This window comes from Malaclemys terrapin, chromosome 3, assembly GCF_027887155.1.
Source record: "Malaclemys terrapin pileata isolate rMalTer1 chromosome 3, rMalTer1.hap1, whole genome shotgun sequence".
Lineage (NCBI taxonomy): Eukaryota > Metazoa > Chordata > Testudines > Emydidae > Malaclemys > Malaclemys terrapin.
Genome location: NC_071507.1, coordinates 105,748,004 through 105,871,053, shown reverse-complemented (window position 1 = coordinate 105,871,053; position 123,050 = coordinate 105,748,004). Strand labels below are relative to the sequence as shown.

Below are 123,050 nucleotides of genomic sequence, written 5' to 3'. Positions count from 1 at the left end.
CATCATCCATGACTTCTAGGAATAACATGATGCAATTCATATTATGTATGACGCAATACCAGCTTCAGATTGCATCATTCATTGTTTTGCCTAAAAAGCAAGTACTGTCCAAACCCAGTCATAGATTTATTCCTAGATCCAGTCAAAGATGTATTTTAGTCATTTCTGGTTTAAATTGAGATCCCTTCCCTTTATAACTCACTTATCCTCCGCCATTCCCAAGTCAAGGGTCGTATATACTGACCCAATAGCATATCTTGAAAACTAGAGCCAATCAACAATTTTAAGCATCATTTTCGTTCTCAGTGACCCAGAATTAATAAAGTTTGACTACATTTATTTCAGAAGCATTTTGGCTGTAGAGCAGTGTAATGATACTTTTTACTTATGGCAGTTTTTCATTGTTCATACAAAACAAGTGTATACAAGTAAAAATAAATTTCCTGTTAGATACTCTTGGGTTATTGGCCAAACATGCAAAAGCCTTACACTCCATTTGATGGCATTTCTCTGTGTGTAATGCAATAATTTCCAAACACTGCATCCGATCAATTCCAAATTCCAGGGAACATTCTCAGCATTAATGGGATGAACCCTGTTGATTCTGGAGAAGCCCTTGCCAGCTGTTAAGCACAGCCATACAGCCAGGGCCGGTGCAACCACTAGACAAACTAGGCGGCTGCCTAGGGCGCCAAGTGGTTAGGGGTAGACAAAAGTGCGGTCCGGGGTGGCGGTGGAGGTGAGCTAGGGCACGGGGGTGCGGGGAGGGCCGCCTGCAGCAAGTAAGGAGGAGGCGGCACACAGGGGACCCGCTCCGCACCCCAGCTCACCTCTGCTTTGCCTCCTCCCCTGAGCATGCCACCCCACTCTGCTTCTCTCCCTCCCAGGCTTGCAGCGCCAAACAGCTGATTGGCGCCGCAAGCCTGGGAGGCAGGAGAAGTGGAGCAGCGACGGCGTGCTCAGGGAGGGGGCGGAGCAGAGGTGAGCTGGGGTGGGGAGCTGCCGCACAGCTCCCCGGGCCGGGATGGGGAGCTGCCGTGGGGGGGGGTGCCTCAGGGCAGAGGGGGGGTGGGGAGCTGCTGCAAGGGGGGCGCCTCAGGACGGGGGGGTGGGGAGCTGCCGCAGGGCTCGGTGAGGGGGCGGAGCAGAGGTGAGCTGGGGTGGGGAGCTGCCGCACGGCTCCCTGGGCCAGGGGGGTGGGGAGCTGCCATGGGCATGGCACCTCAGGGCGGAGGGGGGTGTGGAGCTGCTGCAGGGCTCGGGAAGGGCACAAGGTGGAAGTTTTGCCTAGGGCGTGAAACATCCTTGCACCAGCCCTGCATACAGCCTCCAGCACCACCTCTGAAATTGTCTATAGATCAAAGCAGAGCTAGACAAAGAAATACCATAGAGTTGAGAGTAAGGCCTTCACAAACTAAGCCAATTATAGCCCCGGTCCTGCAAATACTTAAGCATGAGCTTACCTGTACCCATTTGGGGCCTAATCCTGTACACTGAAGTCAATAGGTGCCTTGCTATTGACAGGATCAGGCTGCTGACTACTCGTGTGAGTAAAGTTAAACATTTGCAGCATGGGATCTATCTATGTTAGTTGTGCACATAATGACTAGATAATTTATACTGGTTTATAGTGGGTTTAAAAATAATGATATTTATTAGAAACCTCTTTTTACAGCCTGCAGGGCTGTAAAACATAACACAGACATAGAAACAGCCCAGAATGTTGAGATACTTTGGTAACCCTGTTTGCTCTTTGCGGGTCAACCCCTTTTTGACAAAGATTTGCATGGCAGATACTTTGATCAATAGCACAAGGGTAAAAGAAATGGGAAGAAAACAAAGTGGAGAGCAAATAAAGGAAAAAAGTTAATATCAGTTAATCTACAGTCTAAAAAATTTTAATGACTTGGGTGATAGTCAAAAATAAGTTATTTGTAAAAAGAACAAAGCAATGTTTCTACAAAATGCTGAGCTTTCATGCTCATGAGTGTTTCATCACAAGTGAAAACACGTTTGTCAAATATAAAGGGAAATCATTTACTAAAAGGAGGAAAATACATGTTTATTTCATTGGTCTATTTTATAGATCTGTGCCCACTATTTTAGTATTAATACCAAAATCCCAATCCAAATCCCACTGAATCAATGGGAACATGTCTATTGAATTTGGTTAGAGTGGGATCAGACCCTAAATTGATTGAAACAGTAATTAAAACACAGATTAATATCATGCAATAGGGACAAATCAGCTATATTTTCATGCCTTTCAATCTGTTAGAATTTCTTGAGGTGACTTCACTGATACTAATCATGTGTTTAAAGTTAATCATATGTTTAGGTGCTTTTCTGATCAGGGCCTAGATTAGGGAATGGTATTTGTCAGAATTATTCTTCTTTACTTTATTAAAAAAAAAAGGTACTCTATTTACTTTTTTCTAGTCTTTCAGCTGTTTGATTTTTCAAAAATAATTGTCAGTAGGACAATAAGCTTGCTAGTTAGCTCCCTAAATACCTTAACAATAATATAATCTGGACCAGGCAATTTGCATATGTTCACACTGGCCAAGTATGGGAATCCTCTGGCTGATTGAAGTCAATAGCAAAACTCTTATTGACTCTAATGGGATCAGGACTGAGTGGTTAGATGTAAGATGTTCAGGGCAGGGACTCTATCTCTTTGTTCTGTTGTTTGTACAATGCCTGGCACAATGGGGCCCTGAATCTTGATTGTGGCCCTTGGGAGCTACTGTAATGCAAATAAATAACATTTCCAAATTATTCTCTGTATTCCTCTTGCGAATGACAGATTTTAAAAATAAGCATGGTATCTCGGCCAGCCCTTTAAGAGCCCACATTAATGTAATTTTCTTTACTTATAAAACCCAATACTACAATATAAAATAGCAAGTTTAAAAAAAAATCATCCTGAAAGGACTAGAATCTAAAATATTGGCATAACAGGCAGAATTGTTAAAAAAAATTTCAGCAAAAATTCTATAATGGAGTCCTAAACTTCCTGCATTTCCACTGAAAATTGATCCAACGAAGAATGATTCATATGTCTAAACCTCTATAACGTTAAAATCCAAAAAGTCATATGTCAGGGCAGATTTTATCAGTTCAGTAAAGAAGTGTAACTTGATGTATAACAAACAAAGTTTATGACAGAAACCACAGAGATGACTTATCCGTCAAAGCCAGTGGTAATCAGCTAGGAGTCAAATAAACAGTATTTCACACCCCTAACCAACATAGCTATGCCAGTAAAAGCACTAGTATAGATACATTTATATCAGCAAAAAAGTCATTTTGCCAGTCAGCATAGTTTATTTTGTTGAGGGAACTGCTATAAGACATACCAGCAAAAACACTCTGGCCAGTACGAACTGCATCTCCACTAGAAGGGTTTGTTGGTATAGCTATACTAGCAAAACCTTTCTAGTGTAAATAAGGTCTTAGAACATGAGATGCCATAAGATTTTGTATAAATTTGGGATTAGAGTTTTTATTACAAAGTCTTCTCTCATAAAGCAGCAAAAAGGAGCATGCAAAAGTGGAGTCCAACGAAACAAAAATCAGGAATTTACAGATATGGAATTCAGGAAGACTGGGTGGTTTTGAAAGATGTACCCAAGGGACTTATCCAGTCTTACCTCAAGGAATTTTGGATCATGTCTCAAACAAGCAAAGGCAATTAATTAAACAAGAATAGTCAATTAGGTCATAAAAATGAAATATATTCATATTGTTCTAGACTAAAATCTACAATCAGTAGGTCCCAATGGAAAACTTGGAGTACCCTTTATTATTGGGATGGCAGAATTTGATTGTTATTGATTTATAATAATAAATAATTTGATTGTTATTGACAGGTATAATCAGATCAATATTTTTAACTTTTTTATTTTTATCAATTTAAATATTCAGTTTCAGGAAAGTATCAGGGATCAGACAACAATAATTGTTTAATGATAATAGATATTGAGATTCAAAGAGATAAAGCTTTATAACTGAAAAAAACGAACAAGTTGTCAACATCACATGTCAAAATATACAAAGTAAGTATCTTTACATCAAATAAATTCTCAAGCAGCATTTTTCTTACTTTGCCTATCTGTAAATTTCTATTATTATTGATGGCAATATATTTTTCATGGGTTTATGTGAATATGGTGAAATTCATGTTTACCATCATTCATTGATAATCTAATCATAGAATCATAGAATATCATCTAGTCCAACCCCCTACTCAAAGCAGGACCAATCCCCAACTAAATCATCCCAGCCAGGGCTTTGTCAAGCCTGACCTTAAAAACCTCTAAGGAAGGAGATTCCACCACCTCCCTAGGTAACTCATTCCAGTGCTTCACCACCCTCCTAGTGAAAACGTTTTTCCTAATATCCAACCTAGACCTCCCCCACTGCAACTTGAGACCATTATTCCTTGTTCTGTCATCCGCTACCACTGAGAACAGTCTAAATCCATCCTCTTTGGATCCCCCTTTTAGGTAATTGAAAGCAGCTATCAAATCCCCCCTCATTCTTTGCTTCTGCAGACTGAACAATCCCAGTTCCCTCAGCCTCTCCTCATAAGTCATGTGCTGCAGTCCCCTAATCATTTTTGTTGCCCTCCACTGGACTCTTTCCAATTTTTCCACATCCTTCTTGTAATGTGGGGCCCAAAACTGGACACAGCACTCCAGATGAGGCCTCACTAATTCCGAATAGAGCTGAATAATCATGTCCCTCGATCTGCTGGCAATGCCCCTACTTATACAGCCCAAAATGCCATTAGCCTTCTTGACAACAAGGGCACACTGTTGACTCATATCCAGCTTCTCATCCACTGTAACCCTTAGGTCCTTTTCTGCAGAACTGCTGCTTAGCCATTCGGTCCCTAGTCTGTAGCAGTGCATGGGATGCTTCCGTCCTAAGTGCAGGATTCTGCACTTGTCCTTGTTGAACCTCATCAGATTTCTTTTGGCCCAATCCTCTAATTTGTCTAGGTCCCGCTGCATCCTATCCCTACCCTACAGCGTATCTACCACTCCTCCCAGTTTAGTGTCATCTGCAAACTTGCTGAGGGTGCAGTCCACGCCATCCTCCAGATCATTAATGAAAATATTGAACAAAATCAACCTCAGGACCGATCCTTGGGGCACTCTGCTTGATACCGGCTGCCAACTAGTCATGAAGCCATTGATCACTACCCATTGAGCCCGACGATCTAGCCAGCTTTCTATCCACCTTATAGTCCATTCATCCAGCCCATACTTCTTTAACTTGCCGGCAAGAATACTGTGGGAAACCGCATCAAAAGCTTTGCTAAAGTCAAGGAATAACACATCGACTGCTTTCCCCTCATCCACAGACCCAGTTATCCCCTCATAGGAGGCAATTAGGTTAGTCAGGCATGTCTTGCCCTTGGTGAATCGATGCTGACTGTTCCTGATCACTTTCCTCTCCTTTAAGTGCATCAGAATTGATTCCTTGAGGACCTGCTCCATGATTTTTCCAGGGACTGAGGTGAGGCTGACTGGCCTGTAGTTCCCCAGATCCTCCTTCTTCCCTTTTTTAAAGATGGGCACTACATTAGCCTTTTTCCAGACCTCCCCCGATCGCCATGAGTTTTCAAAGATAATGGCCAATGGCTCTGCAATCACATCCGCTAACTCCTTTAGCAACCTCGGATGCAGCGCATCCGGCCCCATGGACTTGTGCTCGTCCAGCTTTTCTAAAGAGTCCTGAACCACTTGTTTCTCCACAGAGGGCTGATCGCCTCCTCCCTATGCTATGCTGCCCAGTGCAGTAGTCTTCCAACCCTACTTATAATCAATAAAGGAGAAGGAGTTATTTATGAGAATGTGCCAACAGTCATAGGGGATCCTGCATGTCAAGTGGGACTACCCCCACTGGCCCAATGCAGGGTTGATACACCCCGCCACACAATCATCAGGACTCCCTGCTGCATCAGGCAATTTCAATGAGGGGGACTCAGGACCCCTGTCAGGGCCCAGCAAATACTCAGTTTATGCCTCCCAAGCCTCTTGGCTGGGGCAAACAATAGCAGCTGGGGGCTCTAACCCTCTGGGCAGGGCAAAGCAAACAACCTATCTGTGGCTGTAGCCCCCAGTAGCCACACAGAGGTGGGGGCAGGGAGAAATAGGGCAACCCAGGCCCACTCTTATCCACTGGGTTCCAACCCACAGCCCTGTGAAGCCAGGAAATTCCCGGTTAAAGGTTCAGGCATTGGCTTCCAATACATTCCCTGGGTCACTTCCTAGCACAAGGCTCATCTCAGGCATCTCCCCAGCTAGCAGCAGCCAGTCAGTCTCCGCAGTTGGCTAGTGCTCTGCAGCATAGTCCAGGTCCACAGCTCAGAAATTCACAAGCACCTCTGCAAGAGCCTGCAGCACACATCCTTCCTCCTCCTCAACCAGCCCAGACTGAACTGGGCTTGGGCTGCTTCTTTTTTATCTGTCCCTCCACCTGCAGCATGCACAGCAGGGATGAGGGGGCATGGTTTCCAGGACCCACAGTGATTTGTCATGCCCTGTTGGCCCAGGGCGGGGTTGGTACACCCCATCACATCGACTCCCAAGCCTTGACACCAAAGGATTAGATCAAATACTCAAAACAGTGTTTAAGTATAGAACAAAGGTCAAAGAAAGACTGCCAATCATTTTAAGCTCTATAGGGATGCAGCTAAACCATTTAAGATTATGTAGACAATCAGCAACATGACAACTATGGGTACTGTGATATTATGGTATTTGGAAAACTAGCTCCTCAGACCTCAGTAGGGAGTTTAAATCTCTTCAGAGGAATACAAGATCACTTTTCTACCCAAATAACTCTTATAAACATATGATGGAGCCTTTGAAATCTTTAAATAATAAGATCTATATGAAAACATCAGCAATTCGTGCAACAGATGAGGAAATAATACCATTTTAGTTAAATATACATGACCAAATAAATAAAGTGATCTAAAATTCGTTGTAATTTATCAATAACTGGCCTGGCATCAATGGCTCTACTGTTAATGTTGTATTAATCATTAACCAGCACACTACATTAGACTGAGGAAATTGAATTAAAGAGTATGCACTAAATTGTATATACTTGCCCTCTGCTATTCATCTGTTTCTCTTTATACAGTAAGTCTCACACCCCTTCCCAGATTCCTCCCTCTTTTTTTCTACTCACAAGGAACCGTACCATCTTCTCACATCTTTATGCACCTTTAATCCCCCCAGAAAAGTCTCTATCCTAATCCCTCACACTTTCCATTTGGTAGTTATCTTGCTTTCCCCCAGGACTTTTTGCTGCTGCCTACCTAGTTCCAGCTAGCTGCTATCCACTCCCACCCTCTACTGGTTGCTTCCAGACCCAGTGTTGCGAATTCTTGTGATTTTATCATAAGCTGTAAGATATGTGGTGTTTTGTTTAGAGTCTTATGCTTACATGAGAACCTCAGCTTTAATTACAAAAAGGAAGTTTCTAAGTTTCTGCTAGTAAAGGAAACAGAGAAAAGATGGACAATGTGAATCCTAAAGGTTTAAAAACTAGAAGGCAAATAAAAGATCATCATAGTAGCTGAGTGCCTCACAATCTTTAACATACTTAGCCTCACAATGTGCCTGTGAGGTAGGGAAGTACTATTATCCCCATTTAACAGATGGAGACCCTAAGCCCAGAGAGATTAAGTGTCTTGTCCAGGCTCAGAAAGGAAGTCTGTGGTGGAGCAGGGAACTGAACCCAGCAGCTAACCCCACCTTCCTTTCTGATCCCACTTGACATATTCCGCCAGCCAACCCATATCAGTTCTGAGCCAACTGTTGGGTCAAAAAACACTAGCAGGTCACACTGGGGGCTCTAGTTCAAAGAAGAGGAATCCAAAGTGTCCCCACTTTGGGGATTGGTCCTGCTTTGAGTACGGGGTTGGACTAGATGACCTCCTGAAGACCCTTTCAATCCTGATATTCTATGATTCACTTCCCCTGCTGGTGGAAGTTCTCTCCTTGGCCTAGAGATCTCTACTTGCCATTCTTGCAATCAACCAGGCAGCTAGCCGGTTTTCTAAGGATTAAATGCTACAGAGTTGGGCAATAAACCTATAGAAGTGGGGTTGTGTTAAGTAGCATGGGGCATCATCAAGCTATTTACACATTTTAGTTTGTGAGCATGACGAAATCTTTCAATGTTGCTTAGGAGTTTTTCCTGGAAAAGTGGAATCTTAATTTTTAGATAGAACTTGTCTGCCACCTACTGATTATTTCTGAGAACATTTTTTTTTTGGTTGGCTGTTTTTACTGTTGAAACACTGTTGAATCTGTTTTAGATATTCCTACATAAAATGCAGTTGTCAATGGTTATGCTTCATGTTGAAAATGATCAATTAAGCGAACGTTTTTGTTGACTTTTAGATAGCTAAAGAACCAGTTCTTGATTTACATATCTTTTCAGAGATTGGGGAGGTAAAAGCAGTAGTGTTTCTTTACTAGTTTTGTTTGTATCTCCTCTTTCTGTTTAAAAGTACCTTTTGCTTTAGTTGTTGATGTTGAGTAATATGTGTCTCTGCAAAACTTTCTGCATCAGCTGCTTTGGCTTGCCAAATTATTTTGCTTGTTGCTGTACTAGAGCCGGATCATGCTGCCTAGGTCTGCACACAGATCTTTTCAATTTCACAGGAAAATGGGGCTCAGGTACTCCTGTGACACCAAGTAGATTTTATGGAAACCATTTTGCATGATCTGGGTCTTAGACTGTGGTCAGGATGGAGACAGGGAGAGACATGGGCAGGCTAGGGGAGTCTGAACAGTGGCCTGATCCAAAACGTATTGAAGTCAATGAGTCTTTCCATAGACTCCAATTAGCTTTAAGTCAAGCCTATTGTTTTCCCTCCAGACCCAGAAAAATTAAGAACAAATGATAATATAGTCCCAGACTTCGTTATCTTTTCCACAGAGCCTTTTTCCTCTGTATTCAGTGGTTACTGTGACCAAAGGAACACCCTGCTAGCCATACTGCCAGGGAACCAGGGTCACTGAGAGTCAGATCCAATATGAAGGCATAGGGGTTTTACACAAGATGGCTTTGGCCTCCTACATGATCCTGGGATCTGTCAGGTTTGGAGGCAGGTCTCCTAACCTTTTGTGTATGCATGGGAGGAACCCATGGGATGATGTGTGTGATCTCAGCAAGGACCTTCAGAACCTCCTCTCACAGGTTTTTCTATGGGAGAAAAACATTTGAGCCTATGTTACAATGAGTGAAGTTCTTTTTCAGGATTCTCTTGTACCCCTCTAACTACCTCTTGATCTCGTGCCTATTAAATGTTCTCTTTGCAAGATTTTCCTGGAAATTTTGACCATTCTCTAGGTGTGATGTTTTCAGGATCACTCAGACTCATAAACAGTTCTGTCACTGCCTGCCCGTAACCTGGGGTGCCTTAATGCTGAGCTGCTATGGCTCGGAGCCCTGACACCAATAGCCTGTCCACAAGCACAAGGTCTCATCCAGGCTTCCATCAGTTACACTTTGTAGGGTGACACCAACAGCTCTTCTGGTCTCAGTCTCCCCAAATCCATCCACCCCAAGTTCTTAACTACTAGATACTTGGATTTCCCCCCTCTGGTTTGTCACCCTCAAAGGCATGAAACTAGTCCCGCAAACATCAACCTGCTTTGCCACACATGCTCCACACAGTGTGCACTCCAGAGACCTACTTGGGGTAAAAATAAACTGAAATTTTATTTAATAGAAAAAACACAGATTCAAAGATGAAATAGTAAGGGAACGCGAACACATACAAGTTACACAGAAAATAAGTATAAAGACACAATCTCAAGACTTAAACTTTCAAATTAGATAAAAATCTCTTTTCTAATACAAGTTACCTATCGCTTTTGAACAGTTTCCCAGAGTACCCCCTAACTGTAGCGGGGAATCCAGCATTTCATAGAGAGCTTCCTGCCTAGATATTGTCCTTCAGTTTCTGAATAGATTTCACTTCAAACCTCATCTCTTTTAAAAGGATTTGTCATTTTTTTCCCCTTTCTCTCAGGCTATGATGTTTCATGGTTATTCAGAGCAGGGGCAATTCCCTCTCGACTTCATAGCCAGTATATCTCAATGTCTTGTCTTCTCATTCTGTAATGGTCCATCATTTGTCTTTTCCTGGGTTGTACAATGCTAGGTTCCTGGAGCTAATCTTGTCTCGTTGAGGAAGCAGCCCCTCCCTGCCTGACTGTCCACCACCCAGTTCAGAGATGGAGCTAAATCACTGATCTCAAAGTTTTGTACTGGTGACCCTTTTCACATAGCAAGCCTCTGAGTGCGTCCCTCCTTATAAATTAAAAACACTTATTTATATATTTAACACCATTATAAATGCTGGAGGCAAAGCGGGGTTTGGGGTGAAGATTGATAGCTTTCAGAGTAACAGCCGTGTTAGTCTGTATCCGCAAAAAGAAGAACAGGAGTACTTGTGGCACCTCAGAGACTAACAAATTTATTAGAGCATAAGCTTTTGTGGGCTACAGCCCACTTCTTCGGATGCATACTTCGGAAGAAGTGGGCTGTAGTCCACGAAAGCTTATGCTCTAATAAATTTGTTAGTCTCTAAGGTGCCACAAGTACTCCTGTTCTTCTTTTTGATTGATAGCTTGCAACCCTCCATGCAATAAGCTCGTGACCCCTTGAGGGCAGACCCCTATTCTTAACTCTCACTATTTTAGCCTCAGATCCTACCCCATTTACACTGATGTTTGCTATGTTAGTCATGCAATGACTGCTAATCTTTTTGGTGAAAACTGAAACAAAAAAGGCTTTAACACTTTGGCCATTGCTGCGTTTTCTGTTATTGCTTTCCCTGGGGGCGGGGTTTAGCCCTGCCTGTTGCCTCTGACAACAGCCCCTCTTCGGCCCCTCCAAGAACTAGGCAGCGTCTTGCCCAAACCAAAGATGGCGGCGCCGCGCCCTCAGTCCCGCCCCTTTGCTGGGCCGGGCGCTTCCCGAGCGGCCCCACGTGTGCGCGCGGTGGGGCTAGAGCGAGGGGGACTCGCTTCTCCCAGCCGGGGCACCCGGCTCCGCGGCCATGAGCGGGGCCGACGGGGGCGCTCGGCGCTCCCAGGCCTTCCGGCTGCCGGGGCGACACGGCTACGCGGTGGAGTTCTCGCCCTACGTGCCCGGGCGCCTGGCCTGCGCCGCCGCGCAGTACTACGGCATCGCCGGTGAGGGAGGGGCCGCGTTTCCCCCCGTGTTACCCTTCCTGGGGGCTTGTCCTCAGCCCCACCACGGGCTCTCCGCCTCTCCCACCCCTCGCTTATAGCGGGGCGGGGCTGCAGCCCCGGCCCCCTCCCGCGCCTCCCCGCCCAGGAAGCTGCAACAGGAGCCCTTGTGCCCCCTCCCCCTGAGCCTGCCGTGACACCCGCTGTAGCCCCGCGGGGCCCTGGTGCCTGAGCTAGGTCGGGGGAAATGTCAGTCCCGACCGAGCTCTGTGGCATCAGAATGTCTCCTCCTCCTCCCCCCAGCCCCTTTCCGTCTGTAACGCTCCCTGCTCGGCCTCCCCTAAAGTTTGCGATCTGCTCCGCGTTACACCTTGAATGGGCTGGCGCTGATCTTTGCAAACAGACCTACATCTGGATAACTTCCATGCGCATAAGTGTGTTTGGGGCCTGTGTTACTGTGCAGTGGTGTTTATCTCCGCCCCTTGCTTTGAGACCTTTGGCAACTTTGACTCCCGAGGAATCTTAACAGTTTCTTCCCCATCCTCGGTGCTGCTTCCAGAGACAGCGTTGCTGCTGCTGCCTCTGGAGTGCAACTACTGATTAGACCAGTCAGTTCTTAGTGTGCTTTGTGTTTTTTTTTTCTCTCTTGCTCCAGTGGGGAGAGAGAGGGTGGAATATGTGCACTAGGATCTTTTGACCTGTAAGATGCTGAGCTGAAGAGTTATTACACATTCTCACTTCAGTTTTGCTATGTTTGGAGGAAGCAAAAGTCTATGGTTACATAGACTACAAATATTTTATAAATACATATCAAATGTATTAGAGCATAAGCTTTCGTGGACTACAGCCCACTTCTTCGGATGCATAAATTTGTTAGTCTCTAAGGTGCCACAAGTACTCCTGTTCTTCTTTTTGCGGATACAGACTAACACGGCTGCTACTCTGAAACCTATAAAATGTAGGCTGCTACTGATTTGGGGGTTTTCTAATTCTAGTTAAAGGGGTACTGTCATCTTTAAATTTGTGTATTGCAGACAAACACATTTATTCTGCTAATATGACGTTAGGTTATTGAAAGTCAATAACTTTGAAAGTCTGTCAGGGATGGTACTTGGTCCTGCTGTGAAGGCAGGGGACTGGACTTGATAACCTTTCAAGGCCTCTTCCAGCTCTATGAGAAAGGTATATCTCCATATAATAAAGTGAAGGGGTGTTTAAAAGCCAATTTATTACTTATGATTTTTGAAAGGATGTTAAGAAAAATTATAGTTTCACTTTAGTCCCAATCCTGCTAACTATATGAGTACACCTTTTAAAGTCAGTGGACTACTTTTGCATGTGAGTGACAGGACTTGTACGAGTATCTGCTGGCATTACCTTTTTCGACTTTTCAAACTTTGTTTATCAGTTAAATTACATTCAGAACTGTTCATCTACCGTAAGAATGTTATGGTGTTCACGGGCATTTGCTACCTACAAATGATAATTTGCAATGTCTAATAAAAATGGGTACTTTGTAAATAGCGTTTTAAAACAACATGTAGTGTTTTCCTGTACAGCAAATACAGTACAGAAAAATAAACATCACTGTTAAAATATAATAAAAATAAAATGCTGCTTGTTTTCATTAACCTAGCCCATAACGTCAATTAGATACAGAAGGAATGTGCTGTATCAACAGTAAGCCAGCCTAGAGTTCCCAATCCATAACGTCAATTAGATACAGAAGGAATGTGCTGTATCAACAGTAAGCCAGCCTAGAGGCCCCAATCCTGCAAATACTTAAGGATACACATACTTTTAGTCACATAATTGGGCCTACTTATGCATGGGTTAGTTATGCAGGTATTCCTTCGCAGGTATTCCTTCCTTGAGACTGATGGGCCCAGTCTTACTATCTTGAAGTCATTTGATGTTTTGCCATTTCACTTAAATTGAAGTAACATAACTGGGACTATTTTGTTTGCAGAAAAAAATAAGACTATTAGCTGAAGCCACTGAGATGTAACTACGGCATAGCAGTGAAGGGAAGACCATCTCTATAATAGTTTAGTCTCACATGGTCTGTAATGGTTTGGTCTAATTTCAGTTGCTGGGTGCTTGGTGGTCAGGAGGTCAGACTTGGTAATCTGGTCTAACTCTTTCATTCTAAACTTCCTTGCTGGAATTAAATTTCTCTTCTGGGAGAGAAATGGTCTGCTTAAGAGAAAAGCAAAGCAAATCTTTTCCATTTAACCAGGCATAACAACATGAACCACTGGAAAAAAGTATAAACCCTGCATTGATGGGTGGAGATAGATGGCCCATTGATACGTCCAATAACATGCACAGAACTCAGAAAAAAACCTATTTAAAATAAAGTATGTTGTGGCAACTAGTGTTTAGCAAACCAGAGGAACTGCTTTTGAATAGAAAATAACTTACTAAAGTAGTAAAGGGGAGGCATTTATGTCAGCCTTGTATAAGATTTTTGTTGTTGATTTGATGTCAAAAAAGGTGACAGAAGCCTTCTTGCACATTCATGTGTCTGCAGTTAACACATTTGTACATGCAAATTGGGCATTATGTTGCTAACTAGGCATTTTGATGTTTAAGTACCTATTTGTATGTACCTACTTTGAAAACTTGGCCTTATCTGGCTGATTGAAGAACAGTTCTTAGGCAATCATTTTGTGTGTATGGATCCATGATGGGCCTTAGACATTGTAACACTTAGCATTATGGCACCTAACTTTTAGGCACCTAGAAAATCATAGGAACAACACTGTGATCCGCAAAGCAGAGTTAGACACCTAGGCTTCCTATAGAATGAATGGGGAGAGAGAGACACTCCTAAGAATATGATCCACAAAACCAGCATGCTAGGCAGGGAAGTGCCTAAGATAGCTAATGGAAGATGCCAAGGAGAGGTGTGTGTGCTACGTCCCACTCCTCTTATGGTGATAGGTGCCTAAATCCAGTCTGAAGGGAGGTGCCTACTTTTGCTTGTGATCCATCAACAGGATCCTGCCACATGTAGTCAGACAGCTTAGGCACTCCTTGTAAAATGAGTTCGTTGTCTGCCTTGCTCCATTCAAAACAGTGCTTAGATCGCTGAGCTGTGGGCAATTCTGATGTGGGGCTCCCTCAATGTCTCTTGTTGAAACTGTTCCACTGTGGGTAGGGTGACGAGATGTCCCGATTTTATAGTGACAGTCCTGATATTTGAGGCTTTGTCTTTTATAGGCTCCTATAACCCCCTATCCGGTCCCAGTTTTTCACACTTGCTGTCTGGTCACCCTAACTGTAGGTAAATCATTAAATAGTCTTTGGGCTACAGGGGGAGAGAGTGTGAATGACTCCTTAGCCTGGTGATTAGGGCATCCATCTGGGATCTTAGACATCCAGGGTCCAGTCCCATTGCTTCCAATCATTCTTCCATTATTTATCCACAGTGGAACAGCTTCAACAGGAGATATTGAGGTTATGGGCCAGGTTAATGAAAAAACAAGCCACTTTTTATTTCTAATTATTTTAAGTTGCACTTGTTTTTCTGTCTTTGTTGCACAGAAAAACAACGTTGTATAGAAACACTATGTACAAAGTACCCATATTTGTATATATTAGACATTGCAAGTTATTATTTGTAGGACCTTCTACGTGTAAACAGTAACAATACAATTCTTAAGGCAGATGAACAGTTTGGAATGTAATTTAATCACTAACCAAAGTAAAGTTTGGAAAACCCAAAATGTAATGCTAGCAGATACTTTTGCATGTGAGTGACCTGACTCATACAAATAGCTGAACTGAGTTCAATAGGTGTACTTATGTACATAAAATTACTCATATGTCATATCAGAATATCCCATAGCTCAGTGGTTAAAACACCCTTCTGAGTGGTCGGAGACCACTATTCAAATCTTTAACTTGGGTGTCTCACAACCCAGGTGAAGGCTTAACCACTGAGTTAAAAGTTATAACTAGGGCCCTACCAAATTCACGGCCATTAAAAATGCATCATGGACTGAAATCTGGTCTTTTGTGTGCTTTTACCCTATACTATACAGATTTCATGGGGGAGACCAGTGTTTCTCAAATTGGGGGCCTGACCCAAAAGGGAATTGCAGGGGGGTCACTGTATAGCCATTCTTTCTTTTGCGTTGCCTTCAGAGCTGGGTGACTGGATAGCAGTGGCTGTTGGCCAGGCGCCCAGCTCTGAAGGCAGCGTCCTGCCAGCAGCAGTGCAGAAGTAAGGGTGGCAATACCATCCCGTCCCACCCTTACTTCTGCGCTGTTGCCTTCAGAGCTGGGTGGCTGGAGAGTGATGGCTGCTGACTGAGGGCCCAGCTCTGCAGGCAGCAGTGCAGAAGTAAATGTGCCCATACCATACCATACCATGCCATCCTTCTTCTGCGCTGTTTCTGGCAGTGGCTCTGCTTTCAGAGCTGGGCTCTCAGACAGCAGCCACCGCTCTCCAGCTGCCCAGCTCTGAAGGCAGCGCCGCCAACAGCAGCAGCACAGAAGTAAGGGTAGCAGTACCACAAACCCCCTACAATAACCTTATGACCCTCCCGCCCCCACAACTCCTTTTTGGGTCAGTACTCCTACAATTACAATGCCCTGAAATTTCAGATTTAAATGGCTGAAATCATGACATTTACGATTTTTTAAATCCTATGACTGAAATTGATAAAAATGGACCTTGAATTTGGTAGGGCCCTAGTTATAAGGTGAGCACCAGCAACATCACCACCTCCTTCCAGCCAGATTTTGAATGGGCTCCAATCTTGTAGGCGTGCTCAGAGGCCACCTGTCGGATCAGGCCCCATAGATGATACAGGCGGCCGAATGCGTGTTTTCCCTCAGTTTTTGGTTCACTGTGAAGCTTAGGCAGATAAGTGTCCAGATGCCTAGAGAGAGGCAGTAATGCATATGCTCAGAGGCAGAAACTTAGGCACATGGGAACTTTTTTACCTTGAAAACATAGGAGTCAAGTAGTTTAGGAGCATACAGGGCTCAGTGGGAGTTTTGTACACTGCAGTGGAACCAAAACTGGGACTTAGGCACCTTAACCTGAGGCCTGGTCTACACTGGGGGGGGGGGGGGGGGGAGAGAGAGAGAGGAGGGATTGATCTAAGTTACACAACTTCAGCTATGTGAATAACGTAGCTGAAGTCGACGTACTCAGATCGACTTACCGTGATGTCTTCACCGTGGTGAGTCGACCGCTGCCGCTCCCCCGTCAACTCTGCCTGCGCCTCTCACCGAGCTGGAGTACCAGAGTCGACAGGAGAGCGCTCGGGGGTCGATTTACCGTGTCTAGATTTGACGCAATAAATTGACCCCCGCCGATCCAGCGGGTAGTGAAGACATACCCTGAGACTTAAGTGTTTAAATACCTTTGTGAATCCCACCCATTATGTCTAATCTTCACAGTATGCAATGCATGGTATTCAAAATACTCTTTTGGCCTATAAGTGCAATACCTCCATTCTCCAGACTTTTTATTCATTTTTTTTTTCTTAATGTAAGCCTTCAATTTATGAATACAGCACAGTTGTATTAGAGTTTAGTTTATCTTTGTTTTATTGTTTATAACACATATAATAAAGGGAAAAATGATATGCAGAGTGAATGTTAGGTGGTCTCATTGTAAACCTTATTAAACCAAAATAGCTCATATATTTTTATATCTTCAAAGGCTGTCCTGTTAGGAAGTTTTTGTTCTATCCAAATATATTGTTGGATTCATAAGTTGCTTACATACCATCAACATATCCCAAAACATTTACTGATTTCCTCCATTTTTTGCTTCTGTTTCATACAAAGGCCATTTATATTGTTACTTTTTAATGAGATAGTGAGTTGCAGATTCTACATCTGCCCCAGACTCCCTGACAATTTTTCCGAGTCTCCTTCCCAACCAGATTGTCCTATATTTACAAAATATTTTCTCTCTCTTGGGAAAGACCCTCTCAAACAGAGGAAAACTGACTATACAGAGGCAAGAGTGAGTCTGACTAGAATTAAATAGCATAATATACAAAATAAACTGGATGAAAAAATTATAATACTCTTAGCAACTGCCTTCACAGGCACATCCTAGCACCCATGGGAAGCTTTGTTGAATCCCTGTGCTGCGCTTATTACAGGATTGTCGCCTTACATCTTTCTTGTAAGAACAGCATGTTTAATAATATTCAGATAGAAATGTGATACTTTTTTTTCCACTTTGATAGTATCCCTGTCATATAGGAGTGTTTTATCTGAATTCCATTTCCTTAGACTCAAATTCCCTACATTTCTTAGTTCACCCATAATAAGCTTAATTCTTATCACAGGTTTCTGTAGTATTATCCCTAGTATATTATAAAAGGATCTATATAATCCCATACTGATCTGTGTTTGCAACGTAAGGTTATTCAAAAGAAAATATAAAAATGTTTTATTTGCAGTGAGTTGTCCCTTTTTCCCATTTTACTGTTAGAAGTGTCGAAAACGGACACACAGGAAGTAGCAGAAGGGCATAAATAGAGCCAAAGAAGCTATTTATAAGCACAGCTAATTGCGCGGGTCCCTCTATCAGATTCAGGTGCCTTCCACATTTGCACTGTAGTATAAACCATCACAGTGCATCATAGTTTCCAGTGGATTTAAAAAATTGGCTCTGTTGCACTGTGCTGTTCTTATTTTTTCAGGTTGTGGAACTTTGGCAGTGCTGGAACAAAATGAAGCTGGGATTTGTCTTTTCAGGAGGTAACAACTTTATACGTTTTTAATGGGAAGTATTTGTTATAGAACCTTTAGTGGATATTTTGGTATTTCTGTTAGTAATAAATAATGGCTGTATGATATATTCAATATACACCTCCATTACTTAGGTACAAAGATCTGGTTATATTATCTTAAAATATTAAATGGTATTTAATGGAAAGTTGACACCATTCTTAAAGTAAGTCATTTAGGGGCAGCAGAGTGGTGCAAGTTAAAAGCAGTGTCTCTGGCCTACCTTATTGTTGCATGTTGAGTCTTGCTGCCCTTGCATTGCTGCTTGGACCCAAAACTTTTCACTGAATGGGTTTGAACGAAGCGGGAACCTGTGGAAACTAGACTTTGTAGGTATTTCCCTATTGATCTTTTCTGGGGAATGGTGATACCTCTGGTAGTTCTTTTTAGGCTATCTCCTCTCACAGCTCAGCAATGCCCCACCTAAAAACTTGTGGTGCTCTGACTGTAAGAGAATCGTTGACACGACTTGAAACATAAAGTTGACCATTTGGACTTATCTGAGATGAGAGTTTAAATAGAAATATAATAAATTACCTTACTCTTAGATACCAGCAGATATTTTTTCAATTGGTAATTAGATAGCAGGCTACTTATAGCAGTTAAATATTGTACTGCTACTGCTGGGTATAGTATTATAGTAATAAATGAATATTACTGGTTCAGTAATGAAAGTACTTTCTATCCCCTCATTGCTTGTAGTCGGAGGCCCTATGTTCCTTTGTTAAACCTTGGAGGACTGTTCCATGTTTACCACTCCCACCCTGGAGACTCTGAATTACAATCAGCATCCTTATGTATAAAAAGGACTGGATGGGACTCTTCTAATCACTTAACGATGTTTTGCTGTCAATCAGAGTGGTCACTGTAGATCAATGAGTGGCATGCCCTTCCTTCAGTGAAATAGAAGTAGAGATTGACTTGGATATTTTGTTATCTTTGTTAGTGATAAATAATAGCTCTATGATATATCCAAGTTGGCACTACCTCTGTAGCACTCCCATTTGCTCAGGAAGGTTAGGATGGAAATCAGACCTCAATCTCTACATGAAAGGTGATGGTCTCTGGCTCTCTTGTGCTGACCTGTTGTAACATAAATTTTTAAAAACTTTCAAGGTATCATCAGAATTTCTTCTAAAAAGATTCTTTAGAAAGTCAAACATACAAAAAATTAATATGTTCAGAATGTGGTAAATTAAAGAACATGTTGATTAATCTTTGAATATACCCAACCAGCTATACAGTCATTTCTCATAGATGAATATCTTGATTGCCTTGGTTTAGTTTTGACTGGAACGATGGCCTGTTTGATGTGACATGGAGTGAAAACAATGAACATGTGCTGGTGACTTCTAGTGGGGATGGATCTCTGCAGATCTGGGACACTGCTAACCCAACAGGTCCACTGCAAGTCTATAAAGAGCACACTCAGGAGGTAATAGAGGCAAACTTAAAAATGTTAATGACCTACTTTTTTTTACTGCTTGGATTATTAAAGGGCTCACTTGCAGAATCACTATTGGAAAGTGTTTTTTCTTTGCTTGGGGTTATAGCATGAATTTACAGCTTCAAGACTGTTGAACATGAGGTAAATTACATATTGTGTTTATAAGAGATGACATTTGGTCACATAAAATTAATATTTTTTAGAAATATTTAAAAGACTTTATTCTCGATTCCTCCAAGATTAGGTTGGGGAACTCATTCAGTAGAATGTGGCATTGAACAGGCCAAGTCTCAACTAGAAGGATGGTGTCTGCAGCATTGGTACCATGAAGGGTGTAAAGTGAGACATTATGCAGATCCTCAGGACTCTCTTCATAGTCAGGGTGGGAAAAGGCAAGAGCCTTCAAATATCTGTGAGGCCTACTCTCAGAATACTATAGTTATTTGTGCCCATTAAGCATAAAAAAGAATCCTAAAACTATTAATATAACATGCCTAACCTGAATTTGTTTGTGTGTGTACACATCTCAAGGTTATAAAGAAGGAGGAAGTAGCATCTATTTAAAGTTGGACACTTTCTCCCTCTTTACTTATCACTGAGAGTGAATATAAATGATTCCTGTCGTTTTTACAAACCATTAAAACTGAAATAGCTCCTTCAACAGTATTTTACCTCATTGTGTTTTTAGGCTGACTGTTACTCTTTTAATTATTTGGTTCTCAAAATGGGGAATAGGTGGAATAACTGTAACCTCTATATTTTTGGCTCATAGACTCATAGACTTTAAGGTCAGAAGGGACCATTATGATCATCTAGTCTGACCCCCTGCATGCTGCAGGCCATAAAACCGTCCCTACCCCTTCCCTGGACTCTGCTGTTGAAGTCCCCAATCCTGTTTTAGGTGACTTCAATCGGCAGAGACCCTCCTGCTAGAGATCCCTGCCCCATGCTGCGGAGGAAGGCGAAAAACCTCCAGAGGCTCGGCCAATCTGCCCTGGAGGAAAATTCCTTCCCGACCCCAAAAATGGCGATCAGTCAGACCCCGAGCATATAGGCAAGAGTCACCAGCCTGACCCCTGTCAGCCATTATACGATTTACCTACCATTGTTTGGTTTTCCTTGACTACTATGTTTTACCATTAAACCATTCCCTCCATAAATTTATCTAACTTAATCTTAAAACCAGACAGGTCCGTCGCCCCCACCGTTTCCCTCGGAAGGCCGTTCCAATATTTCACCCCTCTGACGGTCAAAAACCTTCGTCTAATTTCAAGCCTGAACTTCCCCACGGCCAGTTTATATCCATTCGTTCTCGTATCCACATTAGTACTAAGCTGGAATAATTCTTCTCCCTCCCTTGTATTAATCCCTCTAATATATTTAAAGATAGCAATCATATCCCCCCTCAGCCTTCGCTTTGTCAGACTAAACAACCCAAGCTCCTCTAGTCTCTTTTCATACGACAGGTTTTCCATTCCTCTGATCATCCTAGTGGCCCTTCTCTGCACCCGTTCCAGTTTGGCATGTCACAACCCTGAAGTAGAGGCACATGGGAAGGAAAAGTCATGTAACATTATGAACTCAGCCTGCAGAAAGGAGTGCTAGACTGCTACGGGGAACCCGTTCAAAGTGATATAATGTACTTTGGGTGGGAGAGGCAGATAATTGAAAATCTTTCTAAGGGACCTGCAAAAGAGGTGACCCACAATGGGTCCTGTTGTGTTAACTGGGCCTACAAATGTACCCTAATTGCAAGCTTATCTTTAAAAGTGACTGAAAATTCATAAGACCTATAACAAATGTTGATGGGGAAAAAGTGCAAAAGCGGGACACAGTGCACTAATTCAGTCTAACAAAAGGCCTGCTGATATAACTCAAGGATTGTGTTAAGATCATGCTTGGTAAACAAGAGAAGTGTGGAACTGGAAATCGGTGAACCAAAATTGCTGTATTGGAAATTAGGCCTGATTGAGGAACAAAATAATGAAGGGATGGGCTATTCCACCATCACTCCCTTTTGGGTTCCTGAAAAAGGGACTTTGGGGGTAGGGGGAGCTAATGGACTGCAGTGCTGCTTGACTGAAAGATGAGAGATGGGGAAGGTCAAGCTTCACCATCATGGCAGCCACTTCACTATTTCCTGGGATCCCAAAACTTTATTCTCATCCTGAAGGGTGTCCTGACAAGACTGGGCCAAGAGAGGCATCCAGATGACACTGCCACCTCTACTGGCTCCAGCTGAATCCCAAACACCACTTGAGATGTGAGACTTTTGTGCTTTTCCTTCCTTACCTTATTTCTTCTCTTTCCTATCTCTCTGTTTTTTTATTTCTCTCTAATAACACTCTTGCTTAGCCAGCCAGGACAGCATATTTTGCAACACTGCTGTAAGCCTGTGACCAGAAAGAGGCAACTTAAAGCAATCACCTAAACAGCCCAAGCCTTGTTCAAGTTTGCCAGGTCTTGAAGTGGCTGATAAGACCATGTGCTGTACCTGTGTTTTTTCCAGTAATGAGGTTGCAAGTGAAAACATCAGAGACAGAAGCTGCATTTTCTGTCTTTACTATTCTTTTCTCTCCCCTTTGTGTATGTGTGTTTTGTCATCTTATGAAACGGGATCAGACTTTAATAGCTCCAGCCATCTCAAGTAACTTCTTCTCTTTCCCTCCAAAATAGTTATTACCATCTTTGATACCATCTAAAATCCTGTCAATCAAGGGGTGTATTCCTTTGAAAAACTCTCTCCAGATAAAGTAAAAGGAACAAGGGATGTTGTTAAAATGAAAGCCTTATTTAATACATTTCATTTCAAATGCTTTAGGTTTTTCTTTCTTTTCTGTATCTCTGATAAAAGGTTAAAAGGATTTTTAATGATGTTTGCCATGGGATTAAGCAGGCTGAGGTCTCTGCGTGTGAAACTCCAAACCTTGTTTAAAACAGCTTAATGTTGGACAGTGACTGGGTTATGTTACATCTTTAACTCTTTGGGTCCATATATTCCATCTGAATTAATACAACAGGCCCGAATGCACAAGATTTCGGGCCCACTGTTTAGATGGAAAAATTGTGACTAGCATGGATCTTTATATTGGTCTGACTAGCCTTACATTACGTCTATTGACAAAAATAAGACTGAATTGAATTTTTTTTAAGACTAACAGATTTATTTGGGCATAAGCTTTCATGGGTAAAAAACCCACTTCTTCAGATGCATGACTCTGTGCATGCATGGAGAAGTGGGGTTTTTACCCATGAAAGCTTATACCCAAATAAATCTGTTAGTCTCTAAGGTGCCACTGGACTCCTCCTTGTTTTTGTGGATACAGTCTAACACAGCTATCCCTCTGATAGTTGAATTTTCTTAAAGATAAAATACTACAATATAAGAATTTGTTTCATATTTAGTAATATAAATTGGTATATATTTATAAATATTTATACCTGATGTAGCTATACTGGGGGGAATCTTTCTGAGGTGCAGAAATCATTAGCTTGTGTGGTTCACCTCTTTTTGCAAGGCTGAAACTCCTATGAATGAATGATTGCCTGTTAGCTCTCATAAAGATGAGGAATTATTTTCTTGCAGACCTGAAGCAATATGATGTTCAAAGAACGGCATTGACTTTAAGTGGGTTTTGCTGACCAGTGACTTTTTAAAAACTATCTGTCAGGGGTTACAGCCAATTTCATTGCAGTTGTCTTCTGCCAAGAATAGTATTGATCATTGTAATTTTCCTATACAGTGTAAAGAGCATGAATTAGTCATTACTGGCCAGGATTAGGAAGAAATTTTCCACTATGGGCAGATTATTTCATAATTGTATCGTATGCCACTTCAGAAACGTCTGGTACCTACTGCTGTTGATCAGCTTGCAGATCAAGTTTAAGATGTGACTGACATGAATGATGGACAGTATTCAGCAGCCAGTAGCAATGTTGCATTTCACTTCACAGCAAGGAGAGCTAACATGTTTTTACATCCAGGAAATACCAATGTACATTTGCTGTCGATGTATGTTTTAAGTGTGATAGAGTATGTCCAGTATAAACTGAAGTAGAGGAGAGAGGGTCATAGCAGGAGGCAAGACAGTGTTTTGAACTGTCAGCATGGAATGACTCCCTGGGTAACGTCAATATTTGTTGCAATGGCAGGGTCAGGCTGAAAAAGCTGCAAGAGGGAACAATGTGTCAAGTCTCTTAAGTAATATAGGTTTAAATAATTATTTGAACGGCACTACCATGGATTAAAGCATGGAACTCTGTTGTCTTGCTTCTGGGAAATCCAGAATGTTGACGTATGTCCATCTCTGAATAAAAAAGTAATTGACTAAATGTGTTACCTTTCAGCACAATTTCTACAAATTGAGGAAATCTCCAGTTAAGCAACATTATCATCCACACCAACCACTGTGCACGGGCCTTACCATTCAAATGCACTCAGATTTCTAGCTTGACAATGAGCTCCCTTTCACTTTGAGCATACAGGCACCTACAATACGCATATCCAGTTACGCATTAATAAATAAACAACTTTAACACCAAGATTAAATATATATTACCCATATATTTTCTACTTTAACTAATCTGAGGATGGAGTTATGATTGTGCATGTGAGCAGAGGTGCCGACTTTCTAATGTCCATCATTGGAGATTTTAAAGAGCAGGTTAGACAAGCACCTGTCAGGAATGGTCTAGATAATTAGTCCTGCCATGAGTACAGGGGACTGGACTAGATGACCTCTCGAAGTCCATTCTAGTTCTATGATTCTATGTGCCGGGGAGGGCGGGGGTTTCCCACCCAGCCCAGGCCCCGCCGCCACCCCACCTCTTTCTGCCCCATTCCGGCCCCCTCCCCCTCAATGCCTCCTGCACACTGTGGAACAGCTGATTGTGGCAGGCAGGAGGCGCTGAGAGGGAGGGAGAGGCACTGATTGGCAGGGCCCGCCGGCGGGTGGGAGGCGCTAAGGGGAGGGAGAGGAGCTGATCGAGTGGGCTGTGGGTGGGTACTGGAGCACCCAAAGAGTCGGTGCCTATGCATGCAAGTGTGATTGAGGAACTGGATGTGTATATTGTGGATGGGTGTACAATGAAAGTGAAAGGGAATTTGTTGTGGCACTAAACCCAAAGAAATTTCAACTGTTTGCTGACTAGAGATGTAGTTTTACATAAGAACAGCCATTCTGGGTCAGACTAATGATCCATCTAGCCCAATATCCTGTCTTCTGATGGTGCTGGATGCTTCAGAGGGAATGAACAAAACTGGGCAATTATCAAGTGATCCATCCCTTGTTGTCCAGTCCCAGCTTCTGGCAGTTAGAGGTTTAGGGACACCCGGAGTGTGGGGTTGCATCCCTGACCATCCTAGCTAATAGCCACTGATGGACCTATCCTCTATGAACCTAGATATGAACTTTAGATATGTTTATCTCTTTCTGGTATGAAACTTGGCTAATATCACATACTAACACCTCAATATAGGTTAGGCCTCAACTAGAGTATTGTGTCCAGTTCTGGGGACTGCATTTCAAGAAAGATGTGGAGAAATTGGAGAGGGGCCAGAGAAGAGCAACAAGAATGATTAAAGGTCTTGAGAACATGACCTATGAAGGAAGGCTGAAAGAATTGGGTTTGTTTAATTTGGAAAAGAGAAAACTGAGAGGGGACATGATAGCAGTTTTCAGGTATCTAAAAGGATGTCATAAGGAGGAGGGAGAAAACTTGTTCACCTTAGCCTCTAAGGATAGAACAAGAAGCAATGGGATAAACTGCAGCAACGGAGATGTAGGTTGGACATTAGGAAAACGTTTCTAACTTTCAGGGTGGTTAAACACTGGAATAAATTGCCTAGGGAGGTTGCGGAATCTCCATCTCTGGAGATATTTAAGAGTAGGTTAGATAAATATCTATCAGGGATGGTCTAGACAGTATTTGGTCCTGCCATGCGGGCAGGGGACTGGACTCGATGACCTCTCGAGGTCCCTTCCAGTCCTAGAATCTATGAATCTATGAAAGTGAAATATTATGAGATTCAGCTATCAGATGTGGAAAGAAGTATCCTTATTTAGCGGAGGAAGAGGTGACTTGGGCTTAAATGTTGTCCTTGTAGTGGGCTATCTGCAGATCTCATCACTGGAGGAAATATTCTGTATAAAATATGACAATGAGAAATGTGGAAATAGGAACCTATCTATTTATGACTCTAGTGTATGGTATTTATTCACAAAATGGAGAATTAAAGAATCAGTTCTGTCCCAATAGGTCTGTTTTATTTGCCTCTCCCTGCCGCCTCCTCAGTATTCTTATAACATCCTTCTTGTTTTTTGTTTTAATTTTTTGAAAGCTGACAAATTGGGATGAGTTGTGGTTGAAGCACATAGGGATCAGTAGTATAATCACAGTCTATAGCCTTAACAGCCTCAGCAACATTAGTAAGTGCTCCTGGTTGATGAGAACATTTAAGTGTTCGTGAGTTCATAACTAAGGTTTTGTATAGTAATGTGAGGGGAATGGATGTGTTGTGTGTACTGTATTCCCATAGCTGTTGGAGGCAGAAAGAAGTTCCTTGTGATGACGAGTCCATTATCAGTGGAAACATGCTGTGTGAGCATTAGAGTACAATTGAGAAGTGGGCTATAATTTGGGATTTTCTTGCTTTTTAGGGTTTTTGAGTGAATATTGCATGGAACCTATCCTACAAATTCTTGTTTGTGATGTGTGTTTAATTTTTGGAAAAAAATACCTCTCTATAGTGTAGTATTGTGTATGTTCTCACTTTTCAAAATCTAAGCAATCATAAGTAGAATCAAAATTAAGACAAAAATGTGGGCTCTCTGATTGCATCCATTTGCTTAGCAGATAGAGCCAGAATTTATTACATCAGTTCAGTTGAACAGATATTGTGGCTTAGAGCAGTGGTTTTCAAACTGCGGGTCACAACCCAGTTGTGGGTTGCGGAATGTAAGGCACTGAGTCGCGGTGGCTCTGGTTAGCACTGCCAACTGGGCCGTTAAAAATCCCATCGGCGGTGCTGCCCGGCTAAGGCCGGCTAGTCCCTACCTGTTCTGACACCCGCTGCGTCCTGGAAGCGGCCAGCAGCAGGTCTGGCTCCTAGGTGTGGGAGGCCACGGGACTCTGCCCGTGCCCTGAGCAGTGGATCTGCACTCCCTTTGGCTGGTTCCCAGCCAATGGGAGGTGTGGGGGGGCGGGGTGGTGCCTGCGGGTGAGAGCCACGTGGAGCTTCTTGCGTACCTCTGCCTAGTAGCTGGACCTGCTGCTGGCCACTTCCAGGGCGCAGTGCAGTCCACGGTGCCAGGACAGGCAGGAAGCCTGCCTTAGCCTCCCTGCTGCACTGCTGCACTGCTGACTGGGAGCCGCCCAAGGTAACCCCATGCCCCAGCCCCCTGTCCCTCCCTTGAGCTCCGCCGAAACCCAGAGCCCGTTCCTGCACCCCAAACTCCTCATTCCTGGCCCCACCCCAGAGCCCGCACCCCCAGCCCAGAGCCCTGACCCTCTCCTGAACCCCAATCCACTGCCCCAGCCCTGAGCCCCCCCAAACCAGGAGCCCCCTCCTGCACCCCAAACCCCTCATCGCTGCAGCCCTCACCCTGCATCCCAACCCTCTGCCCCAGCCCTGAGCCCCTCCCACACCCCAAACCCCTCATCCCCCTGGGTCGTGGGCATCAATAATTTTCTTCAATGGGGTCGCCAGAAAATAATTTGAAAACCACTGGCTTGGGCCTTGGCTACACTTGCAGCTGTACAGTGCTGTGAGGTAAACCTGTCTTCGTACAGCTGAGTAGGGAAAAGCGCTGCAGTCTGTCCGCACTGCCAATGCAGTGGCGTGGCCACACTTGCAACATTTGCAGCTGTGTTGGGAGCGGTGCATTATGGGCAGCTATCCCAGCATTCATGTGGCTGCAACGTGCTTTTCAAAATGGATGCGGTGGGATGGGGTGGAGAGAGTGTGCTTTTTGGGGCGTCAGCACTCTATTTTGCAAGTTCCGAACTCCCGGCCCCCTGCTCATTCATTCATTCATTCACTCACTCACTCACTCACTCACTCACTCAAAGCAAACAGCAAACTGGTATGAGCTTTGAAACCAGCACTTCCGCATTCCTGCAGCCGGTCACAACAATGGAGAGGATTGGCCACTTGAGAAGATGATTGATTAGTACAGCGCTGCAAGTGTTTACACTCGCACCCGTTAGTCGTAGCTGCTCCGCTGTATCTCTTATGCTTCTCGGGGAGGTGGAGTACCTGCAGCGGTGTACCCAGGGAGATGCAGCGCTGTAAGTGCCCTGCCAGTGTGGATGGGGAGTGAGTTACAGCGCTGGGGGAGGCTTTACAGTGCTGTAACTTGCAAGTCTAGCCAAGGCCTAATAGAGGAGTACTGACCATTCATTTTAATATGCTGCATTGTCCTTTATACCAAGGCTGATACAGTAATAACATGCTAGCCAATGATACTTTCAGATTAAGCAGCGATTGCTGGTAGACATGATTGATTGCAGCATTCACCTGCTTTAGTATTGAGGAAAATCTATAATTAGAAACAGGAAGAAAAATACAAAGTGTATTGTCATGGTTTTCCTTATACAATAAGGACTAAATCATGGTTCCCTAAGGTTACCATATTTCCACAATCAAAAGAGGACCCTGGGGTGGGGGGAGCCCCACCCCTGCCCCGCCCCCATCCACTGCCTCCCACTTCCCACCCCCTGACTGCCCCCCTCAGGACCTCCAACCCCCCCTGCTCCTTGTCCCCTGACTGCCCCCTCCTGGGACCCCTGCCACTAACTGCCCCCTAGGATCCTACCCCCTATCTAAGCCTCCCTGCTTCTTGTCCCCTGACTGCCCCCTCCTGAGAACCCCCCACCCTAACTGCCCCCCTAGGACCCTACCTGTCCCCTGACTGCCCAGACTCTTATCCACACCCCCACCCTATATTCACACCCCCGCCCCCAGACAGACCCCCGGGACTCCCATGCCCTATCCAACTGCTCCTGGCCCCCTGACAGGACCCCCAGAACACCCGACCCATCTAACCCCCCCTGCTCCCTGTCCCTGACTGTCCCAACCTCACCCCTGCCCCCCTGACAGCCCCCCCCGAACTCCCGACCCATCCAACCCCCCCTCCCTGTCCCCTGACCAGGGCCAGCTTTAGCAAGAGCCCAGGAATCGGGCTGCGCTCCAGCCAGAGCTCCGGCTGGGGTCGTGGGGCTTGGGGCCAGGCTGGAGGTGCTTGGCCAGAACCGGGGCCTCCGTCCTGGGGCCCGAGCTGGGCTGGAGCCGCCAGGGCTGGTGCACTTGGCCAGACCTGGGGCTGGTGCCCCGGGGCCTGAGCCAAGCCGGGGCGGAGCCGCTGGGGATGGAGCCGGGGGTGCTCAGCCTGCACCCTCGGCCGGAACTGGGGCCGGTGCCCCGGGGCCTGAGCCGAGCCGGGCCGGAGCCACCGGGACTGGGGGTGCTTGCCTGGTGCCACTCGGCCGGGGCCAGGCCGGCACCACTCGGCCGGGGCTGGGGCTGGTGCCCCGGGGCCCGAGCCAAGCCGGGCCAGAACCGCTGGGGCCGGAGCCGCTTGGCCAGGGCCGGACTGGACCGCGCTGCATCTGATTCGCGGGAAGCAGGGGAGGGGGAGGAGCAGAGCGTTCAGGGGAGGGGAGGAGGGGGAAGTGAGCTGCGGGAGGGGTGGACAGCTGCGGGGCCGGGCGGCGTGCTAAGGCTGCAGGGGATGGGGGGAGCCGGGAAAGGGCTTTGGCTGCCGAGCGGTGCTTGGCCGCTGCTTTTTGGTCTATAAATGGCCGACCGGGGGGGAAATCCCGGACATTTTTAGATTTTTAGAAATCCCCCCCGAACGGCTATTTAAAGAATGAAAAGCCGGACATGTTCGGGGAAATCCGGATGTATGGTAGCCTTAGGTTCCCTGTGCAAAACTGAGTAAAATGTCTTTATGCAAGCGCTACAGGCTAGAGACATAATGGTATATTACTGTTAAGTTTTTCCTTTGGATCTGTTATTTAATTGATTAGCTGCTGTTAGCAATACTGCCTTGCATTGAATTCCATTTGAGGTCTGTCTCATTTCCTTTTTAATTTAATTATATTTTTTTAGAACTTAACGCACTCCACAGTCTTTAGTATGCTTATAACTTTTCTAAAAGGGCACGTTACATTTATCTGTTGTTTTTATATTACACAGTTGCTTATTTTCCAATGACTTCTCACTTATACCAACCACCCCATGAATCCTCTTTATGCCTCCCTAGCCACTCCCCCTGCACAACTAAACATTGCTTTTGTTACCATCAGCTCGATCCTTCTCTATTGTCTGAATTACTGTCAGATTAGCTAGATAAAAAGCATTATCCTCATTTGGTGAGCTGGTGGATGTGAGAGCAACAACACACAACTAGATATGGGATCCAGTTATGACAAGCCTCAGGAAGGGCCTAATGAGGCACAAAGCTGAAGTCTGAAACCACCTGAGACTTGTGGGTGTTCCAGTGTAACCTTGCTGCTTTGAATTTTATTGCTGCTTTAGTTTATTTAAAAAAAAAAAACACTCTGCAGATAAAGAATTTGGATGCATGAATTTTTTGTTAGACAGTTCAGTTATGATTTTATTTATTTTATATTTATGATAGTGTCCATGGTTTCCAAACAGGAGTAGGGCTCTATTCTGTTGGTGGTTGTATAAACATGTAGGGAAGATGTGATCACTGCCCCTAAAATCTTGCCTCTCATTCTTCTCCTTTTCTCCATGCCATTTTATAATTGTAATTCTAGCCCTAGGATTATTATTAATTCTGCTGCACCATCTGTTTTTAAAACAAGAGTTTTTCAAGCAACTTCTTGGTTTAACAGGGAGAGCAGGGAGTCAGAGACAGTCAACCATGGGTTAGAAAGACGGTGTAGGACACATGGGCTGACTGTTTATTCTGAGAGATGGAAAAATTGGATCAGTTCTTATAAGTGGTGCACTAAGAGAGACCAGATCTTAATAGGAATATAATTAATATTTTCTGGTAAACATGGATAGACAATGCTTTTAAAGATGACTGACTGCCTTCTTAATCCGTTTCTGATACTTTTAAGGAATGCTGCCATTGAGTTTTATAATGTCTTAATGGTAAGATTGGCAGGAATCGACTTCATCTTCCAAATAAGATTCAGTCCTCCCACTTCAAGAAGTGTAAACAATTTTAATATAAATGCACATCTTTATTATCAGTGTTATTTTCCTTTCAGCCAATTACTGCACCTCATGAATAACCAGAACTAAATTAATTCACTGATTTACTCCAACGGGGTTGAAATCGCATTGGAATGCCTATTTGGTTAAGGTTTTACTTTCCTCTTCTCCTTAGCTGATATGTATCAACTATTACTGGACATACACAGATGAGAATTAAGATTGAAAACTGTTATCTGGAAATTCTGAAAGTTAGGGTTTCTGCTGCATTCTTAGTCCTTCCTCCATTGCTCAATCCAGTAACTTGTGAGGCAGCTGTAACTGTGTGTGTGTGTGTGGTGCGGGGGGGTGTGGCAGAGAGTTTGGATATAGAACTGATCTAGGCTTGGTGGTCGCTTCCCCCATCCCTGCTTTACCCACTACTTAGATCCCCCACATGGCCACAATGGCCTCATGGGGGGCACCACATAGGACAGGAGCTCCCCAATTTATCCAGGGCAGAGTCACAACCTCCAGGAGGCAGGCAGACAGATGTGCTACTTCCAGCCACGGCAGCTGCCTATCTCCCTTTTGCAGAGGCTTAGGGCATGTCTACGTGATATGACATGCATTAGAGGAGTATGATTTCTAAAGAGCTCCAGTGTGTTGGCACCTGTAGATCCTGCTGGTGTGAACAAAAATTTCTCAGTGTGTGTTAATGTAGTGTTTCCTGCACTATGTTAATGTGGACTAGGGAACTTTTTGTTGGATCCACGTGAGCCAGTTGGAGTGCAACACATAGATATGCTTTTGGAAATCACATGCCTCTTGTGCACATGACCACACAGTGTAGACAAGCTCTTGAGAACCAGTTTGGAGAACTTTATAGCATTTCCTTTTTTTAAATTGTGAGTGGGTACATGCTCATTTCCTTTTGAGAAGGGGGATTTTTCTCTGCGGGGGGGGTGTTTGAAAGGAGGGCTCTTCAGGTCAGCCACTGTGGGGCAGGTTGGCTTGGACACATACAAAACATAGGGGGATACAGGAACAGTTTGGAGAAACTGGTAGGTATTTTTTGTTTTGTTTACTAAGTTTTGTGTCTTAACACTTTGTTCATATATCCTCTATTGATTTACTGTTTGACTGTCTTGTTAGTTAGATTGTAAGATCTTCAGGGCAGGAACATTGTGGTTTGTGAGGCATCTAGTGTATCTTTGGTTTTAGTAGGATTTGGTATGTGTACCATTGTCCGGTACACATAAAAGCATGAAGATTTTGCTGCAACTGGAGTTACCACTGGCAGTAATACACATATCTGGGTATCATCTTTGTATCCCTTTTCTACATAAGCAATAAACACCTTTGCTAATCTATTTACAAGAAATCAACACCTAAATGAAGAACAGCTGGCTCAAACTGAAACCAGGATAGGTTGAAATGATACTGATTGGAAGGGGGAAATGCTTTTAACTTACTGGAATGCTGATCTCTCCTCCCATCAAAAGCATCTGTTCCTTGTTCATCAAATTGGTGTGAAGGCTTAGGTCCCAATGGATCAATCGTTAACCTTTATAGTGACCATGGCAAAAAATTGCTTTCTTTCCACTTCAGCTAGCTAGGAACTTTCATTCCCTTCTTCTCAGATGAGATCCAGCAACAGCTATATAAATATTTGGCAACACTAGAACTGGATTATCAGAATTCACTATAAAATCTCATACACACTAGAGAATTGAATCAATTGTGTTGCACCAATTTAAGCACAGACTTCTTGTGCAACTACCCTAACACCGAATCATATTAAGAATACTTGTAGGTTTGTTCCACTTTCCCATTAGCACTAAACTGATTTACTTTCAGTGCTTTTTGGTATCTATCCCTTAGTTGGTGTCAGAACTCTCAAAAGTAGTTCCACAAACTGGTGGGTAGATGCTACCATTTGTGACTGGTGGGCTGTTGGACAATAGCCAGAACTAGCTGAACAGTTTCAGCTGTCCACACTGTTGCTGAAATGATTCAGAATGCAATGGTTTTTGGTCTTGCTGTAGCATAATCTGCTCCGAACAGCATATGGTATACTCATGAACTGTTCTGGGCGCTTTTGTGTGCGGATGTGAGGTGTATTACAATGGATGGAGGGAACAAACTGCTTGGTACCACAGTAAATGTACTATCGTAAATGTGTTTAGTGTAGACAAGGCTTAAGAGAAACTGAAGATGGAAGCAATGTAGACTCTCCAGTTTGTGTAGAGATCAGTGATCTCAGCAGGCCAAGCTACCATAAGAACATCACCACTGGCGTTATTAACAGTCCCCAAAATTAAAAATAGTTTGAATGTACCAGTAAATGTCCTCAGTGTAGACAAAACTAATGTGCTCTGCACTGGCTCATGGTTCATTTTCAATGTCTATTTAAGGCCTTACTCCTTATCTTCAGAACCATTAATGGGTTGAGATCCAGCTATCCAGTATATCTGTATTTACTTCTGTATCCATTACCTACCAGGACAGCTATGCTTTTCTGGGACAATAGAACTAACAAAACCTATCATGAAAGATTGGAGGTAAAGTATTTTCAATCTAAGGATCTCAACTGTGGAATAAGATACCAGAAGAGATTAGACCATTTTTAGAATACACTGCAAACCCAATTTATGGTGATTGGCTCTCTTGGCCGACGTCTACACTACGAGCTAAGGGTGTGATTCCCAGCTTGCATACACATACTGCTGCTAACTGTCATTGAGCTAGCGTGAGTATAAATAGTAGTTGTGTCTGCAGTACCATGGGCAGCAGCGGCATGGCTTAGTTGTGCTGAGTACAAACCCACTGATTTCAGGTGGGTTGTACTTAGCGCAGGAACAAGGGGCTGAGCAGGACTTTCTTGAACAGAGGGATGGGAAAGACTGGGACTGCCTGAGCAAGGAGACTGTTATAAGGCATGTGCACAAGGCAGGCAAATTAAGATTGTGTGTTCAACTTTAATTGCAGCATTTCCTAGTTTTTTGGGTGCTTGACTTTGCAACTTGAACTTTCTTCTAATGTAGTTTTTTATATATAACATGAGAGAGAAGAGTTTCAGAGGTATCAAATTCTATGTAATGATTTCAGCTTTTAAATTTCTCTATTAAACATACAAAGATGTTTCCAAACAGGCCAACTATAAAGTTCTGTTTCACTTTGTGTATATAAAAAATGAGAGATTTTTGAATTGTTGAAGGGTATGTCTACACTGCAATTAAAAACCATTGCTGGCCTGTGCCAACTGACTGGGGCTTGGGCTAAGGGGCTTTTAATTGTGGGGTACACGTTCTTGTTTGGGCTCCAGCTTGGGACCCTGTGAGGTGGGAGGATCCCAGAGACCAGGCTGGAGTCCAAGCTGGAACATCTCTTCCACAATTAAATAGCCCCTTAGCCCGAGCCCCGTGAGCCTGAGTCAGCTGGCCTGGGCCAGGTGTGGGGTTTTTAATTGCAGTGTAGAGATACGCTAAGAAGTGACTAATGAATCTTTCCACAACAAATAAATAACACAACTCAAACTTGTTTCCTCGTTAGTCCTAGTTTTAAGAGGAATTGTTGCTGGGTACCTATGTACAACAAAAAGCAGAACTCATAAAGAAAAAACTGTTTGAAATGTTAAATTTAATTTTCTGCACAGTTAAGTGGCTTTATGACTGCTCTTTAGTTCCAGATGTGCACATTTCCAGCTGATTGTGATACAAACTAAAATTCCAGGTATGCTTTATGAAACTCTGGCTAGGCAGAGTATCAAAATTGGATGTTTATGCTGTTCTAAACTAAGCTGTTGTAATATTTATAGGTTTACAGTGTTGACTGGAGCCAAACTAGAGGAGAACAGGTAGTGGTGTCTGGTTCATGGGATCAAACTGCGAAATTGGTATGTCTGTTTTTTTATAGAAGGTCAGCACTGTGATTTGTTTTGGAACTTGTAGTTCTTAATTTGTGTTGAGAAACGGTGTCCTCTCTTATGCAGTTTTCTGTCCCTTCTGCTTTCCTCTTTACTTAAACTGATGCTGTCATTTTTTTTTTAATTTGGCTTGCTGCATTGCCCTTCATATCTGTACACTTTCAAAACACATGAGTTCTTTCAATGATGTGTGTTAAAGGGAAGATCCTGCAGTCCACCGTGACATAGAATTCCCAAAGAAATCCCTGGGAGATTTTGGGCTAAGCTATTTGTAAGATGGGGCCTTTAGACAGATACGTTTTTAACTTTTGTTTCTAATAATATAGAAGCATGCATGCCTGTTAGACCCAAAATATCTAAATAGCAGAAAGACCAGACACATTTCAAAGGATAATTGAAATATTTTCAGTTTTGTTGGGTGCCCAGATATACTGTTTGATGGACACAGTAAAAAATATTATATTATATCTATCTATAATATAAAAATATTGAGAGATTCTGGTCTCTTTGCATAAATTTTTTTAGTTTCTTTGGGAATGCATATGTGAAAACCTCTTCTTTTTATTGTACAGAAACCCCAGTAGAATAAAAGTGTACATTTTAATAGCCGCCTTGGAAAGTTGTGTTTAGCCCAAAATAAATAATTGATTTAAATATTGCTGTTCTCCACCTGCAGACTTTTGTTTTTCATTTTATTTAGTGGGACCCAACTGTGGGGCGGTCATTATGCACTTTTAAAGGCCACGAAGGCATCATTTACAGCACTATATGGTCTCCGCACATCCCAGGCTGTTTTGCATCTGCCTCAGGTAAATATTATAGTAAAATGGCATTCAAGTCGAAAGAGCCTGCATTGTATTGAATTATTTCTCACTTTGTCCAGCAGATGGTGGTGTGTATCATATTTTTAAAAATGGAGAAAGAAAAGAGAAATGTATAGCCATGGAATGGATTTGTAGGTTCTGTTGTGATCCTTAAATCACTTCTGTTGGTTTCTCAACTGGGATCAGCAGTTATCTAGCACTTGCTTCACTTCAGTGATCCTGAGGCAGTTTTTCACACTATTGCATTTATACAACTCCCCTTCCCACTCATAATTTTTTGTTTTTGGCTGCTAAGATGTGCTTTATGCTTTCTTGTATATTCTGACATATCTTTAAAAGACTGTCTCCAAAACCATGGTAGCAGTAGACCATTTGCCCTAAAGTATGAGACCTCCGTTTAAGAAACACGGTATAATATACTACTATGTATTGCTGTGCCCTGTCCTCAGGAAAGAAAATCAGCAATTTTACTTTTTCTGCCTCCTGCCAATTTTGTAGATCCTGCTGACTAATACCAAAAAAAAAAAAATGTGTTGAGTCTCTGTGGGGCCAAATGAAGGACTGCAAAGTGATAAAATTAAAAACCTGCAGCTGGCCCAGGCCCGTGGGAGGGTCCCAGAGCTCGGGCCCAGGCCGGAACATCTACTTTGCAATTAAATAGCCCCTTAGCCCGAGCCCGCTGACACAGGCCAACTGTGGGTTTTTAATTGCAGTGTAGACGTACCCAGAGTTGTCATATGAAAGAAACTGATGCACTCAGAATACTGTTAAATCTCCCTCTTTATATCCAAATAAAATATATGATGTTCTACTGAATAAATTAACTCCATCAATGAACTTGAATAAAAAGGAGAGGTTTTATACGGAGAAGTATCCTTCAGTTTTTTTATTATTTTAAATCTTTACAAAATGGCTTTACAATGGTAGACATATAATGGAGCTTTTCATGCCGTTAGTAATGACACGTCCATTGCTATTCTGTCCAGTAAATGAACAACTCTGATGGTTTCTTGCTCTTAAGTCCAAATGGCATTTCCTAAAGCAACTCAGACAGTGCATTTTCAAGGTGATCACTTCACTTTTTGGGTGGTTAAAGGTATTTTGCCCTTACACTCAGGATAGAGGATGGTGTTGGAGCCAACTGACGTCTACTCACTAGGTCTTCTCCAGTTGTGGTGGTGGAGAATAGGAGACAGGGATCCTCATTTTAGATTTTCAGGATCCTCAAACTTAATAACAGACATAAAAGGTCAATAAACTTTGTTTCACTAGGAACAAGTGCTGGCCTGAAAACTTGTCACACAGAAATTTTGACCAGAATAGGGATGGAAGGGAATACTTGAACTTCCTCCTCTGCCTGTTTTTTGGACCCCTTCTCTCTCCTCCCCTCCCCCCCGCCCCCCTTCAGCTTCATCCAGAAGCGTGCTGAAGTGCTTTAGATGAATCATTTGTGTGATGCACACTCACACACACCATGAAGTTTCAGAATTTTAAGCCAGAAATTAGTTTCGTGTCCCAACGTCTGTTGCTTTTTACCTGTTAGGAAAATGGTGATCTCTGGTTAACAATTTACTTATTCCACAATTTAAACAAAAGTTTAGTCCTGATACAAACTTAATTAACTTTGAAGTGTTTTGTTAAGCATTTGGCACTGCTATGGAAATAGATGGAGGACAACTATTGTACACTTCTTTTCCTCTGCATTTCAGTCCTCTTGGGGGGGGAAAGTGAAAATAAGTTTGTTCTTATCTAGTCTCCTTTTGTGAGGGTGTAGAGGAATGCTGTGAGGGTGTAGAGGAAGGTTCACTACTCAAAAAAGGCCCTGGGCTGGACCAGTGAGTTTGTTTCAGGTCTATATTGAGATGGAGTCCTATATCAGCTGCCTGAGAAAGCTGGAACTATTCTATATTTGGCTCAAGCTGATATTGTTAGTTCCTTGGTTCTAGGGATGATAAATTCATTTTCAACGTATTATTTTTCTTTTAAGAAAATGGGGGAGGAGAAGGAAAGAAGGGGATCCCTTGCCATGCTGAAATGTAAGCCAAATGAAAAAAGGAATGAATGCTACCTGAGAAATATTTAGTTTGATTAAAAGTCCTCAAATTAAGTAAGTCATATCAGTGTGCAGCAAGATTCAACTGGTGCGGAGTGGACAGGAGAATGGAGTATGTCTGGCTGGTATTTCAATTACATTAACGTTTATTTAGTAGCTAATATACTTGCATTTCACATTTTGAAAGATGTGTGAGGCACTTCACAATGTTGCTATTATTGTGTGCAGTGGTTTGTACTCGAGCTGGTTATTTGATTGCCTCTTACCTGTTGTTGTTTGAAAATATTAACAAATAGGAGCCGTTAATTCAGTGTATGTAAATAAATTCTATTCTGATGTCAGTAGCAGTTTCTGAGCTGATAAAATAAGCTGGGAGATCAGGTGGACGTGCTGCATCAGCTCAGGGACCCAATAAATGTCTGGCTGACATCGAAAGACCAGTCATGTGGAAAATGTGATTAAAGACATGACATAAATAACAACGGCCTGATGGCTAAAAGGGTTTAATGACTCATTGTGTCGTTTGTCCAGAAGGTCTTTCTTTCTACCTGGAGACCAAAGTGATGACTAGCACATAAAGAAGGTGCCGAATGCTCACATCATTAGCTTATAGCCAAATGTAAATCAATGCAGCGCAATGATCCTCAACCACTGCAGAGCAATAGATCGTGCCTGATTCTTTTAGTTCACTATAGAATCATCCTTTATAGAGTCAACAAATTCTTATTGTCCTTTTAAATTTGCCAGCAAGAGGAACTAACAAGTATCTTTTTTTTCTAATTACATAACAGTGATGCTGTCCAATACTGCACAGCATTGGTAACTTGGAAATGAAGAGTCTGTTCTGTACTGGGCAAAGCCCAGCAACGCTTAGCATAATAGCTAGCCTTTATCTTCTACGACTTCAATTTTAATGCTGCATTCATGTGTATATATAATTAATGCAGTCATTACATTTATTGGGTAGGGTAAGCACTGACTGTTTTCATTACAGCTTTAACAAGTCATGAGTGCAAGGCAAAGAAAAGATTGTCTCAAGTAGTATATGCTCTGCAAGATTCTCCCTCATTCATCCTGATTTTAGCTCCATTTATTGTAGTCTTTCCTCAAGGAGTCATTTTGCAAACGCAGGATGGAAAGTGCTCTGGTGCTGTGAGAAGGGTTTGGTCTTTACTGTGGAATTTGCATACATTGAGAGAAAAGGTTTGGAACTGCAGCTTTTCTGGTTTGAGTGAACAAACAAATTCAGTCTGCATACTTTGTAAACACCTGTGTTCAGCACACTTTATGTATGAGAGTGTGACAGCATTATTACCCTTGTATGGCATCTCTGACTGCATTGTTCTTGTCACCAAAGAGTAAGGGTGGGGCGTCTGTGTTTGAGATTTACCTTTCTGAAAATGTTAACATCTCTTACTAGAGTCTTTGAAAACATTTTTTACTAACCAGATTATGTAACCCAGAGGTTTCTAAACTCTGGTTTCAGAGAGCAGGCTGGTTACATGGTGTAGGCTCTTCTTTTTCTCAGAATCTAAGCCAGGAGTGGGCAAACTTTTTGGCCTGAGGGCCACATCAGGGTATAGAAATTGTATGGCAAGCCATGAATGCTCATGAAATTGGGGTTGGGGTGCAGCAGGGGTTGAGGGCTCTGGCTGGGGGTGCAGGCTCCAGGGTGTGGCTAGAAATGAGGAGTTCAGGGTGCGTGAGGGGGCTCTGGGCTGGGGCAGGGGAGCGGGGTGTGTGGGAGGGATGAGGGCTCTAGGGTGGGGCTGGGGATGAAGGGTTTGGGTGTAGGATGGTGCTCTGTGCTGGGACCGATGGGTTAGGAGGGCGGGTGAGGGGCTCAGGGTGCAGGCTTGGGGCAACGCTTACCTCAAGCGGCTCCCGGAAGCAGCGGCATGTCCCCCCTCCAGCTCCTACATGGAGGCACGGCCAGACGGCTCTGCTGCACTCTGCCCTGTCCGCAAGCGCCGCCCCTGCAGCTCCCTTTGGCCACGGTTCCCAGCCAATGGGAGCTGCGGGGACGGCGGTTGGGGTGGGGACAGTGTGTGGAGTGGAGCCCCCTGGCCGCCCCTACACGTAGAAGCCGGGCGGGGGGACGTGCCACTGCTTCTGGGAGCTGCGGGGAGCGGCCCCAGACTTTGCTCCCCAGCGGGAGCTCAAGGGCCGGATTAAAACGGTTGGCGGGCTGGATGCGGCCCGCGGGCCATACTTTGCCCTCCCCAGTCTAAGCTTGCAATAAAAGTTAAAATATGTAAATACACTTCCATGCAAATAATTGTTGTAGTATGTTATGATTGCAAAAAGGGGATGATAAAGTCCCAAGTGATCATGAATGAGAGGGGAGTGGTCTGCAAGATAATTTCTCTGTTAACATGTGGTTTACACCATGAATGTTTCTGGACCCAATTTTGGCTTGCTAAGCCATCACATTCTCCAGTCTTCAGGTGTTTCTATCAAGAAAGAAGATGTAATAATCAGATTTTGCTTTATTTCTGCCCCAGAAGTGGCTCCCCAAGGCAAAACAACCCTTGGACAATGACATTTAAATTCCAGATATTTGGGTTTACCCAATTTCCAACAAAACCAAAGTGTGACTCAAATACTTGTGGTGATGGGAAGTGAGGCAGACATAAGTTCCTGAATAGATATATATTGATACTCTTATATTTTATTGAAAAGGCTGCCTTTTGCTCATAAAATTAGTGCTCTTTTTCTTTACTTCTAAGAAGTGCCTTGTGCTTATTTATTTAATATGCTAAATATAAACACAAATATTGCCACAAAGTACCCTGAATGTTTGTATGGTATTTGGAGATTGAAAACTTTTAAGAGGGGGGGAAATAATATGCATTAATTAGCATGTGTATTTTCTGTACATAGCATGCCTTTAAAAAGCAAAATATATAATTTGGCAAATTCTAAGTGCAATACTGATTGCCACTTGTACTACAAGCTATTAAAAATACATAATTTGCTTGTTTGTGTCAAATCAAATGCATGTTAAAGTGAAGTGTGCATATTCATTTGAAATATTATCTAACTACATGTCAATTCATGTGTCTTGTGCTAAGTACGCTTGATTAAATTAATTTCTAATTTTGCAAGCTGTAGGGAAATATCATACCAAAAATGTGTGGCCCTTTATTTATAGTGTGTGCCAACCAGGATAAAGAATTATCTACAGCACTTAGTGGCTATAAAGTATTCTCAAGTAAAGTATTCTATGGTAGAGATTGTCAACAGGTAAAAGGGTGTTTAAAAGTACAGCAGGAAAATACATTTACTTTTTTTCAGAGAGGAACAATGTACAGTAAAATATTTGAGAAAGATCAAAACTACTTTGATTTACTGAGATTCTTGGCCTACCTGAAGAGCATTTTGTCTCAGACTGAAAAATCTAAATTGAAGACTATGGATTTCTTGCAGTCAGTTGTGTTTAATTACTTTCTAGTCTTTGCTATGTGAAAATGGGCCTCATGCATATATTATAGCCCTATTGAGTGACCTTAATTAAAGCTATATATATCCTAACATTTTTCATTAATACTTTGCTGGATCATCTGTTCAAATTTATTTCTTATGACTGAATAAAACCAATTGAATGATCATTTTAAAAGTCCCTAGAAGGATTGTTTTGAGAGTCAGAACACTTTGGGTTCTGCTCTTCACTCTATCTTAGGGTTTTTGTGTGAGTTTGAGCAAGTATCGTACCCTCTCTGTGCCTCAGTTTCCTCATTTGTAAAAACAAGAATAATACTTACCACCCTTAAGCTGTGTTGTGACACTAAATTAATGTTAAGTAGTGATCTTTGGATGGACAATACCATAGTAAATGCTAAATTCTATTTGAGTTTTGCTGAGATACTGTACATGGATATTTGTGTTTAAGTTACCTATTACTGGTAACTTCTTCCTTCAGTGGATTAAAGCCACTTTTATCCAGTGACCAGTTATAGTAGGGTCAGATTCCTGACAGTAGTATTTATCAAACCAGTTTCATTATTTAAGTAAAAACCTTTCAGCTGAAAGTATTTGGTTCTTTGAAAACTAATTTGAAGCTGCATTAGCTGGACCCATCTTTGCCTTCAGGACAGTTATTTTTCATTAATCTCTTAAGTATCTAGCCTTGCTGAATTGTGACCGTTCTGTCTCAGCACAATCTGGCATTGATTGCGCTAACTGGTTCTTGTCTTGCTGGACTTTATGTACTGTGGGTTATAGGTTTGGGTGAAAAACACCCTTTGACAAAAAGCCAGCATAAAGCCTGTGCACCATTTAAGTCTAATGTAAACTTTAGTTCCTTAATGGGACTGATGTGATATATATGTATTGGCCAGCTCTATGCACAGGGGTGAAATTTACACTTGTGTTTGTGATCTCTTTTTAGGAATCTTTGGGTGAGTGCGTGGATGTTTAATTATCTTCATTTTTTATTTTAACAGGTTTATAAAATTTAAGGTGAATCAAGTAGTGTGACGGGTTGTCACAGAACCCCCCCTTGGGAGCTGCCACTTGATATGCCAAGAGTATTTCTACCCCTGCCTTCCCTGCCAGCTCGGGACCCCAGCACCCTGTCTTGCTGAGCCAGACACTCCCATCTGCTCCAGCAAAGACCCAGGGTCTGAATTACTTGCCCCAAAGCTGCAGGTTTACCTGAAAGCAGCTAACAGAAGTGTTCCTGTCTTTAACACTCAGATGCCCAACTCCCAATGGGGTCTAAACCCAAATAAATCCATTTTACCCTGTATAAAGCTTATACAGGGTAAACTCGTAAATTGTTCGCCCTCTATAACACTGATAGAGAGAGATGCACGGTTGTTTGCTCCCCCAGGTATTAATACATACTCTGAGTTAATTAATAAGTAAAAAGTGATTTTATTAAATACAGAAATTAGGATTTAAGTGGTTCCAAGTAGTAACAGACAGAACAGAGTAAGTCACCAAACTAAATAAAATAAAATGCACAAATCTATGTCTAATCAAACTGAATACAGATAATCTCACCCTCAGAGATGCTTCAGTAAGCTTTTTCCTCAGACTGGACACCTTCCAGGCCTGGGCACAATTCTTTCCCCTGTTCCTACCTGAGGTGGTAGCTAGGGGATTCTTCATGATGGCTCCTTCCACTTTGTTCTGTTCCACCCATTTATATATCTTTTTCATAAGGTGGGAATCCTTTGTCCCTCTCTGGGTTCCCACCCCCTCCTTCTCAGACATCAGGTTAAAGATGGATTCCAGTTCAGGTGACATGATCACATCACTGCAAGACTTCATTGCCCACTTGCCAGCACACACGTATACAGGAAGACTTACAGGTAAAACACAGCCATCTGCAGTCAATTGTCCTGGTTAATGGGAGTCATCAAGATTCCAAACCACCATTAATGGCCCACACTTTGCATAATTACAATAGGCCCTCAGAGTTATATTTCATATTTCTAGTTTCCGATACAAGAGTGGTACATTTATACAAATAGGATGATCACACTCAGTAGATTATAAGCTTTGTAATGATACCTTACAGGAGACCTTTTGCATGAAGCATATTCCAGTTACATTATATTCACTCATTAGCATATTTTTATAAAACCATATAGACTGCAACATCACAAGTAGAATACATAGACAAGTCTGTGTTCAGTAACCACCCAACAGACCAGCAAAAATATGTTGCCTAATAGCGGTGACTTGTTACTAAAAGTAGAATGAATGAATAAATAAATAAATAAATGCATTTTTATTGGAAACTTTTGGGAATCTTTGTGTTTGCTTATAATCGGAATGCTAATTAGCGATGACCCTTAATGAATACGATTGTACTTGGTATGCTTCAAACAGTCTTTAACCTTGTTCTGTCCTGTCCTGTTTTGTCCTGTCCTGTCCATTTTACAAATGTTTATCAGCTCAAGGTTTGTGTTTTATTTGTGAGTCCTTTTACCTGCAACTGAGCTGGGGAAATGGGGAGCCAGTTTTGGCTTTAGTGTTGACTCTTCCATTGGGCAAAGGGCTCAGTAGTAAGGTCGCTTTATAATGTACGGTATTATTTTTCCTTTCTGAAGTAGTGCCATGCATTGATAGTACTGTTTCTGGCAGGCACCAAATCTGTGTATGCTGCACTGTGTTACCTCCAGATTACTAGGTCAAAAATAATGGCTATTTCATATGGTCAGGTATAATTTTTTTTACCACTAGGGAGATTGCTTATATTCTGCTGAAATTATTGTTGGCTCAATGGGCTAGTTTTCCAAATATCTTTGGCCCTCAAAATGCTTCTTTGATTAACTGTAAAGGTAATGGACCAAACTATACATGTATTTGTGTATTGATTCTCTTACAAAAATGTAAAGTGTCTTGTCAAGTAGTGTGGGTTGCAAAATGTAGGCTACCTCTTAAAATCTGTATTATCTGATGGAAAACATCTTTCAAAGATAAAATAGCTTTTTATATATATATAATTTTTTAAAAAGGCCCATTATTATATCACTGAGAAATTTAAAACCCAAAATGAAATGTGTCCCACTACAGCAAGTAAAATTAGTAGGGTGGGAGCTATTTGATCACATAATCTTCAGTGAATCCTGCCTTATGTAGTGAGAACCCTGTGTGTCATGTGTTCTCTGTAGACATACTCTTAAGTCCTTTTGAAATTTTTACCCCATATCGTTGTTACAAGACCTACTCAAATTGAGAAAGCAACAGAGGGTGCTAGTGATAAAACAAAGCTAGGTGTTAGGTTTGATTATCTTGTTAATTCAATGATAAAACCCTAATCATTTCCTGTGTGTCTCTCAATGAATCTTGTGTATAATTAGTCATTCTTGTTTGGACTGTAAGTGATTCATGCCAGGACCTATGTTTTGTAGAAGGCCGAGCAAATTATTGTCACTTCAAATCGACCAGTACAAAAAGTATTTCAGAGTTATAATGGGAAAACTCCCTGCAATTACCCTTGGGTCACCAATGATTCCTTTGTTTCAGGTGATCAGACTTTAAGAATTTGGGATGTGAAGACGCCAGGAGTCAAAGTAGTGATTCCAGGCCACCAGGCTGAGATCTTGAGCTGTGACTGGTGCAAATATGACGAGGTATAATGCGTTGTGCCAAACTACAGTCAACATCCCTAAATGAACCACTTTTCTTAAAGAGTAAAGGTCTTTTACTGCCACATCAATGTCTCTTCAGCTCTACTGATGTGCGAGTAACAATCATGTCTAGTGGCTGATTAGATTATTTTCAGTCACTAACATCCCAGAAGAGTCATTCCCAGGGATAAATGGCATAGGTAGGACTCAAGCTTTGGTTACACTGTTAGACAAACACTTGCATAGTTTACAAAATTGTTTCTTGTGTGTAAACATATTTGTAACTTACATTTCCATTTTCTTTTTAGATCTCGTAGACTGTATTTTAATCACTGCAGTTTAATAGTCATCCTGTTCTAATGTGTCTGCATGTGTGTTTGTTTTGTTTTAATAATCAGAATTTGCTGGTAACTGGCGCAGTTGACTGTAGTTTGAAAGGTTGGGATTTGAGGAATGTCCGGCAGCCAGTATTCAACCTTGTTGGCCATACCTATGCTGTAAGGAGAGTAAAAGTAAGTTTAGTTCTTTGTCTTAGCCTGTCAATGGACTCCAATTTCTATTAAAGTGTCAGTGACGCAAACAGTATATATGTAACTAAGAACTAGAAATAAAGAAGCAAGTAAGCAGGTACCCAAGATTTTTGCTTGTTTAATAGTTCACAGACTAGTTATTCTCAGAGTCCTTCCTAATGGTCCACACATCATAACCTTTTGACATTCAAAATAAGTTTTTGGGGTGCTGTGAGAGAGAGTGGCTTCAAGAGATGATCTTTTCATTGTAGAGGGCTCCACAGAATGAAAAACATAAAGAAAGCCTGGTCAACTTAAATTCTTCATGTAGTTTCAGCTGAAACTACTATACTCCCTCATTCCTTTCTTAAATTGTGTTGTTGTATTGCTGTGTGCTGTTTAACAGCAGCTTCTTTCCATTCTAGAGATAGCAGCATTTGTGTAGAATAAGGCTTAGACCTTGCTGAGTGTGCATTTGTGTGTGTATAGAAGGGCTTGAGGAGCCTTAGGGGTGAAAAGTATCAGAGGGGTAGCCATGTTAGTCTGGATCTGTAAAAAGCAACAGAGAGTCCTGTGGCACCTTTGAGACTAACAGAAGTATTGGAGCATAAGCTTTCGTGAGTGAATACCCACTTTGCATGCGTCTGACGAAGTGGGTATTCACTCACGAAAGCTTATGCTCCAATACTTCTGTTAGTCTTAAAGGTGCCACAGGACTCTCTGTTGCTTTTTAGGGGTGAAAGGCACTAATAAGGAGCAACAAAGCCACCACAAAATTAAGCTTGCAAATGAGTTTCCATTATAAGCCCAGTCGTTCCTCCCTTTCTTGCCATTGGCCTCAAAATTGGTGGGTTAGCAGAGATAGAACCTTCCCCTATCTCCCAGTTTGAAGTGAATTAGCTCTGAACTGTGGCACCCTAAAAGTAGAGGGGTTCAGAATTTTCAAGTTTATTTTCCTTCCCACTTTGTGGCTGGAAAAAACTACCCAAGCTTACTAGACTCTCCTAGTTGATATCTAGAGCACAGCTCTCAAGATTTTTGACAGGTTCTTATGATATTAAATAGTAATAGCACTATGGATCATCAACTCTGATGAGTTATTCTTGATGAATCAAGAGCTCCATGGAACATATGTGAGATCATGGGGACAACGAGCCCCCTCTTTTGTTGCCTTCAAGTCTCCTGCTCTTACTGTTCATGCTCCTGAGGCCCATGGAAAAGGAGCTTTCCTGCAGACTATAGGAAATTTGGGGGCGGGGATGGAGCGACGCAGGTGTCCTTGCCTTTTCTGTGACCCGACTGAGGTCTACAAGAGGGGAGACTCCCCAATGAGCCTTAAGAGTTTGTTGACCCACCTCACAGGTCGTAGGAGGTTCATTGGGAGCCACCTCTAGGTCTCCGTGAACTTCAGTATGTGTTTGTCGTTGATGAGCCCTGTTTGGGCTTGTCAGGAAGCGGGCTATTTTGTCTTGTAGGAATTGGGGTTTGCATTGTTCCTCTTTCCCTCCCTCTGATTTGATTCTTAAGTCTCACAGTGGAGGAGATGGGGGGGGGGGAGGGAAGAAGCTCATGGGGCGGGAGTCTTCATGAGCTGGACACCCCCCTGGGGCTGCAGTACCGCAGAAAGCAAAGAGAGACCATCCTCTTTGCTGACCTTAAGCCTCCTGCCAGCTGCACATTCCAGCCCTTCTTGTGGATGGTAAGAGGAGAGCTCAAGTCCTGTAGACATGAGGAGGTTGATGTGGAGTCCCACCCCCATTCACCTCCTAGCCACTGCAGGAAGGGAGCCATGAGCTTGGATTCCCTCTCTAGGTTTTCCTTTGAGAATCAAGGGAGATCTGCTGCATCAGGATTACCCCTCCATGGTGGATGAGAAGGAAATGTGGTTAGCAGATCAAGGGAATGCTTTTGTCTCCTCTTCCAACACCATGACTACACCTCCACTCATTTTCCTCTCCTCCATCCCCACACCCCTCAATATACACCTGCAGGAGCAGGTCTCCTCTTTGGCAGATCTTGGGACCATTTAGAAAAGGAAATTCCACACATACAAATCTTTAAAGGTAAAGTAAATTACCAGGCACATCAGTGATTAGTATGTGTACTACCTTTCAGGGATTTGAGATTTTTGTTAGAAACCTAGGAAATTCCCTGTTAAGATGCCAGAGCTGAGATGGGCAATTTTTATCCTGTTTCTCTTCCCTCTTTGTTACAATTTTTTGGACGTACTCATCTCCACAGTCCATGGCAGAATTTAATCTATAATATGCCCTGGATTGTGGGGAAGTGTATTAGGCTATTTTGTGTAATGGCCAGTTTTCAAACTTCACTCCAATCTTCTTAATTAATAAAGGAATTTCCGGACAAAGTATGGCTTTGGTGCCAGTGAAATCTATCTTGAATGTCTTCTGAAGTGTGATACAAATTTGGGTATGTCTTGCTGTAACTGAGCTGGAAAAACCAAAATGGTCACACAGCTTTACTGAACCATTCTTTATAGCCTGAGAGGGCATTCAAAGTGTCAGCCCAAAGTAAAGTTTAATAGCCTGCTATGTGACTATCTCAAAGGAAATACCTAATGGAAACCCTGTCAGGTCCTTAATTTATAGTAGTGCAGCTGGCAACCACTACAATGAAATGGATTCCTACCAGTATAGTGTAGCTGATTACATATTGTTTAAAGCATAATTGCTAAAGCTCAGTGGTTAAAGCAAGCAGCCTGTTTTGTTACAGTGTGTTGTGGTATTTTCCTAAGCCGTCTTAATGAAGATAACTTAATTATTATTTATTTCTGGAAAGTTGATAAATATGTACCTCAGGTTTTTGCGTTAAGTACTCTTTCTTTTTTTCTTGCAGTTTTCACCATTTCATGCAACTTTATTGGCCTCCTGCTCCTATGATTTTACTGTGAGGTACAGTGTCTTTTATTACATGCGAGTAGGAAGAGAATCTGTTTTTGATTGTGTCTCATATATAAGAGATGGGGTATGTTTGTTATGCCAATAGAAAAATGTTCTAAACTGGGCACACTTAAGTGTTTGCTGTCAGGATTCAAGTATCAGAGGGGTAGCCGTGTTAGTCTGAATCTGTAAAAAGCAACAGAGGTTCCTGTGGCACCTTTAAGACTAACAGAAGTATTGGGAGCATAAGCTGTGCCACAGGACCCTCTGTTGCTGTCAAGATTATTATTCATGCTTTCCATTTTCATGAGTTGGCTACAAATGCATGGATTCTTCTCTATTTAAAGGTTATCTCAGTGGCCCTTTATGAATTATATCTGCCCTAACAGATGCTGCTTGTGAACATTTTCCTACCATTATGCTGAACAGGATTTTGTCCATTTGTGATGTGGTTTTTTTATTAAGAAGGTAGCAGCAACCGCTTCATTGAATATATTTGGGTAACTTATCTTATCTTTTTGTGACCTATTTATATTTAAACCTGTTGTGAAGGAAAACTCCACCTCCTTTTTTTGAGAAAGCTCAGTCTTGCACGCTCTCTTTCAGTACATGCCTGAAAAACTTTGATACATCACAGGCCTTCGGACTTTCATGATATTTTTAGCTTTAAACCTATTGAATTGTACAGTAGAACTTCAGTAACAATAACTTGGCTACATCAATAAAACTGATAGTGCTAGTAAGGATTTTATAAGAGCACTTAATTTTATTAAGACATCACTCTCTACAAGCTATATTAATTTATGATCCTATACTATGAAGTACCCCACTAAATACTTACATTTACCACTCAAGGGTGTGTTTTGAGGTGTAATTAATTTTTATCCTGTAAAGCAGATTGAAGATGTTATGTTTAATTACTAGGGCTAAATTTCTTCCCCTCCTCCTTCACCCTACCCCCAAATAATGTGGTAGAAAACTCTACTAATTTTCCAAATTCCAAATTTTCCAAAATCATTCAAAATTTAAGTGATGCTTTAATTTAGATTGCAGGCTCTTTGGGTTATCTATTTTCATTATAGACTAGCATGAGGGCTCCCAGTTACTGATAGGAGACCTTCCAAAAACAACCACAATACAGATAATAAAAAATTATAGGTTCTATACATCCTGGTGTTGTTTTTCTAAATAATAGTATTAGCCATAGTCAGCTCACTCCACTCGACTCCATTTCTGAACAACCATTCTTAGCTATAATGGTATTGATGCAGCATTGAGACACAATATTGTGAAAAGTTACATCATGAGGCTGCATTGTTCCAGGTACCATGAAAATCCAGTATATATTGAAACAACTTTACGGCAAGACCATTCTGCTGTACTGGAAATGCTGCAGTTTCATGTAGAGTTCTTATATTTTTAATACTGTTTAGGTCTTTAAGCTATTACCTTATTTCTTCATAATATTTTTATTAAACATATGTGGTTTGTGAAATCAAAATATATAATAATTTACCAACTCATTCTGTCAGGACAGAAGACGTTAAGGAGGATGGGAGCAGGGAGGAAAATATATACAGTCCAGAATAGCAGGGCAGTGTAATACAGTAAGCTTCTTAGCTGTTATATACATCTCTATCAGAATAGTCACAAGGTAGGGAGAGGAGAGAGAAGAGAGGATAAAGGAAAGTGTAGGGTGAAGTCGTCTTAAAATACTCAAAATAAAAACCAACATCACTTAATATATAGATACATTTAATCATCCCTCACAGAAGAAGAGAAAACCAAGATTCAGTACAGGAAGAGTGGGATAGATGAGCTTGAAAAAGAAAAAGACTTGAAGATATGATGCCAAATTGGATGAAAACTCCATGCTTTGACCTAGAAAACTAATAAGCAGTTTTATGAGTTAAGTTCTTTTTAACTAGGCTAACAGCAGGCTTCACTGGAGAGAACAGGCGTTCAAACCAAACTAATAACACTTCTACTTGTCTGGCAAGCATTTCTGAAACAGAAGGAGAAAAGACTGAGATACAGAGTTCTTTTACCTCTTAGGTGGCTGGTTTGAATCCAGATCATGTTGACATTCATGAAAGATATTTACTGTCTGGTGGCTGAAGCAATTGACGGTCTCTATCCAGTTCTTAATGGACAGGTGCTCATTGCAACTAACTGGCTTGCTTGTTGGAAATATCAGCAGAAGGGAAAGGTGGTCCCTTAAAAAGTTGAGGGATACTAGCAGTTAGTGTAAGGAAGCTTAAACCTCTGGTGCCAGTACTGTATCTGTTCTCTGGTTAGGATTCCACACACTTGTATTGTCAATAAGAAATTTTTCACCAATTCCAAATTTCATTTTGAGCAAAAAACTTCACTATCACAATGGTGGAGTAAAAGAGTCTCTGTGAACTGGTATGGAAAATAATTTCCACATTTTACTTTATGTATGAAAATGGTCATCTAAAAGCTTCAGTGTTTTAGTCTGTATTTGTTTTGAACTAACAGCTATCTAAATGCACCTGGAACAGGAGGCTGAAAATTTGATAAACCTTAAAATTATGTACTAATCGGGGAGGGGAGAATTCTTCTAACTAGACTCTAGCACTCACAGTAGCAAATGCTATAATTTTGAAATAAAAGAAATCTAAAAATGTGCTTACCTTCAGGAGACCAATTTAGACTGAACTTACTCATATGATCAAAAAGTAATGTAACTATAGACACCAAAACCACAACATTGTTCAGAAACTAAAAACATTTCTATAGAAAAAATGTGTAGTTGCAAAACTCTGATACATTGGTTCACATTGAAAAGAACCATTGTTACAAAGAACAGTAAGAAATACAGTGTAGCCAAGCGTACAGACCTTTTGTTAAGGAGGTGCTAGTTGTCTGCATAGTTAAAGTTGAAATGAGTTTTGTACTTAAAGCAGGGATTTGACTTCTTTCTTACATAAGAAAAATACAGTACATCCTTTCCAAAATTGCAGCATTTACTCTGAGTATAGAATTAGAATTAGGTGAAGTTTGTTTTGGTGAATGGCTAATTCACCAAAATATGTAGTTTTGGTTGACCAGTTTGCAGAACAGTTTTGACAGTACTGAAAAATTGAAATGTTTTGGTAATGTCAATATGAAATGGTTGGTTTTAACATTACTGAAACACTTCAGTGTTTTAGGGTGAGGTCACAAAATGGGAGGAGCGGGAGGTGGTGGTGCTTTCCTTATCACTTTTAGCCCAATTATTGGGGCACTCATTGCTACGTAGGTATCCTGCGTTTATTGCTCCCCTTCGCCTGACGTGGAGAAAGGATTTGAACTTGGGGTCTACCCAGGTTGCAGGAACGTGCCCTAACCACTAAGCTATGGATTAGTCTGGGGAAGTCTAGAAAATCATTCACACTCTTTCCTTGGCCCAGTGACTATCCGTTGTCATTATGAATTACTATGGATAGTCTTTGGCCCAGAGAAAGAGTGTGAAAATGATTCTCTGGACTGATGTTTAGGGCAGTCATGTAGGATGTGGGAGACCCAAATCGGAGTCCCTGCTCCAATGACTATAAAAAGCAGAACAGTTTCAACTGGAGAGAGTGAGAGACTTGTCCTAGAATATCACATAGCCCAATGCAAGCTCCTGCAATGTGGAAGACAAGTTCAAATCCCTTCTCCATGTTAGGCAGAGGGAAGAACTGAACCTGTGTCTCCCACATCCCAGGTAAGAATCCTAACCACCGGGTTAAAACTTGTAAGATGGGAAGTGGCGGCGGCACCACCTTCTCCTCTAGGAATTTTATGAATCTAGTCCACCTTTACTTTTGTTTAAAAACCCAGGTGCAAAAAGTGGAGTAAAACGAATCATTTCATTTGACCTGATTTACAGTGCTTTCCAATTTGTTCATTTTTCTGAGAAATTTGAAAAAAAATAATTTTTGGTTTGCCCCAAAACAAAAATTTTTCAATATTTTTGTAATTGCCAGCAAATCAAAAACCCCATTGTTTGTCCAGTTCAGTATAGAACAAACTTTGAGACATTACAAGTAAATCTGATTGAGTTAAGACCATTTTCAAATGAAGAAATCCAGCACCCTATGACCTCTTTTGCCTCTAAATGATTTTTAAGAAAATCGTGTAGACTCCCGCATCTTCCCATTTAGCTAAAATCACAAATCTTATGAAGAGGTTATGGTTGAAGAAATTATTTTTAGGATTAACGGTAACTTTTTCATGTTACCCTCATAATTCAGCTTCTGATGATGAAGAAACTGTTATCTTCAAGCATTGCATGAATTACCCTCTTTCAAAAAGTCTGCTATAGCCTATTGCTCTAGATGGGACTGAGGCCATGGGCTTCCCTTAGCAATATTGGCCATTGCCTCTATTCAGCTGCTTCTCCCAGTGCGCTCTGGGCCTCCTGACAGCACAGAGGGCTATCATTTTCCCTCAGGGCATCTGGCTGCACTCCCATTGGGAACTGATAGGAGGCAGTGGTCATTATGAAAGAGGGCATCTTAACTGTGAGGACAGCTTGTGGCCTCAGGCCTGTTGAGAACAATGGGAGATGGTGGCCCTTGTCAAAGGGAATTGTTCTTTGAGGTTTTTTTGAAGGAAAAGATTTTATGCACTGGCCTCTGCTGACAGATAAATCTTCAGTTACAAAAATAACAACCAAAAATGGAAATTAAACCTAAATATTTAAAATAAAACCCAATCGCTTCTCAGTGGGGAGGGAGGGAGAAATGGGGTGTACATTCTTTAGCATTTCTGTGGCATGCAAAGCAATTGGAAACACAGCTTCCATGTCTTATGTTCTGGCTGCCCTCCACTACTTCATTGGTGGCATAAAATAGTCAAAGTATACTTGTGAAGCTGTTCCTAAAAATTAAAATAAATGATTATTGCCAATGCCACAAGTTTAAATCATTAGAAATATCACATGATAACATTCCCTTTTTTGTTTAGTGTTTATGTATGACATTTTTAATTAAAAGAAGGAAATTCCAAGGCAAAAAATTTGAGAGAGTACATATCAGGAATTTAGAATATTACAGGAATATTATAATTATCCCCAAAGTAAGCATTACAAACCAGGACATTCAGAATGAAGGTTAATCTTGAGAAGTCTAACACATTAAGATATGAAAATACACTTTTAGGGCACCCAAACAACTTTGACTTACCCTGTAGTGACACCATGAGTGGGCAAAAGGTGTCTTAAAAATCAGCTTAATCTGACTTGATGTAATCAAAACTTTGAGGGAATGTATTGATTTAGTCAAAATCTTCACAGGAAATTATCAAAATGTTTTGTTTGGATAAGATCAAAGTGTTTCCCTTTGACTTTGTCATTTTGACTATATTGTATTTCAAACACTTTGACTTTTATATTATATAATAGTCTAAATGAGATATTTTGATACGATTGAAACAAATTATGTTCAGAATATTTCCTTTGGTGGAAAAATTCTGAGACTAAATTTTCATCATAATTCAGGACATAACCAAATTTTAAAAACATAGAATTTCCAAAAGGACAGAATTCTGTCTTTTGACCAGCACTAATAATTAAGGGTGAAATATTACCAATGTTTTGGTTTTACATATGTGAATGTTATTGTTTACATGATTGCAGTTTAGAGATTATACTTGATGCCTGAATTAACTGTTGTAGCTTCTAAAGACTAAACTTTACCAAACTAATTTTTTTTTTATCTCTGCAACGGTGTGGGACCCACCTCTCACGACCGCCCCTTCTGGTTGGGTGTGTCTGCGATGTTTAAATAGTCCTGGCCCTGGTATCGGGCTGTATCCCACAGGGCTTCCTCCCTGTAGGCAATGGTTCCACCTAGGGCCATCCTTAGGATTTATGGGGCCCTAGGCAGTATTATTAAACTGGTGCCCCTCTGCCCAATGGCAGCCCAGACTCGCATGTGTATTTTAGATAAGGGTGCTCTTCTGAAGGATTTATTTAAAAACTATATGTCTGAAGATCCAAGCATTTAAGGCTAAAGATGAATACTCAGATTGTGCATCTAAAAATCTGTGCAAGGATTTTTTAGAGATGTGATTTTTATAATCTTCAGCAACACACTAATGAAATATTTTAAAGCAAATTTTAAACTAAGGTCCTGTAGACTAATATGGAGGTCATCTAGTCCAACCCCCTTCTCCAAGCAGGACCAACCCCAACTAAATCATCCCAGCCAGGGCTTTGTCAAGCTGGACCTTGAAAACCTCTAAGGATGGAGATTCCACCACCTCACTAGGTAACCCATTCCAGTGCTTCACCACCCTCCTAGTGAAATAATTTTTCCTAATACCCAACCTAGACCCCCACACACACTGAAATTTGAGACCATTGCTCCTTGTTCTGTCATCTGCCACCACTGAGAATAGCCTAGCTCCATCCTCTTTGGAACCCCCCTTCAGGTAGTTGAAGGCTGCTATCACATCACCCACTTACTCTTCTCTTCAGACTAAATAAGCCTAGTTCCCTTACCCTCTCCTCATAAGTCATGTGCCCCAGCCCCCTAATCATTTTCATTGCCCTCTGCTGGATTCTCACCAATTTGTCCACATCCTTTCTGTAGTGGGGGGCCCAAAACTGGATGCAGTACTCCAGATGTGGCCTCACCAGTGCCAAATAGAGGGGAATCACGCCCCTCGATCTGTTGGCAGTGCTCCTACTAATGCAGCCCAATATGCTGTTAGCCTTCTTGGCAACAAGGGCACACTGTTGACTCATATCCAGCTTCTCGTCCACTGTAGTCCCCAGGTCCTTTTCTGCAAAACTGCCACTTAGCTAGTCGGTTCCTGGTCTGTAGCAGTGCATGGAATTCTTCCATCCTAAGTGCAGAACTCTGCACTTGTCCTTGTTGAACCTTATCAGATTTCTTTTGGCCCAATCCTCCAATTTTTCTAGGTCACTCCGGATCCTATCCCTACCCTCCAGCGTATCTACCTTTCCCCCTCAAGCTTAGTGTCATCCACGAACTTGCTGAGGGTGCAATCCATCCCATCATCCAGATCATTAATGAAGATGTTGAACAAAACTAGTCCCAGGACTGACCCACTGGGGCACTCCGCTTGATAGCAGCTGCCAACTAGACATCCAGCCATTGATCACTACCGGTGGAGCACAACGATCTAGCCAGCTTTCTATCCACCTTATAGTCCTTTCATCCAATCCATACTTTTTTAACTTTCTGGCAAGAGTACTGTGGGAGACTGTATCAAAAGCTTTGTTAATGTCAAGATATAGCACATCCACTGCTTTCCCCATATCCACAGAGCCAGTTATCTCATCATAGCAGGCAATCAGGTTGGTCAGGCATGACTTGCCCTTGGTGAATCCATGTTGACTGTTCCTGATCACATTTCTCTCCACCAAGTGCTTCAAAATGGATTCCTTGAGGACCTGCTCCATGATATTTCCAGGGTCTGAGGTGAGGCTGACCAGTCTGTATTCTCCCCGGATTCTCCTTCTCCCTTTTTTAAAGATGGGCACTATATTTGCCTTTTTCAAATTATCCGGGACCTCCCCTGATCGCCATGAGTTTTCAAAGATAATGGCCAATGGCTCTGCAGTCATATCAGCCAACTCCCTCAGCACCCTCAGATGAATTGCATCTGGCCCCATGGACTTGTGCATGTCCAGCTTTTCTAAATAGTCCTTAACCCATTCTTTCACCACTGAGGGCTGCTCACCTCCTCCCCATACTGTGCTGCCAAGTGCAGCAGTCTGGGAGCTGACCTTGTCTGTGAAGATCAAGGCAAAAAAAGCATTGAGTACTTCAGCTTTTTCCACATCATCTGTCACTAGGTTGCCTCCCCCATTCAGTAAGGGTCCAACACTTTCCCTGACCACCTTCTTGTTGCTAACATACCTATAGAAACCCTTCTTGTTACCATTCACATCTCTTGCTAGCTGCAACTCCAGTTGTGCTTTGGCCTTCCTGATTACACCCCTGCATGCTTGAGCAATATTTTTATACTCCTGTCTAGTCATCTGTCCAAGTCTCCACTACTTCTAAGCTTTCTTTTTGTGTTTAAGCTCACCAAAGATTTCTCTGTTAAGCCAACCTGGTTGCCTGCCATATTTGCTATTCTTTCTGCACATCGGGATGGTTTGTTCCTGTGCGCTCCATAAGGCTTCTTTGAAATACAGCCGGCTCTCCTGGACTCCTTTCCCCCTCATATTAGCCTCCAGGGGATCCTGCCCATCAGTTCCCCGAAGGAGTCAAAGTCTGCTTTTCTGAAGTCCAGGGTCCGTATTCGGCTGCTCTCCTTTCTTCCTTTTGTCAGGATCCTGAACTCTACCATCTCATGGTCAGTGCTGCCCAGGTTGCCACCCACTTCTACTTCCCTTACCAATTCTTCCCTGTTTGTGAGCAGCAGGTCAAGAGGAGCACGGCCCCTAGTTGGTTCCTCCAGCACTTGCACCAGGAAGTTGTCCCCAACACTCTCCAAAAACTTCCTGGATTGTCTTAGTGTGTTTGGACGGGTTACTGGATCTATGAAGGTAGGTGTGGTGATCCTTGGATTTCTTGTACTTATTTGTCTGTAGGGTTCCATTGTTGAAGTTGATGCTAATGTGTGTGTGTTCCAGATAGAAAGTTTAATGGGACGGGGGTGGTTGTTGAAGTTATGGTGAAAATCTACGAGGGAGTTAAGCCATCTATCCAGAGGATGAAAATATTATTGAGGTATATCATTGGTTTCATGGTGCATTTGTCCAGAAACTTTTCTTTAAGAAGAGGTTGGCATATTGGAGAGCCATGCTAGTGCTCCTGGCTGTTCCCATGTTTTAGACCAAATGTTTGTTGTTGTTGAATGTAAAATTCTTATGAGTGAGGATGAAATGGATGAGGTGGTGGTCACAATTTCTGAAGTTTTTACATTACTGTTGCCATATCTGTCAAAGACTTCGATTACAGAACTAGTTTTGTCAAATCTCTTTAGGACCTGCCTCAAGTACTCAGCAGCCAATCTATTGAATATGTGGAATTTGCCTCCAGGCATCATGTGTATGCCAGCCATGATGTCTCTGATGTACAGTGTCATTTCTTTGTTGCATGCTCTTAGCTCATGGATTTTTTCACCTTGAGCTTCCAGCTGATGCCCTAATTCAGCTTTGTCTGTTCTTCTCATTGTACCATCAGCATGGAAGAGGGACATAGGCACAGGTCCTACTGGGTGACTAAGAACAGTTGCCGTTGAAACATCTTTATATCTTGATAAGGATAGGGCTCTGCAGAAAACAATTTCTGGATTGATAGCTGCTATGATTGTGGATCTCTTGCCAAAATTAGTTTTGAACTTCTTGGCCATGTCAGCAAGTGTTCTGGTGCCAGATTTCTTAACTGGGCTGAAGAAGCTATGTGTCCTATCAGAATCAAGTGCATCTCTCACAAATCTCTCCATTTGATCTTCACCAATATCTGCTGTTTTCAGTAGAGACTTTTGAACAACTGATGTTACACGCAGTCCAGTAGATATGTTGATAAAACCTCTGTATGTGATTCAGGGTCAAATTGGTTTGTCATATAGTTGATTGGTTGGTAAGAGTTGTAACGTATTCTTCATCCATCTTCAGTGCAGAGGCAAGGACTAGTTTGTGGACTTTATCTTCACTACATCTTGTTAAGCCACTTCTTTCTCTCATGGCTTTTGCATATTGACAATATGAAGCTGCGTATTGTCATCTCTAACACTGACCTATGCGTAAGTGTTGCTGAATTAAAAAGCTAGTTTCTCGAATATTTCAAAGGCTAGTACTACCTGCACAGGCAATTGCAAATTAAAACCTTCTATCAGGCAGACTAGATGCTACATTGTATGTACAAAAGCTTACAAATGGAGAAGAATTACATTACAAATTCACATATATTTATATCCACACACTATGCAGTACAAACAATAGACATGCAATCTACTGCTACCAGTGTACAACCTTAAATGTAAGACTGATCTGGTCAGCAAATTTCAGTTGAAAATATATAAAACTATTATCACTTGTCAGATACTTTGATAATTAAAATATGCAATGTGAAAACATTTCATGTTAGTATATTGCCAAATATTGATATTCACCATTTTTGCCAAATACTAAACAACTTCATTTCTGGGGAGGGGGAAACTTGCCCATGCAAAACCAATAAAAATATTTTAATAGATTGTTTAGTAGCTTTGATCAATAAGCACCGCATTAAGGTGTTTAAATGAACTTAAACAATAACTGTAGTCATAGTCATGTTGCGGTGTTTCTGGAACCGCAAAAAGTGACATGTTCTTATTTTGGGTGCCATTGTTTCACGTTACCTATAGGCTTATGGCACCACTTGACAACTCCACATCATACCTCATCTAAAAACACATAAATAAGCTTTCAAATGATATAGGATGTGGGTGTGTGTAGGTTGGGTACATTAAACTCCAAAAATATGGCTCTTTTTGGAGAATTGCCGCATGCATTTTTTAAAATCTAAAAACTGGAGGACATATTGAAACCTGGTATGGGGTGGTTCAAGTCCATTTAAATGGAATACAATTCTGTTCCTGTACATCAGATAAAAAATTGTCCTTGAGAGTTGCCAAGGCTTTGGATGTGGAGTATATCACCCTTAACAAAATTATTTGTTTGTGTTTGTCTGAATGTTATATCAGAAACATAGATACAAAAGTTTATTTCCAAACAGAGCTTTAGTATAGTGATTAATTCCACAGCTCATGAAGTAACAGTGATACAGGTACCTACCTTATTGGTCTGGTGTGAGGTTTTTATTTTGTATTTTTTGAAGGAAGGGGAATGTATCTACCTGCCTACCTTGTATTTCTGAATTTATAATAATGTGTCAAGCAAAAGTTGTTCATTGTTAAATGTTTCTGTCTCAGAACAATTCTCAATCTTTTTCTGTGAAGAATTGTCAACTTCAGCAACACTAATATTTTGTATTGAGAAGTTAGCCATTTTAAAGAGTGTAGTAAAACTAAATCTGCCATGACTGGTAGTTTTCATATGTCTTTCAAAATATCTTCTGTAGAAGGGGGAGAGATTACAAATTAAGGATGAATAACCCTCTAATGAGTTGGGGTAAAGCTGTCTTGTGCTGTTCTAATTTAAGGTTAATGATTCAGGTATCATTAAGTACTAATTTTCATAATAACTTTGTGCTTAACTTAAAATATATACAGTATTTTGATATAATATATAAATGGACAAGAGAGGTTGTGATTTCAGAGCAGTGATTTTTCCTAATTACATTCTTGAGTTTTGCTGAGTCCAGTCACCACTCAGAATTTGAGCCTCCTCATTTAATGGACAATATCTCTTATAACAATTGGGGAAATGCTCATTTTGAAAAAAGATATTCCTGGTGAACTCTGTTTTACTAATAATAGGGTGATCGTATTTCCATAAGTTCCCTGTGAAAAGGGGACACTTTCCTAAGCAGCCAATGAGTTCGACTCTATGATGCTGAGGGTGGGAGTAGAGCTGCACCACACTCAATGCCTGTTCCCACGAGTGCCCAAGAAGAGGCAGAGCCAGGCCTTACCTGCCCGGCTGCCTCACTGCACATCTGGGCTGCTGCTCCTGGCAGCTCCTCCCGAGTGGCTCCCCCGGCCAGGAGAGTGGCGGGGCACTGCAGCAGTTCTGGCAGGGCTCCTTGCTGCCCGCCCGCACCTCACCACAGCCCCGCCCACTCAACTCCCAGTCACGCCAGACCTGCATTCCAGATCATGAGCTGCGGAGGGAGCTAATCCCAACACAGCTGCCAGGCCCTTTGGGGCTGGAGGATCCGCTCACTCCTTGGGAATGGGGCTGGATGCCACCTGCACGGGGCAGAGTGAGGACGCTCCGTGCAACCTCCCCTCTAGCCCTGTACTGGCACTGCCCTATAGCCTCCTGCTACCCCTCCACCCCACTGATTTACCCACTGGCACTGCACGAATGTCTAGTTTTGCCAAAAAAGTCAGGCTATCTGGGACAGAGCTTAAAAAGGGGACTGCCCTAGCCAAAACAGGATGTGTGCTCCCCCTAACAAATAAGTTCCTAGTTATGGTGTTGGCTTTTTATTCATTATTAAGCACTATCACACAGAGCACAGAATTGTCTTCAGGTGTTAGTGTGCTAGATATAAAGTGATACAGCACAGTTCATTGTTTGTTTTAAAAGTGACCTATAGAATATCATAACTTGAGTATTCTATTCTGACTGCCCAAAAAAACAGAGTGAGAGTGATTTTTAACAACATCATTAATAACTTTAAACTATTCTCTGTGAGAGACCTGCGATAATTTACTCACTCCCATCACCTTATGAGAGCCCATCAGGCAGTCTGCTAGTCATGTCACCCTCATCATTAAAGGGAGCATACACGGGAAAGCAAGTCTCTATTTTCTCTAATATTCCACATCTTTCTACATTCAAAGTCTTTTACATCCTAAGGGATATTAAATAAGTTTGATAAAACTTTAGGGAGCTAGGCCCCATAGGAGAACCTAGGGATTTACCATCACCCATATAGGCTGTCTGCTGTTTCCTTAGGCACCCTGCACCTATTAACATGGTTATCCTCAAATATACTTCATAGAGGACAATTCACCAAAAAAAATTCTGATGTGCTCAGAGCCAAAAATTCATAAGACGTGGGGAGCACAAATGGAAATCTGAGCAGGATGATTGCAGTAGAGTGGGAATAACTGCTTATACTTAGGACTTATTTCCTTGTGTGCCTGTCACTGTGTGGTACAAGTTCTAAAAAATAGTTTAAACATTAATCACTTTTTTACATTTGAACACATCTTTCATCTTAGCTCTTTGAACCATTTTTAAATCTTTTCAAACTCTTTCAAACCTTCAGATCAAAATTAATCTGAATATTTCAAATCAGGAAGGTTCACACATTATTTTTATGTTTTACTGTAAATGGGCAAGCCACTAAAATCTACTACATACACTGTTGCTAATGTTTCTTTCAACTGAATTTGTGCTCTATTGATGACCCAAAGTTTGGGTGATGTAGAGAAGACTTTCTAATCCGCATTGGTTTCCTTTATATTTCTAGGTGCAAATGAAAGTGTTGATTGTAATTTGTAGATCCTCTAGTTACCCTAAAATAGCCAGGTCCTAATTATGTCTACACTGCAATTAGACACCTGTGGAAGCCCATGCGAGCTGATTCAGACTCGCGGAGCTTGGGCTAAGGTGTTGTATAATTGCAGCATAGGTGTTTGGTCTCGAGTACCCGAGCCTGAAAGTCTACACTGCAATTATACAGCCTATTAGCCTGAGCCCCACAAGCCCGAGTCAGCTGGCATGGGCCAGCTGTGGATTTTTAATTGCAGCATAGACATATGCTGGGCGATTGAGTCTCCCTTGTGGTACTGCAGTAGTTGTGGTCAACCAAGACATCCAGACTGACAAGACTGCATTCTTCAGGGGCTTCCTTTTCACTTGGACCTCAGAAGGGGATGATACGTGGGTCAATGGAGAAACTTTTTAGTGGATTAGGCGTTTCTCTTGTAAAAAAAAAAAAAAAAAAAAAGGACAGGGGGAATGAATTTTAGACTCATCTATCCATAGACTTTAAGGCCAGAAGGGACCATCATGATCATCTAGTCTGACCTGTTGCACATTGCAGGCCACAGAACCTTGCCTACCCACTCCTGTAATCAGCTATTTTGGTGCCCTACGCAGCCTCCCCATGGGGGGGCTGTGTGGGGCCCCAGGCCTCCGCGGGGGGGGGGGGAGACTGGCTCCAGGCCTCTGTGGGGGGAGGGGGGACTGTGTGGGGCCCCACACCAGGCCTCCGCAGGGGTCGGGGGGAAGGGGAGCTGGCCACTTCGGGAAGTGGAGTGACCCGGCCCCAGCCTGCTCTGCTCCCCTAGCTACCAGGCTTCGGGGGAGGGGGGAACCACCCCGCAGCACTCGCTGGGGCCGGGTCGCTCTACTTACCGGTGAGTGCAGGCCTGACCGCTTCTGAAGTCCTCAGGGAAGTAGGGGCGGGGCTGGGGCGGAGCAGGGGTAGGGGCCCTAGGGAAGAGCCAGAGCAGGGGCTGGAGCAGCACCCAGCTGCGCAGGGCACTAGGAAATTTGGGGCACCAAATTTCCTGGTGCCCTACACAGCTGCGCACTTTGCGTATGGGTAAGGATGGCCCTGCCTGTAATAGATCCATAGATCAACTCTGGCTGAGTTACTGAGGTCCTCAAATCAAGATTGAAAGACTTCAAGTTACAGATAATCCACTATTTACACTAGTTTAAACCTACAAATGGCCCATACCCCGTGCTGCAGAGGAAGGCAAAAAAAAATCACCCAGGGTCTCTGCCAGTCTCACCTGGGGCGGGGGGGGGGGGTTGGAATTCCTTCTCAACCCCAAATATGGCGGTCAGTTGGACCCTGGGCATTTCAGCAAGACCCAGTAGCCAGACACCAGTAAAGAATTCTCTGTTGTAACTCAAAGCCCTCCCTATCTAGTGTCTCTTTACCGGACTTCGGGGATATTTGCTAGTAGCAATTGCAGATCAGCTATATACCATTATAGGCAGTCTCATCAGACCATCCCTTCCATAAATTTATCAAGTTCAATCTTGAAGCCAGTTAGGTTTTTTTTGTCCCTACTGCTCCCCTTGGAAGACTGTTCCAGAATGTAAAGCACTTTAAGATAGTCATGCAATACATTTAAATAAATGAAATGAAACCTGTTAATGATCTTCTCTTAAAGTCAATCAATGCAGAAGTTCTCAATACTTCTTCAGTTAAAATTTCTAATGTGCTCAAAGCCACTAAACTTGTAGTAGTATTGGCTTACCTTGAAACACTGTGCAGAGATGATGTTCGCAATAAAAGGGCTTTCAGTTGGATATATTTAATCCTTTGCAGCAGAGGCATACATCCATAAATACACTCTTAAAGCTGGCCCGATACCAGCTTAATACCTTTTTTAAATTTATCAAGCCTCCGGTTAGGTGCTGGTGTGCAGTGTCTGTGCCTAATGTGTTGGGGAGCTGGAGCAGTTATTGTGAAATGATGCCAAAAAAACATAGAATACTGATTTCAGTTAAAGCTACAACTGACATTTTAAAGATGAATTTTGATGAAATGACAGTTTATAAATGGGTTCATCTCAATGAGTCCTGGAAAATTGCATATAGGGCGATGTGTGATTTCTGGTATTTTAAAGACTCAGAATGTGATAAAACTCCTCTTTAATTAATGCTGAATTGTTCTGACATCTCTCAGAAAGAAGCTATGGGACCAGAAGACAGTTGAGTTTTGATGTAACGTGTTAGAGATGGGCAAGAATCAAACCGCTACAGCCAAATACTCAGAACACTGATGAAGCTCAGATCTCAGTCTGAACTTTGTAGCTGGCCTTTGTTTATCTAACAGCCTAATCTGAGTCTTGATCCAAATCTGAATTTTGTGGCTTAAATTTAGTGTTGTGTATGATTTACACAGAAAAATAGGAGGTGGTAAGTACAGTAATAGTAGTAGTTACAGTTTATATTTTGATTTCTCGTGTCACCTGCATGTATTTAGCAGAATATTGTGTGCACACACAAATACATATGGACACACTGTTCTGCCCAGTACATGTAGGTGTCATGAGAAATCTTAAATTACTAGTACACTTCCCACCTCCTGTTTTTGTCTGTCTAGATTGGCAATGGGGTTGGTGGATGGCTGTCTATCTGTTGATTATAATACGCATATTCACTATTCCTTTCTAATGGTTTATCTATGTTATGAGCATGCACAGTCATTTTGGTGATATTAGCAAGTGATGCTGCTGCAAACGCTACAGACTTACTAAAAAGTTAGCACACCTCTGTTTGTGCACAATATTTTAGATCTTTCATTTGTCTCTACATGGACTTGAAACAAATATTTTAGTATGGAAGTAAACATTTTGGCACACACACTCACATGTAACATTTGCTTAACTGATGTAAATACCATGGACATCTTCCTGCCTATACATGATGCTATTCTTTGAGGTAAAGTTTGTTACAGTGACTGAGGTGGAATCTCTTTAAAACTTGGAAAATGTTGGCTGTAGACAGTCCTCATAATATAGTTCAGTAATTCAGCCTCATAAGTAGATAGGGGATCGTCAGCCATCTGTGAAAATGAAATTTCCGTGAATGGCCACTATAATAATATAGAAAAATACAATCCAGAATGCTTGTATTTTCTATATTCTTCTGTTTCCTTAAATATTTTTAATTATTAATAGCCAGCTAAAAACTGACAAGTGGAGAAGATTTTATAAGTGAGGTTATTTCTGAACTATACCAACATCTGAAATAACCTTTCTTTTGGCAAGTGTATCAAACTTGCTTGTACAAACAAAAAAATTAGGGGGTTTTGTTTTTGTAGCTGTTACATCTGTATTTGTGATACAGATAAATTTAAACCTTTCACTTAGGCTTTGTCTGCATTAGGAAAATGATTTTGTTTCAATTAAGGGTAGAGCAGGCTTTCTGTAATGTGTATTTGAAGAAATTGGGAGTGTTAACAGGCATAGGCTACAGTGTTTTCTGTAGGCCAGAGAGACCCAGCTCTACATTTCTGTTTTACTTGACTTAATCAATTCAGCTGAACATATTGCTCATTTTTTTGAGAAAAGAATGGCGCATAAACCACCCACCCCGCTGAGCCTCAAGCAACTTCACCTGGACCTCCCTGCAGAGCCCCATTTCCCCTGCACCCAGAACCCCACAACAAGCCCCTGTGCATCCAGATCCCCTACTGAACCACCTGTACCCAGATTGCCCCACAGAGAACACTCTCACCACACATCTGGATCCCCCCACACTAAGCCCCTCAACACTTGGATCCTCCCGGGCTGAGCCTGACCACCCACACCTGGTACGCCTGGTGCAGAATGACAGGCCCAACCCTTGTGCTGGGGCAGGGGCAGCCTCACCGCCAAGTCCTTGTCTGGGGGAGGGGGAGAGTGGCCTGCAGGCTGATCTCCCACCTCCATGCAAACAGTGGCATGTGCTCCCCACTGCCATGCTAGAGCTTCCACATATATATAATGACAAAATTTGCAGAACTTTAAAATACTGTGCACAGAATTTTTATTTTTTTGGAACAGAATTCCCTCAGTAATAGCAGGAAGCCCTCTATAGGAAGGTGATGGTCTGCCAAATGGAAGCATTTCTCACTGTGTTGCCAGAACATTGTTTGCTTCTGCAGAAGGCTGGGATTTTTTGTATTACAGACTGTCCATCAGTTGGCGGAGTACATTTAGCAACAATTAATGCCTTCCCTCGTCTGGTGGAGAACTGCTCGGTTTTCCCCAGTACTACAATAGGCATGGTTTTAAAAGGCATCATCAGAATGTTTCTGCCAATATCAAAATCAATGCCAGTTTGGGACCTAAACCTGGTGCTGTTCATGCTCATGAACCCACTATTTGAGCCCTTGACCACTTACTCCCTCTGCAGTTATCGATGAAGGTAGCCTTCCTCATGGCTATATCCTCTGCCAGGGGAGTAGGTGAGCTTGGGGCCCTTATGGTGGACTGGCCTTATTCAATCTTTTACAGGGACAAAGTATCCCAGAGATTGAACCCCAAGTTTATCCCCAAGGTTCCCTGTGACTTTAACTTGAACCAGACAGTTCACCTACCTGTCTTTTTACCTGAAACCTCACAAGAATAGGGAAGTCAAGAAACCCCACTTACTGGCTGTATGCAGAGCTTTAGCTTTTTCCCTAGGCAGGGCAAGGCCCTTTAGAATGTCTCCAAGGTTATTTGTCTCCACAGCAGAGAGGATGAAAGGAAAAGCTATGTCTTCCCAAGGACTCTGAAAATGGCTTTCCAGTTGCATCCTCCTCTGCTATGTCAGGATTCGTTCTACCAGAGCTCAGGCTGCCTCGGTGCCTTGCAAGGAATCAGACTTCTGCAGATTTGTAGAACTGCACCTTAGGGCTCCATTCACATGTTTACCAGGCAATATTCTCATAGACTCATAGACTCATAGACTTTAAGGTCAGAAGGGACCATTATGATCATCTGGTCTGACCCCCTGCATGCTGCAGGCCGCAAGACCCTTCCCTGGACTCTGCCGTTGAAGTCCCCAATCCTGTGTTTCAGTGACTTCAATCGGCTGAGACCCTCCTGCTAGTGATCCCTGCCCCATGCTGCGGAGGAAGGCGAAAAACCTCCAGAGGCTCAGCCAATCTTCCCTGGAGGAAAATTCCTTCCCGACCCCAAATATGGCGATCAGTAATACCCCGAGCATATAGGCAAGAGTCTCTAGCCTGACCCTTGTTGGCCATTATGCTATTCATGTACCATTGCTTGGTTTTCCTTGGCTACTATGTTTTACCATTAAACCATTCCCTCCATAAACTTATCCAACTTAATCTTAAAACCAGACAGGTCCGTCGCCCCCACCGTTTCCCTCGGAAGGCCGTTCCAATATTTCACCCCTCTGACGGTCAGAAACCTTCGTCTAATTTCAAGCCTGAACTTCCCCCCGGCCAGTTTATATCCATTCGTTCTCGTGTCCACATTAGTACTAAGCTGGAATAATTCCTCTCCCTCCCTTGTATTAACCCCTCTGATATATTTGAAGATAGCAATCATGTCCCCCCTCAGCCTTCGCTTTGTCAGACTAAACAACCCAAGCTCCTCTAATCTCTTTTCATACGACAGGTTTTCCATTCCTCTGATCATCTTAGTCGCCCTTCTCTGCACCCGTTCCAGTTTGAGTTCATCTTTTTTAAACATAGGAGACCAGAACTGCACACTGTACTCCAAATGAGGTCTCACCAGCGCCTTATACAACGGAAGCAGGACCTCCCTATCCCTACTAGAGATACCTCGCCTAATACATCCCAAGACCGCATTGGCTTTTTTCACCGCCACGTCACATTGTCGACTCATAGTCATCCTGCGGTCCACAAGGACCCCTAGGTCCTTCTCCTCTTCCGTTACTTCTAACCAATGCGTCCCCATCTTGTAACTAAAATTGTTATTATTCATCCCCAAGTGCATCACCTTACACTTTTCACTATTAAATTTCATCCTATTTCTGATACTCCAATTCACAAGCTCATTCAAGTCTCCCTGCAGAATATCCCTATCCTCCTCCGAGTTTGCAACTCCTCCCACCTTCGTATCATCCGCAAACTTTATCAGCCCACTCTTGCAATCGGTCCCGAGGTCAGTTATAAATAGATTAAATAAAATGGGTCCCAAAACCGAACCTTGTGGCACTCCACTAGTAACCTCCCTCCAACCCGACAATTCACCCTTTAATACGACCCGCTGCATTCTCCCCATTAACCAATTCCTTATCCACCTCTGGATTTTCATATCGATCCCCATGTTTTTCATTTTAACCAATAATTCCTCATGGGGTACTGTATCAAACGCTTTACTGAAATCCAGGTATATTAGGTCCACCGCATTTCCCTTATCTAATAAGTCCGTTACTTTCTCAAAGAAGGAGATCAGATTCGTTTGGCATGATCTGCCCTTCGTAAAACCATGCTGTAATTTATCGCATTTGCCATTAACCTCAAGGTCCTCAACTAGTTTCTCTTTCAGAATCTTCTCCAGCACCTTGCACACTACTGATGTTAAACTAACAGGCCTATAGTTACCCGGGTCACTTTTTTTCCCTTTCTTGAAAATAGGAACCACATTGGCTATTCTCCAGTCTAACGGGACCACCCCCGAGTTTACAGATTCATTAAATATAATCGCTAATGGGCCTGCTATTTCCCGCGCCAATTCCTTCAATATTCTCGGATGAAGATCGTCCGGTCCACCCGACTTAGTCCCATTAAGGTGTTCTAGTTTTGTTTCTACCTCGGATGCGGTAATCCCCCATCCTGTATGCCCCTCTGTAACGGTGCTAGTATCCCTAATACCTTCATTGGCCTCATTAAACACCGATGCAAAATATTCATTGAGATATTGCGCCATGCCTAAATTATCTTTAATCTCCTCTCCGGCTATAGTCTTCAGCGGTCCCACTTCTTCTTTCTTTGCTTTCTTCCTATTTATATGGCTGTAAAACCTCTTGCTATTGCTTTTAATTCCCCTCGCTAAGTCCAACTCTACATGGCCTTTGGCCTTTCTCTCTCTATCTCTACATTCTCTGACTTCACTAAGATAAGTTTCCTTACTGATCCCTCCCCTCTTCCATTCTTTGTATGCTTTCTGTTTTTTCCTAATCGCCCCTTTCAGTCGGTCGCTCATCCAGCTCGGTCTAAATCTCTTGCTTAGTAATCTTTTCCCCTTTTTGGGGATACAGGCCTCTGATAGCTCATGCATCTTTAACTTAAAGTAATCCCAGGCTTCTTCTGCCTTTAGATCCCTTAATACGTTTGCCCAATCCACTTCCCTTACCAGTCCCCTTAATTTGTTAAAATTGGCCTTTTTAAAATTATAAACCCTAGTCTTTGACTTAATTCTGGTACTCCTTCCATTTAGTTTAAACCGAATTAGCTCATGATCACTGGAGCCCAAGTTGTCCCCCACTACCACTTCCTCAACAAGGTCCTCACTACTTACCAGAATCAAATCTAAAATGGCCTCCCCCCTCGTCGGCTCAGCTACCACTTGATAAAGGAATTGATCAGCAAGCACATCTAGGAACATCTGAGCCCTATTATTGCTACTAGCGTTTGTTCCCCAATCTATATCTGGGAAGTTAAAGTCCCCCATAATTACACAGTTTCTATTAGTATTTACTTCCCTTAATACATTAAATAGTTCCTTATCCATATCCTGGGTCGATCCCGGCGGTCTATAGCACACCCCAAGCACTATCCCCGGAGAGGCTCTAGTAGTCCTTTTACCCAGCTTGAGTATCGCCCAGACGGACTCCGTGTTATCTATTCCATCCACTATTATTTCTTTACAGCTTATTTCACTATTGACATACAATGCCACCCCCCCACCTTTACCTTTATCCCGGTCTTTCCTAAACAGCGCATACCCCTCCATACCTGCGTTCCAGTCGTGACTGCCATTCCACCACGTTTCAGTTATTCCTACGATATCCGGTTTCAATTCTCGGACCAAGAGCTCCAATTCCTCCATTTTATTACCTAGGCTTCTCGCATTGGTGTACAAACAGCCTAATGTATGTCGTTTAGCCTGTCTCCCATTAGTAGCACTGTATGTTGCGGGCCTCTTTGTGTCCGTCCCCCCTGTCCTTCCTATGTCCAATCTCATCTCCCCGGCTATGTCTCCTCTTATTACACTCAGCTTTTCAATACTGGAAACTGGCGTGGAGATTAACTGTGCATCTCCCAACCATCTCCCCAAACTTCCTAGTTTAAAGCTCTTTTGATAAGATGAGCCAGCCTCCCTCCCAGAAGTCTATTTCCTTCCCTACTCAGGTGAAGCCCATCCCGCGAGAACAGGTGTCTGTCCCCGAAAGCCTCCCAGTGGCCATACATCCCAAAGCCCTCCTTATAGCACCACTCCCTTAGCCAACTATTTATCCTCACAATCCTATCAGCCCTTTGCTGCCCTTCCCTCGGAACAGGCAGAATCCCACTAAAGATAACCTGAGCCTCTACCTCCTTGAGAGTCTTCCCCAGCCTGGCATAATCTCCCTTGATTCTCTCTAACGAGAACCTAGCCGTGTCATTTGTTCCTACATGAAGGATTATCAAGGGGTTCTTACCTGCTCCTTTTAGGATCCTTTTCAACCGCAGGTCCACATCGCGTATCTTTGCGCCCGGTAGACAGCACACCCTTCTGTTCTCCGGGTCCGCCCTGGTCACAGGCCTGTCCAATCTCCTCAGTAAAGAGTCTCCAATTACATACACCTGCCGTCGCCTGGCAACAGTGCGATCTAGTAATCTAGTCTCTGATCCCTCTAGTCCTGACCTGTGTCTATTCCTATCTTCTCTTATGCTCCCCGTTATGCCTTCCTCTATCCTCTGGTGACCCATAATTGGTGCTGTCTCCATCAACTCCTCCCCCCTCTCTCTCGGACTAGCCGCTCTTCTCTTCTTCCTCACCCTCCCAGCTTCAGTCACCACCTGCTGCCCCTCTACCTCGTTATCCAAACACTCAAACCTATTCCTGAGTTCTATTCCCCCCTCACTGGCCCTCCTTTTCCTTGGCCTGCTTCTCACAGTCACATGCTTCCACTTCCCTTGTTCTCCCCCTTCCATTCCCCTCTCCCTGTCATCTACTACTGCCTCCTTCTGCACCCTAGAGCCTTCCCCTTCAGCCCCGCCTTGCCTATCCTCCATCAGCTGCTCAAACCCCCGCCTAAACTCCACCAGGGTCTCTACCTGCATCTCCAGCCCCTTAACCTTTTCCTCCAGTAACACTATAAGGCGACACTTCATACACACATACCTTTGTTCCTGGTCTCCTGCTAGGACTATATACATACCACAGCTTCCACATGCAGCCATCTGCATTCTGTCTGCTGCTGCTGCTTGGCTCATGGCTGCTGCAGTCTCTGCCCACAGCACCTGGGGTAACAGAGCACACACCATACCCCGTGCCCTCCTGCCTCCCCCTTTACCTCCCCCTGCAAACTCCCTCTCAAACTCCCCTGTTAGCCGCCCTGTTTGCTGCCTCCGGTGCCGCTGCTATTCCCTCATTCAAGTCTCAGAGAAGGATACTTCCTTTGGCTCAGAGATCCTGAAAACTGTGGTACAGAGATCTTCCTCACACCCACCTCATTGATGAACGTTTCTTGGGACCAGCCCTCCAAGAAGAAAGGAAGGCTACTTGCTTTAGAGTAACTGTAATTCTTTGGCATGTGTGGTCCCTGTAAGTATGCATGACCCGCCATCCTTCCCCACTGCTTTGGCTATTTATTTGATTCATGGTAGAGTGGAACTGGAGATGCAGATGGTCAGCCCTGCCCCTTATGCCCTCAGTTTGGAGCATGAGGTGTAGGGTATAGGCATGGACCAGCAGACACTGCTATTGAAGAATTGCCGGTGCCATGCACACCAGAACACATGCACACCCATGGTGAATACCCATGGTGACCATGCATCTCAAAGAACTCCTGTCACTATATGTACGGTAAATGACTTTTCTTTTCCAGGGACAATGGAGGATGCACTGTAACCCTTCCCTCACCTCTGCCCCAGCTGTGGTGTCTTCATGCTGCTCCAACAGCTGCATGTTTGTGCTGGTGATGATCCTTGAAAAATGAGTGTGTGTGTGTGTAATGTTGCATGTGTCGAGTTGTCTACAGCACCCCTGAAATTGTGGTCTGTTAAGAGACAGGTTTTACAAACTATAAGAGCAGGAGAAAAGTTTTCATTACTAATTGTGTGTGAATACTCATAAAAACCCTTTAAAAATAGTCTGCTTGCAGTGTTTGCAACCTATATACTGAAATGTGTTAATGCATGAGACATAGATGTAACTGATGAACTATTAGAAAAAGTGACACTGAGTGGGTTATACTTATTGTCTAAGAATAGGAAGGCGCAGAAAGTAATCAAACTGCACAAATACTGAAAAGTAAATAGTGTCTTAAAATTCTTTCAATTTTAATAATTGAAGGTGCTGTCACTATTGTGTAAGAAAATGTAACAATTTTAACTTGTGTTCCTTAACTTTATTTAGCTTCTAAATATTGTTGAGGCTTCATCTTTTCTCAGATATTCAAGGTCAGAATGTGACTTGGTTAAATGTTATCTCAATAAAAATAGCACAACATGCTTTAAACCTTCAAAGCATGAATTAATGCTGTGAGATAGGTATTATTAGTATTATGATTATTATTATCACCATTTTTACAATTGGGGAAAGCTGAGCTGCAGAGTTCATCATCATCATTATGTTCCTATTACGCCTCTGGGTTTAGGGCAGTGACGAAGCTCCTCCACTCCTGTCTGTTTCTGGCAAGTCTTTCAATGGTTCCCCAGCTGTGCCCAAGGTTTTTCAGCTCGGTTTCCACAGCTCTTCGCCATGTTGTTTTCGGGCGGCCTCATTTTCGCTTGCCCTCAGGTGTCCATCTTATTGCTACTCTGGTATGGAATCAGTTTCCATCCGAAGCACATGACCGATCCATCTCCAACACCTCCTGGCAATGATGGTGCTCATATCCTTTTGGCTGCACTGTGTCAATAGATCTTGGTTTGAGATTGTTCTGGGCCAAAAGATACGGAGAATTTTTCTGAGGCAGGTTGTATGGAATGAAGACAGTCTGGACATGTCATACTTTCTCATTCCCCAGCATTATGCACTATAAAGTAGTGTTGAAAGTACATGATGATTTCCAGACTGTATTTACACTCCTGAAGGTGTTCCTGGCTTTATTGATTTTGTTCTGGATGTCCTGGCTTGTTCCACCATCCTGGTTGATGGTGCTGCCCAAGAATGTAAATGTTTCTACATTGGTGAGAACATAATCCTCTATCCGGACTGGTGATGGTGAGGCAATATTAAAGGTCATGATATCTGTCTTATTGCGATTGATTTTCGGTCCAATTTGCTGGCTGAATGCATTGAATCGAGTTGTTTTTTCTTGTATGTGGTGTTGGATATGTGATAGGAGAGCAACATCATTTGCAAAGTCCAGGTCTTCAAAGGATGAGAAGAGTGTCCATTTAATGCCTCTTGGCATGTCTTCTGTTGTACACCGCATTACCCAGTCGATGGCAATGTTGAAGAGGATTGCAGACATGACACACCCCTGACATACTCCGGTTTTGACTTAAAAACTGAGCTCACTGTGATCAACACTGCATGTAAAGTTGAAATAAAAGCTTTTGATGATGTTGATTATACGGAAAGGAATTCCATATGCCTGCAGAATGCGCCATAGGCAGGTCCTGTGAATGCTATCAAAAGCCTTCTCAAAGTCCATGAAATGTATGTAGAATTGCCGTTGCCATTCTAAGCACTGTTCTATTATGTTTCGTAGAGTGAAGATCTGGTCTGTGCATCCATGCCCTTTCCGAAAACCAGCTTGTTCTTTTCTGAGAACGCTATCAACTGCTTCTGATATATGCTGGACTATGATCTTATGCAGTACTTTGCTTGTCACAGATAAAAGTGTGATACCACACCAGTTATTACAATCACGGAGAGTTCCTGTCTTTGGTTTCTTCACTATAAACCCATTGGTCCACTCATCTGGCACTTTTTCCCTTTCCCAGACTGATGTAAATAGAGGGGATAGATGCTGCTAATTTAGGATTTACCTTGAACAATTCTGCATTCAAGTTATCCTTGCCAGGAGCTTTCTCATTTTTTTAAGGATTTGATGGGTTGAATGATCTCTTCCTTAGCTGGGGTGTCTGTGTTGATATCAAGTTCTTCTTCTGCCTCGTGGATGATTGCTTCCTCTTTAGGTAGCTCCCTGTTCAGCAATTCTTTGAAATGCTCTGTCCAGCGCATTTCTTGTTGTTAGTAGGTGTCCTTGTTTGTTCCTGATGAGTGTTTGTTGGTGTCTGCCGTTTACCACTGATAAGCCATGTCATTTTGTAGACGGTTCCTTGTTCACCACAAACAGCTGCATCCTCTGCTTGTGTTGCCAGATTATCAATATAATGCCATTTGTCCACTCTCACAAGGCATTTGACCTCCCGGTGTGCCTTGCTATACTGCTCGTGGTATTCATTCTTCAGGTTCTGGGATTTTGTGTCTAAAACTTTTTTCTTCAGGGCTCATCTGGTTTCTTTGGCATTCCCTGTGCTGGGTGTAATCCACTCCTTCCTTCTCTTCTGCCTGTAGCCTAGACAGGCTTCACTGCTCTGTTTATAAATTGCTGTTACTTTGTCCCACTTCTTGTTGATCTCCTCATCTGCATTCCCTCCTCTTCATCAAGGTCTGCAAGTGCTTGAAACCTTTTCTTTAACTGCAGAACGAAGGCTTTCTGTATTTCAAGGGACTTTAGCTTGTCAATATCATAACGTCTATGTCCCTTGTTTGGTGGACCCACACGTCTCAGTTTTAGCTTGATGGAGGCTGCCACAAGGTGGTGGTCGCTGCCAATATCTGCACCTCTTCTCACTTTCACATCTGACTGTCACCATTTGCTATTGATCATGATATGGTCAATCTGGTTCTTATTTCTGCCATTTGGAGAACACCATGTCAGGTTGTGAATTTCATGATGTTCAAATAGGGTTCCACCGATGACTGGGTCATTCATATTGCAGAAGTCAACAAGCCTTTCTCAGTTTTCATTCATTGTGCCACACCGATTCCCATTGCTCTGTCGTTGTTTCTGTTGTCCTTACCGACCTTGGCATTCAGGTCTCTCATGACAATAGTTGGGTCATAGCGTGGTACTCTAACTCCACCTGTAGTGTAAGGTAGAATTTGTCCTTTCCTTCTTCATCACTGTCATTTGTCGGAGCATAGCACTGAATCAGGGTGATATTATTATGTTTCCCTTTCAGTCTGGGTCTCATAAGTCTGCTGCTGATGAATTTCCATTCAAGCAGGGAATGCTCCACTCTCTTCTTCAAAAGGATGGCAACACCCTCATAGTGTTGTCCATCATCCCGTCCAGAAAACAGCAAAGTTTCTCCCGAGGCTGTTGTTAATCTTCCTGATCCCGTCCATCTCCTCTCACTGACACCCAGGATGTGTAAGCTGTAGCGTCTCATCTCTGCTGTGACCTGAGCTAACGTCCCTGTTTCGTACATTGTCCATACGTTCCAAAAAACAAGTTTGGTTTTTGTCTTGGTGTTGAGCACTTCAGTCTTCATGCCAGTGTCTTCCTTTCGGCTTTCACCACTGGCATTCATACAGGTCATTGACTCCTGAAGGCCATCGCACACAGTAATGGTCGATTTCTCCATCACGGTTTCCGTAACGTATTTTGTTTTTTACGGGACAGGTTGTTAACCCTGTGCCTAACCCCCAACCTGGAGGACCCGGGTATCTGTTTTGTCCGGCTCGTCCCCCACAGACCAATCCGGCATGTTTGAACCTCCCAGGAGCAAAAAGGCCCCACCGACACAGACTCTGGGGATCGTTAGAGCATGCAAGCTGCCCCGCCACGACAAAGCATGGACACTAGAGGACAAGAGCTGCAGAGTTATTTGCCATTTATCATCCAGTAAATTGCTACCAGCCAAGGTTAACTCAGGAGTTCATGGCTCTAAGTCCTATACTCAGGCATCTAAAGTTCATGAGTAATCCTGTGTTTAGGATATATTTATATTCAAGTAAGTCTGTTCAGAATATCTTCCTTAATTTCTATGAAACTTGCACTGGATTGTAAGGCTCTGAAATTGTATGTTATATGTGATCTTTTGCTGACATAATTTTGTTATGTCAGCAAAAGATTAATACTAACTAGACTGTCCTATTATTCTTTAAAAAGCTTTTAGCTCAGATTTTGTTTTAATTTCTTTCCACATAAAATCTACAGCTCCCTCTGAATCTTAAATTTGAACTAAATTTAAAGAGAATACAAAATGAACACAAGGAAGGCCACCACTAATTCTTAGAAGCTACAAGACTTGCTTCCTTATCTGTTTGAACAGACAAATTTAACAGTGAAATTGTTCGTTCTGTGCTTAGACGTTCTTTTGCTTCTATTTCCCTGTAAAATGAGATGTTTATATTGCCTCTCTGGTACTAGGAAGATGTAAAGAGGGTTGTTGCTATGGCTTAGCCATTGTGTCGATACCACTCTGCTCATTTATTAAGGAAATAACACAGACAGGTTAAACAAACTAATTCTGTTAGCTCCACTGTTTGCTGTTTACCTGAATAGATCTGCTGAACCTACAGTCCTTTCTGTGTAACTAGCCCTGATGATTATTTATCTCATTCATTATTATCAGGTCCACTAGGGAAAAAAAACAGGGGTGTGGCATGCCTATTATAGAAAAACATAAGAATATCTCTGACTGCTGTGGGAAACTGTAATGTGTATAGAGACTGGCACTAGGTGCCAAACCACAATAGCCCAGGAAACCCTGCAGCCCCTGGGTTTTGCGGCACATTTTTCCCCTGTAGACAATACCGCAGAATCAAAGAAGTTTGACACTTTTTATTATTTTTCTGTCCTCATTATAATTTAGAGTCCCTCTCAATTTAGTCATCTGAAAATTTTATTAACATACTGAATGCATTTTTCCAGCTCACAGGTAGCAATCTTTATGGTAACCCATTAGACACTGCTTCCTATATTTTGCCTATTATTACTAATTTTTACTGCTTATATTATACCTAGTATGGTTCATATCGTGTTTTGGGGAGTGACTGGGGTTAAAACCGTAGAAATAGAAGAGTTTAGAATTACTTTTTTCCCAAAAGTTTTAGATGAGTGAATTATCAGTGAAATTAAAATTAAGTCAAATCATTTCCTTTACTGTATAATTCAATTAGAAAAATGCAATGGCATATTGTGTTTTATAGAAGTCTGCTTCCAAATAAACCTGAGGTCAGGAGCGATCAATATTTATAACCCATTTGTAATTTTCAGTAAACAGACAGCCCCACATCAGACAATGCAGGGAAAAAAAATTGAGTTGCCCTGAAGTGTGTGTCATAGATATAACTTGGCAGATATTAAGAGGAATTGGATCTTAATAAAGAAGGCCAGCCTACCATTTTTTACAGATTATCTGTAGGGCAGATCATTGGTGCCAGCTCTGTTATCTCAGTTTCCATAATGGGATAAAGAACATGGTTTTCCTTAATGAAGTCCTTATTTATGTAGATCAGGAGAGGGTTTTGCAGAAATGGGATTAATTATATTCCTTAAGTGGGTGGGTTTGGTTTTTAAAAGGTTCTGGCAGCATCAGGCATATCAGTATCCTGCATTATATTTTTTAAATGCCCTTTCAGTTACCATCAATGTTTGTTTTTTTGTTTCTTTCTGTAGATTCTGGGATTTTTCCAAGCCTAACCCCTTGCTGGAGACTGTGGAGCATCATACAGAGTTTACATGTGGACTAGATTTAAGCCTTCACAACCATGGTCAGGTAACAGATTAGATGATTTTATGTTTCACTTGTCTATTACAGCCAATACAATCACAGCTGAATTGCAGACTCCATCATGAGCAGCAGCCATCCGTTTGTAGAATGCCTCGGGCAAAGGATCTGGCTGAATGCAGGTTAAAATAAAACACATGTAGTTCCATTTTTATTTGAGAAATTATTACTTGTCTGTGAATGGGGGCCTGGGAAGAAGTTGCAAAAGCAGACAGAGTTGAAATCCATATTGATTGCAGGTGGAAGCAAAAATTACTTTGATTTGGTAACGAGAGTACTTGAGAAGGTGCCAAGTTCAGATCTAGGGTTCAGATCTGCTTAGAGATGGGCCAATCATTAAATATTAGAATACTAGAACTGAACTTCTCCAGAGTTCAAGAATGCTTGGATGTTGCCTTTTGCTTTAAGCCCACCTCTAGAGGAGACCAAATACATTATTTTAATTATAGAAATCCCAAACTTTAATGTCCTGGGGGATGAGATTTAGTAAATCAAGGCTAATCATTTGAGTATTGATTGTCCTGGGATTACTTGAGTCTACATCTGTGTAATAGTTTAGCAGCTAGAGTAAAGCCAAGTAAATTCACCCTTTGGCAGTGGATAATATATACATACGGATGGCATTACATTGAACTGCTCCTGAGTTTGTGCAACAGAAAAAGGGAAGTGATGGCTTATAGGTGACTCATATGCTTTGTATGTATTTGGTTTTAATCTATCGTGTGACATCCAGCTGTCATAGCAGTGAGTGCTGAAATAAAGAAATATGTATAATGAAGTCAAAATATGACTAAGAAGTAATTGAAATAAATCTTTGAAATGCACATGCAGAGAATCTCAGTGGCTTCCAGTTTGACTATCTGTTGCCTCTCGCTAGCTTCCATTTTGAGCCTTTTCTTAATAATCTAAAGATTTGGAATGTGTATCTAAGAGCAATACTATTAGTACATTTGTAGTTGTTTAAGCCAAGAGAGTGGGTGAGCTGTAGTGCAAATTGTATGAATCAGTTTGCTTTGTCAGAAACATTAAGGATACAGGGTTTATTTAACCAGACATGATTGGATTTTTTTACCCCCAGGTTGTATTTAGATCTCTCAGTGCTGAAATAATTGAAACCTGATTCTGTTTACTGTACAGCTGAGGCAGGTACAGCATGTTGCCTACCGTGCACAAATCAAATCAAAATGGTATTCTGATATATAATAAACATTATTTCTCCCAATATCCAAAATATGCTAGACCAAACAGTGAGCTGTTATTACCCTGTACAGATGTCTAGGTCATCTAACTTCAAATAACTTTTTTAGATCATAGTAGGGGAAGGCTCATGGTAATTGAGAGAAATATGCAAGATGAACAAATAGAATTCCCCCTTAGGCTCAGACTACACCAGGTTTTTACTTTTTGTTTACAAACTGTGTTTAAACATCCCTCCAACTAAAACAGCTTCTGACATGGTGTGGGCAGCTAGTGTCAGGGTAGGTCTACACTCAAGAAACTGCGCCGCTGCAGCATTTGCCGGCGGCGTAGTTAATCCACCTCTGCGAGAGGCGGTAGCTATATTGATGGGAGAAGCCCTTCCATGGACAATGATGTAGTGATATCTGTGTATGTTTGTAGCATAGACCTGGCCTCAGTGAGGCCAAATGGTTTTAAATGTTTAAAAACCCATGAAAAGATTGGGTAGGGACTTTTATTATAGGGCCTCTTTCCCATACAATACTGTCCTTCCCTAGTTTTTTTTCTGCTCATAGTCCTAGGGCTCTTTTGAGGCTCACCTGGGTATATATTTAGACACCACTTAAAGGAAAGTGTCCTTTAGACTTGAATTCAGACTACAGCGTGGAATCACCTATGGCTGTTCCAAAACTCAACAAAAACATAGTAGCAAATTGAGTGGCTGTGTCATTTGTCTATACAGAGTTCAATGGGTTTGGCTTCAGAGGAGGCCTTCTGGCATATTCTATTCTAGAGTGGGACTTCATTGTTGAATACCCGTGTACGGGGTGAATTTCACCTATAATGAATAGTAGTACTATACATAATGGAAATAAGGCACATGCTCCAACCATATCATGTTCCAACTCATATCATATGGTCCCTCTCTTCTTCTTTGGTTGATTTTTGTATTGTGATAGCTCTTAGGAGCTCTTGTGATGAACCACGATCCCATTGTGCAAGGTGCTATACAAAAACAGACCGAAAAGACAGTGGTGAGCCCATCTGAACTAGCTAAGGGATGTGCCAAATGTCATTTTGTTGGGGTAGATTGTGCCAAGGCAGTTGAACAGTTGAGCTTGGAGCAGGTTATATCAACTAACAGGGGAGGTTCACACTATGTAAGCCTTTCAAAGAAGTAGCTGTTGCCACCAGGGAAGTAATCTTAAAACTTGTTAGGGGGCAGCTTGAGTGAAAATCAACAACATTTTGTGTTTTGCAATTTGAGCGGGACGCTGCGATCGTGAATTAGTGTTTAATCAGCTCTTATTTGTGTGACTCAGAAAATAGCCACAAATAGCCAAATTTAAAAATACAGCTACATTGAACATCCAATTCATCTTGTCATGACACTGAAATTATTTCTACAGGAGTATGAAGAAATAAGAGGAATATTACTTTGCATATCATAAATTGCATGAAATTGTGGACTTTTGTTGTTCTAAAGCTGCCTAATGCTCAAGGCAAACATGAGAAAAATGAAAGCCCTGGATTTGTTTGAAAGCCTTTCTTCATTTCTGTGCCTACTTATCAGGTCCGCTCTGCACACCACAGAGAGCACCCGGTGCTGTGTGTAAATGAACCCTTTCTATTGAGCAGGTTCTTTCTTTGGCGGCTGTCTGAGAACAGGATGAGGATTTTAAAAGGGTTTTGGGGGGAATCCCTTCAGCTTCTCTTTACTGGATCTGTGAACTATGAGCTGCAATTAGTTTCCAAAATTGCTGTCCTGTGTGATTTTTAAAAGAACAATGGTGGTAACCATTTTCAAGCACTGATTACAGGAAGAATGTGTTAAACATATTTGACAGCAACGTATCAAATCAGAACAGGCCGTTTACAATGTACAGTGCTGAAAAGTACAACCTGGGGTTTAAAAATGAATATGAAGAGGAATAAAAACACAATACTCCAGTTTGATTTGTCATCTAAATGCAGGATCAGGCCTGGAATTTAAAATAGCTTGCATGCAACAGGGCGCACCGTGTATATGCTTGATTTGCATACTTGTTTATTATGGTGGCATGAATAATCATTGCAATTCTGTATACAAAAGGATAGATGTCAAGTGGCTACTTGTACTGACAATTATGCATTTGTGCAATTCTAAGAGGTGTGGGAGCCAGATTCTCTTGTTTACTCCAGACCTTTTGTGCTGTTGCTGCTGCATTTCCACAGTTTTGGATTTCCCCGACATAGGTCAGGTGACACAGATCTGGTTCCTCTTCCACCCACTCAGTACCTGACATAAGGAGTGTATCAAGATTGAGAGATACATGGTCAGAGTGCTGCTGTGCTCCAGCTAGAATGTGGCTGCTTAAAAGTCATAGCTAGCTTATGTTGATTATGCTTAGAGGTCTGGCGAAGAATCTGGGCTTGGGTCTGAAAACCTTTCAGCTGAATGGGGACACTGTTGATCACGTGACACAGAGTAGCGGTTTTTCCTGGTGTTCATTTTCTTTCCTTCATCCCTCAGGCTGTTGTGCACTATACTACACACCAGCTGGCTGCATAGGTGCCGCCCTCCTCTCCAGAAAAGGGCTTGTATTTCAGTGGGATTGTTTGCTTATAATTTGTGAAGTGCTCTGGGCTCCTGCATAAAGGGCACTATACAAATAATATTCTGTAAATGTCTTCTAAATTGTGGGACTTGAGGTGCAATATTTAATTAAAAAAAAATCAGAACAAATTAGAACATTTGTGGAAGTGACATTGTCAGGTTAAAACAAGCAGGCCCAAGTCATGACGGCGAAAAGGCATGTGACAGCAGGGTGCAAAGGGAGCAGCAAGGTCAGAGGAATGGGCATATGAAATGGGAAGCAGGTAGATATGAGAACTGGAGATATAGAATAGTATTTTTTTAAGCATTTATGAAAATGTTACCCATATTCACGTGGTGAATTGTGGGTGCTTCTAGGAGGTTGAATTTCATATGGAAAGAGAGTCAATGAAGGGGTCAGAGAGGAACTGGCATGGTCAGAGTGGCACAGAGAAGTTCTGATCCATTTTAAAAGGAGTCTTCGAAGAAAAGGAGAACCCTCCCTATCCCCTGTGCAAATACTCCCTTTGTCATCTCTATCAGATGGAGGAAGGCTCAGCCACCACCAAGTTTCTCCCCTTTGTCAATGAGAGAATGGATGGAAAAGCCCTCTGCCAAATATAGCTATCTATAATACACAATCCAGGGTATCTTTGTCTCTGTGTGTGTTATATGTGTCTTACTCTAATCTCTCTTCTCCAAAGAATGATTGGTTTTTGAGGCAGGCTACAAAATTACTCCCTTTGCACTGGCCTATATGTAAGGTGGGCTCCATTGTAGCTAGAGAGTGAATATCCAGCCTGAGCTTTGTAATAGTTTCTGTAGAAGGTGGGGTCCATGTAGCTTGTTAGGATTGCCACGCTGTTTTTTGTTTTTAAACTCCTGCAACTTTCTGTGGATGCGCATGCAGCTTGATGGTCAATTCCTCACTATGAAAAGACACCTGCTTATTTTGTTCTGTCTTTCACTGGCAACGATATCTGAATGATGCTTACTGTCGGGCATAAGGCAGTTTAATGTATGTGATGGTGATACAGTTATTTGCTGTCTTAGATGGCACTGACTCTCTGCAATAAGAGCATATAATAGTTTCCCTCAAACATTGCCCTGTATCTGTATAGTTATAAGGATTTCAAGGTCCCTGTAAATTCCACCATAAATGCAGTTTTATTGATAACTTCACTGAGGAACAACCCCAAAATGTAGGTCAGTACCCCGCACTGGCAACGAATAAAGGCCATTGGAGGCTGTAAGTCTCACCTTTTTGCTCACTGTGTCATGGATGACATAGAGTAGAGGTTTTCCCTGGTGTCCATTTCCTTTCCTCCATCCCCCAGACTGTTGTGTAGGTACAAGTTGTCTGAATGGGTTACTCCCTCCACTCCAAAGCGTATTTCCGTGGGATTGTTTGCAAGTGGCCTCCCTACCAGCCACTCAGAATGGTTCAAGCCACTAAGCCACGTTCAAGTGTTTCAGTACTTATGGATGGCTGAATAATGGCTCTTTTGTAGAAAGAAGGTCATTTTTTTAGGACCAAATATGAATTTAAATGGTGTCTTCAGTGGAGATGCTGTATTAGGTGTTCTGTTTGTATTTACACGAATCCTACTCTAGTCAGAGGCATTAACTAACTGTTGTAAAGCTGGAATTGTGTATTGTGGAAATTTTACTGGAAGATGCATAAACTTCCTTTGCTCCTTTTTTTTCGTTTGGTTGGTTTTGGGGTATTTTTGTGTCTTGTTTGTTCTTTCTTTGTACACATAAGTTATGGAATTTAGATGTTCCACATGACTGTTGAAGCTATCATGCCCCTAGAACAGGGGTGGGCAAACTTTGTGGCCCAAGGGCCACATCTGGGTATGGAAATTATATGGCGGGCCACGAATGCTCATGAAATTGGGGGTTGGGGTGGGGGGGTGAGGGCTGCAGCTGGCATGGTGGGCTCTGGGGTGCAGGAGGGTGGGACTGGGGGGTTCAGAGGGCGGGAGGGGGATCAGGGCAGGGGCTTGGGGCACTGGAGGGGGTCGGGGCGCAGGCTCTGGACGGTGCTTACCTCAAGCAGCTCCTGGAAGCAGTGGCATGTCCCTCCTCCAGCTCCTATGCGGAGGCGCGGCCAGGCAGCTCTGCGCACCGCCCCGTCGGCAGGCTCCACTCCTGCAGCTCTCATCGGCCTTGGTTCCCGGCCAATGGGAGCTGCAGGGATGGCGCTTGGTGCTGGGGCAGCGTGCGGAGCCCCCTGGCTGCCCCTACACATAGGAGCTGGAGGTGGGACATGCTGCTGCTACTTCCAGGAGCTGTGCAGAGCAGGGCAAGCCCTAGATCCTGCTCCCCGGCAGGAGCTAGAGGGCTGGAATAAACGTCTGAAGGGCCAGATGCGGGTCCTGGGCTGTAGTTTGCCCACCCCTGGCCTAGAAACATTTCACTGACTATAGCTTTCCTCCATCTTATGGCCGTTCTCAGCCACTTCTTTATACCTCTCAAGGCATTCCAGGTAAAGTTTTACAGTTTGAAATTCCTTGAGAGAAAAAGATCCCATTTTTTGTTTTAATTTGTGCATGGATTTCTTGGCTGGCTTTCTTAGTTGTTATGAATGTTATTGATGAATCCCTTTGTAGGCCTTTGCAAACATCCCTTTTGTTTGGGTAAAATTCATCCTTGTGCATAAGGAACCAGTGCAAGCCAAGACCTTATGTGCAACTTGCCCCCCCACCTACACACCAGGCTGCAAAAATGAGACTTAAGTGGTACATAGGCCTTGAGCTGGCCCTCTGACAAAGGTAAATTTCACCCTTTGTCATTTCCTATTTTTAAAAATTCTTGGTACACCGCTACCTCGATATAACACGAATTTGGGTATAACGCGGTAATGTAGTGCTCTGGGGGGGGAGGAGCTGCGCACTCCGGTGCATCAAAGCAAGTTCAATATAACACGGTTTCACCTATAGCAGGGTAAGATTTTTTGGCTCCCGAGGACAGCATTATATCGAGGTAGAGGTGTATTTTTAAACTGTCCCAGTATAGGTAGTCTTTCACCTGTGAAGTGGAAGGGTTAATATCAGCACATTAGACCTGAGTTTTGTGAAAACTATAGTTGCTACAGCCATAATAAAGTTCTGTGAAAGCTATAATGTCACTATACTGGAACGGACTATCATATCAGCAGTCAAATATTTTCATCTCTTTGATTTTAAAGTGTTATGAAAAGTGACTTCACGGATCACCTTCTTCTTCAACAGATTTTTCACCTTGTATGTGTGTTCAGAGTCATCTGATTTAGTGACTTAAAAGCGCTGACTGCTTTTTACTTTGGTTAACCATGCTGAGCCAACACAGCAGAGAGTAAACTGGCTTCTGATTCTTTAGCAAAACTGTTTGCTTAGTGCCAGTGAGTTATACCTGTGCAACTCGATGGAAGACAAACAGGGTTTCATGAAGAGAATATTTGGCCTGTACCACTGTTAATTACTGGTGATTATTTAAAAAAAAAAATGAAACCTTACTTGACTCTTAGATACAAAGATTGAGATTGCAGGGCTGGTGTTTAGGAAGCATGTTGTTTTGCTTGTAAACTGAATATATTTCATATGGAGTCACTGAGAAACAATAAACACGGAATCCCAACAGTGCCACTTTTAGAGTGTCATATGTCAGCACAGAATGGCAAATTAAAGTTTGGATTAAACCTTTCCACAACACTGCATTGATTTTTATCAGCAACTAAAGGATGGACTTGGTGTTCTTTAAAATAGCTCTTTAAAGATTCCTTTCTTTAAGCTATCTAACTTTGCAAGAGTGCATCCATTGCTGAAAATAGTTTTGAAAGCCCTCTGCACTTCACTGCCAGACTTGTCTTTCAGACCTGCAACTCAGGCAAATTTAGACAGCATATCCTTCACTAGTAAGATGTAATAACTGTTGTGCTTAGAGGATTGTTTCAAGTCTACAAAATCAGCTCCCTGTTACATATTCTATATCAGATCAACAAAACAACAGCCTTCTATCTTTTGAAATGGATCCTAGCCAGTTTGTATAATGTTCCAGAGACTTGATCATGAAGCTAGTCAGTTTCTGTTTTCAGCTCAGTGCTTTGTGACACTTTTTAATAGTCTGAAAAACAGGAGCAATGCCCCCTCCAAATCTCTTCCCTTCTTGGGAGAGTAATACATTTCTTTAGCAATGTCTGGGACATTGCTATTTCTGGTCAGTATCTATAATTTGAATCCAGATCTATGTAAGAACTTCTGGCCAGTTTTTAATTCCGTATTCATCACAAATGATTATACAAATTAGAAACAATGTGTAGTTTGAAAAATACCACACACAAATTCGAATGCTTGCAAATGAATTTTTTTTATTTTTATTTTTTTACAAAATTACAATATGCACCTCTCAATTTATGCATGAGGGTAGGGCTCAGTTACAGTTCATCTCTGATGCCTCTTGACCAAGAGTAGGGTCACAGTAATGCTTGGGGCTTTCTAATCCAAGATGGAACCCCTTGTTATTTTAAACCAACAGATCCATACCTCAAACCCAGCAGGTTAAGAGCATGGGGGAGAGGGTTAGTGCCACATGGCAAGGAACTCCCTGGTACGTAGCAGTGACTTTCAGTTTGCCTTACCAGCCCAGTGTACTCCAACTCACTGTTATCATAACCTGCATCTCAAATGGGTCATGTGAAGTATTGTATGTGAACTGGTGGCACACAGTGAAATTTATGTTTTAATGTTGTGTGAGGAATTATGGATACTCACTAATATTGTGCTTTAAAGTCTGACCAAAGAAAGGGAGAAAAAACGGTTTTCTCTCAGACAGGAGGGAAGACAGCTATCTACCTGTCTCCAGTGCAAATTAAGTCTGGTGGAATCAAAACAATGGAAGTCATACAAATCAGCAAGGGGATAGGAAGTCAAGGGGATGAGAAGAACAGCATGAGGTCTTCCTATGTCTGGGGACAAAACAACAAGTTTAGGAAGATATAAGAAGAGAGAAGAAGCTATCTCTGCATCCATCATTGGACAGACACTAGGGGCCAAAGCTCTTGCAAACTGAGAAAGATGGGCCCTTCATTCAAGGGGGTTGAAGTCTCTCAGAATTGAATATAAGTAAAAACTCAGCTTAGACAAAGATCTTTCACCTAGGAAGACCAGGGAAACCAGTATTTTGTACTTCTGTGGAAGGGCCTGACTGGGAGAATGTTAGCCATATCTGGAAAAAAAATTGGTAAGAAATCTACCTTGGTCCAAGACTATGGCTTGCTGAGTTATGTCTTAGCCACTAGAAAGTGTATTTTACTTTTATTTGCTTGTAACCTTTTGCCTTTATCCATTGTTCTTAAACTCACTTAACCCCTTTTTTTTGTTAATAACTTGTTTTACTTTTAATCTAAACCTGCCTAGTGCTATTGAAGTGACTGCTAGCTCCGGTTAAAGTAATAAGCTGTGCTTTTGTCTCTTTAAAGGAGCAATGAACCTTATTACTTCTCTGAGTGTTCCAGGAGAGGGCTGGACACTTCAGGGCAGACAGTTGGGGGGAAATTTGGGACTTAAGAGTATGTTGGGAGTCACCCTGTGTAACGATGTGGTTCTGGTGGGACCCAACTGAGAGTGCCAATTCAGGACAAATTGCTTAGAGTAGGGCAGTTACAGCCCAAGGTTGGGGTTTTTCCACCTCTAAGGCAAACCAAACCAACCAGACAGAGAGGACTTTGATTTTACCCCACTGGCTAACCACAAGTCACACAAGAAATTGCTTTAGACACTCCAGTTTCCCAGTATTATCACCACCAGTGCCACTCGTTATGGGGACTAATGGTTATGAAAACCAATGCCCCAGTAAAAGAAAAAAGGTTCTTTCGATCCCAAAGGACCAACCCCCAGACCAAATCAGATCTTACCCACAAATCATGCTGTTGCCAATCCTTTAGAATCTAAAATCTAACGGTTTATTCATAAAAGGAAAAAGATATAGATGAGAGCTAGAATTGATTAAATGGAATCAATTCCATATAGTAATGGCAAAGTTCTTGGTTCAGGCTTGTAGCAGTGATAGAATAAACTGCAGGTTCAAATCAAGTCTCTGGAGTACATCCCCAGCTGGGATGGGTCATTCAGTCCTTGGTTCAAAGCTTCAGTGTAGCAAAGTCCCTCCAGAGGTATGAAGCAGGATTGAAGACAAGATGGAGGAGCTGCAGCAGCCTTTTATAGTCTCTTGTCATGTGGCCTCTCTTTCTTTGTTCCAAAGACAAGCAATTCGGGCACATGGCAAGAAAAAACCTTACAGTTCTGTCCGTAGGCATGTTCCTACGTACCTTGCTGAGTCACAAGGTGTATCTGCCTTCTTTCAGTGGGTCAGTTGTATAGCTGATGGTCCTTAATGGGCCATCAAGCAGGCTATGCAATGCTGATGCCAAATTGTCCAGGGTGTCACCCAGAAGCATAGCATAAGTTTGAAATACAGACAGTACAGAGCCAATATTCATAACTTTAAATACAAAAATGATACATGCACCCAGATATCATAATCATAACCAGCACATCACAACCTTGTCTTAGACACCTTACCAGACCCCCTTTATACAAGATCTGGTGCCACTACAGGACCTTGGCTGCAGCAATGATCCATATGGTCCCAGTTCATAGGGAGAAGGTGACCAACCCTCTGTGAAGAAAGAAGTGGTTCCGGACTATTTAGAAAAACTGGACGTGCACAAGTCCATGGGGCCAGATGCGCTGCATCCGAGGGTGCTAAAGGAGTTTGCGGATGAGATTGCAGAGCCATTAGCCATTATTTTTGAAAACTCATGGCGATTGGGGGAGGTCCCGGATGACTGGAAAAAGGCTAATGTAGTGCCCATCTTTAAAAAAGGGAAGAAGGAGGATCTGGGGAACTACAGGCCAGTCAGCCTCACCTCAGTCCCTGGAAAAATCATGGAGCAGGTCCTCAAGGAATCAATTATGAAACACTTAGAGGAGAGGAAAGTGATCAGGAACAGTCAGCATGGATTCACCAAGGGGAAGTCGTGCCTGACTAACCTAATTGCCTTCTATGATGAGATAACTGGCTCTGTGGATGAGGGGAAAGCAGTGGATGTGTTATTACTTGACTTTAGCAAAGCTTTTGATACGGTCTCCCACAGTATTCTTGCCGCCAAGTTAAAGAAGTATGGGCTGGATGAATGGACTGTAAGGTGGATAGAAAGCTGGCTAGATCGTCGGGCTCGACGGGTAGTGATCAATGGCTCCATGTCTAGTTGGCAGCCGGTTTCAAGCAGAGTGCCCCAAGGGTCGGTCCTGGGGCCGGTTTTGTTTAATATCTTTATTAATGATCTGGAGGATGGTGTGGACTGCACTCTCAGCAAGTTTGCAGATGACACTAAACTGGGAGGCGTGGTAGATACGCTAGAGGGTAGGGATCGGATACAGAGGGACCTAGACAAATTAGAGGATTGGGCCAAAAAAAACTTGATGAGGTTCAACAAGGACAAGTGCAGAGTCCTGCACTTAGGACGGAAGAATCCTATGCACTGCTACAGACTAGGGACCGATGGCTAGGTAGCAGTTTTGCAGAAAAGGAGCTGGGGTCACAGTGGACGAGAAGCTGGATGAGAGTCAACAGTGTGCTCTTGTTGCCAAGAAGGCTAACGGCATTTTGGGCTGTATAAGTAGGGGCATTGCCAGCAGATCGAGGAACGTGATCATTCCCCTTTATTCGACATTGGTGAGGCCTCATCTGGAGTACTGTGTCCAGTTTTGGGCCCCACACTACAAGAAGGATGTGGAAAAATTGGAAAGAGTCCAGCGGAGGGCAACAAAAATGATTAGGGGTCTGGAGCACATGACTTATGAGGAGAGACTGAGAGAACTGGGATTGTTTAGTCTCCAGAAGAGAAGAATGAGGGGGGATTTGATAGCTGCTTTCAACTACCTGAGGGGGGTTCCAAAGAGGATGGAGCTAGGCTGGTCTCAGTGGTGGCAGATGACAGAACAAGGAGCAATGGTCTCAAGTTGCAGTGGGGTAGGTCTAGCTTGGATATTAGGAAACACTATTTCACTAGGAGGGTGGTGAAGCACTGGAATGCGTTACTTAGGGAGGTGGTGGAGTCTCCTTCCTTAGAGGTTTTTAAGGCCCGGCTTGACAAAGCCCTGGTTGAGATGATTTAGTTGGGAATTGGTCCTGCTTTGAGCAGGGGGTTGGACTAGATGACCTCCTGAGGTCCCTTCCAACCCTGATATTCTATGATTCTGTGATTCTAAGAGATGGAATGGGGGTGGGGAGAATCAAGGGCAAAACTTCCTTTCCATTCTTGTCCAATTATGGGCTAGAAGAAATGGTCACCTGTCAAAATAAGTAGCAGGACTAATAACCATCTTTATTAGCTTCACCAAACTTCCATCCCCTGTGTACGCAAGAGTGCTCAGGACCCTTTACAGATTTTTCATCATAGTATAAATAGCCCAAAGAATTAAGCACAAAAAGACAGAAGAAATGGTACCTAGAGAAGAGGATGAAGGAAAAGTATTGCAAATAGGAGTGAAAATGTAGCTACAATAACTTTTTTTAAAACCTGTTGTAAAAGAAGAAGTGATATATTTCTTCTTGAAACTCAGCAGGGCAGAGACAAATGTTTAGAGCTATTTTCATCCTTGAGTGGTCACCATGTAAGAGACAATTGCCTGTCAGCCTAAGATTTTACTGGAAACCCTGGAAGGGTATCTAGTGATAATCACTTCTGCCCTCCTGACTGTTGTTCAAAAACTTATTCAACAGTGGCATCGACATTTCTTGCCAGTGTAAAGAAAGTAATTGTATCTGGAGCCTAATGAAAATACAGTGTCATTATCTAGATACATGCATATCTTGCTGAGTTTCAGTAAGAGCTTTATGTGTTTGCAGTTTTTAGTTATTTTCTGAAAAATAGTACTTGGTTATTGGGCTTGGGCGTTTAGTGCCACCTTAGAGTACAGCAAAAATCAACCACTATCTTGAAGGATTTTTCCTCTTTTCTTGATCCTAAACAGTAAAGAGACAGTATGTCATCTAGGTAATTACACTAAGCTGAATGGATTGCCCTAGGGTTCTGGAAAAGGTCTCCGTCTATTGTAAAGCAAGGCTGTAGTGATGAATAGAAGACAGAGGACCTGAAATAGATCAGCTAGAGGGACAACTGAAATGGCTGTGATAAATAAGAATATTGGTATTAAATGAGTTGGTGGAAAACAGCATTACTATCAGACATTAGGATAGACGCTTTAAAGTGAAACAGTCATCCCGTGTTTTAGTAGTCAAACTATGAATTTCCAGTGAAGAATTAGTTTTCTGAGACTGTATCTGCACAATTCATATTTTTGGCTTTATATTGAAGGGGAATAAAGCAATGTCCAGTTCAATTTATCTGCTGCAAATATATTTGCCTATTCCAGAAAATTACCTGGCATGATATTTATACTGCAGCAATAATAAAAGTACAGTACACTCACTTATGCACTGGTGTTGCAACTTCACTGCTGAAACGAGAGGACTAGAGGCCATTGTGACAGGGTCCCCAGGGTGCAACCTGGACTGTGGGACAGTTGAGTCCTCCAAACCCACCAGCCTGAGCTGTCTCATGCTATGAGCTAAGATCAAGCTACAAGCCTCTGACAGGCACTGCACTTACATAGCCATCCACAGGCAGGGACACACCCGGCTGAGTTACATAAACGATCTCTCAGCCACTCATGAGCTTCAGCCAGTTCCCCCCACTCCAACCCTACACCCCAGAACTGCACCATCTTGCACTGGTCAGAAGCCTGACCAGTGTAAACTCTTTACTTAGTTGGCCACTTCTTCATAGGAAAGTGGACATGCACTTCAACCAAAAACAAACTGTTTTAGGTAAAATATAAAACATATTTATTAAATACAGAAAGATTTTAAGTGATTATAAGTAGCAGGCATAGAGATCAAAGTTGGTTACTTAAGAAATAGAATTTAGACTGCATTTCTATTTTTAACTTTAACATACTAAGCAAGATTTGAATCAAGAAGTTTCTCATCCTAAGATCAGATATTACAGGCAGATTACAGTTCCTCAATATTCAGACTGGTCCCAGGCTGGAAGGAAGTGCAGTCTCCCTAGTTCCAAGTCTTTGTCTTCCAGGTGTTGAGATGGGGGTGGGGGAGAGGACAAGTGATGTCACTGACTCTTTATACCTTCTTTCAGCTGCTAGAAAGATACTTGCTGTGACATGGGGATCAGGCAGTTCCCATTGGTCAAGCAGTCTCCATTGTGTTACATCCCTTGTCTAAAGAGCCTCTGGGATAGTGGATTCTTTGTGATCAACACCACCAACGCCTGTCTGACCCTCCTTTATTGCAACCGAAAGGCTGGCTGTGGGCATCTCCCAACCTCACAGCATGTTTCAGTAGCACATATAGCAATACTTCATAACTTCACATACACCGATAGCATATACAATCCAACAGGATATTCATGTTCAGCAGATCAAGACTTTCAAAATGACACCTCACAAGTTATATTTTGTACAAAACATATCATCATTATATGACAGTAGTGAATATGGGAGTTCCAGGGTGCTACTTTGAGGTACAGAGTGCCACAGACATTAACAAATGCATCCATTTTGTTAGATTGTGTTTGCATCATGTAGTTGTAACAGTAATGGCTAACAGATGGGAACATTGCCACTTTTGGGGGGAACTGTCTTTTTCAGCTGCATCCTTCCCTGAGCAATCAGCATTCAGTGGAATATTGTTATTTTACAATTAACCTTTAATTATTCCATTTCTCTCTACGATTTGTGATGGCAAAAAAATTGATACAAGAGAACTGTATATTCCAACACATAAGCAATAGTGGTGTATTTGTCAGGTGCTCTGCAGCATATCTGTACAATGTTAATGAAAGTGTAGTGAAAATAGCTGCCCAAAGCTAATTATTTGTTTTTTTAAAACGGTCGGAAGAATAAAAAAACCCTGCCATTATACAGTAGCTTTCACCAAAAGATCAGAGCATTCTGCAGACTCTACCTACTGATATGCAAACTTGATCCAGGTCTGTTGGATTGAAGGCAAAGCTATTTCAGCAACATTGTACAGTAGCTTTGGGCTGAAAATGAATAATACTTTATATTTAAGCTTCTTGTGAACGGTCTGCAGTTTTGAACAGTGGCTCAAATAATCTCTTCATATACAATAAGATTACGTTCTATGGAATATCCTATTGAATACTGTTCTAAGTAAGAATTAGATAAACCTGTATAAAAAATATCAGTAAGTTGGTGGTGGTGGGAGGGGGGTTTAAATACTAAAAGAGAAACTTGGAGCACTTCCAAAATTATTGGGATATCTCCAACTGTGTACTAGGTACTTGCACAGTCACCAAATCTGATAGAGCTCATATTTGGAGTTATTCCTGTTCAGTTAGCACAAACACACAAATTGTGGTTAAAGTTGCATTAAAAGCTTGATCGAAATTATTGTTAAATCAATTGTGACAAAATATTTTAGATTGTGTTGGCTTTCCCTCCCACTTAGGTTATAAGGCCATTGGCTTTATACAAACAGATTCAATAACCAAGGGTTGTATATTCACATTCTCACCAGATATTATAGTAATATTAATAAAGCAAAACACTTCACACAGTTACTCACTAGGGCCTTCAGTGGGACTGTTCATGTGCTTAAGTATTCAGATGCTCAAGTACCTTGCTGAACTGGGGCTACAAGAGCCATCACATCCTCTTTCAAACTACAGTAGCTTTTATGGCAGCCATTTTAAGAGTGTAGTTTGTGTACCAAAAGCCTAATGAAAGTCACCCAGCTATTTTGGAACATAGGTAATCCCATCAAACATAGGATTCCTTGGATGACTGGGATGCCATCCATACATTGTTGTTCATTGTAAACCTACTGAGATATTAAATAAGAATGTCTTAGTTTAACTGTCTCTTGGTTTTTCTGACTTGAATTTACCGAAGCAAAGTATAGTTACTACTTTGACTTCATAAGGTTCTTCCTCTTTTGATTCACTAAACGGTAGAGCCTTGGAAAACTTTATATAAAATGTGGGTTGTTACAAACACAGAAACCCATTTAATTGGCATATTTGTATTGAATAATCCAGTCAGATCACTCCACTCTTGAAATTAATCTTTATAGTCATGTCCACCAGCACAATATAGAAATAATTTAGTTCGGTTCCCAGGTCTTACTTTCCATCATCCATTTTCGACTGTAGCACTTTATCATATTTAATTTGAGATGACAGAATGGCATTTTGTCAAACATATGTTCTGGGTTGTTAACTCAAAACTTACCATTTTGAATCTTGCTCAGAAGGTTCGCCCGTACATTGCTGATGGCAGATAAACACTCTTGGACTGAATTGAGACTTTTATTAAACTAGTTATATTTTAGGAGTTAGCAGATTTGAAATTCTACATAAGAACAGCCAGACTGGGTCAGACCAAAGGTCCATCTAGCCCAGTGGCCACTGCCAGGTGCCCCAGAGGGAATGAACAGAACAGGTAATCATCAAGTGATCCATCCCGACACCCATTCCCAGCTTCTGGCAAACAGAGACTAGGAACACCATACCTGCCCATCCTGGCTAATAGCCATTGATGGACTTGTCCTTCATGAACTTAGCTAGTTCTTTTTTGAACCCTAAGTTCTTTTTTGAACCCTAAGATGATGGAAAGTAAGATACAAAAATTCTGCAGCATGGTGTCCTGTCTTGAATTAGCTTTAGACCTCTAGCTTGCCTCTGAGATGTGTAACTTTAATAAACCTTTTCTTTGTGGAAAATTTGTTCTTTTTGCATTTCTATTTACATATTTGTACTGTACTCATCATAGTATGACACACATTGTGAGTAAAAATGTTAATAATCATCTAGTAAATAAGAAATGCATCAGTCAGCATTTTCTAACATAATTAAAATGTAAAAATAGACTCTGAATAAATGGATGAAGCTAAAATTGCTTAACTGTATAAATTTACTGTGTCCTCATAGTTAGCAAAAAGAAGCACCAAAGTTAGTTAAAGGCTATATTTAATTGCTAATCAGCATTTCAACCATTACCAGTGAGTGAGAATCAACCTTTCTTGAGGAAAATAACTGAAAAGTACAAATGCAAACCAGAATTCAAATTAGGGATTTTAATCAAGGGGTTTTGCTTGCTGATTTAAATCAATGATTTTAAGTCACTTTGATTTAAATCAGTCATCCCCGCTCTTTGCATAGAATTTGTTCATCACCATTTCCAACATGAGTTTTAAGTATGGACGTCACACTGCACAGGCAGATATGACCCAGAGTTATTTGCTGTAGGTTTATTTTCTTTTCCTAACTAGCTACATTTATGTACTATCAGAGAATCTGAGCAAGTTGGGCAAAAATACCCAAGTGGTCCTAGTCAAACTGCCTTTTGTGTAGTCTCTATTTATTCTTACTATCACTAGATTAAATGGTTCTGTAACTATATTTATTCAGAGCTTGCTGCGAGATACTAATTAAGTTGATCATAGGTGGGGATTCCCCAGGGATTTTTCAGGTGCCATTCCATGTCTTGTTTCCTCTTGAAAGAAAGTATTGCAAATGTAGTACCAACCCATACCTATGGGAAGGATAAAAACCACTTACTGTGTATTTTATACAATTGCCATTCTCTGCACACCCTTCCTGGGAGAAATCTGATTTTTTGTGTGTGTGAAATTGTGGATGAACTGCAATACAGCAAAATGTTATATCACACAAGGCTCTGTTATGTCAAGTGAACAGACATAATGTCATGAGATTTTGTTCCGTTCTGTTTTAGGGTGTAAAGTACCTCAAATAACTAAGCAGTTGCAACCAATTAAGGAAATGCCACAAATGAGCAGTAACCATGGAATGGGACAACTACAGTGTGTATCATACAAAATTAAGTTTGATTTCCAACTTCCTAGTGTGCACCTGTTCATTCTAGTTTTATATTGAAGAACGTGAATTAGTTTTATAGCAAAATGGTCTCCCATTGACATCCCTGAGAGAACACGGCACTTTGAAGATACTTTTCAAATGTTGTTTTCACCCTCGTTTAGTGGCTTGTATTCATAGGCCTTGTCAACTTTATTCCTCTTCAGATCTCATCTTATCTCTTACCTTTGCCTTCATTTCTTTGTCCCTCCACTGCTCTGTAACAAACTACGTATTATACGTCATTCTGTTACATAGTTGTTGATCTAGTATCTGGTATTGTTAGAGCATCTTTAATTGCATTAGCAAATCTAAAGCATTTTGTAATCTGGTTTTATGAAAGGTTTTTTCCCTGTCAATACTGATTTTATCCAGTGCTGTAGATTCATACCAGCCTTCATATTGTGATACTGCAAATCTGCACCAAAAAGGGATTTTAGGGGGTTGTTTAGAAAAATTCAGATCAGTTAGATTCTTCTGCTATATTGCTAAAGTTGGGTCAGTTTAGATTATATCACAGTCCCATCAGGTTCACGTGGAGCTCTCCTTGGAAAGGATGGATGATCGAATGGTCAGGGCTCTAGCTCAGGTCCTTGGGAGACCAGAGACCTTCTATTTGCCGTTCTGCAGCAGACTTGTGTGTGAAGAACTCATGCAAATCGCTTTAGTGTCTCTGCCTCCGTTCCCCATCTGTAAAATGGGGATAATAGCACTTCCCTATCTTACAGTGGTGTGAGGATAAATACATTTAAGATTTTGAGGCATTGAGATAGCACAGTAATATTGGCCATACCTGAGAGAGAGAGCCACCAGCTCCTTGTGGGGAGCGGGAGTGGCTGTGGATCCAAGCCTTCATGGATCTCCTGGTTCCTCTCCTGCCCATCCCCTACCACCATCAGAGCCAGGCTATTTATGCTGAAGTTACTCTGCCACCTCCATGGACTAAGTGGTATATAGGAAAAATATGACCTTGCAAACTCCTGCCCACATCCATGCATTTCATCCAACAGAAATGAAACCAGAATTAGTGTGACACTTTCCGGGGTACCCAGGGTTGTGACGCACCTCACTACCACCTGCTCTTAGCGTGGGGAAGGCTTGTCTGCGCCTGCCATATGTCAGCTCTCTGACTCTCTGGGACACAGGCAAAACAAATAGAGCTCTTTAGGACTACACAGACTCTTCTGTCCCTCTGCAGGTTAGCAATAGGCACCCTCCAGTCCCCAGTTCCTCCAAGCATCTCCCTGGAGTGTCCAGGCCATGGTACTTGACACACGTGCATTATTTGCAGACTCACTGCTCCCAAAGGAACAGTGCACCCCGCTTACCAGTTATACCTCAATCACCACTCCTCTTTACGCACAACACTTATATTGGCTTATAATGCAAACAAGCAAAAGTTGATTTGACAGACTACAAATTCTAATGAAAGCAAGTAGAAGTATCGGAAACATGTAAAATATTACATTATACTATATTACACATAAAATAAAAACCTAGCGTGCATTCCAGAATCTAGTGTACTTAGCTAGTTATTGTCATGTCTTTTAGAGCAAAAACTCACCTGCAGTCCTGCTAGCACAGAACAGACAGGCTTAGCTGTTATCTTCCCATTCATGAGCCATGCTGTCCTTTTTCCTCCTTGGTGGAAAGATGTAGGAGGGTACCTCTGCCCGCCACCCCACATGTATGCCAATAATCTATTGTCTTTACTTGTAAACGATACTCCCCTCCTGCTCTTTTTTTATTTCCTGTAAATTTCCTCTCCAAGATTTCACAGTCTCTTGATTAGCATTTTGGTTCTGTATGCGAATAGACCTATATTGTGAAGGGGACAACACACAATGCCCAGCCAGGGAGACAAGTGCCTATTACCCCTTTGCCTAGAAGGAACTGGTCTGAAGCACGTTGCCTCCTGTTTTACCTGCCTTAACTTCAAGGGTTTGAGAATGTAATTTCCTGTAAAGATACATAATGCCTTAAATATTATCCATACACACATTTAGAAATGATTATGATGACCACTGGGATACTGGCTCTTGGTCCTGTCCCCACATGCCACCTTTTAGTGAATTATTCTGCATAACCTGACCCAGGGGATCCCCGTGCATCCTTTGGTGTTCTCTGCCAATTGGCACACATCCTGGGTCACAATTAGTTTTACAATTCATTAGACAAGGTGGGTGAGGTAAAATCTTTTATTGGACCAACTTCTGTTGGTGAAAGATAAGCTTTTGAGCTACACAGAGCTGTTCTTCAAGTCTGGGAAAGGTACTAAGAGTGTCACAGTTAAATCCAAGATTGAGCAGACCATTTAGCATAAGTAGTTAGCACATATTCTAATCTAAGGGACCATTCAAGATTAATGTATCCCTTATTTAGCTGTGACACTCTTAGTACTTTTCCCAGACCTGAAGAAGGGCCCTGGGTAAGCTTGAACGCTTGTCTCTGTCACCAATGGAAGTTGGTCCAATAAAAGATATTTCCTCATCCACCGTCTCTCTAATACCTGGAACTAACATGGCTACAACAACACTGCATTTTACAATTCATGTCAGAAATTAAGGAATTATTAAAAACAAGCACCAATCTGAACCCAAAGACCAGGCATCGTTTTCTGTACTTTGATCCTTCTGATTTTTGTGATCAAAACTACTTTTCCAGTAACTCTAACGTGGACTATGTTTTCTTTGTAGGTGGCAGACTGCGCTTGGGATGAATTAGTGAAGATCTATACCCCATCATGTCTGGCAGCTCCTGTGTAGCTCCCCACTTTGCTCAGTGAAGAAAGAGAGCTGACTTGGCGGGAAGCTTTCTCTGCTCCCAAGAAACTAAATTCATACTAGATGTGTTGATAATGTGGCTTTAATCCTCATGTCTCTTTTTAAATACGATTTGTAGTTTTAACTGAAGATGTTATGCATTTGAAGATACATTTTCAGTGCAGCATGTGGGGACCCGTATTAAGGCTGGTTCAACTGTACAAACAGTGCTTAAGGCAGCAAAATAATGCCTGGGTGATCAAAGGCTGGCAGGGGCAGACATTTTGCTGGGGGCAGTGCCAGCCAGGTTTGTCTTTGGGGGGTTACATGGGTAAACATCTTGACAGTGGGAGATGTGAATCAGATTTCCGAATCCTGATAAAGAATAAAGACAAATGGCAATTTATTTTGAGATACTGGCGCTATTTTAAAAAAAAGAGGGGAGGCGTATTTACTGTAAAATAATGCAGCATCAACTTGAGGCTTGTGTCACTCAGTTGATTTGATATTGATACGTTTTGCTCCAAATTCATGTCGCATTATTTTCTTGTGTAATATGATGAATGCTGTTGATAGACCGTTAATGTCACACTATAACAAGCTGCTTCCTTTGACCTTTTTGTTCACTGTTTCATGATGGCACAAAAGATTATTTCCATTTAGTCTTTATATTCCCCATAGGTTTTCAGATAAAAAGCTTGATGGAGGGTCATGCCAAAAGAAATTCTGTTTTAGATTATGCTCAGAGATCACAAAATAGAGACACATTGTGATGGGAAATCCTCAAAAGAATTAGGCATTCTTTTTTTTAATGCTTATCCAAACTTCTTTGCGGCTGTCACACAGACATTGTAATAATCCTCACCTGTGTCAGACCCCTTTACCTTCAGAGACTCCTTCGCAGGGCCCAGCACTTTCGGCAGCCTCTTTGCAGTGCCCTAACTACTACTGAACTCAAATGTTGTATGCTCCCAGGTAGCGTATCCCAGAGTTGGTGAGATTTGCATTAAGCCTTGGCCAAATGTCTGAGGGTGCCCAATCTGCTGGAGCATTTGAAGATACAGGGTGGGGAGAGAGCATTCAGAGAAGGAACTGGATCTTATTTCAGAGTTACAGGTAAAGGAGGAATGTGTCCTATTTTAGAGATAGGAACCAGGGGATACTGGACAGCCATGCACAGACAGCTGTGCCTAGATTAGGAGGCCAGGTGAAATATGAAATTCTTTTCCACTTCTGAGATGTTTGGATTCTGCATGATTCTTATTTTTTTAAAATCAGGTGATCTGTTCCTGCATACCACGCCCAGTAGCTGAATTAGAAACAAAAGTTTTGATTGTGCAGTGTTATAAAATATGACAGATTTTAAAATCATGATGCTTTTTCATTTTAGGTGCTAAGAAATGAGACAACCATAAAGCTATGCTGCTTATAGCTTTTACTAGTACCATGGGCCATAAAACCCATGCCTATGCATTAAAATTGATTATTTTTAACCTTAACAGTCCTTTCCTTTCATCTCCCTTTTCTGCTTAATATTCAAGTAACATGTCCGAGTGGGTGGAGGTCATGGAATATCTGTATATATTGTGTGTAAGTATGGAGTATATTTTTAATCAGATAAGATATACTGTTATACTACATCCATTTGAAAGCTAAACATGGAAAAGCCAGTATGAGGCTACAAACAATCTCAGCCTTTCATCTGAGATGTCATTAGCAGGATGAAAAGATGCTTTCAGTATGTAACCAGTACATCCAACAAATGGATTAAACTTTCACCTTAGCTACCTCCTTCCCCCCTTGTGCACTGTCTAACTTTCATTTAAGAGCTGCTGAGTCAAGATTTTACTCTCTTGAAAAATGGGTGAACCCAAAAGCTCAGTGTGGCTTTTAGCCTTACCTTATAATCTCTAACTGGGAAGAATGTGCTGTTATAAACATTTTTGCAGTGCAGTGAAAAATGTTTCTTTGTCAGTAGTGTAACTAATTTGTAATTTTCAGGGTATGCTTGCTACACATGTTCATTTTAAGAAATTGCTTTTAAGGATGACAGCACTATCTTCTAATTCTTCACTAGTTATATTCAAAATAGACCTTTAAGTACAAATGTCGTGAACATTTAATCCATTCTTTCCATTTTTAAGGACAATTTTTAGTTGTTAGTGCACAGGCTTTTTCTTGAATCAAGTAATATTGTCAATTTAAAAATAAAAGTATTTATTGCTCTAGTATGCTTAAATTAATGGCACACTGTGGTAAATAATAAGTTGTTAGTATCCTTGGAAAGACTATTATACTTATTTTACCAATAACATCCTAGCAGTAGTGATTAGAAAGGCAAATACAGTAAAAGTATGCTTAGGGAGACCTTGTAATACTCATAATGAGTAGTGTCTTTTAGGTGAATGGTAGAGATCGTATTTTCCTCAACATTGTTGGAGACCCTCTTATCTTTTATGTAACTTTTTCTAATTGTATGTGTGATGGGTTCCCCCCAGGGTGCCACCTGGAACTGGGGTACCACTGAGCCCCCGACCCACCAGCCTGGGCTCCCTCTCACACTGTATTGCTGTGACAAGCTGCAGCACCCTCCAGCCTTCACTTTCACCAGTATTCACACAGGTAGGGACACACTTGCCACAGATACACACCGGCTCTCTTAACCACCAGCTTCCGAGCCTCGGACTATCCTGCCCTGGTCAAATCTGGCCAGTATATGGGTTTAATACCCGGTCTGCCTCTCCCTCAATGTGACAAGAACAATGCACACTTCCAGTAACCAAGCAGAGATTTTCCCCAAGCACTCCAGTCAAAGGTCACTGGTTTAGATTAAAATAAAAACAAGTTTATTAACTACAAGAGAGAGATTTTAAGTGATAGCAAACAGATCAAAGCAGATTATTTAGCAAATAAACAAAAAACACACTAAGCTTAATATACTAAATAGATTGGATATGAATTAGCAGATTCTCACCCTGAGACATGATACAAGCAGGTTGCAGATCCTTAAGGGGATCTTGCTTTATGGCTTGGAATCCCCAGTTGTTTCATACACAGGTGGGAACCATTTGTTTCAAAACTTGACCAGTCCGGTTTGTGGAAAAATACTGACATCTCAAAATGGAGTCCAGAATCATGTGGCCTGGTCACATGTCCTTGCAGTGTTATAGCAGCCATTGCTTACAGGCTGGCCAAAACACCTACAGGAAGGTTAAGCTATTCCACAGTCCATTGTCTTTGCTAATGGGCCCATTTGAAATACAGCTCCCTAGTCAATATTCATAACTTCAGATACAGAAATGATACATGCATACAAATAGGATAATCAGGTTCAGCAAATCATAACTTTTCCAATGATATCCAACATGACTCATCTTGCATAATTATGCTATGATCATATAATATCACTATGAAGAATATGGGGTGCAATTTCACAGTATGTGACTTCGTTTTGATAAAGTAGTGCTATTTAAATCTGTTCTGCTTGTGCAATCATGTGCCAAGAGTGCAAGTGTCCTCACTGTTCACTACTATAGACTGGCCTTCAGTTCTGGTGTTCCCCTACATGTTCCCTTCACAGTGAGGGAATATGATAAAATGAGGTTTCCTTCTGTGGTAGTAAGGAGGTTCTTGAATTCTACCACTCTCAAGGCTAATTTTCAGCTTTACTTTGGGGGGGGAGGAGAGAACAGTTTCTACCATTTTCATTGCAGAAATAACAAACATTGCTGTGTCCACACACACACACACTTCACTCATTTGTGTGTGGTATTAAAACTTTTGGGGGCACATCCCATGATACTTAATAGTTCAGTAACCTGAGCCACGCTGATTTTTTCCCCAATGAGTTACGTGTGTTCCCCATGGCATATGGGTGGAATTACGGGGAAGCATGGGAGGACTAGCAGCACTCTAATGACACTAGGCCTGTGTCCACATTGCAGAGTGGTCATGTTAGCTGACAAGTTGTGCTCTCCTGAGCTGTAACTGGCCAGCCACCTTGTGTTAAAAACAACACTGCACTCGGTATTTTGTGTGTGGATACAGGTAGAGTTAGGGGCAACACCTGAGTTATAACTTCAAGTTAACTTTGCAGTGAAGACAAGCCCTGAGAGGCAGCACATGCTATTGTGGATTAAACATGGGACTGAGAGTTCCTGTGTTCTGAAACCTTGAGCAAGCCACTCTACACCCGACTTGTAGTTTGTTAGTCTGAGGCACCAAGAAGCATCCTCATCTGATATTGACGCCCCTGGCTGAGCCATTTGTTACACACACCAGCAATTTAGGTACATTAAATCCTGGGTTACTCCCATAAGCCCTAGAAGTGGCTGTGGCAAAAGTGCTTTTTTCAGCTGCACCTGGTGAGAAGAGTGGGACCAATGCAGACTTTGTCACAATTATCCACACATTTGCCACCTCAAGATTAGATTTCTGCAGTGTGCTCTACATGGGTTTACATCATGAGACCATTAGAAACTGAAGCTGGTGCAATATGCCATGGCCTACTTATTTAGTGGAATTTTCATGCCAAGAGCACATAAACCAGGGCTCTGGGATCTGCAGTGGCTTCTAGTAAGTTTCTGAATGAAATCCAGTATGTTAACCTATATATAGATCCTTACCCATCTTGGCCTGTTTAACTTTGTGAGTTTGTGCCTCTCTTTATACTGGGCTGCTGACATTGAGCAGTGAAGGCATTTGAGCTGGAGCACCTTTGCTATAACAGGGAAGGAGCTGCTCCTGACAGGACATTTTGTCTGAAAGCTCTTAGGTTTTGGCCAGGGCCGGCTCTAGGTTTCTTGCTGCCCCAAGCAAAAAAATTTTTGGCTGCCTCCCACCCCAGCGCTGGGCTCCCCCCCGCCCACCCTCTGCTGCCCCAACCCTGGGCTCCCCCCCTCACCTCCTGTCGCCCCAACCCTGGGCTCTCCCCCCCACCCCACCCTCACCCTGTCACCCCAACCCTGGACTCTCCCCACCTACACCCTGCTGCCCCAACCCTGGGCTCTCCACCCCACCCGCACCCTCTGCCGCCCCAACCCTGGGCTCTCCCCCCCCTGCACCCCCTGCCACCCCAACTCTGGGCTCTCCCCCCCGCACCCTCACCCCCTGCTGCCCCAACCCTGGGTTCTCCCCTTCACCCCGCCTCAACCCTGGACTCTCCCCCCCCACCCTAACCACACCCCCTGCTGCCCCAACCCTGGGCTCTCCACCCCACCCGCACCCCCTGGCACCCCAATCCTGGGCTCTGCACCCCACCCGCACCCTCTGCTGCCCCAACCCTGGGCTTTCCCCCCACCCACACCCCTTGCCACCCCAACTCTGGGCTTTCCCCCCCTCACCCCACCCTACCTGCACCGCCTGCCGCCTCAGTGCTGGGCTTCCCCCCACCAGTGCTGACTCCACCCACTCCCCCCTCACCTCCAGCCAGTCCAACACTGGCAGGGTCAGGGTAAGCAGCAGGGGCTCCCGGGTCCCTCCAGCCGGGGCTCCCACCTCCAGGACCGGCCGGGACCGGGGAGGACAGAGCTGGGGGACCGCCCCGGCAGGGGGCTGAGAAGCCGGGGCAGGGCAGCCCCAGAGGGAGTGGAGCCCCGGAGAGCAGGACGCAGACCCCGCACGGCAGCGCCCCGCCCTCTATGGCCCTGCTGCTTCTGGCCACCCTGCCACAGTCCCTGGGTGGCTCGGCCCGCTTTGCCCAGCCCCGGCTGCGGCACTGGGGGGCAGCTGCCCTGCGGCACCTGAAGGCGGCTCCGTGTGCCCCGAGGGGTGGGCCCCCGCCCAAGTGTCCCCCGCTCGGTGCCCACCCAGCCATAAGGTGTGGGCGCTGCTCCCCGATGCGAACCGCAGCGGCCCCAGGGCGCCCCCAGTGCAGGATGCGCTGCTGCTGCCAGGGCCGGCTCTAGGCTTTTGCCACCAAAGTGCAAAAACAAAAAACAAAAAAAGAGAGGCTGGCTGGAATGCCGCCCCTGAAAACGTGCTGCCCCAAGCACCTGCTTGGTTTGCTGGTGTCTGGAGTCGGCTCTGATTTTGACACTCACTCTTCCCTAGTCTTGGTCCACGAGAGCCTGAACCTTCTAAGTACACTGCAAAACCATCTTTTCCCAGAGGCTTTTTGGAGCGAAGAGAGAGAGAGAGAGAGAGAGAGACAGACAGACACACAGACATCCACTTAGCAACAAATATTGATATTAAAGGGATGAGAATGGCAGACAACCATTTGGGGTACAGGACAAACCAACGTTGAAAATGTACAGAGCAACAGCATACAGACAAAGGAGGAAAGAGGCCAAGGTGGAAGATAAAAGATGGGAGAAAGCAGTGGGGGAAAGGAGATGAGGTAAAATCGGAAGAGAATTTTAAAAACAGTAGACATGAGAAAATGGTGTTGGAGTGGATAGGATGGGTGAGACGGAAAGAGAAATATGAGGAATGGAGGAAGGAAATAATCTAGAAAAGATTCAGTGCTGAGTGCAATTGGTGAAAACCTGGTCCTATTGAAGTCAATAGGAGTTTTGTCCTGGATGTGGCCAGGATTTCACCCACTGAACTCGCAGAGTCAAGTAAGGGGTAAGATGAAAATAGAGAAAAATAGGACAGAAGGAGAGGCAAATTACAAGAGACAAATCAACATGGGTGGGGCCACCAAAGAATATAAAACACTGACATATATCAGAAACTGAGCCAATATCAGAATATTCGCTTGGTTGATGGAGCTGGTGGAAGCAAAGCTGCCAGGAATGAAGATCACTTGACTTGCATTCACCTTGAAGCTTCCAGAAATTTATGTTGTAAAAAATAAACCATGTGAAAGCTGTTATAATTTATTTTTTGCTCATTATGTTCACACATACCTGTGTAACATCTTTACATTTTATTTCAAGGGCAAAAGTAACCTGTTTTCCCCTCCTGCAATTTCTCTCCATAGTTGGGTTTTGATGATTCTCCTTGTTTTCTCTTTTCTTTATTCTAACTAGTTACCTATTTTAATTCTGAAATATTAATCTGAAAGCCACACCCAGACTTAATAGCTTCCTGGCTTCATACTCTGTATGAATTTTGCCCTGCACCTGGTCCACTTTAAGCAGCTATGATTCATATGTGACACTCTGGTGAATCTCTCTTGAGGGACTGGTCTAATAGAGAATAAAAAATCTGTTACAGCTACCAGCAGTTACTCTTGGTTCAGTGATAAAGCCATGTGCTCTGGTGCTGAAGGTCCTGTAGTTCTATCCCTGCTGAGTGCAGGTCACACATGATGTGGGTTTGGGAGATACTTGCAGACATACAAATTGAAGTTTGGTGGTTACTGTTGTCTTTCTGTATCTTCCATTAAAAACCTTTGGCATCTCTGGTTTTACTATCACCTCTATTGACAATCTCTAAATATTGAGCTGGATTTGTAATTATTATTTATATTGGGACACAAGTATAAAATCATATTGAAATGTAAAAGATGGGTTTGGAAATTTCTCTAGTTGATGGCGAAGTCCTTGAGTCTCTGAATTGAAAATAAGAGATACTGAACTTCTTTTCTGCAGAATTTTCACATTCATGTAGAAGTGGTTTGGTTTGGTTTTTTTAATGCTAGTGAAATAAATCTTACTTAATAAATTGTTTTAACACATTGTGGGCTCCAGTGTGTTAGGCACTGGAGGAGTCTATAAGGTTTATCCCTGGCCCCTAAAAGAGAAGACTAGTGAGCCCTTCATACTGATTTTGTTTTTAAATCCACCTTTGAGTTGATTGCATAGGATGACACTCACAACTGCAGGGGATTGGGCCTTCTATGTGATTGGTCTATAGCAATGGAAACCACTTCCTCAAGATACTTGAATGACCACGGATCCTACCCCCTTTGGAACAAAATGTAAGAGTTGTACTAGTTTTCCTACAGTGACTTCCCTGAAATCAATAAACAAAATCTCCCATACAATGCTTCACATGAATAGGGGTGGGGGTGGGGGGGGGGGGGAGAGTAGACTTGATTTGGTGGTTTGTTGTTTTTTTTTTTTTTTGTATGATTGGTGACAAAGTTCCTCCTCTATCTTGGTGGGTCCTGCGCTTATTGGCAGATTTTCTTGCCTCAGAGATTCACCATGTGGGTTGGGGAAACAGTCCAGAGACCTTCCCCTCTGGAAGAACCCACAGTCCAGGTCAATTGGGAGGTTTGGGGGGAACCCAGGCCCATCCTCTACTCCAGATTCCAGCCCAGGGCCCTGTGGACTGCAGCTGTCTATAGTGCCTCCTGTAACAGTTGCATGACAGCTACAACTCCCTGGGCTACTTCCCCATGGCCTCCTCCAAACATCTTCCTTATTCTCACCACAGGACCTTCCTCCTGGTGTCTGATAACACTTGTGCTCCTCAGTCCTCCAGCACACCCTCTCATCTTCTTGCTCCCAGCTCCTCACACCACAAACTGAAGTGAGCTCCTTTTTAAAGCCCAGGTGCCCTGATTAGCCTGCCTTAATTGATTCTAGCAGCTTCTTCTTAATTGGCTCCAGGTGTCCTAATTAGCCTGCCTGCCTTAACTAGTTCTAGTAGGTTCCTGATTACTCTAGTGCAGCCCCTGCTCTGGTCACTCAGGGAACAGAAAACTACTCATCCAGTGACCAGTATATTTGCCCTCTGCCAGACTCCTGTACCCTACTGGTCTGGGTCTGTCACACATTACACACACAATATATGATGACAATTATATTTAAAATGTCTGGATGGAGGGGTGTATGTTCTTGTTTAGAAAATATTAAATTGTAAAGACTTCTATCTCTTTAAGTAAAAGTAATGCACTTCTGTTATCACCGACTTCCTTTCAGGCAAGTTTGTTTGAAAATAAGTTTTAAATCTCAATTGGGAGAACTATTGAACCCATGACAACAATTATGTAAAAGTTCCCTTTTGAAGTGAGAACCTGTTTTGTTTTTCCCTAAGCCAGGGCTGCCCAGAGGATTCGGGGGGCCTGGGGCAAAGCAATTTCGGGGGCCCCTTCCATTAAAAAAAAGTTGCAATACTATAGAATACTATATTCTCGTGGGGGCCCCTGTGGGGCCCGGGGCCTAGGACAAATTGCCCCAGTTTCCCCCCCACCCACCCCCCGGGCGGCCCTGCCCCAAGCAGGACATCATTGCTGGCAATGGACATTGCAAACCCAATAGCCGTGAAGCATTAACGGGTGTTGACAAATGATCAGCCATCAGTCTCCTCCATGCACATTGAAGTGTTGTTTAAATTGCACAAGTTTAAGGGTAGCTACAATATTTCCCAGCTTCTGTTAAGTGCTATGGTAAGTCTTTAGAAGGTGTTCCTTGTGCACACACAACCTCTGTCGAAAGCAATAAGAATTCAGGATCAGGCCCATGTTATATAACAAATAAGTGAGCCATTACAATGAAATTGAAGACTAACTTAGAGCCCTGAGTTCACCATTCCCTACTTGTCCAAATTCTGTCCTTTCTCATACATTTTTTGTAAATAAAAAGGAAATATAAACTCATTACTGTGTTTAAAATACAAAATAAAAGTTTATTTACCATGCACCACTAGCAAGAATATATTCTTACTGTTAGTGAATGAGACCTGGGCATGTATAGTTTCCAAAGGCTGAAAATTATAAAGTTCCATCACTTTTCCTGACCCTGCTGATTATTGAAAAAGTAGGTGTTGGGTAGGGTAAAAGGTTAGAGCTTTCCACAGATTCAAGGTGATCTATTTCTACTTCAATTAACATTCAAACCCTTATGGAAAATCTTCTTGACTACCTCCGATCGTTCAAGAGAAAGGATGGGCTAATTTACTCCTACCAGAATTTTCTTCAAATTGTAAAGCTTTGCTTTGGATAATTTGTGTAACCATCAATGTTCCCAATAAATATCTCTGAGATTGCCCTCTCTTTGAAGCGAGGCTATTTACCACTTGTCTAGTGAAAACGATTTATCGTACTATATTCTGTATCCATCCCAGAGAACTGATGGTGGCCAAAGGATTAAATCCCTGTCCAATGAATGTCATTTACTAGATTATCTTCATGATTTCAAGGAGACAGAATTCAGCAGCATGTAAATTAGCTATACTAGTGGGGACTCCATATGGCAACCCTTTATTGACCATTTTTGAACCATAAATCTTACCAAGAGACATGTAATTAACAAAGCATAGGAAGCCGGAAATTAGGGGAGGAACTGTAGCTTAAAACAGGTTTCAGAGTAGCAGCTGTGTTAGTCTGTATCCGCAAAAAGAACAGGAGTACTTGTGGCACCTTAGAGACTAACAAATTTATTTGAGCATAAGCTTTTGTGAGCTACAGCCCATTTCATCGGATGCATAGAATGGAGCATATAGTAAGGAGATAGATTAGATAGATATGTATGTGTATATATAACCCACCTTTTCATGTTCTCTGTATGTATATATATATCTCCTTACTATATACTCCATTCTATGCATCCGATGAAATGGGCTGTAGCCCGCGAAAGCTTATGCTCAAATAAATTTGTTAGTCTCTAAGGTGCCACAAGTACTCCTGTTTTTGGTTTTTTTGTAGCTTGAGGGGTATGACTATCTGATGTGCTGACTCTTCCTAGAGAATGTAAAACTGGGAGTCAAGAGAAGGGTAATGCATTTGATCCCACGTCCACTGAAGTTAATGGGGAGTCCGCTGATTTCAGTGTACTCTGGAGCAGAACCATTATGCGTGAACTTTTTCCTTGGGCTCCACTGGATAGTTTAAGGGCAGGCGTTTACTGCGCACCGCTGTAGTCTGTTTTCATTCAGGATCCTAGCGGGTGAACCTGTGTTGATGCCCTGAATTCTAAAAACTCGTGCAAACCAGCTTCCAGTGCATACACTGCAGCACGGCGAGCCTGCTTTTGATGGGCTTGAATTAATGGTTTGGCTGATGGTGTCATAAAAACCATCTGATTTAGTACTGAAGTGTATGGAGACCATGGGCAGCCAGAACTAGATTGTCAGTGTGATAATGCAATAGCGGATTAGATTTGACATCATCTGAGAAAATTCCTGATCTATTGTAACCAGCTGCTGATTTTCAACCGTCCGCGGATTAAAATGCACTGTTGGAAACAAATCTTTAATATGTTAAATTTACAGGAACTAAACTTAAGTTACTGCCGGGTCTGCGCCTTCCTGCTGATATGGTGCACATATTCTGCGCGTCTTTTATTAACGTTTTGTTTGATTTAAAAGGTCCGACTGTTAGGTTAGCCTGTGGCGTGTACCTTCAGAAAATACTGCCTTAGGCGATTTTGAAAAACACTCAACGACCTTTACAAGACAAATTAATAAAATTTGGATCTGGTTAATTTTAGAAGACTGCTGTGCTTTTAAAAGGGGGGGACGGGGGGAACCTGCCTTCCACTTGCTTGGCTTTTACAGAGGGCAGGTAGCCCGTTTCTCCTGCACTTCCATAACACCTGGTTACAGATGTTTTGGGACTATAACGTTAATCAGGTAACCAAGCTGCAACATGGTGCTGGGGAGGTGTGTTATGTCTGCACAGGGTGTAGCGGTTCCCTAACAGCTCGGGGAGATAATCCCCACCATGTGCAGTTTGCAGTTGCTCTTTCCAGCTTCCAGTGTCTGCTCGGGTACTTTGCTCTAAAACCTCCGGAAAGGACTTTCCCCTCCAGTCTAGTAGAGAAGCAGGGCATCTCTCTGATCTATGTCGAACCGCCGCAATTCAAGGCGGGCTAACAAAAAGCCCGAGATGGCGTTTCATAATGTTTTATTAGGTACTTAAAACTTTGTGTCAACAGCAATCACTTCTTCGGAAAACGCTTGGATTGCCGATGGGTTAACCCCTCCTGGCTGTATGCCGATTACACGGAAATATAAATTGGAGGCGCTTGAGTCCAGGCAGAAGCGAGATTGGCATTTCCTTCGGAGCCCCCCTCCGTCGCCCCCTCCCACACCCTTTTCAGTGTCACTTACTGAGTAGGAGGGGAGACTCTGTTGGTGTAAATTAATTCCACGTGGACCCTTCTGTGGGTCGGGTTTTGGGGCGCAAAGAATGTTTGTGGGTGAGGAAATTGGGCGATTTCGTTGTTCCCCCAGATCCCACTCCCCCGTTTAAAGGGAGGAGGGGTTAGAGCCTCAATCGCTTGCCCCGTGTGGATGGGACAGTGTGAGGAGGAAGGGGCAGGCGCTGGTGCACCCCCCCTGGCCGAGTGTTAGCCCCTTACCTTTCAAGGTATTGGCTTTAAAAAAAAACCCCACCCGGCTAGCAGTGTCTCATCCCCGGGGCCATGGAAGCGGCCAGGAAGGAGAATCAGCAAATGCAAGAAAAGGATCCCGCTGTAATTAAAGTAATGGGAAGTGCAGCGCGGGCACCCAGCCCCGCACGCGTCAGCAGGAACTCGGGCTCCTCTGGACAAGGGGTTTCCAAGGGCTGCGGAGAGATTCTCCATGGGATCCCCCCGCCCCCCAGATCAGCCCCTCCCCCGCCCTCCTGTCCCTTTGCTGCGAGCGAGCGGCGCTGGGATCAGTGTCACTTGCCCGGGCGGGGGACCCACAGAGCGGAGCTGCTGCTGCTGCTGCTCCGGCGGCGGGAACCCGGCGGCGCCCAGGCATAACGGGGACCGCAGCCTCCCCCCCTCCCGCCCCCCGGCAGGTGCTGCTGGAGCCCGGGCGCAGCGGGCGCAGAGCGGGCTGCCATGCGGCTGTGCCGGGGCCGCGCGCTGGGCATCGGGGTGGCGGTGGCCCACGGGCTCTTCTCGGGCTCGCTGAACATCCTGCTCAAGTTCCTCCTCAGCCGCTACCACTTCGCCTTCCTGACGCTGCTGCAGTGCCTGAGCAGCGCGGTGGCCGCCCTCAGCCTGGCGCTGCTGCGGCGCCTGGGGCTGGTGGCCCTGCCCCCCTTCGGGCTCAGCCTGGCGCGCCCCTTCGCGGCCGTGGCCGCGCTCTCCACGCTGCAGTCCAGCCTCACCCTGTGGGCGCTGCGCGGGCTCAGCCTGCCCATGTACGTGGTGTTCAAGCGCTGCCTGCCCCTGGCCACCCTGCTGCTGGGCGTCCTGGTGCTCAAGAACGGCGGCCCCTCGGCCGGGGTGCTGGGCGCCGTGCTCGTCACCACCTGCGGGGCAGCGCTGGCAGGTGAGCCCGGCCCCGCCCCGGCCTCCCCTCGGCCGGTCCCTCTCCGCTGCCCTCCCTCAGCCCATCGCCCGCACTGCTGTCTCCATCGCCCCATCCCCATCGCCCCGTCCTCACCCCGTCATCTTCCCTCCTATCCCCCACCTCTCAGCCCATCGCCCCATCCACACCCACCTTCCCTCCGCCCCCACCCTCAGCCCATCGCCCCATCACCCTATCGCCCCATCCACACCCACCTTCCCTCCGCCCCCACCTTCAGCCCATCGCCCCATCACCCTATCGCCCCATCCACACCCACCTTCCCTCCGCCCCCACCCTCAGCCCATTGCCCCACTACTGTCCCCATCGCCCCGTCACCATCCCCCATCCCCTCCCATCCCCATCGCCCCGTCCTCACCCCGTCATCTTCCCTCCTATCCCCCACCTCTCAGCCCATCGCCCCATCCACACCCACCTTCCCTCCGCCCCCACCCTCAGCCCATCGCCCCGTCACCAGCTACCCATCCCCACCCCATGCCCTCATCACCTCTCCTCCCGTTCCCACCAACCCTTCACCCCATTCCCGTTACCTCTTGTGCCATTCGGCCAACCCCTCACCCCATCCCTTCTATCCCATCCCTGTTCCAACCTCTCCAATCCCCCCCAATCCATCCTCATCTTCCTCTTGCAGACCCTCCTCCCCCAACACACTCCCACCCTGCCACTCCTGTCATCCTCCTCCCTCCCTGCCACGCCTTAGCCCCTCTCAGCCTTGTCACCCCCTCCTTCCTACCCCCCTTAGCTCACTCGCTGCGAGCTGATCTCTCATCCCTGCTTCCCCAGCACATCGGCCCCTTTCCTCCCGCTCCCCTCTCAGCTTTCTTCCCTCGGCTTGGAATAGGTCAGTACGGGACTGTTATTCTGGGGGGCAAGAAGGTTAAATTGTTCCCGACTCTCTGTGGCTTGGGAGCAGCGATCCCTTTGTGCAGGGCAGGTCTGGTGAACAGGGGATGGTTTCCAGCTCTTCCCTTTACCTGGGGCTACAGGGACCAGCGAGGAGTGTCCAGGTTATACTGGTGGGCTACATAGAAATAGGAGTTTTGAGAAGGCGATCACCCTTGTCCCTTCTCCCACCCACGAGTTCTGCGCCCTTGGGAGCTGCCTGGCTTCTCCTTGAGAGGCTGGGGTAGCTCGGAGGCTCCAGCAGGGAAGCCGGGGATCTGGAAAGGAGGCGGCAGCTGGAAGCTGCAACCGGGCATCAAGAGGGAAAGTCAAACTCTGCCTTCGGATCCTCACGCTTTACTTCCATTGACCGCAACGGTGACATCCCTGTGTGGGTTCTGAAAGCAGAATTTTTGGCTCTGCTAGGGACATGGCAGCACACGGATTTATGAACTATCCATGGAACCGGAATGAAAAACATACGGTTCATTTTGCGCTGAAAACAATCCTTGGGCTCCTTCTCTGGACGCCAGAAGCTTCCTGCTTTATTGGGGGGGAGGTAGGAAGGGCAGGATCTGGAGACTGAACACTGAAAGCTAAATGGCACGTCCCCGCTGGTACTGAGCTCTGGGGATAGTTTGAGGCAGAGACAGCAATACAAAATTTTCCTGCTATGATTATATATCAACTGAATGTTTCCTTTTTCTTCCTTCCTTCTCTCCTTCCTTACTTTCCTCCCTCCCCACCACCCAAAAAGAGTGGATGCAAACTAATTTTGGCTCTGAGATAAAACTCTCTGGCTTGCTCAGATCTGGAGAATAATATGTTAAAGGGATGACTTTGAAATAAGGGAGAGAGAGATTTTGTATGGGATGGTGACTTTTCATCTAGCTATTGGTCAGAAGATAGTGTAATTTAGGATAATAATCAGAAATCATCAGTAACATTCGTTTAAACAGATGTTGTCTCTCTGTTTGGTCTTAAATAATGTCACAAATAAGAACGTGGTTTGCCCTCCTTCTCATCTCTTTCTCTCTCTCTTGTAAATGCATTTTTCGTTCTGTCTCTTCTGGCAGGAGCTGGTGACCTGACTGGTGACCCCGTAGGGTATGTGACAGGAGCACTGGCTGTGCTGGTACATGCTGCATATTTGGTGCTCATTCAAAAGACAAGTGCAGATAGTGACTATGGACCCCTGACAGCGCAATATGCCATTGCTGTTTCGGCTACTCCTTTTCTCATTATCTGCTCCTTTGCCAGCATGGATTCCATCAACGTCTGGTCTTTCCCAGGCTGGAAGGACCCTGTCATGACATGCACCTTTATTGCTTGCATCTTGTTTGGCTGTGCCATGAACTTTACCACCCTTCACTGCACCTACATTAACTCAGCTGTGACCACAAGCTTTGTTGGGGTGGTGAAGAGCATAGCAACCATCACAGTGGGGATGGTGGCATTCAATGATGTGGCGCCCACAAAGCTGTTTATAGCAGGTGTAGTGGTCAATACCTTGGGCTCTCTCATTTATTGTGTGGTCAAGTACATTGAGACCAGACGGCAGAGCAACTATGAAGACCTGGAGAAAGAAGCTAGAGAGGAAGAGGAGCAGGGACATGCTGGAGGCCAACCACCATTTGTAATGGAGGAGATATCCAAGGAGAAAGGGACTGAAGAGACAGCTGTAAAGGAATCAGCAACTGGGGATAGTCAGTGTGTAGAGGAACAGAAGGACAGCACTGTGGAGACAGCAAAGGTGCCCATTGTCCAAAAAGAAGCCAGCACTGAAGAAGTTAACAAGAGCTCATTAAAAGAGGCCTACCTTGGAGTATGGAGGTTGGTTAGGGTGACTAATTATATAAAGAAAGATTATTTAATAGAAAATGAGGAGTTACCAACTCCCTGAAAAGCAGAATTTTTAAAATATATTCCTGGTTGAGGACACATCTACTTGGTTCCTTGTGTAGGGAGGGAGACACGATGTACATTTTAAGCACCTTTATAGGGTTATACTTTATACCGTTGTAACAGTGTAACAACATCCATGCAAAGAGCTGTCCCACACTAATTATACTAGTATAAAATCACAACCCTAACCGAAACAGTTAATTTGGTACATATTCTATGTGTAGAACAGGCCTTAAAGTTGGTTTACACTAAATGTAATTCCATTGTCTTCAGTGGAGTTACTCCTGATTTACAAAAGAGTGAGATCAGAATCAGACCTGAACTGTTGAGAAACTCTGATCAGCAAAATAAGGATATCATCCTACAAAAGTTTACTACTTTGCAATCACCCCTCATTAAAGTTGGGTTTTGGATTAGACCCATGGAGCATCCTTCAGTGAAGTCATTGGAACTACTTAAGACCAGTAGTAAATATTTTCAGAATCAGGTTCTAGAGCAGTTCATTTGTTTTAAACTAGGTCCATATATATTTGTGTGTGTGTATAAATACAGATCAGTATGCAATAAAATTTTTAATGTAGCATCCAGAAACACAACATTTAAATATATTTTTGGAAAAGATGGTGTTGAGGGCTAAAGATGTATATGACAGAGCCTAAAATTGCTGAGCTGTTGAAGAAGTGGCACACAGAGCTGTATGCTGCACTTAATGTACAACTGCACTGAAGTAATGAGAGTCATTTACTGTGATCTGAAATATCATGTTTACCTTCTGTTCAACCTTCTTAATGTATTTTTAAATAAATGCTCTATTTATTGTTTATAAAGTAAACTAATTTTAAAAAATGCATTCTAGAATAATGGAAGTCGGCTTTTCTTACTGGTAGCTGAATAGTCAATTTTTTTGTAATCCATGCAGGCCACTGAACATCACATTTATTGCCAATCTGTTCTCACTGTGTTCAGTATTTTGTGTCTATGGGTGAGGTCAAATACTGACTGCATTACAGCCTTAGATTTCCTGACATATAACACTGTTACCTGTTCTGCACATTTGAAAACATGCTGTAGAAAGCTATACGCATGCAATCATATTATAACACCTTTTCCACATGCCTGGTGGAAATATAATGGTTTGCTGCTTATTGTTCAAGTACGAAAGTAGAAACATATGGGAATTCTAACAGTATTTAACTGTTAAAAGCTGCTGTTACAATTTTGTACATTTGCATAGTCGGTAAAATGTGGTTATTCTGTAGCTTGTATATAACTAATCTTGAGTGTTTAAGAATTCCCTACATTAAAAATGGGGATTTGGTAAATAAAACTGAGTTTTCCAATGAAGGAGACTGTTGCGAAATAAAATAAAAATATTGCCTCATGCTGAGGCATGTTAATTGCATTAACGGGAGACTTCAATTAATCTGGAGAATGACACGTGGAAATAAAATGCACTGCTTTACAGAAGCCTCCTGGTTTTCTTATGGCAGCTGTTCCAGGGTGCTCGTTTTTAGTTCGCTTTCACAATTCCTGCACCTGTATCACTTCTAAATTTCCTTCAACATGTTACACCACGGCTGTAAGCATTGTCAGACATCACTGGGACAAGAATTAGGGGTATGCAGAGGAATACAAGAATTCCTAAGTGGCTGCTAAGTTGTGGAGCTTTAAGCATATGTTGCACTAGCCAGTGATTTCCCTGACCAAATCTCTAGGTTGATTTGGTAGCAAAACTGTCAATCTGCTATCAATTTAGAATTAAAAATTGACAAAACAAGATCCTATTTATCATTAATATAATAGTTAGTTAGATGATAATAGCCCTGAATATTATTTTCATTTTAAAATGTTTAATAAATATTATTTCTTTCTCATGACATCCCTGGGAGGTGAATTAACTATTATTTCCACCCTTTAACATTAGACCAAATAAACAAATGGTTTAGTGTGGTAAAGATGTGAATATCAGACTTGTGCAGTACATTTGGTGTGCTGATTGTATTAGGGTGTTGATTGGTCATCTTCAATGTCCACAGAAATGTGCATTCAGAAAGCTGGAAAGATAGAAACTCTCCTTGTGCCACAGTTGTGATAATAGTGCATAATGACTTCTTTCAAAATAAACATTAATTTTAATGTCAATATGCCAGTGAGCAATACCTGCTATAGCATTACAAAACAGGGAATTAATAGAAACCAGGCAAGGAAAGCCAGACTGGCATCTTTATTTTATTTGTTTAAAAAAATGATGCCAGATAAATGTGGAAATGACAATATTGTTTTATTAAGATATATGTTTTTAACTTATTTTACTATAGTAAACCTGATCTTGGCTTTGCCTTTATTGCCAGAAGGAAAGTACCACTGCCTGTAAATAAACAGGTGAGGATGAAAGAAGATCTACTTTAAACATGTATTCACTTATTTATAAACCACTATAGATGTTCATGGTCTGTTTATTGCTATTGTTTAATAGCCTCCATTAACCAAATATTTAGTACCTCTGTTTGCTGCAGGCAAAGGTTTAAGTACCTAGAAAGACAGCTTTTTTCAGCTCTGACTTTTAAATTAACTGATGGCAATTTAAAGTTTTGGTGATAAAAATCCAAAGCCAAAGATCCGATCCTCCTTACTTTCTCTCCCCCATCAGATATATTTCCCCATATTGCTTTGATGTTTCCCCATATTGCCTGGTTTTTAATCTGAAACCTCTACAACCGCAGAGCAGTCAATCAACTTTGCCCATCAATTAGCTGCAATGTTCATGCTTCAATAGTTTGCTGGAGGTCATTGGAAAGCTGTTCACTTACTGCACGCTTGTTTCTGTAATTGATGAGCATGTCGTTGTTGTTTTTCTTCTCTTCCCACTCCCCGCCTCTTCTAATTCACTCTGGGGCAAATCCAGTTGCCAGTGCCCAGTCTAAGTATCTCTGCTGAGTGCTGGGGAGGGAGATCCTAAGGGAGAAATCATCCTCTCCCCAAGTTAGTGGAATGGCAGAGTGGACCTACCCCATTGACACCTTTGTGGCACTACATAGGATGTAGGTCTGAAAGCGACTTCACCCCTGTTATGGTGGGAGGAAGGACTAAAGGAACCTTTTAACAGCAGATCCTCTGTTCCCACCCTTCTGCATGTGGCAATGCACTGATTCCCCATGGACAGGGCTGGCAGGTTTGTAGAAATTTTGGTGGTGCCCAGAACCCGTCCCCCCAAAATCCACCCCCCACCTGCCTAAGGTTCTGGGAGGGAGTTTGGGTGGGGGGAGGAGGTCTGGGGTGCAGGCCCTGGGTTGGGGATTGGGGTCAGCAGGGGTGCAGCGTGCAGGCTCTGGGATGGAGTTTGGGTGCTGGGTGCAGGCTCCGGGCTGGGGCAGCAGGTGGGGGTGAAGAAGGGGGTGAGGGGTGCAGGATCTGGGACTGAGTTTGGGTGTAGGCTCTGGGCTGGGGCAAGGGGTGGGAGTGCAGGAGGGGGTGAGGGCTGCAGGCTCTGGGAGGGAGTTTGGGAGCAGGAGAGGGTGTGTGAGAAGGAGGTGGAGGTGCAGGCTCTGAGACAGAGTTTGGGGATGGGAGGGGGTGCAGTGGGAGGGGATGCAGGCTCTGGGAGGGAGTTTGGGGTTGGAGGGGGTGCAGAGGGAGGGGGTGCAGGGGTGAGGGCTGTGGCTAGGGCAGAGGTGCAGGGGGGTGAAGGCTCTGTCTGGGGCTGGGGATGAGGGGTTTGGGGTGTTGGAGAGGCTCAGGGCTAGGGCAGAGGGTTGGGGTGCAGGGGGGTGAGGGCTCTGGCTGGGGGTGCAGGCTCTGGGGTGGGGCAGGGCTGGGGATGAGTTCAGGGTGCAGGCAGGCTGCCCCGGGGCTAGGGCCAAAGAAGAGGACTCCCCTCAGCCCTCTCCCCACTGGCAGCAGTGAGCTTTGGGAGAGGGGCCCCCTCTGCCCCCCGGCAGCACACTCACCTCACACCACTGTCACTGCACATGCTCCTAGGGCCCCTCTCAGGTCCAGGAAGCCCCGTCGCCTCCCCTGTGGTGGGTGCAGGGGGGGGGCGGCTGCCATCATGTGTGCACCTTCTCCCCTGCTGCTGCCTCACTGTAGCCTCACTGGGGGTGAGGGATGGGGCTGCCCCTTGCCCAGCATGGGGCAGGAGCAGTGACTGCAGGTGGGGGACCCTGTGCTGGTGGAGGGTTCTGCTGGAAAAAGGAAGGGTTCTCTGAGGCAGAAGGTCAGGGGCAGGACAGCCTGCTGGGGTATTGGGGGGAGGGATAGCTCAGTGGTTTGAGCATTGGCCAGCTAAAGCCAGGGTTGTGAGTTCAATCCTTGAGGGGGCCATTTAGGGCTCTGAGGCAAAAAATCAGTACTTGGTCCTGCTAGTGAACACAGGGGGGCTGAACTCAATGACCTGTCAGCGTCCTTTCCAGTTCTATGAGATAGATATAGCTCCATATATTATATGAGTATATGGGGGGCACTAGGACCCTGCAGCAGCAGTTGTTGCCAGGAGCCAGAAGAGCATAGTCAGCCTGGAGCTGTAGGGGTGAGGCTCTGGGGGCTGGGGTATGCTCATGGGAGGTACGAGACCCAGCCCCAAACATTGGTGGAGCCAGGCCCTGAATATTGCTGGAGCCCAGGCACCACAGGCCCATATAAATCACTGCCCATGGAGTTGGGCTATTGGCAAAAAAAAAAAAAAAAAAAGACATATACAAGAGAGATCCAGCTCTGCCAGGCTCTCAGCAGCAGAACCTTCTTGTTTTCACTGCAGTAGTTGCCCCCCCTTTTGGAGATACGGGGAGGATTTTGTATTGTATAGATCAGGGGTCGGCAACCTTTGGGAAGTGGTGTGCCAAGTCTTCATTAATTTAAGATTTCATGTGCCAGTAAAAGGTTTCGCGTGCCAGACCGGCAGTGCAGGCAGCAGATGGAACCCCAGACTGGCAGGGTCCCAGCCGCTGGCCCCGCTCAGCCTGCTGCTGGCCTGGATGGACGGAACCCGGGCCGGCAGCAGGCTGAGCGGGGCTGGCGGCCGGGACCCCAGACCCAAGCGGGAAGAGCCACTCAGCCCGCTTCCAGTCTGGGGTCCCGGCCACTGGCCCCACTCAGCTTGCTGCCAGCCCGGGTTCCATCCATCCAGGGTGGCAGTGGGCTGAGCAGGGCCAGCAGCCGGGACCCCGGCTGGCAGCAGCATGCCACTAGAAATCAGACCGCGTGCTGCCTTTGGCATGCGTGCGGTAGGTTGCCGACCCCTGGTATAGATATATATCATAGTTATTCAATCTGGGGGGAAATTCTTTGTAGTAAGAGTGATGTGCCAGTGAAGCTGCAAATGAAAAGGAAGGTGGTTGAAAACCAGCACTATAGTTATTCAAGAATTGGCTAGATAAGACATTATACTTGTTATTGTGGTAGTGTCTTGGAACCCCAGTCGAGGGCAGAGCCCCATTGTGCTCAGCACTACACAGACAAGTAACAAAAACGGCTCTCTCTGCTCCAGAAAGCTTACACTCTAGGTGTCAGAGAGCATGCAACAAGTGGACAAAATAGGGGTGGGTGGGTGGGTTGGGAGCATGAGGTCATAACCATATGAACACATTGTAGCAGAAATTCAGCTTTAGGTTAAAATTTTAGGACTCCCATCAACCTCAAGCTGTGGCTCAAGCTCCCATGGCTCTTAGCTAAGTGAACAGTAGAGACTAGGACTGATAAATTAATGCAGATTCCCATATGTCAATGCAGAGAAGTAACTGCTACATCTTCTACCAAGGCCTGATTCAGCAGTCTTCCCTAGTCAGCAAAGCACTTAAGCATGTGCTTAACTCTAGCGTGTGCTTAAGCCTCATTTACATCAGTGGGATTTAAGACCAAGCTTAAATGCCCTGCCGAATGGGGGGCCTTAGTGAGCGGTTTGCTCGTGTGTATGTGTCTCATGGCCCTCAGCTGAATGCAATGTTAGGTGTAATTTATGGAAATTGCTTTTTTAGCTCACCAGGCAAAGGTTTGTATTTTTGCAGCTGAAGGTCACAAGTCTTACAAACAATGGTACATTTATGTAGTTGGCTGATGACTGTGGTATCTCTCACTCTCTCTTTCTCTCTCTTTCTCTGTGACTATAATTATTACAGCTTGTCCGAAACACAGAACTATGACAGAATCTGGCATATTTCAGCTTGTTTTAAAAGTCTGTCTGCTCAGGGGAATCCAGATACTATGGGAACAAATCAGCATTGGCTTAAACTGGCACCGATGCGTGAGGGAAGCTTCCACAGATTTTACCTCATCAGTGCTATTGTGTTCTTAAGGAAACTACATCCTCATGGGATAAGTGGGAAGGTCCTCTCATGGATCAGTGACTGGTTAAAAGATAGGAAACAAAGGCAGGAATAAATTGTCAGTTTTCACAATGGAGAAAGAGAAAGAGCAGGGGTCCTCCAAGGATCTGTACTGGGACAGGTGCTGTTCAACATATTCACTAATGACCTGGAAAAGGGGGAAACAGAGAGGTGACAATGTTTGCAGATGATAAAAAATTATTCAAGATAGTTAAGTGCCAAGCTAATTGCAAAGGGTTACGGGGATCTCAGAAAATTAGGTGACTGGGCAACAAACTGGCAGATGAAATTCAACATTGTTAAGTGCAAAGTAATGCACATTAGAAAAAATAATCCCAACTATACATATATAATGATGGGTTCTAAATTAGCTCTTACCATTCAAGAAAGAGATGTTGGAGTCACTATGGATCGTTCTCTGAAAACTTCAGCTCAATATGCAACAGTGGTCAAAAAGGTTAACTGAACGTTAGGAAATGGACATATTAGGAAAGGAGTAGAAACTCAGACAGAAAATATCATAATACTACTATATAAATCCAAGGTATGTCCTTGAATACTGAATGCAGTTTTGGTTATCTCAAAGAAGATATAGTGGAACTGGAAAAGGTTCAGAGAAGGGCAACAAAGATGATGAAGGGTATGGAACGGCTTCCATAGGAGGAGAGACTGAACAGCGTAGGGCTGTTCATCTTAGAAAAGAGATGATTAAGTGTGTGTGTGAGAATATGATAGAAGTTTATAAAAGCATGAATGGTGTGGAAAAAGTGACTAGAGAAGTGTTATTTACCCTTTCCCACAATATAAAAACCAGGGGTCACCCAATGAAGTTAATAGGCAGTCCTCTGAAGACAAACAAGAGCAAGTACTTTTTCACACAACGCACAGTCAACTTGTGGAACTCATTGCCATGGGATGTTGTGATGGCCAAAGGTATAACTGAACTCAAAAAGGAACTAGATAAGTTGATGGAGGACAGGTCCATCAATGGCTATTAGCTAAGTTAGTCAGGGATACATACAATTCCATGCTTGTGTAACCCTAAACCTCTGCCTGGCAGAAGCCGAGGGGGGTGGATCACTCCAATTGCCCTGTTCTGTACACTCCCCATGAAGTGCTGGTATTGGCCACTGCTGGAGACAGGATACTGAGCTAAATTGAACATTGGTCTGACTCAATAAGAGGCATGTTATGAAAAGAGGCTTTTTTTTAAGCGCCCTTTCCTCTTGGAGAAAAATTCTATTTCATTAATATTTTTTAGAATAAGAGATTTCTTTAAGAAGTAAAATTAAAATCCAATTCCCACAAATGGTATAGTGTTAGCTGAGCTTGCAAAAGAATTTGATGTATGGTATGGATTAGGTTGGTCGCCTCTTTATTTCCAATGCTTCTGAAGTGGTTGGGGAGATTGAAATGTAAAGCTAAAGAACAAAGAATGAGCTCTGTAGTGTTGCTTTACTACTGTTAATCTTAAAACCCCTTTGGAACTCCAGAGCGTTAGCCTCACTTTTGAGCTGACTTGACAAATGAATCTGCCATTCTTACAGTGCAGCCCTGGAATATTATAAAATGCCAAACGTTTAAGCTCCAGCTAGATAAGGCATAACCAGCTCCGTCCCAGTACAGGGAAGACAGTGATGTGCATGCCATATGGGTGCAGTGTGCTGTGAGAGAGAATTGCACAGCAGCCATTGCTCTACAACCCAGCATGAGGCAGAACCTGCCACCCCTTGAGGGTTAAGTGATCTCCTCTCATTCTCTCTCTTTCTTCATCCTTCCTGACCCCTGCGTTGCTTTTTAGGCTGTCAACCATGACATCCTTCTCAATTACCTGGGACCATTTGCTGGAGTCTCAGAGAACTGGCCTTCTTGGTTTTGCTGCCATCTATCAGTATCTTCACTGCGGTAAGTCGACAGCTGGTGCTCTCCTGTTGACTCTGCTTATGCTCCTTGTTCTCGTGGAGTACCGGAGTCAACGGGAGAGGGCTCAGCGGTCAATTTATCGCATCTATACTAGAGACGATAAATCGACCCCCGCTGGATCGATCACTTCCCGCCGATCCGGCGGGTAGTGTAGACAAGCCTTTAGTGTGTTTACGCGATGGAGGTTGTTATTTGTTAGTTTATATTTTGGGAGATAGGGGTTAGTTCAGTTGTATAAGTCATTGTATTGTTATGGCAGGTTTCACCCGGTGGCCCTGCTACACGGTCTTTCCAGTTTTCTTCCCACCCCACCCTCCCTTTAGCTTGCAAGCAAATATTCAATCTTGGGAAGACATGCTGTGTTTTTATTATGGAAGGTTCTGTGCAGAGGAAGTGGTCCTGGGTACGGGGAGCTGTATGAGCCGCAGGACTGTCTGTTCTCTGATTTGGGCTCTGATTAGAATCCATTCTTCAGGCATAGTTGCTTCCTGGGAACTAGGCATTGGTGTTGGGCTGAGATTCCTGAAGAAGGGATTGCGTGTATCTCTGTTCCTGGACAGTGTTTATATATAAATAAAGAAAGTTACACCTAGAATATACCTAGACTCCATGTTGCTGTTTTTCTCCTCTACTAGAACATGATCAGTGAAGCCCTGATTTTCTGCTATAACACAGCAGAGGGCCGATGCTATGTCATAATGGGACACTGGTATTAAAAGGAGGGGCAATATTAGTTTGGATTTGCATCCGTTGATTTATACCTTTGAATTAATTGTATAAGAGTCTAAAGTTGTTGAGATCAGGGCTTTCTAATAAATATGAAAAATAAAATAACCAATTCTGCTGTCACACCAATGTTAATCCAGTAAGGTCAATGGAGAGGAAGAAGTTGACCCAGACTAACTGGCCCACAAGCTGTCATATTCTTTACCTATAGTGGAGTTATTCAATTCTTTCTTGTCTTTTGGCAACATCAAAGAAGAGCTTAAATGTCAGCATGGGAGAGTACAGTAATTCAGTCTGACTACTGTAAGGTTAGTGGGATGCAATTAACAAAGAGAAAATGTATGCTACCCGTGAGAACTTGAGAGTAAGATATCTTATGCTGTGGAATATTCTTCTGTTAGGATAATTATTTGTTTGTATTGAGGTTGTGTCTAGAAACCAAGAATCAGAACCGCACTGTGCTAGGCACTGTACACATATAAAATGATAAAAGCCCAATTGCTTTTGATATTTAAAGCTAGAAAGGATAAAATCACTTGTAAATACACATCAGAAGGGAGAGGAACTGGATGATCTACTTTCTATAATTCTATGAAAGTAAATCCATGAAATTGTTTCCAATCTGATCCTTACAGCTGAAAGCCGAGTTATTCATTGCAAACAAGTTCCAAACACATGAGAGCACATGGTTTTTGGAAAATAACATTTGTTCCATGTATCCAACCGATCCCCTGATGCACATGGGGGTCACTAAAGCTGAAATCTACTACATAAAATAGTGAAGAATTAGTAATTACAACTCAAGATGGTGTGGTGTACAGAATGTCTTTAT

At 43.1% G+C, this 123,050-nt stretch overlaps 2 protein-coding genes across 2 annotated transcripts; both read left to right on the top strand.

The window, feature by feature from the left end:
• The first annotated feature begins 11,030 nt into the window (after positions 1–11,030).
• On the top strand, positions 11,031–99,374 carry PEX7 (peroxisomal biogenesis factor 7). Its single transcript, XM_054023196.1, has 10 exons — positions 11,031–11,237; positions 17,915–17,972; positions 19,287–19,437; positions 34,440–34,517; positions 35,248–35,356; positions 44,406–44,512; positions 44,908–45,021; positions 47,875–47,930; positions 76,732–76,831; positions 97,257–99,374. Exons 1-10 carry the CDS (start codon positions 11,102–11,104, stop codon positions 97,323–97,325), a joined length of 978 nt encoding a protein of 325 aa, XP_053879171.1. The 5' UTR covers positions 11,031–11,101; the 3' UTR covers positions 97,326–99,374.
• A 10,585-nt stretch (positions 99,375–109,959) lies between these two features.
• SLC35D3 (solute carrier family 35 member D3) lies at positions 109,960–114,713 on the top strand. Its single transcript, XM_054023716.1, has 2 exons — positions 109,960–110,429; positions 112,424–114,713. The coding sequence occupies exons 1-2, from the start codon at positions 109,994–109,996 to the stop codon at positions 113,248–113,250; spliced, it is 1,263 nt and encodes a 420-aa protein (XP_053879691.1). The 5' UTR covers positions 109,960–109,993; the 3' UTR covers positions 113,251–114,713.
• Positions 114,714–123,050: the final 8,337 nt, after the last annotated feature.

Bases quoted from the DNA above. Each gene is read 5' to 3' on its own strand.
- PEX7 (XM_054023196.1), top strand. From the start codon at position 11,102: ATGAGCGGGGCCGACGGGGGCGCTCGGCGCTCCCAGGCCTTCCGGCTG. The intron at 11,238-17,914 runs GTGAGGGAGGGG...TTATTTTTTCAG, and splicing joins GCAGTACTACGGCATCGCCG to GTTGTGGAACTTTGGCAGTG. The intron at 44,513-44,907 runs GTATAATGCGTT...TTTAATAATCAG, and splicing joins ACTGGTGCAAATATGACGAG to AATTTGCTGGTAACTGGCGC.
- SLC35D3 (XM_054023716.1), top strand. From the start codon at position 109,994: ATGCGGCTGTGCCGGGGCCGCGCGCTGGGCATCGGGGTGGCGGTGGCC. The intron at 110,430-112,423 runs GTGAGCCCGGCC...CTCTTCTGGCAG, and splicing joins CTGCGGGGCAGCGCTGGCAG to GAGCTGGTGACCTGACTGGT.